The following is a 142,777-nucleotide window of genomic DNA, read 5'->3' as shown; positions in this document are numbered from 1 at the left end:
CCTTTGGCAGGTTCTTCTTCTGTAGCAGGTTATAGTTTTTTGTGTCCACATCTGTTTCTCCCACTAAATTGTGAGCTTCTCAAGGTGGCCAAGGAACTTGTCTTACCCAACTCTGACTTCTCATACAGCGTGGCCAACCTCTGTCATATGGTGGGTGCTCAATAAATGCGTGGAATGACATGAAATTACAGAGGCCAAGTTCTTCTACTTTCTATATCGTGACTCTCTGGGAAAGCAGTTGAGATGGTAGGCAGATGACCAACTGGTTTTATATTCATTTCTCTCCTGTGCATCTTGAAAGGGGCAGGAAGAGGAAGAGAGTTAAAGCTATCTGTGGATCCATATTCTAGAGATTTCAGCCAGGGATCCTGAGAAGGGGTAATAATATATATAATAGCTAACATGTGCAGACTCTTACTTATACTTTCACACCCATTAACTCTGCTGGGTCTCACCAGGACTCTGAAAAGTAGGCTGGGTGGCAGCATTTGGCTTGTCCCCAAAGTTTCAGTTGAGAAAACCAAGGCTCAGAAAAATGAAGTGATTTGCTCAAGATTCCATCAATTCAAAGTAGAGCGGGGACTCAAACCCGGACCTGTGGACTCCAAATGCCATGTTCTTGATATTGTAGAGGTGACAAGGACACCGGCTATCCTCCTCTTGATAAACATTTGCAGAAGGAAACCCATGGCTTAAGCCTTGATAAGGTGTATCTGCACCAAGCCTCAGTTTTTACGCTCATGAATGTTTCTCTGCTTATCTAGCAGTTTAGCTCCTCGAGGGTAAGGGCCATGCCTATTCCTTTATTTCTTTCCCCCCAAAGCCTCCGGTCTTTGGCAAACCCCACACCATTGCTGGATCTCGGTTTCCATGTCTGTAAAATGAGGAGTCTGAGCTAGAAGTTTAAATTGGGTCACACTCCCACCAGTGCCCAGTGCCCAGGGCAGAGCCCGGCCCACAGTGTCCAGCACCTTCTCGGTGGACGACTCCCAGCTCCAACACTAGAGGCCTCCAGGACTCCAGCTGACATGGTGGAGTGTGTACCCTGCACGTTGTAGCCTCTTTCCAGGCTGGCTGCGGAAACTGAGCCTCCTCCAGACAGCAGGGCTGCTCCGCTCACACGGATCAAGTTGGGAGCCTCATTAGTCATGTCAGATGACATAGTTAACACTTGGGGCTGGCACAGCCAGTTCATCAAAAGCTCCTATGTGCCTGGCTCCATCGCTGCAGCTGAGGAACTACTGTATGTGGAGCAGGCAGCACATCAGAGGAGCAGGGCCAGAGTGCTTCCAAATTGGTTTTGATTAATTGCATAGACATGTCTTTAATTGGTGCCAGGGTAGCAGCCAGAGAACTTATGGGAAAGCAGGATGTTATGCTTTCATTCCCTGAAGTCCCATAAAGCAGTGAAAGATGAGGAACAGAATCACTGCTCGTTGAAAATTTATTGACCGTGCAGACCCAGAAAACACAAATAACTATCTGAATCGAAACCTAACCTCATTTTCCCAACTCATTGGAAGCCATGCATGTTCCTCTCTGCACCCCCGCCTGCCTGCTGAGATGTACAACTGAGCAAAAGGTGTGATTTCTAAGAAGTGAGTGCCTTAGTACAGCGACAGCACACTCAGCTTTCCCAGATGGGCGCAGAGTACCTGGGAAGGCCCCTCCCCTTGGAAATATCTCTCCCTCCAGCCCATCATCATCCTAGGAACTGAGATTAGAGGCTGATTCACTTTGGATGACACATTCGTTCACATATTCATTCTTTCTTTTCCACCTCTTGGAGATTTAAGTCACATGTACTGAGTGTGTACTAAATACAAAACACTTCTGGTGCCAGGAGGACTATAGAAGGGAGTGAACTAGAGACCTTCTGTCAGGGAAATGGTCACCCAGAAGAAAAGAGAGGACAGATCCCCAGACAAACTAACAACACGTGGTGAGCGCGTCACATTGAAGATGAAGCTTTGGGCTTTGGCACCAAGAGGACTTGAGTTCAAATCCTAGCTCTGATTCTGACTACCGAGACACCTCGCAAGTCACTTTTGATGCTCTGAGTTTTAACTACAAAATAGGATAATAACACTTACCATAGATGGCGGTTGTGAGGCTTATGAGAGCAGAACTGAAAGGCCCCAGCACAGGGCCTGGCACTGATCAATAAGTGGTCGCTAATTCTGAAGAAGTGTCACCAGGGAGGTTCTGACAGAGTACTACGTGAGCGTTCATATATTGGAGGAACACGTAAATGTGTACTGATCACAGACTCTGGGCCAGGCTCTGTCCTGGGCAGTAGGAGTTTAAACAGGAAGCTCTGCCCTTGATGAGACTGAGGTCCACAGGGGAGTAGCGATGCTGTAGTATGGAAGGAATGGCAAATTGTTACAGGTATGCTGACAGACACGTACTTGGACTTGGCGTCAATGGGGAGGAAAGGAGACAGTCACTTTGATCTGGGAAAATTAGGGTAGAGTTGCCTAAACACGAGATGCTTCAGCCAAGTCCTAAAAGATAAAAAGATTTTCATCTGCAGATAAAGCGAGAGCAAGTATTTCACACACAAGGCCAGTTTCCTTTTGTTCCTAGAGCAAGCAAAGGTTATCCCCTTGGATCTTGGAATCAGCTGCTCTCTTTGTATGGAAAGTTCTTCCCTTAGATATTCACAAAGCTGCCTCCTTCTTGACCTGGTATTTTCCCATTTGTTCCTTTGTTTATTGTATGTCTCCCCCACTAGAATGACAGGTCCATGAGATCATGAGATCTTGGCTGTCTTTTTCTCCACTCTATTAGAACGTTGTTTGGCATAGTGTAGGTGTCGAATATATGTTTGTTGCAGGAATAAACAAAAGGACGCAGAGGAGGGCATATTGCAATCAAGGAACTATAAGCACCGTGCGTGGTGCACAGTGGACACTGAATTCTTTTCTCATAAAGTTGAACAATGAGGAATGCCTGCAGCATAGCCCGCAGGAATTGAGGTGGGGGGTAATAGAAGAGGTGACCTCTGAGCTGTGCCCTGACGGCAGAGAAGGATGGCAACGTGATGGGAATGTTAGGAACGGGATCAGCAGGATTAAATCAGATAACTTACAAATCTTTTCCAACCTTGAGCCTCTAAGGATTTCTCCCAAACAAATAATCTCCTGCCACCTTTCCTGGTCCCCTCACCTACACCCCTCCTTTCCACTCCACCCTGTCTGGAGGCTGTAAGGGCATCTGACACACCATTTCCTGCCAATGTAAATCATGGACCGATGTATGATGCTCATTCTTGGTTTTTACCATCCCCCAGGTGGAGATGGTCCCATAACTCAGGGTGGAGGCCACAAGCAAAGCCAGCCTTTCCACAGGGTGGCAAATAAGGGGGAACTGTTTACCCACCAGCACCTTCCTGGCCCTGCTCCCAGATAATTTTATGTCCTCTGGTCCTGGATCTGCTCCTTAGTTGGATGCACCCCAGTTCACTTGCTGGAGCACTGATGTGTGACTGTTTAACTGCTGCTTCCTGTCCCAGGGATCCTGGGCTTCAGGGAGCATGGGAAAGAGACAAGAAACGGAGCTTTATATGAGGTAAGCCTTGTCAGTAATAACAAAGGCCAAAAACCTAACTTATGCTTACATAGTGCTTAACAATTTACAAAGCCCTAGAGAACTCCTATTCATCCTTCAAGACCCTGCACAAGTGTTACCTCTTTTCACCAGCCTTCAACTTTCCCAGGCAGAGCTAATCCTTCCCTCCACACTTTGTAAAACCTCCATTATACCCCTAACTACCTTGTAATAAATTTATTTGTGTACATGTCTCATTTCCTCCATTAAACCATCAACCCTTCAGGGGCAGATCTCTTCTCTCCTACTAAAACCCATTTTTTTCTTTCTTACAAAGTAATTTTCATTGCACATATTTTTCTAATTATAAAAGCAACACTTATAGTAACAATGATCAAAAATTGTATGTATAAAAGTATAGTGAAGAAAATTTTAAATCACCTGTAATTTCACCCAGATAAAACTACTGATAACATTTTGAGTACACCTTGAGCCTTTTTTTTTAGCATATAGAAAGTAAAAATGGGAATATAGAATGCATGTAGTTTTACAGTCATATTTGATCACTTATTCTATTGTGAATGTATTTATTTATTTATTTGTTTGTTTATTTATTTAGAGAGGGTGCAAGTGAGCGAGAGGCAGAGAGAGAGAATCCCACAAGGGGCAGAGAGAGAGTGAGAGAGAGAGAGAAAGAGAGAGAAATGGGGCTCATCTGAAGCAGGGCTTGGGCTCACCCAAAGCAGGGCTATTGTGAACATCTTTAAACATCATTGATGGGGGCGCCTGGGTGGCTCAGTTGGTTAGGCGTCCAACTTTGGCTCAGGGCATGATCTCACGGTTCGTTTGTTCGAGCCTCACGTCAGGTTCTGTGCTGACAGCACAGAGCCTGGAGCCTGCTTCAGATTCTGTGTCTCCCTCTCTCTGTGCCCCTCTCCAGCTCACGCCCTGTCTCTCTCTTTCTCTCAAAGATAGATAAACATTAAAATTAAATTTAAAAACATCTGATGATTCTTCAAAAACATCATTTTTAATGATTGCCTTATTTAATTTAATGAATATACCACAATTTACTTGACAGTTTCCCCATTGGGGGACATTTGGGCTAGTGACTTCTTTTCACTATTTTGCAAATAAAATGAATAGCCGTATACGTAAATCTTTGTCTGCATCTTTGACTGGTTCCCTAAGAAAGATTCCTAGAGAGGGAATTTCTAGGTCAACTGGTTTAAACTCCTTAAAGCTTCCCGATGCTCACTGCCAAATTGCTCTGAGAAGGCAATACCAGTTTACAATTCCACCATTACTTGGAGTGGACCCATGTCTGGTGCCTTAACTTGCATTAAGTATATCCCATTGGTATATATTTACCAAGTCTAGTGGTCTTCTCACAATGCCTCTCAAGGTGAGTAATTTTTTTAAAAAAATTTTTTAATGTTTTTATTTATTTTTGAGAAACAGAGAGAGACAGAGCATGAGTGGGGTAGGGGCAGAGAGAGAAGGAGACAGAGAATTCGAAGCAAGCTCCAGGCTCTGAGCTGTCAGCATGAACTGTGAGATCACAACCTGAGCCAAAGTCGGACACTTAAGCGACTGAGCCACCCAGGAGCCCTTCTTTCTTCTTCTTCTTCTTCTTCTTCTTCTTCTTCTTCTTCTTCTTCTTTTTTTTTAACGTTTATTTATTTTTGAGAGAGAGAGCAAGAGCAGGGGAGGGACAGAGAGAGAGGGGAACAGAAGGTCTGAAGCAGGATCCTCGTTGACAGCAGTGAGCTTGACGTAGGGCTCAAACTCACAAACCGCGAGATCATGACCTGAGCTGAAGTTGGACTCAACTGACTGAGTCACCCAGGTGCCCTGAGTAATTTTTCTTAAACACAGCAGAAATGATACAGCCAAACTAAGAGTTGTCTTCTTCTAAGATGTCAACCTGGGAGGGCATATTTATTGCAACAGTGCTTCAGCTATTTTAAACATTTCTGTAACTTAATTTGAAAATTGCCTGAGGGGGCACCTGGGTGGCTCAGTCAGTTGAGCATCCGACTTCGGCTCAGGTCATGATCTCACATTTCTTAGGTTCGAGCCCCGCGTCAGGCTCTGTGCTGACAGCTCAGAGCCTGGAGCCTGCTTCAGATTCTGTGTCTCCATCTCTCTCTCTGCCTCTCCCCCGCTCACGCTTTGTCTCACTCTGTTTCTCAAAAATAAATAAATGTAAAAAAAAGAAAAAAAAATTGCCTGAGAAGCTGACAATCCATGCTTTTACATCTAAATTGCAATACAGGGGCTCCTGGGTGGCTCAGTCAGTTAAGTGACTCTTGATTTTGGCTCAGATCATGCTCGCACGGTTTGTGGATTCCAGCCCTGTGTCAGGCTCTGCATTGAAAACATGGATCCTGCTTGGGATTCTCTCTGTACCTCTCTCTCTGTCCTTCCCTGAGAGTGTGTGTTCTCTCTCTCTCAAAATAAATAAATAAACATTAAAAAAAATAAATTGCAATACAGTTGTCTTTGGGGCATGATTTAATTTTAAGTTTATTTATTTTGAAAGAGAGAGAGAGAGCAGGGGAGGAGCAGAGAGAGAGAGGAAGAGAGAGAATTCCAAGCAGTCTCCACACTGTCAGTGCAGAGCCTGATGCAGGGCTTGAACTCACAAACTGTGAGATCAAGACCTGAGCTGAAGTCAGATGCTTAACTGACTGAGCCACTCAGGCGCACCTGGGGAATGATTTTTAAAATTTTTGGCATCAGTCATAAGTCATTAGGAACTGATGGTAAATGAGACGAGGAGCTGCGGCTAGGGTTGGGGTCAGAAATGAGGTGTAATTTTACAGTAATGATTGAGGTCTTTTTATGACTTGTGAAGGCGAATCCCACTGGAATCCCGGGCAGTGGTGGTATCATCAGGACAAGTGCTGAGCCTGCTGAGGCTCCCAGCGTGACTGTTCCAAAGTGGCTTCATTCAGGCAGAGGCATGGGTCTAGCATGTGGAATTATGGAAACTTTTCCCATGACTTCATGGTTGCTCCACGTACAGCCCCAGGGTTAGGCATCAACTTATTTAAAGCTAATCTCTTTTCACCTTCTCTCTTCATCAAGCCCACTTGGGCCTGATGTGTCTCCAAAAGCAAGACCTTAAGGGCCGGTTTAGTGGGGAGGGGGTGCATGGTGAGAGAATGGAAAGAGCCTCAGAATGCCATCAGAAAGTCTGCATTCTGGGTCTGAGGCCTGGATCTGCCTTTTACCAGCTGTGTATTAGGTCTCATTTGTAAAAGATCCTACTTCACAGGATTGTTAGGAGAAACGGATGGGTGCCTGGGTGGCTCAGTCAGTTAAGCTTCTGACTTTGGCTCAGGTTATGATCTCACGGTTTGTGAGTTTGAGCCCACATCAGGCTCTGTGCTGACAGCTCAGAGCTTGGAGCCTGCTTCAGATTCTGTCTCCCTCTCTCTCTCTGCCCCTCCCCTACTCACTTTCTGCCTCTCTCTCTCTCTCTCTCTCTCTCTCTCTCTCAAATATAAATAAACCTTAAAACACTAAAAAGAAATGAAGAACACATATAAACCACACACAGATACACAGAGGCACATACAACATGCATTGAGCACTTTTACTCTGTGCCAAGTACTGTGTTTTATATGCATGCAACACGACCTGTCATTGGCCAGCCAGAAGCCATTTCTCCTATGTTACCTCCCACCACCTCTCCCTTGTTGTTAGGAGTGGCCGTGTGGCCCAGTTCTGGTCAAAGAGATTTAGGTAGAACTGGGAATTTAGGTAGAACTGCCTGGGAATTAATGGGGGAGATTTTGCTTTCCTAATGAAACAAGACAGCTGAGTCTGAACTCTCCTCTCACCTCAACCCTTTCTTGCCTTGAACTTGGAGGTGAAGGCCAAGCATTGCAGTCATCTTGTAATTCAGACGGAAAGGGCAAAGGAGCACCTCTGGAATTCTTGGTATGCCAGAAAATAACTACTTATTTGTTCAAGTCATTGCTCATTATCATTACTTGCAGCTAAAAATATTCCAATGGGCATCCACAGAAACTATCCATACATAATAGATGCTTAATAAAGGGTTTCTATTAAAAAAAATTTTTTTTAAATCTTTATTTTTGAGAGAGAGAGACAGAATGCAGAGTGTGAGCAGGGGAGGAACAGAGAGAGTGTGAAACATAGAATCCAAAGCAGGCTCCAGGCTCTGAGCCGTCAGCACAAAGCCCGATGTGGGGCTCGAATTCACAGACTGTGAGATCATGACCTGAGCCCAAGTTGGACGCTCAACCGACTGAGCCACCCAAGCGCCCCAAGGATTTCTATTTAAACTCATGTTTACCTACATTTCCTCCCTCTAAAGCACTAATGATATTAATGATGGTTATCTCATATTTATGCATTACTTCACAATTTTCATAAGCTTTTCACATCCATTTTCTCATTTGATCCTCACAACTCTGCAAGGAAGGCAACTTTTTATCCTAAAGACTTTTTTTGTTTTTTAAATTTTAGTTAACATACAGTGCAATATCGGTTTCAGGAGCAGAATTCATTGATTCAGCACTTATATACAACGCCCAGTGCTCATCACAAGTACCCTTCTTAATACCTATCATCCATCTAGCCCACCCCTCACCCACCTCCCTCCATCAACCCTCAGTCCGTTCTCTATTGTTAAGAGTCTCTTGTGGTTTGTATCCCTCTCTCTCTTCCCCTCCCCCAAATCCCCTTTGTTCATCTGTTTTGTTTCTTAAATTCCACATACGTGTGAAGTGATACAGTATTTGTCTTTCTCTGATTGATTTATTTTGCTTAGCATAATACATTCTAGCTCCATCCACGTCATTGCAAATTTCATTCTTTTTGATGACTGAGTAGTATTCCATTGCATGCATGTGATATATATATATCACATCTTCTTTATCCATTCATCAGTCGATGGACGTTTGGGTTCTCTCCACAGTTCGGTTATTGTTGATAATGCTGCTATAAATGGGGTGCATGTACCCCTTCAAATCAGTATTTTTGTATCCTTTGGGTAATTACCTAATAGTGTAATTGCTAGATCGTAGGGTAGTTCTATTTTTAGTTTTTTGAGGAACCTCCATACTGTTCCACAGTGGCTGCACCGGTTTGTATCCCCACCAACAGTGCAAGAGGGTTCCCCTTTCTCAGCATCCTCGCCATCTCCTGTTGTTTCTTATGTTGTTAATTTTAGCCATTCTGACAGGTGTGAGGTGGTATCTCATTTTGATTTGTTTTTCCCTGATGATGAGTGATGTTGAGAATTTTTTCATGTTTCTATTAGCCATCTAGATGCCTTTTTAATTGCACAAGGATATGTAAAAAGTATTCTAGAATGCTTCTATGTTACATATAGGCTTCTCTCCTCTCCTCTTCTTTCTTTTTTCTTCTTTCCTGCCCACCTTCCCTGCCAGTCCTGGGCCTGTTTTTCCTAGACCGATTCCCTAAGCCTTCTCCTGCTCTGTTCTGTTTTGTAACACAGGGAAGTAGATCCATTCAGCCTGTGAATCCAGGCTCTAGGACATTTGGCTTCCACCTGAGTTTGGCCAAAGTTTGGGCCTGATGTGTCTCCCAAAGTACTAGCCAGAGATTGGGAGTAGGTATAGGGGGAGAAGCCAGGGTGTTTCTTTTCCTCCCCATCTGCCTCAGGTGGCATCTCCATTGCTCCTGCTCCCATGGACAGGCCTGCTAGGGCTCAAGCTGCTCATCACCTGGCTCCTGGGCCCTAGTGACCCTGGCTTCCCACTCGCCCCTTTGTCTTATGCGTGGCAGTGGTTCCTGCTCTTGCTAAGTTCTGGGATGCCTCTCCATCCCCTGTCCCGCCACCCATGTAACCAATCCATCTCATTAAGGCTCCTCTACTGTAAATAATTAAAGTGTCTTCCTTCTGCTCAGATCTGAACTGATCTGCATCAATCTACCAAACCTTGGCTGGGTGCCCACTCGTGGCCGGGCTCCGTGCAGGATGCACAGGGAAAGAGGTTAAGGGTGCTCCCAGGTTAAGGGAGCTAAGTGAAAAGCCTCAGAGTATTCCCAAACCCAGCAGAATTTACCGGTAAGTTCTGCCATGACCCGGCTGCCTCCTTCTTTCAGAGGCAAGCCAAAAACAGTGCACAAGACCCTTGGTATGTCCCGTTCACTGTCCATTGCGCAAGTAATTTTGGGGATGCTTCTGGATGGAGAGGGAAATGCCTGTTGGCTTTCACATTCTCCCAGCCAAATGCTACTACCAGGGGTTCTCAGGTTTAAGAAAGCCCAGCTTACACAAATTGTTTTTTACTCCCTCTTTTTCTCCCCCAGACAGCCTTACCTAGGAAGCAGGAGGAATCTTTTCCAGAGTATTTGCTTCAGCAAAATGCCATGGGTGAATTGCCCATAAAGGCTAACAATGGAGAAAAGTCAGAGGTACCAAGTGCCTTCTAGATGCCTAGATATCTTGCATGAGATTTGGAGACAACTTGAACACAAAACCTATTTCCCCACTTAAAAGTTTATGGCTTTGGCAATTTAGACAATTATTCTGAGCTTCACTTTTCTTATGTGTGTAATGGCAACAATAAGTGTCTTCTTCAGGGAATTATTGTTTCTCATTATTGCAACATCCAGAAACATGACCAACTATGTTAACATAGATAGGTGCCCCATCCCACTCCCTGCTACAGACACATAGAGATGCTAGATGAACTCCAGCAGAAATGTTTTATTTTTACCACCAGATCTGAAAAATGTAAAGAGAAGTCCCAAGATGTCAGAAATGAAAAAGAAATGAAAACTCAAAGCCAGAACAGGGTACAGGTGATGGGGCTTAGCAGCACACAGGGTTTTCACACTTAGCTATCGATCCTGCGGGCTGCGGGCTAGGGTTCCACCGTACATTAAGGAGTGGGAGATGAGGTTTCAGTCCCAGCCGGGTGAGGAAGCTGGAACAGAGACCCCTGCATAAAGCCCTGACATTGGAAGATCTGCCCCCTTCCACGCAAAGGACTGGGAAACTGTACCCCAGCGTTAGCGAACTTGTAAGGAAGCCTCATGTCTAAAGAGGCTGTAGGTGGGGGAAAAGGACACTCGTGAGAAATGAGAACCCTAATCTCTGCCAAATGCATATGGGAGAGGTGTTAAGTTTACTTTGCCTATATGCACAGGCACCTACTGAGATAAAGTGACATAAAAATTGGTCCAGGCCATTAAAATTCTTAGGTTAGGACTGAAGTCAGACCTATTAAAATTCTTAGGTTAGGGCTGAAAGGTATATTCAAAATAGCTCTGTGGGGATGCTTAACAATCCAGGGCTTGAGGAAGTCACTAGGAAAAACAATCCCTGATGAAGAGACTCACAAAATATAACAAACCACATGTGGAAAGAAATGACCAAAATGGAGTGTCAAAGCACATAACAAACTAGATAGAAAAGGGGTAAAAATAGAACCATCTGAAAGAGACTCTGAGTTAGGATGATTAAAATAGAGATAAGAAAAGGAATAGAAGCCATAATAATAATAATAAAACAGAATAGTAGGAGAAAAGAGTTGGGAGATTTGAAAAACATCCACATAGAACTTCCAGAAATGAAAAGCAGCCCCTGAAATTAAAAACTCAACGGATGAGTCAAACTACATATTAGATGTAGTTGAAGAGGTATTCGAAGAGAGATTTGAGGAAATCACCCCAAATGGAGTAAAGACAGAAAAGGATAGAAGCCTTCAATAAGAGCTTAAGAGATACGAAGGATAAAAAGAAAAATTCAAGCATAGGAGTTCCAGAAAGATTTAATAGAGGGAATGGTAGAAAATCATTACTTAAAATATTATAGCTGTATTAGTAAGGGTTCTCCAGAGAAACAGAACCAACATATGTGCATAGGGATATGTATATGTGTATACATGCACACACACACACACACACACACAGAAATTCATTATAAGGAATTGGCTTACACAACTATGGCAGCTGACAAGTCCCAAGGTTTGCAGTTGGCAAGCTGGACACCCACGAGACCCAATGGTATATTTCCAGTCTGAGTATGAAGGCCTGAGAACCTTGAGAGCCAGTGGTGTAAGTTCTAGTCTGGAAGCCAGCAGACTTGAGACCCAAGAGAAGCTGATGTTTCAGTTTGAACCTGGAGGCCAGAGAGGGCAAATATCTCAACTCAAACAGCTAGGCAGGAAGAGTTCTTTCTTACCCGTCGGGAGAGTCAGCCTTTTTGTTCTAGTCAGGACTGATCTGATGAGGGCCACCCACATTAGGGAGGGCAATCTGTTATGTGTCACCCCAAAATGCCCTCACAGACACACCCAGGATAATGTTTGACCAAATACCTGGGTGCCCCCCATGGCCCGTTCATACCCTGATGAAACTGTGAAACTGCAAGGCCAAGAGAAAAAAAAAAATAAAAGCTCTCCGTGAAGAGGGACAGATTCCCAATGTGTTAACTGCAGTGAAGGCAGCCTTCTCATCAGCAGCAGCAGAAACCGAAAGACAGAAGGATAATATTTGCAAAGCGTGGAAAGAAAATAAATCTCAACACGGAATTCTATACACAGTTAAATTCATAAGTGAGAGCTAGCTTTTCAGACTATTTCAGACACGCAAAGCCAATGAATTTACCTCACACAAACTCTTGCTGAAAGACCACTAGGGGATATGCTTCAGTGAGAAAATTCAGTCCAGAAAGAAGATGTAAGGAGTGGGATACAAGTGAGGTCAGGGCTCCAGCCAGCTCCCCCGTCAGTCCGGAGAGCCGAGTATGAACATTTCAGGAATTTTGAGATCTGGCTGCTAAATATGGTCATCGTTGAACATCAAATTATATAAACTTACAGTTAAATGAATGATTTCTTTAAAAAGGTAAAAAAAAAAATCCTCACAAATGCATCACTTCTTAATTATTTTACTACAATGTTTCTACTATCTATGTTCTTGGGTTTATTCATATTTTTTGTATCTAATGGTAGAAGGTGCTACAAAATGATGTGCTACTGTGCATTTCTCCTCATCTCTGTATTTCAGTGATATCACGTTGGCAACCTGAGCATTTATACCCCAGAGATCAACAAATGCTACAAATCAGGGCTCCCTTACCCAATACCACGTAAAAACTAGTTGTTAAAATATCTATCAGCACACCACTGAATACAAGAAATAGTGGTTTCCGCTTCCAGGTATGTATCTGAGAACTGAAAACATATATCCACAAAAATACTTGGACACATAAGTTCACAGCAACCGTATGCATAACAGCCAAAGGGGGGAAACAATTTAAATGTCCATCAACTAGTGACTAGCAAATAAAATGTTGTTTATCCATACAATGGAATAGTATTCAGGCATAAAAAGAACGAAGTACTAATACATGACCCAACATGGATGAGCCTTGAAAACATTATACATGAAAGAAGCCAGACATGAAAAGCCATATATTATATGATTCCATTTATTGAAATTTCTAGAACAGGCAAATCCATAGAGACAGAAAGTAGTTTAGTGGTTGCCAGGGGCTGGGGATAGGAGAGCATGGGGAGTGACTGGTAATAGATATGGGATTTCTTTGGGGGGTGATGCAAATGTTCTAAAATTGGATAGTGGTGATGGTCACACAATTTTGTGAATATACTAAAAACTGCAGAATTGTATACTTAAAAAGGGTGAATTTCATTGTACGTGAATTATATATTTAAAAAAAATTTTTTAATGTTTATTTATTTTTGAAAGAGAGAGAGACAGAATGTGAGTGGGGGCAGGGGGCAGAGAGAGAGGGAGACACAGAATCCAAAGCAGACTCCAGGCTCCAAGCTGTCAGCATAGAGCTGGATGTTGGGCTTGAATTCACAAACTGTGAGATCATGACCGAAGCTGAAGTCAGACGCTGACCCACCCGGGAGCCCCACGTGAATTATATTTTGATAAAACGAAGGGACTAAAGAAAGGTAGGCAAAGAAATCAATACCCAGGCTTGTAAATATAAATAATACCGGCTGTTAAATCATCTAATGGGGAGGGGAGGGTGGTTAAAATAAGTTGGAACCAAAATACTAAAAACCAAATTACTGGACGATGGAGGGGGTGGAGATTGGAAATAAAGAATTCTAAGGATCCTGAAATCTTCACAACGAGCTAGAGATAGTGACTGACTTAACGTTATTTCAAGTGTGCACATTAATAATGGAAGAACTCCCACTGAAAGAACAGAATTAGAATGTATAACTTCCAAACCATTAGTGAGAATAAAAAGGAAGTAGAGAAAACACCTAAATCAAAGACATCAGGATAAAAGGATAAAGCAAACATGTGGCAAACAAACAAAACAATGGAAAAAATCCCCGATATATCATCCTAATAAGAAATATAAACATGACTGAGACAAGACAAAGGTTCTCAGATTCGATTTTTAAAAATCCAGCTGTACGTTGATTACAAGAATACATTCACAAGGTAATGAACCAGAAATGTGAAAAGGCTGGGGGAAAATATACTGAGTCAACACTAATGAAATAATGCAATCATAATAGATTTTAAGGCAAAAAGCATTGTTAGAGATACGGTCATATACTTTAGTGACAAAAGGGACAGTTCATCAGGAAGATATAATGACCTAGAACCTCTCTGTACCAACGGAAAACACTGCCTCCAGATAAGATTATGCGGAGACAAGGACAAATCCACATCGAGATTCTAACACGTCTTCCTCAGTAGCTGATCAAGTTGATGAAATATTTGTAAGGCTGTAGGAGATTTGAAGACCACAACAGTCAAGCTTTTCCTTTTCATCTTTCTACGCACACACACTCCCAGGCCTCGAAAGTTCCTCCTCCCTGTAGCTGCGGAGTCCACTGCCAAAATTTGTGGATTCTCACAGTACAGTGGGTTGGTTCTGTGCCAATCCCCTTTCATCCTATAGCTAGTTCTTGGCTCAGACTGTAGTTGCCTCTTGCCTGAACCACTATAATTGTCTCCTAATTGACCCCCCTGTATTTATGGAGGATCGCCCAAATGACATGTGGCTCAGTAGTTTCATTTTGATGCTATATATTTTATCTTTGGATTAGGCCAGACTAAAGGTATTATGATATTTCAGACACAGTGGAAGTACTTTTACTAAACTGAGTTCTAGTGTGAAGTTATTGGTTATTTGGAGGGATGGTAAAGACAGAATCCTAGGGAACTCCCTCTGGCTGGTATATTATTCCAGGTACATACAGTTCTCTCTCTATGAGGAATCTTGTGGGAGAAATATTCTGAAATCTATGCTTCTGTCCAACCAATTTCTATATATTTTATGGACACCAAATCATGCAACGGATATTTCCACCTTGCTAGGGTCACTAGGAAACTCAGTCAAATTGGTAGGCCACTTATTTTTAATGGTTTTTAAAATTTATTCTTGCGAGAGAGAGAACACGAGCCGGGGAGTGGCAGAGAGAGACACACACAGAATCTGAAGCGGGCTTCAGGCTCTGACCTGTCAGCATAGAGCCCCATGCGGGGCTTGAACTCACCAACCGTGAGATCTGACCTGAACTGACGTCAGATGCTTAACTGACAGAGCCACCCAGGTGCCCCTGCAGGCCACTTTTAACAGGTATATAAATAACTAATATTTATTGAATACTTGCTGTGAGGCAAGCACTGCTCCAAATGCTTTACATGTTTTAATCTATTTAACCCCCATCTCATTCCAATGAAATCTGACCACTGAGTCTTCAGCATGCATGTGAGGAAAATACCTGAGACCAGAGAGAGAACTATCCCAAAGAACTAGAAGGAACGATTCCCAAAGATCACCCAGGCTCAGTTCCTGTTCCAACATTCAGAGTGGCAGGCATGTTTCACAAGGCATCAGTTTCATCACAATAGTGGGGCAAAATTAGCCCTAGACTAATATTGCTCTGGTTCCTTCTAACAAGGTTTAAAAGTAATACCCAAAAGTTACTTCCAGAATTGCAAAATCCTTTGATTGAAACTGACCAAGATAAGCAGAATGGGTAGATAAGAACATTAAAACAGTTACAACTGAAGTCCGTGTGTTCAAGAAGCTAGAGAAAAGACTAAGCTGTTAATCAGAGGCATAGAAGATACAAAAAAGATCCAAATCATAGTAGCAACAAACACTCAGTGCCCATATCTTGGTTTCTAAATACCATTCTCCAAGAAAAGAAACAAGCATCTTTTAGAGAAAGGTTTTGATTGATGATCTAGAACAGGGAAAATACAAGATGATTCTGGAGCACACTGTAGTACCAGAAAGTAAGAAAGTGTTTAAAAACAAAGGAATGGGAGCATGTCAGAGAGACACAGAAGTCAACCTGAAAGAGCATCCAATGGCCAAAACTGGAACAATTTGAGCAACAAAATAAATAACATCGCGTTGGATTATAATGCAAAATATCAAACAAATATACATGAGATATAAATAAATATATATCTGACTGAATAAACAAATTGGGGAGAAAGATAATTATTTCATACAGAACTCCAAATAATATATGCAGATACTCCCCTTTCGCAAGAGGTGGAACTTAATCACTCCCCTTCCCTGAGTGTGGGTTGAAATGGGTGATTTGCTTCCAAAGAACAGAGTATGGAAAGGGAAAAACAGTATCTTCACTGTAGGAAAATCTATCAAAACTACCGACTCAAGTGATTAAAGTGAATGTCACCAAGGAGGTCATGTGGCTTTCACGTGCCCTCTAATTTGGTGTAGTAACAAGAACACTTTACCTCCTATTCTTTCTCAAAATCCATAACCCAAGTCTAATCGTGAGAAAAACATCAGACAAACCCAAATTAAGGGATATTATGTAAAATACATGACCAGTGCTCTGTCACTGGGGACTGGACCAGTGCTCTTTAAAACACTCAAGGTCATAAAAAAGAAGATAAGATTTAGAAACCATTATGGGTCAGAAGAGACTAATGAGACATAACAACTAAATGAGATTGTTCCTGGAACAGAATAAAAGACATTAATGGAAAAGCTGTTGAAATCTGAATAAAATGTGGGGTTTTGTTAATAGTCCTGCAACAACATTGGTATCTTAGTTTGGGGATAAGTGCACCCCAGTGATGTCAGATAACAACATTGGGAGAAACTAAAACTGGATGAGGGGCATTTGGGAATACTCTGTGCCATCTCCGCAAATTTTATATAAATCTAAAATTATTCCAAAATAAAAAAAAATATTTAAAAAACCAAGTCAAATTTCTTGAGATGGAAACTGCCATATTTGAGATGAAGACACAAAATGAGATTAAAATAGAGTGGATGTTTCCGAAGAAAGCATTAGTGAATTTGGGAACACAGCAATAAATACTAGAAGGAGGAGAAAAAGAGGAAAAAATTGAACAGAATCAGTGAGCTGTGGGACAACTTCAAGTAGCCTACTATTCATGTGATTGGAGTTCCTAAAGGAGGGAGGGGCAGAAAAATATTTGAAGAAATAATGTCCATAAATTTTCCAAATTTGATGAAAAGTTTAGGCCCACAAATCCAAGAAGCTCAATGAACCCAAAGCACAAGGAACATGATTAAAACCCCCAAAACAAAAACCAACTATACCGGGGCACATAAAATCAAATCGCTAAAGTCAGTAATAAAGAAAAGATGTTAAGAACAGCAAAAGAGGAAACAGTACATATGCAGGAACAAAGATAAGAATTACAGCAGACTCTTCCTCAGAAATAATGCAAGCCTAAAGACAGTAGAGCAAAATATTCAAGGTACAGAAAAAAAAATGTCAACTTATAATTTGAAAATATCTTTCAATAACGTATGTGACAATGGGAAAAGAAAAGTCTTTTCAATAAAAGAAGCCTTTTCAATAAGCACAGGAATAACTTCAGTCCACATGTGAAGAATGAAGTTGGGACACTTACCTCACACCATATACAAACACAGACTCAAAATGGATAAAAAACCTAAATATAATAGCTAAACTATAAAGCTCTTGGGAAAAAACATAGGGATAAATCTTCATGACTTTTGATTTGGCAACGGTTTCTTAGCACAAAGCAACCAAAATATAAGTCAATAAATAAATTGGACTTCCTCAAAATGAAAACTTTTCTGTATCAAAGGACACTATCAAGAAAGTTAAAAGACAATCCATAGAATGGCAGAAAATATTTGCAAATCATATATCAAATGAAGGTCTAGTATCCAGAATATGTAAAGAACTCTTCCAAGTCAACAATAAAAAGACAACCCAAATAAAAAGTGGGCAAAAAGGCTTGTGTAAGAGACATTTCTCCAAAGATACACATATGGCCAGAAAGCACACCAAAAGATGCTTGACATCATTAGTTTTTAGTTTTTAGGGGAAAAACAATGAGATTCCACTTCACATTCACTAGGATGGATATACATATATCATATCCATCCTAGTGAATATCCATCACATATATATACATATATATATACACATATATATGTATATGTATATATACGTATATATGTATATATATATATCTCCCACTATATATATATAAAGGGAATCCACTATATATCCACTATACATATAAAGGGAAAATAATAGGTGTTGGCAAAAATGTGGAGAAATTGGAACGCTCACTTCATACACTGCTGGTGAGAATGTAAAACGGGCAATCACAGTGGAAGCAGTCTGGCGGTTCCTCAATAAGTTAAGCATAGAAATGCCATATGACCAAGCAATTCCATTCCTAAGTATATACCCAGGAGAATTAAAAATGGGTGTTCAGAGGCGCCTGGGTGGCTCAGTTGGGTAAGCGTCTGACTTTTGATCTTGGCTCAGGTCATGATCTCACAGTTTGTGAGATCGAGCCCCACATCTGGCTCTGCGCTGACAGCATGGAGCCTGCTTGGGATTTTTCTGTCCCTCTCTGCCCCTCCCCTGCTCGCACTCTCTCTCTCTCAAAATAAATACACATTCCAAAAAATTTTAAAAAAATAGGTGTTAGAAAAAACTTGTACACACACATTCATAGTACCACTATTACTATTCATAATAGTCAAAAGATAGCAACACAAAAGTATATCAATGGATGAATGGATAAACAAAATATGGCAGATCAATACAATAGAATAGTATTCAGCCATAAAACGGAATGAAGTACTGATACATACTACAATATGGATGAATCTTGAAAACATTATGCTAAGTGAAAGAAGCCAGGCACAAAAGGCCACATACTGCATGACTACTTTTATGTGAAAATTTCAGAATAAGCAAATCCATTGAGACAGAAAGTTGATTAGTGGTTACCAGGGACTCCGGGTGGGGGGGAGGAATGGGGAGTGTCTGCTTAATGGATACAAGATTTCCTTTTGGAGTGATGAAAGCCTTCTGGAACTAGATAGTGGTAGTGATTGCACAGCACCATAAATATTCTAAATGTCACTGAAACATACATTTTAAAAGGTCAAACTGGTGAATTTTGTTATGTGAACTTTGTCCCAATAAAAAAAGCAACAACTATTGAAGTCTATTCTTTTATTCACCTATCAAACCGTTGTTGAACAATGCCAGGCAAGCTTTAATCTGGATGCGGGGAATATGGAGACTAATTAAATGTGGTTTGGCTCTTGGGGAGCCAAAGCCGGTAAGGTAACGGAGGAAAAACATTCTGCAAACAATTCAGTTCTTAATTAAGTGTTAAAGTTTCCTTGACCTAAGGATGTGTATATACACAGTGTGGTGGCTGCTTTCCCATTGCAGAGAACAGCAAGGATAAGGTTAAGGCTTGAGTTGCTGAGTAGGAGTTTGCTGGGTGGATGGGGGGGGGGGGGAGGATTCCAGGCAGAGGGCGGGATCTGTGGAAGCTCAAAAAGCTGGGGTCCAAAAGCCTCCGGTTTTCAGTACACTTTAAACCATACAGCACGTGTGTGGGCAGTGTGGAGGATGGACTTCAGGATAGTGAGGTGACAGGCTGGTAACCGCCTTCATCTGGTTGCAGTAGGTGATGCCAAGAAATGTTAGGGGAATGACATGGACCTCACTGAATGTGAGGGTCCAAGAAAGTAGGACTCCAAGATCAGGCCGCTTGGTGGGTGGTGAATCCGCAGGTCCCTAAAGTTGGTCTGCAAGACTTTCTGTTCTCAGAGCACATCAAACCAGATTCACACCCCTCTCCCCCATCGTATATATTCTACTTTTTTAATGATTTTTTTTTTTTTTTTTGCATTTTAAACCTACTTCCCTTTTCCTTAGGCTTCCTCTGTTTTCCTGTTCGAAATATGCGTTACTATGGAAATGTCATGGCACAGTATAGTGGCATTTACAAGTGAAGTGTAAAGAATTTTCAGAACATCTCGAAACGCACCAAGTCTATGGTTTAGGAATATAAACCCTAATGATGTGAGAGCATTCACGCCTTCAGACACTGTGTCATAAATATAAACACACCCGGAAATTCGAGACGGCAGAGAGGAGATAGCTGAGAACTTTATTAGGATTTACGTGTCCAGATTTAAAAAACGTGTATGAGAAATATTAAAAACATAAAACCCAACAGACTACTTGAAAAGGACATCTGGAAAAAATGAATGACAGAATGCCAGCATTTACTTGTGAATACACACCTCTGGTAGAAGGACCAGAGGGCCTGGACACCCCAAGGAAACTTGGAAAAACCTTTGTCCTACTTCTGTGCTATAAATATGTTCCTTAAAAATTGCATATAAATCAACGGTTGGTAAATCATATATTTATCAAACATAAGGTTGACTGCTGTTTTAAAGATACCTTCACAATGTACACATCAGTAAAGGCAATTATTACCAATGGAGTAATGGAAAAAAACTCACTGCACTGAGTGAAATTCAAGGTCCTTCATTATTATCCTGGCTCTGCCACCAGCTGGATGTGTGATTCAAGAAAATCACTCAACCTCCCTGGGCCAATTTCCTCATCGAATCTGATTTGTGGTTCAATGGATTCCTCATTGAATTTCTCATTGAATCTGAGTTGTGATTCTGAATTTTCTCTTAGTAGGTTCCTACAGCAAGGTATAGGGGTACTGGCCTCCAGCCAAACATCTAGTTTCTTCTGAGAGACAATACCTCACACTGAATCCTGGGGATCATACAGCCAGCAGGCCACTTACCACTGTTCTGTGTATTTTGTCTCTCTGTACCCCACTTTCTCATTCCTACAATCACCCTGTGTATGATCATCCTAACTTTTTGCCCCAAATTCTGTGTAAAAGCTTGTTCCTTACAGTCGTCCTCTGGAAAAGACTGACAGTTGAAGGTGGGAGCCCATTCTCAGTGGTCTCTCCACCTCTGGCCCTGTCTCCATGCCACGAGGCCGGGCACAGCCTCAGGGCAAGGGCTGTACCCTCTGTGCCTACCACAGGCCCAGACCTGAAGAAGAAATTCAGTAAATGAATGGATGTTTCTGGAGGAGGAAGATGAGCCAGGGAAATGGGTCTGGTGAAGTACCTGAACCCCTAGGGGTGAACTTTTGGCTGCTATTTTCCAACATTCCTTGAACCTTCCAAAATTTCCACAATGGGGCAGAAATATAAACATACCACAAGCATTAAACCCGCCTTTTCCTGGCTTTTTGTCAATGCCCTGGTATCCCATAAATAACGCAAACTTTGCCTGGCTCACCAGTACTGGGAACAGGGCATAGGGCACACAGCTTTAACAGAAACAGCCATTGTGGTCTGTGCATCTGTTTTACTTAAACAGCAATGACACCCCCGCATTTGTCTTGGTGGACCTAACACCTGCCATCTAGCCCAAGGCAAAGACCCCTGCCAACTGGCTTCAGAAAAGGCCATTTATCAACAGTGTTTAGGCACCACCTTGATTAATCTGCCATGCAGGAAGTACAAAACAAAACTGTAGGAATTCTTTGTCTTCTTAAGCAAAAACAGGTTTAGGCCTTATTAACTGGCAAGAGCTAGAAGGCAGAGTCAGGATTTTTGCCGATTACTACCATGTTGTAGAGTAATTCAAGAGCCATTAGGAAGACTAAAGAAGCAAAGGAAGAGATGCCTGGGTGGCTCAGTTGGTTGAGTGTCTGACTCTTGATTTTGGCTCAGGTCATGATCTCAGGGTCATGGGGTCAAGCCAAGTCGAGCCCACCAGCCCCCCTCTGGTGCTGAGCCTGCTTAAGATTCTTCTCTCTCTCCCTCTACCCCTCTCCCTTGCTTGCACTCTCTTTCTTTCTAAAAACAAAAACAAACAAAAAACAAAACAAACAAACAAAGGAAATCACTATCTACTTAGTACTACATGCCAAGTCTTGTTGGGCATCACCTACGTTATTTAATGTAAGCTTCACATCTAATCATCACTATCTAACATGCTATACTCTTGCTCTTAAATGTATGCTCAGAAGGAGGAACATTCTTTTGTCTCATTTATTGCTATATCTTTAGAGTCTAGGACAGTGTCAAATACACATAAGCAGTCAATAAATATTTGTTGAATGAACAAAACAAACAAGTCCATGAGATAAGTGTTATTATTCTCCTTTTACAGATGAGTAAACTAGAATGCTCCAAGGGTGCAAATGAATTGCCCAAAGTCACGTGGTCTATTAAGGAGCCAGAACTAACACCCATGTTTCACTCTTCTGTTCTTTCTACAGACCAACACTTACACTTCAATATTAAAGAACTCTCTCAGCTTGGCAAATCCATAATTTATATGCCTATAGAAGATGTACGTACTCAACTGAAAGTTTGAAATTTTACTGAGATGTTTGGCATTTTAATGATAAACGTTTTGCTACAGCAACAATGGAGGACACATTTTCCCAACATAACAGTTGCATTTATGGATAGGCATTATCTATATCATTTCTCACTTTAAAATCCTGTAACACGATTACTCTGAAGACATAGATAAAAAGCACAGCAATTCCAGATTCCACCAAAATAACATTTGCAAACTTTAGTTTTGTAAGTTACAACATTACGATGACTCATGATATGCTGTGGGATTCCCAGTTTGGAATACCAAATATTTCCATGTGCATCCAGGTTGCTTGAGCATCCCAGTATGGGAGGAGGCAGGCTTGGCACATCAATAGGCATTTCTATCCTAAAAAAATGATATGGGAGGCTCAAGGATTCTTCAGAGAATCAACTGTAATAAAATCCATCTTGAGAATATTCACTTTGTATGAGAGAATGCGAGAATGAGGTTAATTTTGCTCAGGAGAGTATTCCATATCCTTTCCCATTGTCCGAACATACCTGATCCATTCATGCTTTTACTTACCTAGGATTACATAACATGGTACCTTCTCATACCACTTTGCCTTTTTTGTAGGGATCCTGGTCACCTGCCTTTCCTCTCGGGCAGGCCCTTTTCCCTTCTGTCCCACTCTTGCTACCCGCAACGCAATGGCATACAGCCTCCGTATCCACCCAGACAGTTCATTATTCATGGACCAAACTAGCGGTTTGGCCTTCACTGTCTTCCATCGCCACCTTTTGGTGCTACTGTCTTATTCTGATAAAAGTAATAACATTCGGACAAATGTTTAAAAGAGAAGAAATGGAAAATTAAAAAAAAAAATACTTATAACCCAACCACACAGAGTTGGCATACCCGTTCTAGTCATTTAAGAGACTGAGCCTGGGTGGCTCAGCCAGTTAAGTGACTGGCTTCAACTCAGGTCATGATCTCACTGTTTGTGGGTTCGAGCCCTGAACTGGGGCTCCGTGCTGACAGTGCAGAGCCTGCTGGGGATTCTCTCTCGCTCTCCCTCTTTCTCTGCCACTCCCCGACTTATGCTTTCTCTCTCTCTCTCTCTCTCTCTCTCTCAAAATAGATAAACTTTAAAAAAAAAGAGACAATTTTGGATTTATATATACTATTTTGTATAACACCCTTTTCACTTAATATAAGCATTTCGCCATGGTGTTTTAACTGTTCATAAATGTTAATTATAATGACTGCATAATAGTCTATTATATGGTCATACTGTAATTTATTTAACCAATTTTCTACTGTTGGACTTCTGGGTTGTTAAGCATAAATTCTGCCCACATTTTAGACTATTTCTTTAGGACAGAGTCCCAGAAGTGGAATTAGAGGATCAGGAGATATAAACATTTTTAAAGCTCCTGATAGATACTGCCAAATTGCTTTTCAGAAAGCTGTTGCCAATTTACACTTCCAACACTGCCAGCGTGTTTTCCTACCAATACAGATCTGTCTAAAGGATAATAAAATCTAAGTGGAACATACAGTCCTCAAATTATTCACGCAGTTGGAGAGGCTTCACGACCGCAGCACAGAGACTTACGGCAAAGGTCATACTTATTTTCAGGTATGCAATTAACAATAAGTTAGTGTGGGCACATGGAAGAGAAGTTCTACCCAGGTGAAGAGTAATATAATTAGATTTTAGACTGTCAGATCTAAGGCGTGTGTCTGTTTTCTCCATTGCTGCACCTCAGCACACAAGACAGTGCCTGGGACATATAGTTGCTTGACAAAAATTTTTGGAATTAACACAGAACCTTCTCTCAGATGCAACTATTCAGCAGCTGTAGTATTTCGTGACTCCAGGATTCGAGAAAAACTTGACTTGCTGGATTAAATACTTTTGTAAACATCTGTTCAATCCTGAGATTCTATCTCAATTTTGGGAAACCAGTTTAAATAAAGGTGACACAATACGGCTCTCTTTAGGGGAAAAGCAAGTAAAACAAGGCCCCAGCGTGTGCTGAATCGTGAGTGTTGTCGCTTCCACAGTAGTCACTTTCATAGGTAAGAACATAAACTCATTCAAATGCTGCCCATGGTCAAGGCAATTTGGGAACCACCTTCAGCTCCTTGTTATCACTGGTTGCAACTTGGAACCATTTGCAGCATCGCCAAAATTGTTTCTGAGATATGATAAGGGCATAATATAGGTAGTAGTTTGTGTAATATCACTTTTAGTCAAAAACAGCATAGAACTTATTTTGTGAAACAGAATGTGGTTACGATAAACAGTCCATCATTCAGTTGTAGTTCACTCTCCTGGCATCATAAAGATTCCCTTCAATATTCTACAGTCTCCGTACAGTAAGTTGTCAGACACTGGTGGATCAATATGGCATTAACATTATCGATGGAAGAGGATCAGTCATCTGTCATTTTATATACACACTTTGCATACATTGGACCAGGGGCAGGCAAACTATGGTCCATGGGCCAAGCCTGGCCCATCATCTGCTTTTCTATGGTGTATAAGCTAAGAAGTCTAAAAATGGTTTTTTACATTTTTAAATGGTTGAACAAAACAAAATAGTATTTTGTAACATGTGAAATTCAAATTACAGTATCCATAAAGTTTTATTAGGACACGGCTATGTTCACCTACTTCCATATTAGCTATATCTGCTTTTGCAATAAAATGCTGAGCAGTTACAACACAGACTGGATGGCCCACAAATCCTAAGACATTTCCTTTACAGAAAAAGTTTTTGTTGACCCCTTTACGAGATCCAAGGGTTGTTGGAAGTATCGAAGTTCCCCACTATAGCTTTTTTATTTCTAGATATTAATACTGGAGAAGGGTGATGCAACCGGTAAGTGTTTGCAAGGATCTGATACGGCAGACTAGAGAAGAGAAATACACGAGGGTTGCCTTGGATAGTGTGTAAAGCGTGGTTAAATCTGAGAGGTCTGATCTAACCAAGAAGCAGTTGGAGAACACAGGGTTACATATACAGTTCCAGCAGCAAGGAACCTCTTGCTAATTGAGCCACGTGAGACCCTGGTGAGACCCAATCCCAAGGACCTAGAGGTGAAGTGGTCTGCAGATAGCAGGCTGGCTGAGCAGTGCATGTGATGTAGAGACAGTTCCCCAAGGGTATCGCCGTCCTTTACTAGATGGCCTCAAGTCATTTGGCACCCACATTTATCAAGGCATGTTCACTGGCAAATCTGAATTCTAAGAAATGGATTTGAAAGGAAGTCTCTGGAAAGCAGGCGCCAGGTACACATTCTTCCTAAATAATAACATCTCATTGAGGATTCAGAACCAGGGGCAGAATTCAGAAGATTGCAGAACTATCCACATGTTTTTTAAAATCAAAGATTGGTGAATATTTAATTCTTTCTTTCTTTTTTTTTTTTTTTTCATTACCAGTGGGACAGGTGGAAGTAAAATAGTGTGGTGTGAGGGGCAGAGGAAGAATTAGATAAAATCACTGATGGGATGATCTGCCCTGGAAGGTGTCTATTCTCGTGGACTTCTAGTTGTGGAATGTAACATTCCATGTGGATTTTGAACCAGAATGCGGATGGGGATGGAGATCAGCCTGAAAGCCAAAGAGATTCATTAAATGACTGTGTTGAGCTCGAGAATTACAGTCAAGGTTTGCAGATGTCCAGCTCTCTCCTGATGTCCTACAGAGAGCCAGGCTTCATCTTCTATGTTTCCATGGAGCTTACCCAGAGAGGATGGGATTTGGATCTTCTATTTCTGAAAAACTTTCGTGACTCCTGAGCACCAGAGGTAACCAAATTTCCTCTTTAAGAAACCTGTTAACACTGGTTGGCTCTGGGGAGCAGAACCACTGGTGGCTAAGGGTGGGAGGGAGCTTTCTCTTCCTCCCTGTATGTCTCTTAGATAACACAAAAATAAGAACACATACCTCCATGTTGTCCCACCCTGCTTCTTGAGGATAGGAAAGCAACCTGGGGCCACTTTCCCCACTCAAGACTTTAGAGCTGAAGTGAAGAGCTGGAAAAGGGATCTAAAAATTAAGAGTTGTAATGGAAAATCTTGACCAGAAGGGGGAGAGGTGTGATCCTGAACCAGAAAACAAAGCACCAGTGTAGCAGAGGAGAGAGAGCAAACTGGTAGAGAATAGACAGAGGTGTATAAGAAAAGCCAAGGACAAGAGCCTGGGGCACGATGTTGGGTAGATTCTTGAGACTACAGGATTAGCTCAAGAAGCCTGGGTGGGAAGGTGCAGTTCAGGGTTAAAATTTGTGTCGGCAATAAAACCGATTTGGTGGGTGGGCACATAAGGGATACTGCTTTATGAGAACTCTCCCGTCTGGGGATACTCTAGATCATGGTCTGGCCTCAGGTTTAGCAACTCTGAGCAGCCATGTATAGATGGTTTGCTGTGGATGAGTGTTAGGGCAGAAATTTTACTTCCCCAAATCTGAGCTGTCTTAGGGTCTATTATCATTTCATTGAATATTTTCCGGGAAGCCTCGCAAATGGGCAATGGGCCCCAGTAGTACCGTAGATCGACCTGACTAGTACTCAGCACAAGAGCTAAAGTAAAACATTAAGTCCTTTTCCTTATAGCTATTTGTAACAATTTGAATTCACACTCTTGATTACCTGCTTCCAGTAGCTGTGTCCAAACCCTGTCTGGGCCACCATTGCTTGTGGTACCCTATGCTCCAGCATAGTCTTGGTCCAGCATCTTTGGAAGGCTCATGCCAGCCCTGTTTACAGGACAGGAATGAGTCCAGAAATAAGTTCTCTCAGGTTGGAGATGTTGCCTAGAGATACTGTTATAGGATCCTGGCCCTGGCTGAGGAGCATCCAATTCTCCAATTATTACCACTGAACCTAGCAAGAATTAATGAGGTTCAGCCCCAAAGTTGCAACAGCCAGGTACGGGGCCTTTGTTCCAGAAGTGCAGTGTTCCTGGTGGCAAGTGCTTGTGGGGAACCCAGAACCTCTTCTGATGTGGAAGACGTCAGATGACGTCCTGAAACAGAAAGTCTACAAATCGCTAAGTAGGTAGAAGTCTATGAGCTGTTGTTTGGTTTAAGATTTTTCTTGCACAAGATCTTTTATTTGTTGCATAAGGTGTAGGTTTAAGGGTGCCTCAAAACTGACAGGTGTTAGTTGGGAACATGCCATTTTTTGAAGGGGACAGAGATAGTGAAAGAACAGAACTAAAAATAACTGTGTTGAATAATTAAGTGCCGGGCTTCTCTCAACCAATATGGTTTACTAATCTACTAGTTCAATAATAGGAGCTTTGCATGTGAAAACCCTTGGGTAAAACAGACATTGGCTATTCCTGTGAAATGCTGTTTCTAACCATCTTCCACTGCATCTCCATCACGCATTTCTGAGATGTCTCCAGTCTATGTGGTATTACTTGGAATCCACTTGGGAAAAGTTCCACTGCATAAATCCTGGCAGAGAGGCAGAAAGAGATAAAGGAGTTCGAACTTGCAGAGAATGTTTTTTTTTTTTTTTTTTTTTTTTTTGGCGGTGGGGGGGGGGAGGTCTGATGGAAAAATTAGATAATCAAATAAATGAATTATTATAAACCTAGCCACAGACTCAGGGGAAGCAATTTATAAAATAATGGCATAGTTGGGGCAGAGGAAGGGAAGCAAATTATCCCAAATTGTTCATCTTCTGCAACACTATCATCTTCCTCCAGACTTTGCTATTTCAGCCAAGAGCGCCATCATTTTCATACTGATGCAGGTTTGAAGCCTCATGCTGTTTCACCTGCTTGGGAAGCTTCCCCTAATTTCCTAGCCTCCTGTCTCACCCTTCCTTATGGATCCAGTTCAGGAATCATCTCATCTGGAAGTCCACCCACCTTGTGGTGACCGTGTTTTATAACTTCACACTTTCAATGCCCAGCAGTGTTTTAAAAACTGCACGTGCTCAAAAAACACCCGACGGTGTTGGTATTAGTTATAGCTGTGTGGGAATCAGCACATGAGCAGCAGACGCCCTTAATTCAAGGTCTAGAGTATCCTCTTGTCTTCCTCCTCACACATCACAGCCTGGGCCTGAGTCTCCTCACTTATATTTTCTAGGACCAAATCCTCCTTTTCCAGCAGAGGAGTTACCCAATCGAGTGGGGGTGCGAAGCATGGGACTAATGAAACAAATCCAGCTCTTCTGTGAGAGACAGGTCTGTGAGATTAGTATGGGTGGCCAACCCCTCAATACCGAGGGGTTCCTACTGAGTCATTTGGGCTGGATATGCCCTTAGCATTGCTCACTAGGTCGGCGTGCCACAGCCTTCTGTACCGTACCTCCGGTCCTGCCTGGGAAGCAGGCTGGAACTGTAGGCCTTCTTTTGGGGTCCTCCCAGAAGAATATGCCTTCCTGGGCACAGAAAGACTCCAGGGGGTCATGTTCCCACCTTTCAATGGTATGAACCCCTGAGTCAGGATGTTGAGAACACGGGAACAGGATAGCCACAAGCTAAGGTCTGGGCAGCAAGGAGATCCAAACTTGTTAAGCAAAAGAATTCAAGAACAAACAAGTACCAGCAGTCAACAGCCAGAAGTTCTTCAAAACTGGAGGATGGCCCAGCAGTCCAGCAAGAGCAACTGGGAGGGCTGTGACATGGGGGAAGGAATGGTAAAGACTGAAAATGGAGGGGCAGCAAAGGAAGGTGCCCAACTGTGAGGCAGCTTTCTACCTCAGGCTTGGCCACCTCACATTCCTTTCACCATGGTGTGAACCAGTCCTGAGCTGCTCTGGTGGGCAGGCTTGTTGATGATGAAGCATGCAGAAGCTGGCTGGCAGGGAAGTGGTTCTGGGGATGAGATACAGGCAGAGGTATCTCCCCGCCACCTTCACACTGGAGATGAGTCCATGTTTCAGGGCTTGTTATCTTTTTCCTTACACACGAGCTATTTTTCCTAGTTTCCTTTGAAAGATCAGACCGAAAGTCAAGTTTCCCAGGCTGAGGTTCATCCTTCAAAATACCTGATAGGACTTTTGCAGAAACTTTTCTCATATTCAAGTTTTCTTTCAGAATGAGTCTAACAGTTTCTTTATCTAAATTTAACTCTTCGGCCATCATCCTCACTGTCAACCGCCTGTTTGAACAAACCAAGTCCTTGACCTTCTGAATATTTTCATCCGTCCGGTGGGTGACTGGACGGCCACTTCGGGCGTCATCTCGAACGTCTTCCCGCCCTTCTTTAAACCTTTTGTGCCAGTCGAAAACTCTGGCCCTGGACATGACTTCATCCCCATAAGCTTCTTTTAAAAGGTGGTGGGTCTCACTTGCAGACTTGTTCAATTTGACGCAAAATTTGATACTAATCCTTTGTTCTAGATAGCGGTCACTCATTCTGGCACTTAACACAGGAACGTTAAGACCACGACTGTAAGGGAAGACAGAGAAACCAATCTCTATAGGGCTGCAAGGGGAATCATGTCGCTATTAATGCTCCTCCAGAAGCCTCACCAGGGAGGACTAATTGCTTTTCTGAGTTTTTGCCCCTCAGCTTCCGGGTCGAGGCTGGGGAGGCCTGTCCTGAGAAGCTAACCTGGCCCGAGGGCCAAAGAGAAGCTGTAAAGCTGGGGAAAATGAAATCTACACGTCTCCGTCCAACTTGTGCACGTAGATCTGCCAAGAATGTGCCAATCAGTCAGCAAGGTCTTCCCGATTCTGCGGCCCTTAAGAGTGTATGGCGATTTCTGCAATAGAGGCCTAAGTGGTGGCAACGTAAGCAAGCAAGGAGAGATGCACCGGCGATACGACGTGCAAGCTCGCCCCAGATCTGCAAAAACCCGCGCAAGCCAAACCTACCGAAAGTGCCGGGGGCTCGCCTGCTCTAGAGTCCCGGGAGACACGCCCGCATGCGCATTACTCTCTCCTCGCGGGGTAGGTTGTGCGCAGGCGCACTGCGGCAGCCCGCTCCAGGCCTCGCCTCCGCCCCGCCACACCCCGGCCGGCGCGCTTCTTTGCGCGTGCCCGCCTGCGGAGAAGTCGGCGGAAAGGAGGGGGCGGGGGAGGAAGGCTGAGAGAAGAGAGGGCACCCCCGGGCGCCAGGGTGCATTGTGGGAAGGAGGCGGCAGCGTCCCGGGCGGGCGGGAGGTGCACCAGCGGCAGCGGCGGTGGCGGCGGTAAATCCTCCCGGCCGCTCACAGCACTGTGGAGCCGCGTCCCCAGCCCGGCCTCGGACCGCGGCGCCCCTCCTGCCCCTCGCGGCTTCTCGCCCGCCGCCCCTCCCCCCGGCGCGCCGGCCTTGCCGAGCCGGCCGGCCGGCCTGGCTCCCCTCCCCGGCCCCGACGGGCGGGCGGGCTGCCCTGAGGAGGCGGGGAGGGGAGGGCTGGGCCGGCCGGCGGGTGGGCGACGATGCCGAACTTCTGCGCTGCCCCCAACTGTACGAGGAAGAGCACGCAGTCGGACCTGGCCTTCTTCAGGTTCCCGCGGGATCCGGCCAGGTAAGCGGCGGGCGCCGAGCCGGCAGCCCGGGCCCACCTCTGCGGTGCGCACTGCCAACCGCCGGCTCCGGGGCTGCGTGGGGAGTGGGCCACGGGTCGTCGACCCCAGCCTCGGTCCCAGGTGGGGAACGGGCCTGGAGCAGCCGGCCGGCGAGCGCCCGGGGACCTCGGAGCACGTGCGCCAGCGGGGGCTCGGCGCCGAGGGCACCACCCGAACCCAGAGGCAACTGGGGCGGCGCGCGGGCGGGATGAGCCGGGTTCTCGCCCTGGTTAGCTTGCTGGGTGACCTCGGGCAGGTCGCTTTCCTCTCTAGGCTTTAGTTTCCTCACCTGTCAAAAGAGGGACTTGGATTCTGCGGTTGTGGTCACCCCAGGGCCCTTCCTTCTTCTTGCCACCACCCCCGGGACAGTGTTTCTTTTTAGAGTCCGGTCACCTTCTTTGATCTCGTCAAGTCACAGTTACTTCCTCCATCGGGCTTGTTCACGGTTCAAATTCTGGCTCTGACCGTTACTCATTGTCTCACTTGGTTAATAATGGGGATAACGGAGGGTAGAGTGGGGGGATACGCCCACAGGCGTGGGAATTGGTATTGAAACCTCTTCCTTGAGTTAACCCACACGCTCTGGCGTCCGTTTAAAGAGTGATAGAGTAGGGACTGTGATAGTCGGAAGAATTTTCTCTGGCCTCTTCTTGTTCATTCGTTCATTTCAAACCAGTACTTACTATGTGCCGAGCACTAGTGTTAGGTGCTGGAAATTCAGATGTGAATGAGACAGTGTTGCTGCCTGCAGGAAGCTCACAGTCTGTTAAGGAGACATACGGAAGAAGGCGATTATAATATAGCACCCTATTTATTCCACAAATATTTATTGAAGGCCTCCTGTGTGCTAGGCATTCCTCTGAGCATTGGGAGTATACAGGTGAACAAATCAAAGCCCCTGCTCTCATGAAGTTTACATTCTAGCAGGAAAATAGACAAATAAATATGTAAATACAGTATGTTATATGGTGATAAATACTATGGAGAAAAGGCAAATGTGGGGGGGGTGAGAAATGAGTAGCAGGGGAGACACAATTGCTATTTTAAATAGGGTGGTCAAAGAAGGTCTCACTAAGAAGGAGAATTTGAGCAAAGTAGGTGAGCAGGCCAACCATGCAGATACCTAGGGGAAGAGCTTTCTAGTCTGTGGAAACGGTAAATGCGAAGTCAGGGCATGCATGTTACAGGTACAGCCAGAAGTACATGGACAGTAGAGCTGGTTTAAGGAAGGAGGGAGAAGGGAAAAAATGAGACCAGAAAACTGTATGCATTTGTATAGTGGGGGCAAATTGTGTAGGCAATTGTAGGCCATGTAAAGCACTATGGCATTTATTCTGAGACAGGAAGTCATCCAAGGGTTTAGAGCAGAGAGACTACTTGAAACAGGATGGCTGGCTACTTGTTAAATAGGTTGTAGGGAAGCAAAGGCGAGAGCAGGAAGAGCAGCTAAAGGCAATTGCAGTAATCCAGGTTAGTAGAGGAGAAGGTGGTAAGCTGTTGTATTTGAGATACATTTTGAAGGTGAAGCCAACAGGATTTGTTAAATGGTTTAGATGGAGGTTGTAAGAGAAAAGGGGAAGAATGACTCCTTTTTTTAACCTGAGCATTTACTGAGCTGTGGAAGACTGGGAGGAGCAGCTTTGGAGGAGGTATATTAAAAGTTGGTTTGGGCCATGTGAAGTTTGAGAAGCTTGATTGATGTGCAGGAATAGATGTTTTTCTTCATATTGTATCCAGAAACGAACTCAGAATGGCCCATATTTAGATCAGGAACCTAAATATTTTAGAGCTAAAACCATAAAAAGATAGTCTAGAATTTAGAGACTTTCAGACTAGAGATTGTAAATATGGGTTGTTCTGAGTTTATAGAGGGTATTTAAAGCCATGCTATGGGGTTAGTAAAGGAGTAGGTCTGAGGATTGAGCCTTGGGGCATTCCTGGTATTTAAAGTTCAGGCAGGTGAGGAAAACTAGCTCAAAAGAGTGAGGAATAGCTGTTGGGTTTTATGGGAGCAGAGAAGAGGAGCATCCGAATCTGACTGTGCCTTACCCCATTAAGCATTATCTTCCTTTTACCCAAATTGTAGCCCAAGGGCATTCCTGAGAGTTTATTTAATTTGCATAATGAGGGCGCCACTAGTTGATTCTGAACCATAGATCTTTTGTATCCATATACTATAGAGAATGCTCTTTTCATTACACTCCTTGGGAGTATAGGGGTGTACAGTCTCAAATTTAGAAGTTTTTAGATCTAGTGCCTTTGGTCGCCTTTGAGAATCTAAGGTAAAGACTACTGGAGAAAAGAGACACAATTTTGCATTCCACTATCAAGGTATTTATGGACCCTTTAGGGGCCCTGTGCGTGCCTGACGGGGGGTCTTTGTTGAAACACCTCCTGCTTTGTGAAGGGACATTTAAGATGTTGTAAGGGGCCCCTGGGTGACTCAGTCGGTTAAGCATCTGACTTCGGCTCAGGTCAAGATCTCAGTTTTTAAGTTTGAGCCCCGCGTTGGGCTCTGTGCTGACAGCTCAGAGCCTGGAGCCTGCTTCGGTTTCTGTCTCTCTCTCTCTCTCTCTCTCTCTCTCTCTCTCTCTCTGTCTCCCTCCCACACTCACTCTCTCTCTCTCTCTCTCTCAAAAATAAATAAAATGTTAAAAAAATTTTTTTAAATAGATTTTGTAAAGCTTTGGCTCTTGTTTCTTCCTTGTATTGAGTGGAAACATGCCTCCCTATAATTTATGCTTTGGAGATCCTGGTTTTATTCCCAGGGTCACACTGAGTAACTCTGTGCCCTTTTCCGTGTCAGAGCCCTTTAAATATTTCAAGACCAAATTATGAACTTTTCTTAACTCTTTTAACATTTTTATTGAGATAATAATAATGCATATACCACCCATTTAAAATGTATATTAAATGCACTCTTAATATACATTATATTTTAATGCATGTTATATATTCAGTATATATTACGTTATTAATTTTTAAACATTTGGTAAAATACATAACATAAAATTTGCCATTTTAAGTGTATAATTCAGTGACATTAATTACATTCACAGTGTTGTGCAATTACTATCTATTTCCAAAGCTTTCTCCATTACTCCAAGCAAAAACTTCAACTGTTAAGCAATAACTCCTTTCCTCTCCCTTCCCCACCCCCCCATTCATCCCATTTTCAGTCTTTGTGTGTTCTGTGTACTTCATGGAAATGGAATCATATAATTGTTCTCTATATCTGGCTTATTTTAGTGGACATAATGTCATCAAGATCCTAACTTTTTATCTAAACCAAGTCTTCCCATACTAAGGATTTCAAATTCTTCTGTATTTGACAGTTTCTTTTTTACTGTGCCCAGAGTTAATTATAATAAAGAAGTAGTTTTCAGAGGTGTGTATTAAATTACTAACAGTATTTTTAGGGTTATTTATAATTAGTTTTTTTCCTGTAAATGAGTCAGAGAAGGTTGATAAAAGGTGACATTGCTAACCTATTCTTGAAAAGTTAATATTGTTAACTAACAATAAAGATAAATATATTTAATGCTATTAAATAGTACATTTCCCATTTGTTATTTTTGTTACTTTGTTATTTTTTATTTTATTATTATTTTTAAAAGATTTTATTTTAAGTAGTCTCTACACCCAACATGGGGGTCAAACTCAAAACCCTGAGATCGAGTCACATGCTCCACTGACTGAGCCAGCCAGGTGCCCATTTCCCATTTGTTATATTTATAAATTCCATGGACACTCTTATAAACAGCTATTTGAAGTAATTTAAAATTCAAAAGTGTAGTTAATAAAGGGCACAATGTGGAATTTCAAAATATAGTACCTTTTATTGGTTTAGAAAAAGTGGCATTAATGTGCTTTTTATTTTTTTATTTTAGTTTTTTTTTAATAGTTGACACAGTGTTGAACATTAGTTTCAGGTGTACAACCTAGTGATTCAACAAGTCTGTACATTACACTGTGGTCCCACAGCTGTAGCTACCGTCTGTCACCCTGCAGTGCTGTTCTAATACCATTGACTATATTTCCTATACTGTACCTTTTATCCACATTACTTATGCATTTTTTTTAACTATAAAATAATTGAATCAACTCACCTTGGGCAGGTGGTACGGAGAGCATAAATTATTTAAAATTAAAGTTAAAATTTTATTTATCAAAAAGTTATTTTATTTTTTTAAATTTACATCCATATTAGTTAGCATATAGTGCAACAGTGATTTCAGGAGTAGATTCCTTAATGCCCCTTACCCAGTTAGCCCATCCCCCCTCCCACAACTCTTCAGTAACCCTCTCTTTGTTCTCCATATTTAAGAATCTCTTATGTTTTGTCCCCCTCCCTGTTTTTATATTAGTTTTGCTTCCATTCCCTTATGTTCATCTGTTGTGTCTTAAAAGTCCTCACATGAGTGAAGTCATATGATATTTGCCTTTCTCTAATTTCATTTAACATAATACCCCCTGGTTCCATCCATGTAGTTGCAAATGGTAAGATTTCATTCTTTTTGATTGCCGAGTAATACTCCATTGTGTGTGTGTGTGTGTGTGTGTGTGTGTGTGTGTGTGTGTGTGTATCATTTCTTCTTTATCCATTCATCCATCGTTGGACATTTGGACTCTTTCCATACTTTGGCTATTGTTGATAGTGCTGCTATAAACATGGGGGTGCATGTGCCCCTTCGAAAGAGCAAACCTGTATCCCTTGGATAAATACCTGGTAGTGCAATTGCTGGGTCGTAAGGTAGTTCAATTTTTAATTTTTTGAGGAACCTTCATACTGTTTTCCAGAATGGCTGCACTAGTTTGCATTCCCACCAGCAGCAAAAGAGATCCTCTTTCTCTGCATCCTCGCCAACATCTGTTGTTGCCTGAGTTGGTAATGTTAGCCATTCTGACAGGTGTGAGGTGGTATCTCATTGTGGTTTCGATTTATATTTCCCTGATGATGAATGATGTGGAGCATTTTTTCATGTGTCGGTTGGCCATCTGGATGTCTTCTTTGGAGAAGTGTCTATTCATGTCTTGTGCCCATTTCTTCACTGGATTATTTGTTTTTTTGGGTGTTGAGTTAGATAAGTTCTTTATAGACTTTGGATACTAGCCCTTTATCTGATATGTCGTTTGCAAGTATCTTCTCCCATTCCTTCGGTTGCCTTTTAGTTTTGCTGATTGTTTCCTTCACTGTGCAGAAGATTTTTATTTTGATGAGGTCCCAGTAGTTCATTTTTGCTTTTGTTTCCCTTGCCTCCAGAGACGTGTTGAGTAAGAAGTTGCTGTGGCCAAGAGCAAAGAGGTTTTTGCCTGCTTTCTCCTCAAGGATTTTGATGGCTTCCTGTCTTATATTTAGGTCTTTCATCCATTTTGAGTTTATTTTTGTGTATGGTGTAAGAAAGTGGTCCAGGCTCATTCCTCTGCATGTTGCTGTCCAGTTTTCCCAGCACCACTTGCTGAAGAGACTGTCTTTATTCCATTGGATATTCTTTCCTGCTTTGTTAAAGATTAGTTGGCCATACGTTTGTGGGTCCATTTCTGGGTTCTCTATTCTGTTCCATTGATCTGAGTGTCTGTTTTTGTGCCATATCAAAAACTTTTTTTTTTTAATGTTTATTTATTTTGAGAGAGAGACAGAGCGTGAGCAGAGGGGGGACAGAGAGAGAGACACAGAGTCCAAAGCAGTCTCCAGGCTCTGGCGTCAGCACAGACCCCGACACGGGGCTAGAACCCATGAATCACGAGATCAGGACCTGACCTGAAATCGGACGCTTAATCAACTGAGCCACCCAGGCTCCCCTAAAGTTAAAAATTTTTTAAACTGCCTAAATCTGGATTGCCCCACGATGGCTTGACTAATGCCAAGGCTTGGCAGGAGCCTGGGGGCAGCTCATAGTGGGGCTCATCCCCAGACTAGGTGAAGGTACAAGGAGAGCTAATGAAACGCTTCTGTTACGGTGAGCTGAGCAATTGAAGCCCTCTTTTTGCTTCTCAGGCAATTAGCTCTAACTCACCCCTGAGGTGGCAAGGTCTTCCAAGGTTTTTATGGCAATTTAATCAAAGTTAATTGAGAGTTGATATACTCTGCCTTGTAAAATGTAGAAGAGTGGTTTTTTGGGGCACTCATGAAGGAGTGCCACAAAGTAAACAACTATTTCATAATGACACTGATGTTATTTGCCTTTTTCTTGCTCATTCTTTCAGGAGTGTGCAGTGGGGTTTCTGAGGGGCTACATAACATAGTAACGTCATTGCTCAGTAGGTTGTATGTTGTGTTTTCTAAGTATGATTATATAAATGCCAATGTTTGTAGGCCCTTTCTTGGAAGTGAGTGAGATAAGCCTGCCACTTCAAGGGAAACAATTGAAATTCAAGCAGAAATGAGAATTTTGGAGAATTTATAGGCACCACTTTGAGCTTGACAACTCTAAAGCTTCTCTAATGAGATGAGTGGTGACATTGATAAATGTGACTTTTAAAATAAATTGTATAGTGGTCGTTTGCATAACTCGCTGAACTGGTATTTTCCAAATTGACCAATTTGTGATTTTACAAAGACATGCACAGGTAAAAGCTCTAGTCAAAGTGTAAGATACACCAAGATGGATTTCAATGTAATAGAGTGAGAAAGCTCATTGGTCTGGTTTCAGATTCCACATTGCAACTCAGCTTTAAGAAACCACCACTTGGGGAGTTTTGGTGTAGTATCAAAGAACATTCACAGTAATATGGGTAAGGGAGGAACATTTTAATTACCTTTTTTAACTGCACAGCAGTGTGGGGCCAGAGTTTCTTCGTATACTTCAGCCAAAACCACATGTGACAACAGATTAAGATAGACATTAAGAAGATTTGCAGAGATGGAAAACAATGCCATTCTTTTGGCTAAATGTTTTTTGTTTGTTTTGGAAAATGCAGTTCTCTTTCTTTTTTTCTCCTTTCTTCCTTCTTTCTTTCTTTCTTTCTTTCTTTCTTTCTTTCTTTCTTTCTTTCTTTCTTTCTTAGTTTATTTTAAGAGATAGCATGAGTGGGGGAGGGGGAGAGAGAGAGAGAATTCCAAGCAGGCACTGTGGAGTAGAGCCCAGTGCGTGGCTTAAACTTAAGAACCACAAGATCATGACCTGAGCTGAAACCAAGTGTTGGTCACTCAACCGACTAAGGCACCCAGGTACCCCAAAACTTTTTAAATTTTAATGAAACAGTTGACTAGTGTTCCTTGAAATATGTTTTTGGAAATGCTGCATTAGTAGAGAACTATCAAAGGGAAAATAAAAAAAACAAAAAGGCTGAATAGTACTGAAAAGGTGATTAAGATGAAGATAGAAAGTGACCATTGGATTTGGCAGGGTGGAAGTCATTCATAATCTTGAGCAGTTTCAATGGAAAAGGGATAAAGCAGAAGCCTCTTGGAATTGATTGAGGAAAGAATGTGAGATACAGTGAAAATGGGCTCTAGTTTTGCTATGTAGAGGATCCAAGTTAAGAATTATTTAGATGGGATATACTAAGGCGTGTTTATGCTCATGGTAATATAGTAGGTTAAATACAGGATGTTGAGAGACCATATACAGAGAGGAAGAGGAGTCTTCCCTGTTTGTATGTGTGTACATACTCATACACATATGTATACATACCTGAATCAGAAGAGTTTCCTTCAAGAAATGATCTTTAAGATAAGATCTGAAGGCTGATCTTTGCATAGGCTTTCCTTAGCCAGGGAAGTGAAAAAAGACAAGAAGATACTAGGGTGAATAAACAGCATGGGGAACAACCCTAGGATAGAAGTAATCACAGTGCATTCATGGAACTGAAGTAAGGCATGTAAAGAGGCAGAGAGTAGAAGAGTGGTTCGATAAGATTGAAAGGTAGACAAGGTCCAAATTGTTCAGGGTCTTATGACAGGTAAGGAATTGTTTCTTTATCCTAAGAGTCATGAGAAGCCACTAAAGGATCTTAAGCAGGAAAGACATTCTGAAATTGGCTCTTTAAAACGTTTACTCAGCACGGTTGCCCGGGGCTTAGTTGGTTAAGTGTCTCTCTCTCTTTTTTTTTTTTTTTTTAATGTTTATTATTTGTTTTTGAGAGAGAGAGACAGAGTGCAAGCAGGGGAGGGGCAGAGAGAGTGGGGAGAGAGACAGAATCCGAAGCAGGCTCCAGGCTCTGAGCTGTCTAGCCAGAGCCCAATGCAGGGCTTGAACCCATGAACCATGAAATCATGCCCTGAGCCGAAGTCAGACGCTTAACTGATTGAGCCACCCAGGCGCCCCCAAATGTCTGACTCTTGATTTCAGCTCAGGTCATGATCTCACCATTTGTGAATTCATACCCCACATCTGGCTTTTTGCTGACAGTGTGGAGCCTGCTTGGGATTCTCTCTCTCTCAGCCCCTCCCCCACTCATGCTGTCTCTCAAAATAAACTTAAAAAAAAAAAAAAATCAAACCCCAAAACTTTAAAACATTTACTCTCAGCATGGAGAAGGTGTTAGGTAGAGAAAGGTAAAAGACCAGTTTGGAAGTTAGATGGATTTGGAGAGTCACTTCACCTGCTAAGGGAAAAGGCTATGGAGTCTGGAGTGCATGAACAGTGACAGGGAGATCTAGGGAAGGGGAGACAGTGGTAAATTTGAGAGATAATTATATATGTGCCTAAAAGCATATTAGAGTGTGTGTGTGTGTACATTTGTGTGTATACACAAACATATGCATGTACATACATGTATATATGTAAAAAAAAATTGTCACAAAAACTTTAATAACTTCATTGGTGTAAAACACATGTACACAGATGATCACCAAATCATAAGTGTGTGGCTTGTTGGATTTTCAGAGTGACGTGTCCATGAAACTTTCACCCAGATTTATATATATGTATATATATCTGTATATATATAAAACTATATATATATAACTATATATCTATATATATCTATATGTAACTATATACATGTATATATATATAGATATATATATATGTATATGTATATATAAAACTAATATCCCAAATTCTCTCTCCTCTGAGGCTAAGTCATTATCCCACTCTCCCTAGTCAGAGTCATTGTCTGACTTGACACACTTAGGTTAGTTGGTTACTAAGAATAAGGGACAGAGTGAAGGAATCTTTTATTGATATATGACATATATAGAAAGTGCAAAATTAGTAGACTGGAACGTGATGAATTTTTTTAAATGTTTATTTATTTTTGAGATAGGGAGACAGAGGATCCCAAGCAGGTTCTGCACTAACAGTGCAGCCCTGATGCGGGGCTCAAACTGACGAACCATGAGATCATGACCTGAGTCGAAATCAAGTCGGTAGTTTAACCGACTGAGCCACCCAGGTGCCCCGGAATTTGATGAATTTTTATAAAATGAATACCCAGGTAATGTTTGAGATATAGAACATGTTTCTACCCAGAGAAACCCATTGGAGATCCAGTGCCTAAAGTTTTTATTGGGATCCGGTCACATAGACACACTCTGCCTAGCATATACTAAAATTCTAGACTCCCAGAAGGAAGGCAGATGTTCAGTATGAATCATATTGTTTGCACAGTCTAAGCACAATGAGCCACCTTATCAGTTAGGGAAAGTTTTATGTCAGTGTAGGGAACTGCTTGTTAGCCAGATTTCCAGGCACAAGCCAAAAGGCCATCCTTACAAGCAGGTCTTTATGAAGATAGCAGTCTTGGGCCTGCTATATTAAGTTTTTTCCTGCATAATCACCATAGGTGAGTTTTGCCTGTTCTTTTTTTTTTTTTTTTTTTTTTTTTTTATTAAATGGCATCTGATTTCTTTCTTATGTATGTATGTAGTCTCTATACCCAACATGGGGCTTGAACTCACAAGAGTCACATGCTCTTCCAACTGAGCCAGCCAGGCACCTCAAGTTTTGTCTATTCTTGGACTTTATATAAAAGGAATCATGGCATGTACTCCTGGCTTATTTTGCTCAGCATTATGTTTGTGCGATCTAGCTAGTTCATTCATTTTCATTGCTGAATAGTATTCTGTATACAATAGTATACTACAGTTTATGCTCTTTACTGTTGACAGGCAGTTTTTTCACTTTCTTATCAATCTTTGGTATTATCTCTTTTGCATTGTAGTTATTTTTGCAGGTATGTAGTAATATTTCGTTAATGGTTTTTATTAGTATTTCCCTGATGAGATTGAGCCCTTTTTTTTCCATGAACATTTTTTTCGTGTGTATTGGCCATCTGGGTAACCAGCTTTTTTTAATGTTTGTTTATTTGGGGGGGCGAGGGAGGGGCAGAGAGAGAGGGAGACAGAATCCGAAGCAGGCATCATGCTGTCAGCTCAGAGCCTGATACAGGGCTTGAACCCATGAACTGTGAGATCACAATCTGAGCTGAAATCCAGAGTCAGTCACTTAAGCATTTGAGCCACCCAGGCACCCCGATCTGGATAGCCTTTTTATTGTAAGTTACTTTTCCAAGTTTCTTGCCCATTTTTATATTGGGTTGTCAAATTTATTTGTAGGAGTTGTAAAGATATAGTTTGGATATGAGTCTATTGTTGGGTATACGTATCACAGATACCTTCTTCCATTTTGTAGGTTGCCATTTTGCTCTTAGATGGCTTCTTTTAATGAAAAAAAGTTATTAACTTTAAAGTAGACAAATTAGGGAGGCCTAGGTGGCTCAGTCGGTTAAGTGTCTGACTCTGGCTCAGGTCATGATCTCACTGTTCATGAGTTTGGGCCCCTCATTGGGCTCTGTGCTGACAGCTTGGAGCCTGCCTCAGATTCTATGTCTCCCTCTCTTTGCCCCTCCCTTGCTTATGCTCGCTCTCTCTCTCAAAAATAAATAAATAAATATTTAAAAAAATAATAAAGTAGCCAAATTAATTCATCTTTTGGTTTAGAGTTTGTGCTTTCTGTTGCCTTCTTTAAATTATCTTTGTCTTGGCCAAGGTAATGGAGCTAGTCTCCTATGTTATCTTTTAGCAGCTTATTGTTTTACTTCCATAGTTAGATCTACAGTCTATTTGGTATTTATTTTTGTGTATATGATACAGAAGTAGGGGTCAGATTAATTTTTTTCATATGGCTATTGAATTTACTCAGCACTATTAAATATTTTTTTAAAGTTTATTTTGAGAAAGAGAGAGAGAGAGAATCCCAAGCAGGCTCCACATTGTCAGCATGAAGCTTGATGTGGGGCTGGATCTCACAAACTGTGAGATCATGATCTCAGCTGAAATCAAGAGTTGGACACTTAACCAACTGAGACACTCAGGTGCCCTGACTCAATGCTATTTGTTGTAAAAACAAAACAAAACAAAAAAATTTTGTCTTTGCTGCTATGCAGTGCTACCTTAGTCTTAAGTGTCCGTAGCTCTCCCATTTTGTTTCATTGTTTTATCCTTGTCCCAATACCACACTGTCTTACTAAGCTTTATAATAAATCTTAATATCTGATAGTGTAAGTCTTTCAACTTTTTTTCTCACAGTTATCTTAACTATTCTTAGTCCTTTGAATTTCTGTATAAAAAGTTTTAGAATTGCCATTTCTCTCTCTCTCTCTCTCTCTCTCTCTCTCACACACACACACACACACACACACACACAGACATTCAAAGAGACATGCACAAAAGAACTTGTTGGGATTTTGATTGTATTGAATCAGTAAATCAATTTAAGGAAGATTGATATATTTAGAATTCAGTGTACTAATCCATGAATTTATCATTTATTTAAGTTATTTAAAAAGTCTTTTCAGTTAGGGGCATCTAGGTGGCTCAGTCAGCTAAGCGTCCCACTTTTGGTTTTGGCTCAGGTCATGATCTCATGGTTCGTGAGTTCAAGCTCTGCATTGGGCTCTGCTCTGACAGCTTAGAGCCTGCTTGGGATTCCCTCTTCCCTTCCCTCCCCTCCCCTCCCCTCCCCTCCCCTCCCTTCCCCTCCCCTTCTTTCTCTCTCTCTCTCCTGCCTCTCCCCTCCCACTCGTGCCCACTCTCTCTCTCTCAAAATAAATAAACTTAAATTTTTTTTTTTTTTGTTACAGGTCTTACACATCTTTCACTAGATTTACTTCTTGGTGTGTTCACTTCGGCAGCACATATACTAGATTTACTTCTTGGTATTTGATGTGGAAGACAAGATGTAGTTAATCGGGCTTTCTGCCCAATCTATTCTTGATTGAATCTGAGTGCTTGTGGTATAGGAAAGCTGTCTCAACTTAGTTCAGAGATCATACAGACAGTAGTATTCTGTATCGAAGATCTTCAGAGATGTAAGAATTAAAAAACAGCTGTAACAGTATGGCAAATTATTTTATAGTAAGACAGTTTTTATACTAAGTATTTGGATGTTGAAAGATGAAAGTTTATGAAATCATATTGCACAACTGTGCAAAATATTAAAATATGGACATCTTAGGCATCATTGCTGTGCAATAATACTTGGTTGAATGAGAAGCTATACTATTTAGGTGTGGTTTTAGTTTCAGTTAGATAATCAACATTTCACCATGGTTTTACATATTCAGAGTGGAGGGAATTAAGTGTCAGTGTGTGTGTGTGTGTGTGTGTGTGTGTGTGTGTGTATGTGTGTAGGTGTGAACTGTAATGTTAAGACATAATATACTATGATGTGATTATAAAATGAATGTGTTTTCAGATTTGTGACTCTTTGTGACAGAATTTTTATTCCTAGAAACTTGAGAAATAAAGGAAAGAAAGATCTAGTTGTAACCTTTAGGAAATTACTTCATATTTCTGTGCCTTCATTTCTTCATCTGCATAAGGGGGATAATGTACCCCTTTTGGAAAGGACATAGAACAGTGTCTGGCTCATAGCAAGTGCTTAATATGCATCATTGTTGTTTTTGTTTTTCTGCAGATATGTAGGTAGCAAGAGGGCATGGACTTGGTCTGTTCATTATCTTCAACACCTTCTGTGTGCTAGATTGTGTAGGAACAATCCCTGTAGTCCTGGAGCTTACAATCTACATATCTTACAGTCTGTACATATTGTAGATAATAAATTATGCTCATAATAAGGCAAATTAACACAGGCGTCATGCTTCTGTAAGAAACTGTAATTATTTATAAAACATCTATTTACTAATTTTTTGCAATGGCATTGTTGTTTCATAACCTTATTTAAGTTGAAGTCCCGAGGGAGTGTGTTAGGCTGTTGACTTCATGGTTGTGCAACTTTTGCTTGAACTACTGATAATTGATTCCTCTCTGGTGCTAGGATGTGCTGAGAATTGAAAGACTCAGGTTTAAGTTCTAGTTTTGCTGCTGATTTTGTACATGACTCTGAGCAAGTTATTTCTTAATCTTGTCTATAATTGAATGTATTAAATGATTTCTAAGGTTTCTTCCAGCTCTCATTTTGTTTTCAGTCATCTTCTCCAAATTACATCATGTTCTGCAGGTAGAAGGGAGCAGGAATCCATTGTCCATAATATTTATTTGTCTTATAACTGAATACTAAAATTTATTTATTTATTTAAAAAAGATTTTTTTTTTCATGTTTATTTTTGAGAGAGACAGAGAGACAGAGCATGAGCAGGGGAGAGGAAGAGAGAGAGGGAGACACAGAATCCTCAGCAGGCTCCAGGCTCTGAGCTGTCAGCACAGAGCCTGACTTGGGGCTCGAACCCACGAATCACGAGATCATGACCTGAGCTGAAGTTGGACGCTCAACCAACTGACCCACCCAGGTGCCCCGAATACTGAAATTTAAATGGTGAGCTCATATTTCATAATTGGTTTTATTTTGGTTTTATTTATAGGTGCCAGAAGTGGGTGGAGAATTGCAGGAGAGCAGACTTAGAAGATAAAACACCTGATCAGCTAAATAAACATTATCGATTATGTGCCAAACACTTTGAGACCTCTATGATCTGCAGAACTGTAAGTAATAGAAGGGCTTGGGGTTTTTTTGTTTTCTCTCTCTCTCATTCACTCAGTATCTGGTTGGCAGTGTAAATCTGTATCTGTTAATGTTGGAGTGTATTCTTATATCCCGCCACTTTTTTTTTTTTTTTTTTTTAAAGATGAAGACAAATTTGGAGCTGAATAGTATCTAATTTGTTCTTAAAAGCCTGGTATTTTTTTAACCCCTCTGTTTCTGATGCCCCATTACTACTCAACAGAGGTTGCCCTTTTTACATTTCTTATGCAGCCTTCAGAAAATTTCATTTTTTTATTTTTAATTTTTTAAAGAAAATTTTAGATGATTATAAAAGTGTTTGTTTAAGGTGAAGTTTGTGTTTTTATTTGGAGCAGATTCTCCAGAGTTTTTTTTATGAGTGAAATCTTTATCAAGAAATGGAGCTCTTTGTTTTCATGTTTTTGTATGTACTGGTAGAACCAACCCTTAATTTTTATGTGCAAGTTACAACAAGAAGAAAATTGTATAATTAATGTGAAAAATAATTTCTTTCAATAATTTGCAATTTCGTATCAAACCTGGATCGCTCAAGCTTACTTCTGTTAACTATGTGAATTTGGCCAGGTCACTTTCCCTTCTGGGTCCCGAATTCTAATAAGAAGATTAAACCAGATAATTTCTGAAATCTAAGATTTTTAACCCTCTGTGATTCTGTTATTGCTATGACTTAAACAGGGCAGATTTGATTGAAATGAAGCAGATTTGAAACACTTAAACTAGGGAGACAGTTTTGTTAAATATCTTCTTACCTAGGTGTAACTAATGTATTATCTCAGATATTGGGATAGACATAAACTTGATTTGAAGATACACTATATATTGTTATGCAGCAATTTATTTTGATATTTTTTTCAGATACATTTTGCAGAGGCATCAGAAAACTAAAGAATGATTGGGTTATTTTATTTCTCAAAATTAATTGAAGCAGATACTTGTGAAGTCATTGGGAGGTGAGCCAATTCCGGTTCAACAGTTTAATCACAAATATTTGAGGGATATTTTTGCCTTGTTTTGTTAAGAGGGTAATAATGATCAACCAAAATAGGGGATTTTGTATGTTTAAAAGGCAAACTACTTTTATGTTCTTGACATTAAGTAAAAATATCCCAAATTATTATTTTAAATACACAAGCCATAATGCATTTTTATTTAATAATAAATATGGTCTCTTAATTACATAATTCCAATAAGATTGTTGTGAGACATGTAAAATTGTAGTTCACTCATATTCTTGTTTAGTCAGAGCATAGGACAGAAAGATGAGCTATTTTTGCTTTTTAAATTTCCACAAGATTCTTAAATCTTGAATAAATTAATGCAAATGCGAGAAAATGTTCTCTCTACACATGATATCTGTATCTAAATGTTTGAGAGTTTTGACTTCATTAGTTTGGCATTGAAGGTCTCATCAGTAAACATTCATGGCTAGTTCCACTGAAGCCAGATACTATCCTTGATGCTAGAGTAAGGTCACTGCTTTATGCTCAAACCTTAATTCAGCAGTTGAAGATTAAATCTTGATACTGAGTTAAAACTATCCTGCACATAAATTGAAAATAGCTCTTTTTGGAATGCATACTTATAAATAAATATTTCTAAAAAGTAACATGTTTTTAATTCATGTTCTGTTTTTCGGTCTGTAATTTGGTTTGTAGCAAATTGATGTGAATTTAAGAAATTCATTAGGAATGTTTTATCCCTCCTTATTTAATAATTGGTAAGATATCAAGAGTGGACTGTATATGTTTGTGTCTGTTGTGACATGTTTGCTAAGTGGGAAAGATGAGATGTTTGGGGTATAGTATAGTTTTTGCTCCCTTCGGTGATTGTGTCACTGACCAATCTCTGATTCAGACTTCCTAGTAGACTCAGGATAATTGGCCCAGCACTAGAAGCTGAGTGGCATTGAGAAATAGATTTTCTTTTTGTTTTTTATGAGGCATGGGGGTGATCTAGAAAATGAATCTGAATAGAAATACTTCCCGAATGTGTTTAACAACTCTTTAGATAAAACTTGAGATAGTGTGTTCCCTTTAGTTATATATTTTTTCTTCATATCATCCTAATCTTCCTTCGCTGGATGAAAAAATATAGATAGGAGTTGTTATTTTTGTTTGGCATATACTTTGAACATGCTTTAATAATCAGCTTTGAAATAATTGCTGCTCCCAAGAAAGCTTTTTATTTCTTTTATTTTTCTTAAAGTTTATTTATTTTGAGAGAGAGAGGTGAGGGGCTTGGGGGGAAAGGCAGGGAGAAAGAGAATCCCAAGCAGGCTCTGCACTGTCCGCACAGAGCTTGACCCAGGGCTCAAACTCATGAACTGTGAGATCATGACCTGAGTCGAAATCAAGAGTCGGACGCTTAACTGACTGAGCCACTCGGGTGCGCCCAAGAAAGCTTTTTAAAAAGAAGAGTATTTTGTCTTTATCAGTGCACATCTGTGAAGAAATTAAAAGACATTGTTTCTTTGACTAGCTGGGGTGAACATATGCAGTTATTTATCTATTACTCTTCCTGTTAATAAAATTCTTGTCCCTACCCGACCTCTGGGTTGGCTGCTGAAGACTGTCAACATCTAAGTATGCATCTAGCGTCTAGCCAGGTTGGATTAGGTTAGCGGGAATTAGGATAGAGAATGGTCATCCTTCAGTGATAAGAACATTAGAATTAGAAATTTAGAAATACCTAGTTTAGTGTTTGCAGAAATATGATTATATATATCATGGTATAAATGAATTCAAGTGGCACATGAATCAGTTTTTATTTTAGGAATTTCACAATATGTGTGAAAAATATAGCTCATGAAAATCATTATTTTATAGTTTTTATTGCTGAAGACAATGCTGACTTAAAAAGTCAGTGGATTATGTGAGAGTGCAGATGGTGGTATGCAAGTGTTATCATTAGTATGTGAATAATTTCAATTTGGGAAATATGGTCTAGTTCAACACTAGAAATTTATTCAGAAGAGGCAACTGAGGCCCAGAAAGGGAAAGTATTTGGCTAGGATCTCACAGTGAGTAACTGGTAGAATTTGGACTAGTTCCTAGGTCTCCTGGGTCCCACCAGTCCATCGTACCTTGATACTTCTCAGTAATAGTAGTGAAAAGTGGATAGAACCACGGGGAAAGTAGGGAAGAATTAAGAACATAGAAAGGGATAGATTGAGAAACTCTTGTGCCTGCTGTAGATTTGGTGGGCTCATGGAAGAGCTAAACAGTGAAGTAGCTGGGAGGATGAATTAGAAATATATATGCAAAATGCAAATATATCTTATTTTTTATGCTTACCATGAACTTCGTTCCTTAATTTAAAATAGTAAGATTGCCAGAAGGGCAAAAACAAAAAGTTAGAAATAATACCTGATCTGGACGGACATCATCATTCTGCAAGTCTCTACACTTTAGAGCTGGAGTTGAAGGAGTACTGGGGAAGTCATTAACATAGCATTTTCTTTATGTGTAATACATTCTTAAGGACTGTCTCTGAATTAACACATTTTTCTTTTTCAGAGTCCTTATAGGACAGTTCTTCGAGATAATGCAATACCAACAATATTTGATCTTACCAGTCATTTGAACAATCCACATAGTAGACACAGAAAACGAATAAAAGAATTGGTATGTCAAATGTGCTTTTGGCTTTCCCACCCCCCATAATACTGTGAAATCAAATATAGATGCATTCATCTTAAAATTGAACCCAAGTTACTCTCTATTTCCGAAGGTAACATGGGAAATAAATGCTGTGGTTATTATTGAAGAAGGATGGATGTAAGATGATTAGTGTTTAAATTGGAAAATTGTTCTCAAATTTAGCCAGTTGATACTCATTGACTTGGGCCAAAGTGTGCTGTTAATTATAGGCCACTAGCACATTCCCTTCCTGGGAACAAAACAAAACACTACCTTTTCTTTTGTTGTGAGGAAAGTGGAACTGAGGGATATTTCCAGAATTCAGGACAAAGGGATAAAGAAAGGGAAAGTATGAAAGTTAAGACATGGATACTTTTACCTAGAGATAATGGTTCCGTCACTATTAAGTACTGACAGTGTCAGAAAAAGCTTTTAAATCTCTGTTTATGGCATCATTTATGCATGTTTTCATGTTCCGTTGATACCCTTTAGTTCTAATAATTGAAACCTACCACTTTTTGTTGATATTAGGTGAACAAAATTAAATTAATCAAGGCTCTTCAGTCCATGACTTTCTGCCATCATTGCCACCAGCAAGACCCTTATTTTGTTTATTATTTTTTCTCTTCCTTCCACTATTACCATTCCTATTTTCTCCCCCTCCTTTTGGTATCCATGTTAATGTATTTAATATTTGTCATTTTAGTCTACCTACTGTGTGCTTTTTTAAGACAACATTTATCTCATTTTCCTCTTTTTTTCCTTGTTTACCTTTCATATTTAGATCTTTGATCCATTTGGGCTTTGTATGTATGGTGTTCAGTAGAGATCTAATTTTATTTTTCTCCTTATAGAGAATCAGTTTTCTCAATATGGTCTGTTAATCTGTCCTTTCCTTCACTGGTTTTAAGGTGCCACCCCTGTCATATACCAAGTTTCCATATATGCACAGTGTTTCTGGGAGCTCTGTTCTGTTTATTGGAAAATGTGTTTGTTCACATATGTACCACTGTTCACAACAGTACCACATATGTACTGCTTTTATTAGCATGGCTTTATAATTTATCTTACTTGCAAATACAGTGGTTTCTTAACTCTTCTTTTTCAAAATTGTCTTAGCTACTTGTGGACCTTTATTCCGCCATATGAATTTGAGAATTCTTTCGTCCAGTTCTTCTAGAAATTGCATTGGGATTTTCAACACAAATGCTTTGGATTAACATCTTAAAATATTAATTGGTCCCACCCATAAACAGAAAAAAATAGCTTTCAGGTAACAGCAGCCATTGACCAGACTAAATACTAGTTCTTTGAATACACTATTAACATACTTTAAGGAGTGCAGAAAGTCAAAAATTTGAAAAAACTTTAGGGTTTTTGCTGCAGTTTTTTAAAAGAGAACAATGTGTACATTCCTTAAATTACTTCCTAAATACATTATGGCTTTTGTTGGTATAGGTTATGTATTCTGGTTGAGATTGTTTCCAGCAATTTTGAAGAACTAATTTTGGTTAATTCCTACTAGTCTTTGGAGTTTTCTATGAAGTTGATTTTATCATCTCCAAATAAGGACTAATTTGCCTCCTCTAATCCTCATAATTTTAATTTTTTCTGTTGCTTGTGTTACTGTTTAGTCAGGATCCTGAGAAGTGCTGTGTTGAACAGTCCCAGTAATGTCACAGATGATATGCTTGCCTTGTTGCATTAAGTGTGATGTTTGTTGCTGATACTGTTAAAGAGGGTTTTTTGGGTTTCTTTTATTTGAGACAGTGTGTGTTAGTGAGGAGAAGGGCAGAGAGAGTCTTAAGCAGTCTCTTTGCTCAACATGGAACCTAATACAGGGCTCAATCCCATGACACTGGGATAATGACCTCAGCCAAAATCAAGAGTCTGACACTCAACTGACTGAGCCACCCAGGTGCCCCTGATACTGTTTTTATCAAGTTAAGGAAATTCCTTTCATTCCCTTTTAGTCCTCATATTCCGAATTTTTATTATAACTTGTTGAACTTACCAAAAGCTTTAACTGCATCTATTGAGTAGAAAAATTCAGGTTTTTTTAATGTAGTGAATAGCTGATGGATTTCTGGTGTTGAACCCATCTTTGCATTCCTGTGATGAACCCTAACTGATTGCATTATCTCTCTTCATTTGTTTGATTTAGTTGGTTGATATTTTATTTAGGATTTTGCATTTATAAGTGTTGTCCTGTAATTTTCTTTCATTGTACTCCTCTTATCCACTTAATGATGTCAGGGTTCTATTAGCCTTATAAAATTAGTTGGATAGTTTTCCTTTTCTCTCAGATTTTCTGGAAAAACTTGTATAAGGTATATACTCTCTGCTCATGAAAGTTAAACCATAAAACCATCAGAGTGCTTGGGGTGGGTGAGGGAATATTTTGTTTGCAATTTTGATTCATTTATTGGTTTTCTCTTGTATTTCATTTGTTTTTAAGAACTGCATATAGGATTTTGGAGCGCTTGTGTTTTTCTGACCCTAAGATTATTAAAAAAAATTTTTTTTAATGTTTGTTTTTTAGAGAGAATGACGGAGGGAGGGAGAGAGAACTAGCAGGGGAGGGGCAGGGGGAGACACGGAATCCGAAGCAGCCTCCAGGTTCTGAACTGTCAGCACAGAGCCAGACATGGGCTCGAACCCATGAACCGTAAGATCATGACCTGAATCAAAGTCGGACGCCTAACTGACTGAACCACCCAGGCATCCCTGATCCTAAAATTATTTTAATATTGTTTGTAAGGAAATCAGTTAGTATTATCAATGATTGTTATATTGTGATTTATTTGGTTTCATCTTGATTTGAGAGATTTATTTTTTGGGTCTTTTTCTGACTTCTTGAATGTTTAGCTCATATTTGTATGTATTCACAGTTGTAAATGTCTAAGTGTGTTTTAGCTGTATCCCATAATTATAGACATGTAGTGCTTTTGTTGATTAGTCAGGAGTGTTTTGTAAATTCCCCTGTTCCTTTAACATAGGGTTATTTTTGTTTTTAGTTTCCAGGCATGGGTTTATTTTTTAAAACCATTTTGTAGCTTTTATTTTGTAATATTAAGTTAATAATTCATGGAGTATATATGTAGTCTGTGTGATACTGATTCTTTCTAGTTTTTGCATTTGTTATTTCTGTTGAAGTCTGATGCTAGCCTAATTCTTGTTACTTTTTAGATGATTTGCTTTTCTCCCTCAAAGTCTTTAGTATTTTTTCTTTATATTTGACATTTTTAATTTTGCTAACCTGTGTCTAGATGGTTTTTTAGTTATCCAGACTGACACCTTTAAGTTCTGAGAAATCCTCAGTTTTTATTTCTTCATACATTTCTTTCCCTCTATTTATTTATTTGTTTTTCTGGGATATCTCCTAGATGAATGGTGACACACCACTGTAGTTTTCCACATCAGCTCTCTTCTTAGCCCTACGTACCAGGAGTGAGGAGCTCAGCCACTTCCCATCCTCCAGCTACCATTTCCCTGTATTCTGCCCCTTGGGAACCTCAAATACCTTAATGCAGACATACTCTTATAGGTTTGCCATCCTTGTAACTGTAGCTCATGGGATAAGGAGGGAATGTTCTAGATTGGCTAGCCTGCTGATGTTTCTTGTTATCAGTATCATGTTCCTATGCTGCCTAGCAGGTACCCTTCTAACTCAAGCTGTCACTGGTAGTGCTCCTTGCCTGCTCCTGAATAGTAATGGGGTGGTTTGTGGTTTAAGCATTGCAGTGGGTTAGAGGAAGAGAAAGGACATAACTGGAAAGTTCTTCCTCAGTTTAATCCTGTATGTACTTGGCCCTCTATGCTGTATGCATCCGTTTCTCTTCCATACTGGTACTGTGTTACTTTCTGCTTCCCAGGGAATTCTCACAGCTTTTGTGTTAGGTTCTGGGATCCAGCAACTCTCTCTTACGTGGCATCCCCCAGGAACAAATTGGAGGGGACATGATTTGTGACCCCTTGGATTTGACGCCAAGCACCATCCTGTACTTTCATGCCTTTTATTAGCTTTCAAACACTTGTAACCCAAAGTTAAGTTGATTTAAGTATAAAGTAAGTTAAGCGATGTATTCTTTCTCCTCAGTGTTTTTAAAAAAACTTAAATAAATAAAGTTTATTTATTTATTTTGAGAAAGTGAGAAAGCGGGGAGGGCAGAGAGAGAGAGAATCCGTGCTCTCAGCATGGAGCTGGCTCACGAACCCGGAGAGCATGACTTGAGCCAAAATCAAGAGTAGGATGCTTAACGGAGTGAAGCACCCAGGCACCCTGTCTCCTCTAGTATTTTATTATGAGCTTGGAATCATTAGTAAATTATTTTTCTGGTTTTTCTGTCATTTCTATGTTTGAAGAATGTATTCATTGTAAGGAATTTATGCTTTCGAAGGAATTAAATTTGAGTCACAGTATGCTTTTTACTTATGAATCTACAGTGATGTGCTAGAGTTCAGTTTTCTTAAAGGTGTTTTTTTTTTTTTCTTCTTTTTTCTTGTCACTTAGAGTGAAGATGAAATCAGGACACTGAAACAGAAAAAAAGTAAGTGATAGTGTTAATGACTGAACTTCTGAATGCCTTTTAAAAAGGCCTTGACCTGGTAAGGACAAATAAATATGTTTTATGTCCAAAACCTACCGTGAGAGTGATGTAAGAGTGTGGTAGGCATTTTCCTGTGGTCTGGAATTGTCTGTGAGACAGAAGTCTTAGTTTAGTTTCTTGATTGAGTGCTACTGTGCCATGTACTTGGCCGCTTCCCTGCTAGCTGTGCTCTTGATGTGTGGTGGGGTGGCAGGCACACAGTGTCCCCGTGGAGGGAAGGAAAGGCAGCAGTAAAGGACAAGAGCAGAATCTTTGTCCACCCGATGTGTGGTGCATCATAAGTTCTTGATAAATGTTTAAGGAAAAGTGCTTTGAGGACACTTAGCCTAATAGAGAGTAGGAGTCACAGTAGCCTTTCTGCAGGTGCTGATGCCTGACCTGTGTCACCAAAGGATGAGGGCTAGTCGTTTTTGTTTTTGTCTATTACTACTATTATTCCTCCTTCTCGGTCTCCTCCTCCTACTGTGCTATTATTAATATTATTTTTATTAACATAACTGTTTATGTCTTTAGGTGCTTTACTTAGTTCATTTAATTCTGACAGTAGTCCTGAGGGAGTCAGGCAAAGGAGGGAGATGTATTCTGCGCAGAAGTAGAGTAGCTTGAAACAGGGTGCCTGATTTGGAGAATTATACTCATTTTGTTGTTAGAGCTTCTAATATCCTATGATGATTAGAAAATGAACCTAGAGGGGACCACAGGGTCTAGGACTTGCAAGGTTGTGTGTATGACTATGGGCAGGACACTAACCTCAGAGGCTCAGTTTTTCAATCCACGTACAAAGAGATTTGGCTAATACTTCTAGTAGTCTATTATTTGCCCTAAAAATTGCGTCAATATACCTTATGTTATGTTGGCTTACATAATTCTCATCTCCCATATTAAAGTGTAGCTTAATGATTTCATAGAAATTGCATTAGCATGGACCTTGGAACCAGACAGGTTTGGATTTGAATTTCACCTTCATCCTTTTAACTACATCTGTGACCTTGGGCAATTATTTACTTTCCTCATTTGTCAAGCGGGATTGATAGCACCTGCCTATAGGGGGAGTAATGTGATACATATAAAATGCCAACACAGTGCTTCAATAAATATTAGTTCTCTTCCTCTTTTTCCTGAGGGCACGGACCGTTACTGGTCTGGACGTGTTTTATGTGACGTGCCTTGTTAAGTTTGTAAGAAATCGTTCCTCTCTTATATGTAACATTTACATGTAGGATTAAAATCTCTGTATACAGTTTTTGTCTCCACTAGAGTGTGTCTTATTTTAACCTCTGTATCCTAGTCTGTGGTCCAATAGGCACGTTGTGAATGTTGAATGGATGAGCTCCTGAATTTAAATATTTAACCAATCAAAAACATGATTTTTTTGGTTTGTATCATTCCTCATGAGCCTGTTTATAAAATTGATTCTTTGTTTTCCAGTTGATGAAACTTCTGAACAGGAACAAAAACATAAAGAAATAAACAACAGCAATGCTCAGAACCCCAGTGCAGAAGAAGGGGGTGAAGAACAGGATGAAGACATTTTACCTCTAACCCTTGAAGAGAAAGAAAACAAAGAATACTTAAAATCTTTATTTGAAATTTTAATTCTAATGGGAAAACAAAACATCCCTCTGGATGGGCATGAAACTGATGGACTCCCAGAGGGTCTCTTTACCCCGGATAACTTTCAAGCACTCCTGGAGTGCCGGATAAATTCTGGTGAAGAGGTTCTGAGAAAGCGCTTTGAGACAACAGCAGTTAACACATTGTTCTGCTCGAAAACACAGCAGAAGCAGATGCTAGAGATCTGTGAGAGCTGCATTCGGGAGGAAACCCTCAGGGAAGTGAGAGACTCCCACTTCTTTTCCATCATCACTGACGATGTAGTGGACATAGCAGGAGAAGAGCACTTGCCTGTGCTGGTGAGGTTTGTTGATGAGTCTCATAACCTGAGAGAGGAATTTGTGGGCTTCTTGCCTTATGAAGCTGATGCAGAAATTTTGGCTGTGAAATTTCACACCACGATAACTGAGAAGTGGGGATTGAACATGGAGTATTGTCGTGGCCAGGCTTACATTGTGTCCAGTGGATTTTCTTCCAAAATGAAAGTTGTTGCTTCTAGGCTTTTAGAGAAATATCCCCAAGCTGTCTACACACTTTGCTCTTCCTGTGCCTTAAATATGTGGTTGGCAAAATCCGTGCCTGTTGTGGGAGTATCTGTTGCATTAGGAACCATTGAGGAAGTCTGTTCTTTCTTCCATCGATCTCCACAACTGCTTTTAGAGCTTGACAATGTCATTTCTGTCCTCTTTCAGAACAATGAGGAAAAGGGTAAAGAACTCAAGGAAATTTGCCATTCTCAGTGGACAGGTAGGCACGATGCTTTCGAAATTTTAGTGGACCTCCTACAAGCACTTGTTTTATGTTTAGATGGTATAAATAGTGACACAAACATTAGATGGAATAACTATATAGCTGGCCGAGCATTTGTACTCTGTAGTGCGGTAACAGATTTTGATTTCGTCGTTACCATTGTTGTTCTTAAAAACGTTCTATCTTTTACAAGAGCCTTTGGGAAAAATCTCCAGGGGCAAACCTCCGATGTCTTCTTTGCAGCCAGTAGCTTGACTGCAGTACTGCATTCACTGAATGAAGTGATGGAAAATATCGAAGTTTATCATGAATTTTGGTTTGAAGAAGCTACAAATTTGGCTACTAAACTTGATATTCAGATGAAGCTCCCTGGGAAGTTCCGCAGAGCCCAGCAAGGTAACCTGGAATCTCAGCTAACCTCCGAGAGTTACTATAAAGAAACTCTAAGTGTCCCAACAGTGGAACACATTATTCAGGAACTGAAAGATATATTCTCAGAACAGCACCTCAAAGCTCTTAAATGTTTATCTCTGGTGCCCTCTGTCATGGGACAGCTCAAATTTAATACATCGGAGGAGCACCATGCTGACATGTACAGGAGTGACTTACCCAACCCGGACACACTCTCAGCTGAGCTGCATTGTTGGAGAATCAAGTGGAAACACAGAGGGAAAGATATAGAGCTTCCATCCACCATTTATGAAGCCCTGCATCTGCCAGACATCAAGTTTTTTCCTAATGTTTATGCATTGCTGAAAGTCCTATGCATTCTTCCTGTGATGAAGGTTGAGAATGAACGCTATGAAAATGGGCGAAAGCGTCTCAAAGCATACCTGAGGAACACTTTGACAGACCAAAGGTCAAGTAACTTGGCTTTGCTTAACATAAATTTTGATATAAAACATGATCTGGATTTAATGGTGGACACCTATATCAAACTCTATACAACTAAGTCAGAGCTTCCTACAGATAACTCAGAAACCATTGAAAATACCTAGGAGACTTTTAAAGTAGGCTTTCTCTTATGTTTGATATTTGGAAAAATCTGTAAGAAATTTGAAAACATCTTACGGAAAAGCTGTCAGGTATACGTAGGCCACTTAATCACTGAATATCTTGACCTGTCGACCTCCCATTGAGTACATTAGCCATTGATAATCTGCCTATTTAAATGGCCCCCGTTTGAACTCTTATGCTTTGGAGACATAACTGTTCTTCCAGAAGATAGCGTTGAAAGTGCCACATTACATTTCTGTGGGATCTCTGCTAATGGCACTTTGGAATTGTTTTAGTTAAGTCATTTTAGACATAACATTTATTATCACTGGATCCAGTTGTCGGGTATTGAGTTATCAGTTCTTAGAAGAAATAGATTTGGAAGAGGTGTGGGAGAAAGGAATATATTTTATAGAATGTTACAATGAAGCTCATGAGTGACCTGGAGTGTTAAGTATGTTAAAAATCTGTAATGGAGATTTAAGGGAGTTATCAGACAGCTAGAGAGAGAGAGAGAATGGAAAACATGTGAGCTTGCAAGGATTTCAGTGTAGATTTTGTCTTTATCAAACGAACTTAAAAGAACAAGTTACAGTTAGAGTTTGAATGGGCTAGCCTGCCATTGTCGGTCCACATTGGGTTGTTGCTGTTTACATTCCTTTGTTGAGCCTACATCTTCATAAGCTTTTTAGCAGGTATTTGTTGAACACCTCTGTTTCATGGTCAAGACAGGATCAGAGGCCGTGGATACTGACAACTGATTTGTCTGTTTTCCTCTGTCTTTTTCCATGACTGTATCTACTGCCTCGTCTTGATTTCTAAACAAAACCTGGAAAACCTACAGAAATAAGTGTTTTGTGGTTTACCTAGGAATAACACAGAAAATATTACTGTTATTTTTGGTGAAGAAAATCAATTTTGTATAGTTTATTTCAACCTAAATAAAATGTGAATTTTGTTTAAAGTTCAGGCACATTATTTTTGGTGGGGACAAAACAGATTCTTGTGGTAAATTGTTTTTTCAAAAATATCTCCTTCACAATTGAATGTAGGTTTTTGGTTTGTTTTTTTTGGGGGGGGGTGGTATATGGCTTACTACGTGGGGTATATAAAAGGTTCTTTAATAACTAAATAATAAGGTTCATCTAACTGATGTTTTTAAATATTATATGCTGTATGACCCTGTTACAAATTTTCAGGGTTTGTGTAATTGTTGATGGCTAAAATGTAAACACATGAATATAATTGCAGAGATGTCATTGGATTATGTGGGATACCTTAGTGTTATATTTGAGTTTCAGAAAACGGAATGGGGTGCGTTTGCAGAGTGCAGGTCTTAATGATAGCTGGAAGTGCATTTGCCTGTCGTGGACAAGGCTGGTGGATGTGTCAAAGCAGGACACGTTACTCGTGCAGGTTATAAAAAAGATAACAGAGTTTATCTTAGAGTCAGAGCTCTAAGAGGTGCCTCTGTCTTTGGCAGAAAGAATTGATCAGGTTCATGATGGCAGGATGACAATGAAGGAAACAGAGCCGGCCTTCTAATACCTGCTTCTAGTCCTTAGGATATTTCAGAGTGGTGTGACCTTGGTAGATTTTTTAACCTGGGTATGTTTCCTCAACTATAAAAACCACATTCGTGGGGCGCTTGGCTGGCTCAGTCGAAAGAGCACGCAACTCTTGATCTTGGGGTTGTGAGTTCAAGCCCCACTTTGGGTATAGAGATTTACTTAAATAAAAACTTAAAAAAATAATAAAAATAAAAACCACACTTATTTATAGTTATGCCATGAAGGGTAGATAATTTATCATCAGTTACCTGTGGCTGCTTGGCAACATCCCAAAACTTAGCAGCTTAAAAAAACCAGTTCATCTCGTTTCTCAGTTTTGTGGCTTGGTTGAGTGGTTCTTTTGCTAGTGTCATGTGGGTACTCTGCATTCTGCTGGCAGATTGGCTGGGGGCTGGGTGGAACAGCTGGGCCTCTCCATGTGGTCTTTTACCTTGGGCTTAGGGCATAGTGGTCTCAGTACCAAGGAGGCAAAGGCAGGAGCTTCAAAGCCTGAGCTCAAGAACTCACAGAACATCACTTTCACCACATTCTTTTGGTCACAGGAGGTCATGAGGCTGGCCCAGATTCAAGGCGTGAGGAAATCGGCTCCTCATCCTGAAAAGACAAGCTGCAAAATGCAGCTCTGTTTGCAGTCTGCCATAATCATGTATGCAAAACAGCCATGCAACAAGCATTGGTCAAGCTTTTAAGGTGCCCATCATTTGTTTTTATAATCTGTATATTCTCTAAATTAATTTGGGACTGTAGTGAAAGCCCCCAAACCCTAATTTATTAAATGCATTTTTACAAACTCTGGGTCTTTGAAGATAGATGGAGTCATTGGGTCACATAAAACTGGGATTGTCGTTTTCGCAAGATTAGATAGAAAGTTGTGGGTGTTGTGATTACTTATGAATTAATGTGAATATTCCACAAATATTAGATGAATGCCGACTGTGTGCCAGGCTTAAGGGCTGCGCTTTCTCACTCACTGGCACTTGCAGTCTTGAGTTGCAAGTACAAGTTACAGAAGTACAGTTGTACTTATTTGTAACTATACATAAACACACTTTACAGAGTTAAGTGAATCGAATTTATTAAAATTAAAAGTAAAGAAGACAGGCCATCTATAAAAGCATGTGCAGTTTTTAAAAAAATGCTGTATTCAAACAGTTGGCAAAATATGCCAGAAAATAGATTTAGATTTAAGATTCAGCTAATCTAACTGGAAGAATTTTTGCTTTTGACATGTCCACTCACATTTTTGGGAAAAAAAAAAGTTAACATAGTTGAAGCCTAACTAGGATGTGTTACCTGAAAAATGAGAGCAAACACCTTATTAGTAATTTTGTGTCATTTTTATTTAATTCTTAACAAAAACCCTGAGATAAATAGTAATTGTGTTGAAAGAGACCCTTCTTGAGGCCAGTCCCTCTGCAGTGACTTAATTGGATCTAGTTTTGTATAATTTTAGGGACAGCTACTTTTTAAGTGCTATTGAAAGTGAGTGATTCATAAAGCAGGAAGGTTGTACTTGCAGTGTTTATTAATATTTGTATGATACCTTAGAGCTTACAGAGCACTGTGACTATATCATTCAAGTTCTCCGAAAAAAGCAACTTATTATCCCCATTTTTTGGTTGAGCAGTCAAGCTCACAGAGGTAAATGAATTGCCCCAAATTATATAGCTAATAAGTTGCCATAGCCAGATATTTCAATCCTTCAATCTTAAAATTGATTATGAAAGCCACTTCATTCTTATGGTTTATAAAAGAAATATTTGCTTTAGGAATAGGCTTCTTTTATGTTCCTGCTTTATCCATTGCCAGCTTTCAGCACAGCATCTCTAGAATGTGCTCATTATAGTCAACATGGGTTCTTTGCAAAAAAAAAAAAAAAAAAAAAAAAAAAAAAAGCCTGAAACTTCTGAGACTTCACAAACTGGGTGTAGAAATGCTGCCACCTTTGTTTGGCTGCCAAGACACTACCACAAAGGACTGTAGATCCAGGTCCATTTATTTCACAAGAGTGGGTGCAGCTGTCTTCTTGCTGTAATCAAATGCTCCTCTGTAGCCAGCTTTTTGTGGCCAGAAAAAGCAAAGTAATTTTTAGTACAGATTAGCATAAAAATCTCTACTAGATCGGTTTCAGGAAACAATTACTAGCTTAGAAACAACAATAAGTGTGATCTATAGGTTGGTTAAAATGGCAGTTAGTTTCCAGACTTTTTTAAATGCCCTTTATTTCTCACCATGAATACTACATAAATAGAATACACTGCCTGCCACTGTATTTGGTTTCATAAATTATTTGGACAGGGTGAACAACAGACTTCAAAACTAAGTAGAGGTAGTAAATCTGCCCTTTTTAATGAGTTTGAATTTACAGTAGTAGTTTAAACATCTGGAAATTTAAAGTCTTAATTCATTCCAAATGTTCAACAAGGATCTATTGCAAAGAGGATATTGTAATGGGGGTGGGGGGATCAAGAAAACGACTATTGACTCAATTTGAAGCCTTTCTAGTTTTCTGTATATACATTAATCACATAAAACTTGGGAGGCTGACAGTTCAAAAAGGTAGAGATGGACCCAGATATCTAAGTTGGCATGTTTATAGAAGAATAATTTTTAAGAGAGGGCAGTTGTAACAAGGATGAGGTTTTAAGTGCTGTTATTATCTAAGATATGGCCAGAAAGTGCTGCTGTGTTCTATTTTTCTTCTGGATGCGAGGTGGGCTTTTTATAATTGTTATTTAAACTGGACTGAGGGGACTCAAATCCTGTGACTTACAAATTGTAATTTTGATTAATGCATCTTGTAATCCAAGAATCTGGTCTGCAGCCAGCACCTAGCATGAGACCAAGCATTCATTTAGTGCACACTTCCTGAGCCCCTACTGGTTGGTCATTAGGTGTTGGTTTGATTTTCTTACGGCAAAACGGTTGTGGCCGCAGGGAGGATCAGTAGTCCTTGTCTGTGGCAGCTGCTGCTAACTGTTCGTCCTATGCCAGTGCTGTGCTGAAGCACTTTAAACTTACCCAACCTGTGAAAAAGGTAATATTATCCCCCCCTTTTTTCAGGTGAAAACCTAAAGGATTAGAAGGTTACGTGGCTAGTGAACATTTGAACGAGGATTTCAGCGTGATGTAAAGATTTACAAATCTAATTTGTTGTCTCTTATAGTTTGCTTTTCATGTTAATTTTCAAATTCTGTCTTGAATGCCTGTAGTGGTCAATCTTTTTAGCCCCAGGCATGAGGCTAGGTGTCATGGATACCGAGATGAATGAAGTGGAGCCCATGCCTTGGATGCAAAGGTAAATAAGATTGATCCCATACTTCGGTCAGCTGAGTCACCTGGGGAAGCCAGACCTGCAAGTCAGGATCTGCCAGGAACTAGGCTAAAGGTAGGGTATTGGTATAATTGATCATCCCATCCAGAGCACTTTTGAGAGTATAAGGAGGCACTTTTAACAGTTATGCCAGATAAACCGGGACTCTCCAGAGCAAACCGGGACTTATGGTCACTCTAGCTAGAGGAAAATCCACGGTGTGAGTGGAGCCGACTGGAGGAGGTGATGCCCTAGGTACACTTGGAGTGCAAGGTGTGAGACCTGTTCTCGTCTCTGGTCATCACCCTCACACCCTTGCTGTTCGCTCTTCAGACCTCAGCTTAGATGACACTTTTCTGGAGGCTTCTGGTCCCTGAAATCTGAGTCAAGTGACCCTTACATGTGCTCCCAGGCTTGCCTGGCTCTTCCATTAAATGTAAGCCCTGTGAGAACCTGTGTGGTTTCTACATGTCTCCCTGTTTGAGGCTAAGAGAAGACAATAGGGAACAGCCTTTGCAGCAACCTATAAACACAGCAATGTTTGTTTTCCCACATATTGCCTCCTTGGATTGATAATGGTATATAAAACTAAGCCAACTTCACCAACAATTGCCAGTAAGTCCAGTTGGAATAGGTTTGGAGCCGCTGAGAAATTGACATTTGTTAAGAGTAGACCCACCTTTGAAAATTGTGTGTACATGGGACTACATGACTCTAAATGTTTTTAGATTAGTCCCTCGCTTCTCAGTGAAAATGTGCCTTGTTATCTTAGTATTAGAAATATATATATACAGTTGACCCTTGAACAACTCAGGGATTAGGGGCACTGGCTCCCCTGCACAGCTGAAAATTGTGTATAACTTTAGGCTCTTCAAAAACTTAACCAGTAGCCTCCTATCGACCGGAAGCCTTACTGATAACATAGTTGATTAACACATATTTTGTATGTTATATGTTGTTATGTACTTTATTCTTACAATAATACCTAACTTTATCTTATCTTTTTGGTATTTCTAGGCTATGCAGTTCATCAATGAATTTTTTCAATTGCCTCAAATCTCCAAAAAAATTTCCCAATATACTTATTGAAGATAATCCACTTGTAAGTGGACCTGTGTTCAAACCTGTGTTGTTCAGAGGTCAACTGTTAGGTTCTTCATTTCCCCTCAAAAAACAGTAGATAATCATTGTGATATTCAGTATCCTATTTCAGGCTTTCAAGATATCTGATGAAGACAGTACTTCTTCCTCAAACCAGTATCACACATGTTAAACTGTTAAAATCTACATGGCAGTAGAGTTTTAGAGCCGGAAGGAGTTTGGGAAACTATATAGACAAACTCTCATTTTACACAGGACTGGACAGGGCATCTTGCTCTGGATGATGCCCTCAGTGGTGGCAGAGGCCAAGGGAGAACAGAAGTGTTCTACAGTGTTGTGCTCTGCCATGCCACACAGACATAAGATGGAGAGCCTGAGAGACTCGTTTCTTGGCAGGTGAGCAGTGTCCACCCTTTAAGCTGTTACTAATGTAAACAGTAATCCCATAAGTATGTCAGCTTTATAGGAGATTTATTAAGCAGGCCAGGATCTGGGGTTAGTTTGTGTTACTATAAAATTTTGATTTAAAAAATATTTGGTATTGCTTACATCTTATTTGGCAAATTCCTATTCTTGGTGTGATTATTTTTCTTTAGAAGAGTACATGTGGTTGGATTATGGGTTTACAAAGCCTTTTTCCTAAAAAAAAAAAAATGTTGTAAGCTTTCCTTATGATTGCATTTTGTGGGATTTGGGCTTCGTTTTAATGAGAGCAGCTACTATGTATTGAGCACTTACTATGTACCAAATATCATCTTAGGTACTTTGTATGCATCATACATTTAGCTTCACCATAATCTGATGCAGTAGGTGTTGCTGTCCTCATTTCATGGGTGCCAAAGTGACTTGTCCAAGGCCATTCAGTGGTGGAGTGGGATTCAAACACCAGCTGATTCTGGTAGACTGGGTTGCTCCTCAGAGTAGAAGTATCCACCTTTTAAAAAATGTGTGAAAATATGTGAAAAGACTTGGAGAAAAGTACATCAAAATACTAACGATTAACTCTTGGTGGTGGGTGTATGAGGAATTACGAATTTTTCTTTGGCATCTACTGTTTTCCAAATTTTCTATAATGTGTATATTTTTCCTATCTCAGAAAAGATTAAGTAGCATTCTGGAAAAGAACATTTGAATTTCAAGATCATTTACGTGAAAACATTTTTCTTGCAGAGGGTTTGTTACTACTTTTCCAGTTGCTTTTAACACACATCATGCCAGGCATTGTGCCAGGCATTTTTGCTACAAAGATAAGATACTGACACTGGGGGCAAGTTGTTAGGCTGCTGATTCTTAAGGTCCAGCTCAAGCGCCACTAGTGCACCCTCACCTCTTGCCCCCAGTTACTTCTTCACCACCTCTGCTGTTGCCACTGTAGTTCAAACCACCATCAGCTCTCTCTCTCTCCCTCCCTCCAAGTTTGTGTTACAGCTACTAGCCAGAGTGATCCTGGACCTCCTCTTCTCCGGGCTTTCCAGTGGTCTTAGACCAGAATCCAAGCTCCAACTGGGACTGGATGTACGTGATCTGGTCCTCTGCCAACCTCTGGCATCTCCTACTCTGGTTCTTGTTCACGCTGCCGACTAGTATAGTTTCATTTTGGTTTCTCCCACTCACCAAGCCCATTCAGAGAAGCTCGTTCAAGACCTTTATACTTGCTATGCTGTGAAGGCTGTTTAACCCAGTTAGCTTCTAGTTCACTTTTGCATCATTTTGATCTTTGCTTAAATATTATCTCCACAGAGAAGTTTTCTCTGCCTCCCCTTTCAAAACTAGTCTCCCTTTACTAGAAATGATCAGTCTTGCATTCTAGTGTGTAAGTTCTCTGAGGGCTGAGACCTTGTCGTGTTCACCGCAGTTGCGTCCCAGTGCCCTAAACGGTGTGTGGCATGCAATAGGTGCTTTGTATTTGTTGAGTGAATGGCCAGATGATGTGTTCTAGTATCAGTGGGAAATTCAGAGTGGCTGGAGGGCTGAGCGGAGGAAAGCAGCTGGAGCTGAGGATGGAAAGGCATATGGAGCTGTCCAGTCTCTGAAAACCTTTGAAATTCCTGTTTAGGATTAGCCATCATCCCCTGGTCAGGGCATACTCCAAGAAATGCTAAGAGCCTGGGCCTCTTTCCTGTGTGAATTGCCACAGGAGTAGAGTCCTTCATAGGTGCACAGATGAATATGGCAGAGTTCGGCTTGCAGTTTCTGGGCATGTTTAGAAAATGCGAGAGCACAGTTGAACTAAAAAGCAAACCCCACATTGGTCACTGTTAATCATAATTAATAACATCTGTGATTTGTATAGTCTTTCTTCCAAAGTGTTCCAAGTCTTGAGACGTGATCCCTTTGGTTCCCCCCAGGCCCTGCCACAATAATGACCTTGGCATGTGACTCACCACCCTCCTCTGCCATATAATACCCTCTTATTTATCACCCGTCTTACCCCTTCCTTTCCAAGTCAAGTAATTTCTGCCTTGTTTTTTCTTCTCTTCCTTCCCTTCTCAAACCACAACCCATATAATTTTCATTGCCCTCTTTAGTACCTGTTTGTGTCTTGGCTCCAGCCTTCTTATAGAGAAGGGGAGACCTAGAACGGTAGGGAGGGAGAGATGTGCACTTTTAAATTGCCTCCGTTTTGTAGTGGCATTTTCCTCTGGGCTGCAATTCCTTTTCCAGCTTTGCAGTCTCCCTGGGTAATAGATGACCGAACACCAAGGGGGCTGCTGGTGCTTTAAAATCATTAGCAATCTCAGTGCTCATTTGAGGTTAAAGTCTCTACCTGTAGTAGGAGATTATCAGTATGCTTAAATAATAGAATTAAAGTAATGGTTTCTGCTATGCTTCATATAATGACACTTACACTTAAGAAGGAACTTAATATTTATTGGGTGCCTCCTGTATGCCAGGCACTGTGTGAGATACATTATGTACATAATCTCATTTAAGACTCACATTTTGATGAGGCTGATAAATTATCCCCATGAGAGAACTGAATTTCAAGGAAACTATGCCTGCAGTCACATGGTCCGTGTCTGTCTAAAGCCAGAGCCTGTGTCTTTGCAAAACACTATGCAGCTAGCCTCAAACTGCCTCCCCCGCCCACAGCACGTGAGAGTGCCCCCAGGGTCTTTGCAGACCTGTCCTTTCAGTCTTCCCACAACCTGTGAGATTGGTGGTGTCATCCCCAGCCGACTGGCCAAAATACAGCACCACTGGGACTCAACTCATGTCTCCTCTAGCTCTGTGGCCCTGTGATTCGGAGTCTGGTGTTTGGGGAAGGTTCTGTGCACATCCCTGTGTTAGATGAGGGATCTGAGTCCAGCTCTAGAAAAGTTAGAGCATTGGTGGGCTATGCCAGAGGGGCCAGACCACAACCTCTGTGACATCACTGAGAGCAGATATGTGGGTACCCATTCCTCTGGGGAGGCCTGGACGAGACTGCTATCCCTTTCCTGCTGGTGAGAGTGAAGGCGGGCCTGGCTGGGACCTGGAAGCACCCGAATGAGAGCAGGGGCAGAGCTGGCCAGACCAGCAGTACAGAGCAGAGGTTTGGTGTGAGGACAGCCAGCCAGTGCTGCTGCTTGGGAGCGGTAACCACTTTACCTCACTGACTTCAGATGTCACTCTGTTTATTGCGCAGTCGTGGGCAACCCTCACCACAGCTTGGAATGCTACTTTGTCCAAGGGAAGACTTGGCTCACCTGAGTGCTGGTTATGGTTAACTGCCCCAGAACAAGCAGGAGGTATTGATAACGTGAAGACCCTGGAGACCCACTTCTCTTCTGTGCCCTTAAGAGAGAGGTTAGGCAGGTTGCTGCCCCTCCCTGGGCCTCAGTCTTCTCATCTGTGAAGCGGGATGCGAATATCTCCACGATTAAGGACGAAGTATTTAGTCAGTTACATATGCGATCATGTTACTGAAATGCTCTGATGCAAAAATGCTTCCAGATGAAATTAAGAAAGGATGAGCTTCACGCCAAAGGACCTGCAGAGACTTCTTGGAGCAGTGTGGTATGGGTAGGTCCCAAGGGCGGAACAGGGGTCAGCAGGGAAAGATGCAGAGTTCAGGCAGACAGCTGGGGCAGCAGCCCAGGAGTCCTTCCAGACAGGGAGGACCGCTGCTCTGTCTCTTCCCTTCCCATCTGACTCCATCAGTGCCTCCCACGCTCACAGCTCCAGCCTTCAGCTCTCAGTTCTGAGAGGCTATTAGTTATGAGACACACTTTCAATTAAATAGCAGCTTTTAGGGGAATAAAAAAGTGTCTCCACTGTAAACACACATTGGTTTTAAGTTGCATCTCGGTTTCAAAACCATTAAGTTGTGGGGAAAAAGTGTATCTTAGAATTGAGAAAATACTAAATATGTCACTTCAGAATAAATACTACCAAAAAAAGTTCATCATGTGGACCTTGAGACCAATATTCGTGTTCCTGTTCTGCCACATACTAACTTTATCATTCCGGGCAAGTCGCTTGATTTCCCTAAGCATCAATTCATGTTTTAAATGGTCTATAAATTGCCTGGGCATAGGAGATGAGCAGTTAAGGTTATTTGAATCCGAATGTTGATTCATTTTGGAAAGAGATCTGTAGAACATATTTTGTCTAAAATTAGGGGTTGCCATAGTTAAGAAAACCCCACAAACCTATATATTGTCATTTTAGGATAGTATAACAGAGCAGTGGTTCTCAGCCAGGGGAGATTTTAACCATCAAGTGACATTGGGCAATGTTAGGCATTTTTGGTTGTCACAGCTGGTGTGGAGAGGGAGCTACTGGCATCTAGTGTGCAGATGAACATCCATCAATGCGTAGGACAACCCCCTGCCCCCCCAGAACAAAGGACTTTCTGGCCCCAAATGTCCATAGCATGAGGGTATGAAATCCTGACACAGAGATTAGGAATATTGATTGTGGAGCCCAGCTATCTGGATTTGAACCCTGGCTCTGCCACCTGCCAGCTGTGTATCCTTGGGTCAGTTACCTGACCTGCGTCCTCTGGGGGAGAATAGTAATGGTTTCTGCCACATGGGGTGGTTGTGAGGTTTACTAGGACTTAATTTAGGTACAGAATTTCGAGTGGAAACTGGCTTTCAGGAAGCACCCAGTAAGTGTCAGTTGAATAAGCACTAGACTTTGTGAATATATTTGGTGACCAGAACTAGGACCTCAAATAAGTGAGTTAACTCTTTGTGCCCCAGTTTCTCCATCTGTTAAAAAAAAAAATGTGATGGAGGGGCGCCTGGGTGGCTCAGTTGGTTAAGCATCTGACTTTGGCTCAGATCATGATCTCACAGCTTGTGGGTTTGAGCACTGCATCCGTCTCTGCTTTGACAACTCAGAGTCTGGAGCCTGCTTTGGATTCTGGGTCTCCCGCTCTCTCTGCCCCTCCCCCCACTCGCACTCTGTCTCTCTCTCTCTGTCTCAAAATAAACTTAATTAAAAAAAATTTTTAATGTGATGGAGATCAAATGAAATCAAGAAGATGACAGCACACTGGAAACAGTGGAAAATTTTACAAAGACATTTGTGTCATTATTACTGCCTCAAAAGCCAGTAAGAGAATGTCCTGGGGTGACGCAGTGAACTCTCCTGGGTCGGGCTGTAACTCAGAAGGAACAACAAGAGAGAGGAGGTGCTCGGAGCAGCACGTTGCAGGCCCAGCAATGGACGGCACCTTAAGTACATCCTCAGCTGTGAGTCCAGGAAGTTGCCTTTATTGCATAGTTATGTGCAAACTGCGCCCCGGCTCCACATACCACTTTCCCCGGAGGAGTACTTGGCGAATCAGCATACACGCCTGTTCTGCAGGCTCTAAACTCAGGGAAAAACAACAGCTTAGATGGAAAGAAAGTCCTGCAAAGTCCCTTGGCCAGGGATCTGTTCCTGCTCTGCCTGTGTCTTCTCTGGCCCATTTTCTCAGCACTGAGAGGAAGGAACTGGATTGTTGGCCTGGACTACAAGATCTGCCTGAACTCTAGCTCTGACCATACAGGATTGAGTGAGGATTATCTTAACAATTATATCAGCAAACAGTTAATGTAGCAGAATTGTGTCAAGCAATTTACATAAATAAACTCATGTAATTCATAGAACAACATTGTGAAACAGAGTATAACGTCCATATCACTGATGGAATCACCGAAGCTCAGAGACATTGAGCAACTTGCCCAAGAATGCATATAGAGCCAGGTCCACACTACTGTTGACCAACACACCGCAGTACCCCAAGCCAGATGTGCAAAGAGCCTGGGAAGCACTAGGCACTTAATATCTGTTCATCGAGTTTAGTAAATGAATGCCCAAGGGCAGATCACAAAGTGGCCTGTTCCTTCTCCAGTTCTGTCCATCCCTGCCTCTTGTCACCTCATCCCCTCTCCTTGCCGGGGCTCCCAGTGCCTGCTCACTCTGGCCAAGAGCTTGGCACCTCTGGGCAGTACGTAAAACTGTTCTCTAAGGGACCTTCAGGGGCAGCAGCAGAGACTAGCCTTTCCCACTATTCCATCTGGTGAACCCACTCTGTGCCAAGCCTGGGGGGTTGGGCACACAGCTGTCATCTTGAGCATCTGCTCTGAGGGGGACCCACATCTGTGCGGCGTCAGTGGGGTGAGAGGGAGACTGATGAGAATACCAGCTAGTCATAAGCAGAATGATACAAGCAAGCCTTCAAAGGGAAAGGCTCGGAGAAGCCTTCCCTGGGGGTGAGGATGCTTTGAAATTTGCATTCCTATATTTGGTGTAGACTGGGCCACAGCTGCCTTCCCATCCATCCCAATTTATCCTCCTCCATTCAGTGTCCTGGCACCACACAATTGAAAACTAAACAATAGTCTCTCTAGCAGCCCAGAACCTGCACTGGGGAAGAAGGGAGAAAGAAACTACTGCTAAGTACCTACTATGCCAGGTCCTTTCATCTACTTGGACTTAATACTCTCAAGAAACCAGTGAGGTAGACACACTCATTGTAGAGTTAGGGAAAATGAAGTTCAAAGAGGATAGGCAATTTGCTGAAGGTTCCAGAGGAAATTGCTTATCAGGATAAACAAGTCAGTTGGCCTCTTTCTGTTCTGGATCCCCATGCAGGTCCACCCTCACACCACCTCTCTGAGAGAGGCCAGCGTTGGGGTGTCCAGTGAGCTGTAGAGGCTGGGTGGGGAGTGTGGGTGGCTCAGTTTCTGCAGACCCCCACAAGGTTCTTTGGTCAAAACAATTCAGGGGAGGGGCGCCTGGGTGGCTCAGTTGGTTAAGCGTCTGACTTCGGCCCAGGGCATGGTTTCCCGGCTCGTGAGTTCGAGCAGAGCCTGGAGCCTGCTTTGGATTCTGTGTCTCCCTCAGCCCAGCGTGAGGGAGAGCTTAGGAGAGAGGGACTTCTCCACCTGTCCCTGGGACTGCCCAAGATCGGGCCAGCAGGCTGCTTTGGGACCTGCAATCAGACGTCCAGAGTGGAAGTTCTGCCTGCACCACCCATAACGAATAGGATTGTGGACACATGTATAACAAGCTACTGCATCACCCATTATTGACCTGAGCACAATCACCCCTCTTAGTTTAATTTTCCACTCTATCCCTCCCTCTTCCCTCCCTCAGTCATTCCTCTATTGCACTCAGCAATTACTTTCTTTCAATAAGTGTCTGGGGACACTTGTCAAGCATCTGTAGAATTTTGCCAGGATCCAAGAAGCCTTCATCATAGTGCAGAAAGCATAAGACCCAAGCCTTGACGGATGACTTAAACTTTGGCAGGTAGAAATGGGTTAAAATAAAGAGCAGTCCAGACGGAAGGGATGGTGTGTGAGTGAAGACAGAGAAGTAGTAAAATCTGTAAGAAGTGTGAGCAATAACTTGTCATCCACTTAGGCAGAACACTTTCCCAAGAATATTTGACCACGGAGCATCTCACAAGATAAGTGACCTGAGGAACGTACTTCAAGAAAGACTGAGGCACAGAGTGGGGGCGTGGGGCAGAGAATAGTGAGTGTAAAGGCATCTGTGCTTGCTGCTGGAGGTGGTGATTCTCAGCATCTATTCCACGGAATACTGGCCCCCAGAGGTTCTCTGTGGTCCTGCAATAAGCGTGGGAAGTACCACATACAGTGTCCTCCTCAGGATTCACGAGGCACAGTGGTATATTAAAGGCTACACCCCCACATACCCAAAATCCTGCAGCAAAGACACATTAACTCTGCTTAACCCTGCATGGACCGAACTTCCTTTACCACGAATCCCTTTGTTTCAGGGAACATTTTTATTTGGAGGACTAGAGGGTTAATTTTTTTTTTTTTTTTAATTTAAAATGTACTTATGAATGCATTTCAGACAGAGCAGTGGGATATCCTGTGAAAATTGTCTTTCCAGCCTCGGCTCCCTTAGACCTAGTTTTCTTCACGGGGTAGCTCTTCTGTATCGTCCCAGAGAATTCTAGGGTACACAGGATGTAAATGTGTATTTTCTTTTCAAAATGCACATGAAGGCAACTGATAAGCACGTCTCTTCTGCACGTGTATTCCATCCTAGGGATATGTGATATATTATTAGGCATTCCTCTAGTATTGGCATCAAGAGATTTCCTAGTCTTAGGGCTCCTGGGTGGCTTAGTCGGTTGAGCATCCGACTTCAGCTCAGGTCATGATCTCGTGGTTTATGAGTTGGAGCCCTGCATCGGGCTCACTGTTATCAGCACAGAACCCACTTGGGATCCTCTGTACCCACCCCCCCCGTCCCTCCCCCGCTCACACTCTCTCAAAAATAAACAAACATTAAAAAAAAAAAAAAGATCTTTCCTAGTCTTTTGTTCATCTGAACCACGGGTTGGTTGCTGTGGCCTGCTGGCTAAATCTGGCCCTCTTTCTTTCTTTCTTTTTTTTTTTTAGCGGTGAACTCCTATGGGTCTCAAGCCTAAAATCGTTACTGTCTGGTCCTTTATAGCTCCAAACAATACTGTAATGAATCTCCTTACCCATTCTTGCAAACACTTGCAAGTAGATCTCTCCTAAATATATCCTATTTGGTCTAAACCAGTCTGAGGGACACAGCTCCCTGTTTAATTGGTTTTTCTTTTGTTTGAAGTGAGGTTAAGCATCTTTTCACAGATATAAAAATGTTTATTTTTTTTTTTGTAAATTTCATTTCTTTCCAATTGAATAAAGAATATGAACAAAGGCATTTTTCTTACTGCCTGATAAAAATATTAAAGGAATTAGCATTTTGTCTGTCTTGTGTATAAATGTTTCCTCCATTTTTCGTTTGTCTGACTTTGTTTATGGGCTTTTTTCTTTTTTTTTTTCCATGCAGAGATGTACCCTGTGAAGTGAAGGTGAGTTCAGGTACTGACGGCATAGGGGGTGGGAGGACCTGACCCAAGCAGGTGGTTCTTGATTTTGGAGCCCCTGTCTTGTTCTAGGTCCTGGGAATCCAGTGGTGAACAAGACAGGCAGAGCCTCTGCCATGATGGTGATGATGGGAGAGTAGGACAGTGTTCAGCCAGAATGTCACAGGGAAACCTCCCCCTGTGGAGGAACTACCCAGGGATCCAGGCTGCAGAAGGAGCGTTCTGAGCGATGATCCATACAAGGCTAGACCTCAGAGAGATGGAGGTTTCAGAGTTCACGTTCCTGGTGCCCAAGGCATCCTGGGTGGTGGTGAGGCACCTGGCACAGCGATGTCTGGCTGCTGGGGGCAAGGACGAGAGTCCAGGAAGCCTCCTTGACAGAAAGTTGCCCTATCAGGGTCTGCCCAAGGCAGGAGTCTTGTCTCTGTACAGAGAAGGAAAGCGACTCCCAGGGCTAAGCCATGGCCAGTAGAGACTAAACTGAAGTCTGAGTGGTTAGGACTGGTTGGGGCAGTGCTGAAGTGTTGCTCTAGGAGCAGCAGAGGATGGGAGGAAGATGCTGACCTCTGCTGGAGTGAAGGCCTCTCCCTGCTCATCCATGGCCCTGGCCTTGTGCACACCTCTCAAGAAGACTAAGAGGGACAGAAAACCACATGTGCAAGAGAGGGTGGCAACCGGGGAGGGAAGACGGGCAGGAGGGAGCAGTGATGAGAGAGAGGGGCTGAGAGCCTCAGGCCTTGAATGCCAGGCTAAGGCAGCGAGAGGCTGATGGGGGTGACGAGGGCCAGGAAGTCTGGGAGCTGCTTTCCTGTCTGGAGCCCCACTCCCTGGGCTCCTTGCAGGCAATGACAAGGAAGAGGGGGGAGCCGTGGGGAGAGCCAAGAGCTCACAAAGGTTCCGCTGTGCTTGGCCAGGGCCTCCGCCAGAGCCCGCTTGCCTGCTTGCTTGCTCCGAGGGAAGGATCTGATTCGGAGAAAGGTGGTTGCCCGCGGCCCAGGGCCAGGCCTGCTGGCTGCCAGCCCAGCACAGCGCCCCCACTCCAGGATCCCCATCCCGGGGCCTCCTCGTTCCTCTTTACTTTGGTGCTCCCTGTTAGGCTCCGGTAAAATTCCACAGCCTTGAACTGAGGACTCACTCAGTGCTGGGGGGGCAGTGCTCACCTGAGGACCTGAGGGGGAGGGGTGCACAGGATGGGCCAGTGGGCCCTTCATAGAGCAAGAAACACGTGGAAGCTGCCCCGCACTGAGCACCTACTGTTTGCCAAGCACTAGGCATTTGTAGGCTTCACATTCAATCCTCCCAGCAAGCTAGCATGGTAGGTATTCTTTCCATTTTACAGATGAGGAAAGAAAATCCAAGAAAGGCTAAGTGACTTGCCCAGGGACGATAGTGAGTCAATAGTAGGGCTAGAATTCTGACTCAAGTCAGCCCTGCCTGTGAATCTAATCTCTACTTCAACCCTAGAGTCCTTAGTGCAGGATATGACCCTGTGCCTTACACATGTCTGGCACAGAGTGAGGTTCCCATGAAAGCTGACTCTATCCTGTACTCTCTCTGCTGGAGCTTGTGAACTCATGGCAATTCTTGAGGCCAGTAACCTTCCTTTCGATTTAGTGATGCGAGCTCAGAGAGGCCAAGCAACCGCTCAAGGTCATCTAGCTTTGCAGCAGAGGATGGGGGAAGTCGGGGGAAATTTAGAAGTGAGTGGGGCGGAGCGAGCCAGCCCAAGTAATGACAGGAGTTTTCAAGATGCCCAGGGTGCCAACTGAAGACCGGAGGTATCCCTGCGAGCTGGGTGGCAGTGCTGCTCACGGAGTATTCCACCCTGCCTCTCAATGGGGTTCTCACTCACCGGAACAGCAGTGCTCCAACAGCTGGTCTCAGGACACCTACCTGGCCTCGTGTGTTCCCTATGATACTTGCAGCAAGAAAGGGCCTTAATTGGGCCTATTTCCTCTTCTGTCAGATGAGAGCAGCTGGAATAGTTCTTTGATTTTCCTTTTTCAGCAGTGGTACCTTTAAAAGAATCTTAAATTGAACCTCGATATTCTTTCATCCATTCAACAAACTATTGAGACCTTCCAGGTGCCTGGAACATATGGCCGACCGGATTTTCTTCCTACTTTGAGGCACTCTGACATATGATAGAGAAATTAAGTGTCCCCAACCCTCTGCTCGGGACTAAAATCGGCCACCTGGGCCACATCCTCATCTGGTGAGCCTACCCACCATAGAGTAGGCCTGAGAGACTCACCGTCTGTGCTGACAGGGACCTTAGAGATATTCACATACGGACAGCCAACCACACCACAGATTAGAGGATGAAAGGCCCAAAGGGTAGACCAGGCCGTGGGGCCCATGGCAATCTCTTCATGGCGTCATTAATCGAAGAGACTTTGCAGAGTCATTTGAGACCGGGCACGTCTGTGAGGAGAGAGAAGCAGGGAGGAGGCATGGCCTGAGCAAAGCCCTCGAGGTGGGAAAGAAGCTGTTTTGCAGAGGCCAAGCCCCTCCACCTTCTGTCTCCTGCCTGGCAGAGCCTTCTGAATAACCTCCCTCTCCTCCACCCACCCCCGCTATCCTCTGCCCAGAGCCAGGGTGCCAGCTTGGGTCTGGTGACAGCAGCCTCAAAGGAGCTGTTGGATGGCTGAAGCCCTCCACTGTAGAAGCTCTGGCATCTTCCACAAGCCCAGCCTCGCCAAGCTGTCCTCCTGCCAAGCTGGAGAGTGGCTGGCTCCCGAGGGGGACCCTCTCCAGGCAGGTAACTTGATCCCCGGCAGCACAGCACCAGCCCATCTCTGGCTACCAGAGCCAGAGCCCCAAGGGGTTTATGGCAACCGGGCAGGACCTCGGAGCAGTTTTCAGGGTCAGGAGAAGGAGCTACCAGGAAGAGTTGCAGCTGACAGGCCAGAGGCCCGGGTTCCAGCCCCAACCCTTCGCCAACTTGCTGTGTGATTTTGGGTAAATCACTTCCTCCCACCAGGCCTCAGTTTTCACGTAAGGGAGTCTGACAGAGGGGTGGTTTCCAGAAGCCTGCATGGACTGAGCGACCTGGGTCTCCGACACAGGCCTCCTTGGTCTGCCGCATCCCTTTCAGGTCGAGGTCTGATTGCTCTGCGCTGGGTGGTCAGGGTGCCTGCTGGCTCTGAATCCCACCACCTGGCCTCCTGCCCCTTCAGGTAGGAGGGGGAGCAGGGCCTGGTGCTTGCTGTCTCAGTTCTCAGAACATTCTAGATTCAGTGGGACTCCACTGGGTGTGGTTTCCATTTCCTTGTAGATAACCAAGTGAAACAGGGTTTTTCCTCAATAACTGCAATAAAGCTTAGGAACAAGCTGGATATAGAACTCTACTTCCTGTCTGAATCCCTAAGTTGACAGAACCAACGTGTGAGTGATATTGTGAAATCGCTTTGACTGTTTCTCCCTGGGATTTTTCTCACTATCCTATCATTTATTTTATTTTTTTTCTCTAATGTTCTTTCCCAAGCAAAATAAGAAGTTGGCAACTTTACGTTATTCTCCCCACTATTTAGAATGTGCCCATCTGTAAAACCTAACATTTGGGGGCCTTCTGGGCCAGCTGATCTAATGTCCCGGGCAGTGTGAGCACTCTGTGGCTCTGCCTGAGCCCTCGGAGCTGGCATCTTCGATGCTGCACCAACCAGAGGGAAGTAGGCCTGGCCTGGGATGCTGCCCAACCAATGCCCGAGGACAGGGCGAATCTGGCCAGATATCCCTCCAGATGTGGACCTCAGCACTGCTGGCTGCTGAAAGCCAGGGCCAAGGGACAGTGAAGAGGAGTGGCTTTGGGCAAGAGATGCCGGGGGATGAATCATTTCTTCCACCCAGAACTCTCTCCAGCCGCTTTTCATTAGCCATTACTCTTCCCTTTCACCCACTCACATTCCTACACACCTAAGAATCCCTAGGGGCTCTTTTGTGCACCAACATTGCCTCTCTCCCCCGACTCAATTCCCAGGTGATGCTTCCCAGACTCAGGAGGTCATTCTCTACCTCTTGTTTGTCTTTACTGATTTACGGAGAAATCCTGGCACCTTCTTGAAAGATTAAGGAATTTGTGGGGCGCCTGGGTGGCGCAGTCGGTTAAGCTGCCAACTTCAGCCAGGTCACGATCTCGCGGTCCGTGAGTTCGAGCCCCGCGTCGGGCTCCGGGCTGATGGCTCGGAGCCTGGAGCCTGTTTCCGATTCTGTGTCTCCCTCTCTCTCTACCCCTCCCCCGTTCATGCTCTGTCTCTCTCTGTCCCAAAAATAAATAAACGTTGAAAAAAAAATTAAAAAAAAAAAAAAACAGAAAAAAAGATTAAGGAATTTGTTCAAAATCACACGGCAGGCTGGGAGTCCAGGAGGCCACATCCGCTCCACCAAGGCAAGGCACATTTATCAAGGACTTGCTTTGTGCCAAAAACATAGGTAAGGGTGACTGTAAGGAAAAAGAGGCTTTCTGTTCAATAAGTATTAAGTGTTATTCTGTTCAATAGCACGTGCCCAGCCCTCACGACATACTGACCATTCACGCATTCAGCAAATATTTACTGAGCAGCTTCTCTGTGTCGCTTGGCTATAGTTACTGTCCTTGGGGAGTTCACAGCCTGGTGGAAAGAAAGAATACCCACAGATGAAGCTAGACAGTGATCATAGCAATCAGAGTGGGATAAGGGATGGGGGAAAGGAAGGGTCCTATGAGGCTGCAGGGACCATGGAAGGCTTCTGGAAGGCATGGCATTTGAATTCGCCCCTCGGCAGATGAACTACATTCCACCTACTACTTAGCTTAGCTCCCCAGAGTCCCCCCAGAACGTTCTTCTCCTGCTAGCATTTCAGTATCGGTCAGTATTAGGCTAAGCCTTCTGCTAAAAATGACCGCCCTCCTGCCACTAGTAGCCTCAGCTCAGGGGTTTGTTGTCACTCAATTAAAAAAAATTAGTTGTACATGCATGTAGTTTAGAAAGCCGGCAAGGCTTGTAATGGAAGGCAGCCATCTCCCTGCTCAAAACACACATGTGTGCACACCCATGCATTTGCTTGCTCTATAGAAGCAGTTGCTTTCCACTCTACATTATTTGCCTCTCTTGCTACTTCTTGATTTTTTAGTTTTAGGTTTCTTTCTCCTTGCCTTCTCTATACCCACATGTCCATTTTGTGTCCCCCACCATCTGTCCAGTATAGCTACATCACAAATTTGGTTGGAAGAGTACTCACCGTTTGCATTATTAGGCCATATAAATGCTGTTGACAAGTGAGCCGTGTAATACTCTGTGATTACTTTTCCTTTCCTGCCTAACAATTACAGTTATGTAATCTCTCAATATGTTTAAATGTGTTGGATAGTCTGCCAGTTTCATTTCCTTGGAGAAATCTCTTCCAGAGTCTCCCATCCTGTTCCAGAGAGGATTGGTTGCTTTCTACTGCACAACTGTTGGCCTGGGGACTCCCCTGCCCCTCCTTTGTGGCATTTTCTCTTCCTTAGATACCATGTCCTCCCCTTTCTTGGTTTGCTCACTTGTTCATTTCTGCTAAAGCACATCCTCCAGCAGCTTCCTGAGAAAGTGTGCAAAGAGATCTTACATGACTAAATAGGTCTTTATTCTCTCTTTACTCTTTATAATCATTTGGCTGGGCCCAGAATTCTGGGATGGAAATAATTCCCCTTGGAATTTTGAAGGCACTTTGCCATTGGCTCCTAGGTCCCATCTTGCTATTAAGAAACCCAATGTCAGTATATTTCTTAATCTTTTGTGTGAATCCTGCTTCTTTTTTTTCTTCTATCCAGAAGTTTTTGTGATCTTCTCTTTGTTCCCAGAGTTCTGAGATTTGGACGTCATGGTATCAGTCTACGTTCACCCATTGTGCTGAGTCCTCAAGGGGTCATTTCAAGCTGACACTCATGTAGTTCACTCCTAGGATATTTTTTTCCTAATCCCTCTTCCTAGAATCCCTGTCATTCAGATGTTGAGTTCCCTTAACTCGCGCTCTAAACATCTTGTCTTTTCTGCTTTCCATTTCTTAGCCTTTTTGTCCTGTTTTCTCAAATTTATATCTAACAATTCTTTTGAGTTTTTCATTTTCTGCTATCATTATTTTTAATTTCCAAGAGTCATTTAAAACATTTTTTTTAAATATTTATTTTTGAGAGACAGATGGAGTGTGAGTGGGGGAGGGGCAGAGAGAGGGAGATACAGAATCCAAAGCAGGCTCCGGGCCCTGAGCTGTCAGCGCAGAGCCTGATGTGGGGCTTGAACTCATGAACCGTGAGATCATGACCTGAGCTGAAGTTGGACGCTCAACCGACTGAGCCACCCCGGTGCCCCCCAAGAGTTCTTTTTCTTGTCACTCATGGATGCAATTAAAGATACATTAATGATGGTTTTCTCTTTCAAGCCTTCTGCCTTTTGCATAGTTGCTATCTTCCAAGTTTCTCCCCTTGTTTGTTCTAACCTCTTTCTTATTAGAAGCTTTCCCTCAGACGCTTACTCATCTGCTCATAGTAGTCTGTTCATATTTAAACACGGGGCACTAAAACACAGACTGGATACCTTATGGACACGATTGGGGCTGGGTGCATGGAACTGGTTGGGTCATTCCATGTTTTTTTCTGTTGAGCTGGTGGAGAAAAAAGCTCCTTCAATCTCCTGCCTGGGGCGGGGGGGTGGGGGGGGTGGGTAGGGGTTACTATCTCAGCAGCCAGAGTTTGGGTAGTTGAATGGAGAAAAAGGACTAGAGACATCAATATTGGGTCCACAAGTAATTACTTGATTCTGTTGTCAGAACGCCCCCAGAATAGAGATCCTCTGCTACTCGCTTTTGAGAATGGACCTTTAGCATTCGACTAAACACTAAAGGTGAGGAGGGTATCTGGGAGTCTAATTGCCTCTTAAATAGATTTTCAAACAATCTTCCTATTTTAAGCCTCCCCACCACCCACCCAATTTCTACAAGTACCTGGTACAGCCAACTCCCGAACCATTTGGGGATTTCACAGTGTAAATTGGGCCGCTTTTCAGCTTTCTTTATTGCCTATTTAGAATTCAATCGCTTACTATTCTTTGTTGGCTGTGTCTGGTTTCTAATATTTTGAAAAGTCCCTTTACTGTTGTTTTAGTTGGTTTCAGGAAAGACCACAGTGTGTGTTCAACTTGCTATCCTTATCCTATTTCAATTTTTAAATGAACAGCCACAACACGTTTTAGAGCAGGAATTCTCTGCTGCCAATTTATAGAAGTAAACTGAGGGTAACCAGCATATGGAAGAGGCCTTCCCCACTCGTTCTTTACCTGATAAGACCTTTTCTGGGTCTAAAAGCCCAGACCAAAAGCCGTCCTTTGTGATGCCTTCCTCAGTCTCCCAAGCTTGTACCTGGTTTTACCCAAGTTGGGTCTACTGAGTGATAGACATTCTAGAGAAGCTTACAGACATTATCCTTTACGCTTTACAGCTATAGAGACTCAGGGGGATCCACAGACCAAGATCCCCCCACCAGTGAGTGACAGGATTGAGATTTGAACTCAGGTCTGCCTCCACCGCTGAAATTGACATCATCGTCAATTCTGAGGAGTCTTGAGGGAGGAGCTCACATTCTAGTGGCGAAAAAAAAGGGCACATGTACCTCAGCCCCAAGCGCAGGAAAGGAGTACCAAATAGGAGTAAAGAAGCTGAGTGGTGGGCAGTTCAGAGGAAGGAGGGCTTCAACCCGAGTGACTGAATGAGGATGGGCTTTACAGAGGAGATGGTCCCTGAGCTCATCACCATACCAGGCTGACCTCTCCCCTTGCCTAGAGGATTGGAGGACTGGCAGGGACAGCTAATAATATCCGTTGGTGGTGGTGGTTCGTTTGCAAAGCACTTTCCTGTAAATCTCTTTGACATTAGAGAACCCTGCGGGCTGTTTGCTCCGCCTTTAGGCACGGAGAAAATCGAGGCACGGAAAGGTTAATCACCAGCTCCTGGTTCCCCAGGGGAAAATCAGAATTCAAATCCGTCTCTTCCAAGTTCAGGCTCTCTGCGTCCCCCAGCCTGTCCATGCTTGCTTTATCCTGGCCATCAGTTGAGCGGAGCCTTCCTAGTCTAAAATATCTCTTCACCAATATTTCACAACGTGTGGGTGTATGGCCTGCTTGTTTTGGGCCCCCCTCCAGGCCCACCTAATTTCTGGGAGACGAGGACCTAAAATCCGCATCTTAACAACTTGTCCCGGTGATTCTCGTGCCCACCCAAGAGTGAGCTGCCCTCGGCCTACGGCGATGCCACGTGGCGCAGCGGGCAGAGCGCGGACCAGGACCCGGCAGTGCCCTTCTTGGCTCTGTCTCAGGACCGCCTCAGTTTCCCGCCTGTGAAGTGGGCCGAGTCACGAGAGGCAGTGCCACAGCGCCTCGATCTGCTTACCCCACCAGCAGAGCGAGCTGCACACCTGCCTCCCTCCCCAGGCTCCTTCCCACCTCCATCCGCCCGCCCCGCTCCGCCCCGCCTGGAGTGGAAGGAAAACAGCTGGGGACTCTCCGCTTCCAGGCTGCGGTCGCCTCCGAATGGGCAGCGGACGGGTCACGAGGTTGGGGACTCTGGTCCGCTTTCCGCACGCGCCCAAGCCCCGCCGGGGACCGCAGGGAACCCGAGCGAGCGGCGCATCCCGCCTGCGGGGCAGTCGCGGCCCCCGCGGCCCCGCCTCCCTCCCCGCTGCCCTCCGGCAGCCCATAAATATTCCCTGGGCCCGGAGGAGGCGGAAACGGCCTTTCCAGCGCGCCTTCTGGCGCGGGCTCACCTTCCCCTTCGCGGAGCCGGTGCAGAAGCCTGGACGGGACTCAGCGCGTGGCCACGGCGCCGAGGGGCGCATGCGCGCGCGGGTGCCTGGCGCCTGAGCTGGGATTCTGGAGCTCTGGGTGCGGGGGGGGGGGGGGGGCGTGGGCAGCGGAAGCCACTAGACCCACCGCGGGACTCTGCAGGAGGCTCCCCACTCGACCCAGGAGGCAGGGAAGGCTTCCTGAAGATATGTAAACTAAGCTCTGAAAGCTGAAAGAACACGAGGGAGCAGAGGGCACAGACTATGAAAAGGCCAAGAGGGTGGCATTTGGGGGAAATTACCATCACTGTATTGAGTTCAAGGTGACGTGTCAGAGGCTGGAGAGGGTACCAAGGGCCAACGAAGCAGAGTCTTTGAAATTAGGCTAGGCAGGACCGTGGCCTGGCCAGATTATTCGCTTTTAAGAAAGACCCCTCTGGCTTGGCGTGGGAGGTGGCATTTAGGGGTTGCAGGAACATGGGTGAAGAGTCTGTAGACAGAGGCCATGGGAGCTGGGCCAGAGTAACTGCAGTGGAAATGGAGAAAACGGGGATGGGCTGGAGAATTTCTGAGTGGAATGGGGTAGGACCCTGTGATATGATAGACTGAACGTAGGGATCAGGAAGTGAGTGATGGGTGGATGGTCTAGCTTTTCCTAAGTAGGAAGCAAGAGGGAGGATGATGCCTCCTCCTACAATGAGTCCCTCCTGGAAAATCCTCCTCTTTCCCTATCCATCCAACTTTAGTCAGAGCCTCACTCAACGTCCCACCTCACCACCTCCAGGAAGCCTTCTCCGCTCCCTTATGGATTTCAGAACATCAAAGCTTGTATTTGGTTGTTTGCTGTGTTGATTAGTTCTAGAATTAATTTGTGTGCATCAGCCCTCAAGGGAGCTGGAAGCGGTTAAGTGGTTAAGATCACGTTAGAATCTTAGCTCTCCTGCAGAATTTGCTCTTCGACCTGCGAAAGTCAGTCACTCTAAGCCTCACTTTCGTCTGTACAATGGGGCGGATAATCTTGAAGGATTCCATATGACTGGCATATGATATGTGCCCAGTAAGTGAGCTTTTTCTTTTTTTTCCCCCACTAGAGTTGGTCAGCCTGGAGACCAAACAAGGGCTTCTACAGTGTCTCCTGAAACTTCTTGTCTGGGCCTTTTGGATAGAGATAACAGTGGGGTAATAGAAAGATTTTAAGGCCAGGGATTGGAAGGCATGAGTTCCTGCTGAGGACTTCCTGTGCGACTTGAAGCAAGTCAGGGCCCCTTTGTCTACCTTGGACAGCAGGGAATGGGGTGGATGGCCCCAGAGATCCCCACTGCTACCCTTGGTCATTCGGTTTCTGGTGGAGTTTCCTAGCTCCCAGCAGGCCCTGAGCCCTGTGGGATAAGAGTGCTTTAATCCACTGGGACTCATTGGGGTCACAGCCAGGCCCCTGGGACTGGTGCCCCTTCCCAGGTGGACAGTAGATGGCGCCGAAGCTCTGTTTATCCAGCCTCAGGGGCGGGCTACCTGGCCTTCACCTAGGCGGGTGAAACGCCTTATCCAGCGCGGCCCCGGTGCTTCTGGACCCTATCTTCTGCTATTGAGGCTCTGAGAAAGGTCTGGCTGGGTTTTTCTCTCCCTCCTCCAGAAGCTGGGAAAGCCACTTGCTTTGCTTTCCAGAGCCACAGGATGTGTGAGCAGGGAGAGCCTCCAGGGCTCTCCTGGCCCATTTCACTGAGGCCCAGAGGGAGAGGGGGGCTCGCCTGAGTGGGTTAACAGCCCAAGAGTGGTGCCAGTGTGCTGGATGTGGCAGGTCGTCCCGTCCTTCCTTCCTCCTAAACCCCTCACCAGTCTCCTCCTCCTTGCTATCCCACTTGCTTTGGCCACTCATTCCCGCTCAGTCCTCGACCATCTGCCTGGCCAGGACCATCATCCCAGCCTCCTCGCAGGCCCCTGTCCTGTGGATTTCTTCTATGGCTGCCTGTGCCTCTCCCCACCCCTGTCCAGGGATTTTCTCACACATAGATCCTGCCATCACCCTCCCCTGCTGAAGCCCTTCCCTGCCCCACTGCCCTGGAGGTGCCTTAGTCCAGCAGTCCCGGCCTTGGTCATTGGCCTGAGGCCCTCTCCCTCTCCAGGCCTCACCCATGCATGTCTGCTCTGAGCCCCTCACACCTTTGCGCGTGCCGATCCTCCCTTCCCTGTCATACTGTCAAACTCCTACTCATCCTCCGCCACTCAGGGGAGCCTCCCAGATGTGGGGGCCCAGGTGCTCCTCCCCAGCTCCCATGCCTGTGGCTACAGTACGTGGACGCCCCTGTGCTCATCTCCTCTGCTGGGTGACCCTAAGAGCCTCTGGGTGGGGACCTTGGCGCAGGCTTTGGCCTCCCATTGGCGCTCCGTCTTTTGGGGTGAATAACAGGATAGGTGCGCTGGGGGGAGCATTACCGGATCATAGGACACTGCTGTGGGCCGGGCCACATCGCCTCTCAGCCACCACAGCACAGACAGGTCAGAGGCTGCAGTTTTATCATCCCCGCTTTACAGGAGAGGAGATGTATGTGCAGAAGGTCACGTGGCCAATGAGTGAGCGAGTGGAGCCGAGCTCAGCAGCCTGTGGGCACCGCAAGGCCTCAGGCCGCAGCTGAAGGGGGCTGCAGGGTGGCGGGAGCCACACGTGCCCGAGGATGACTAAGGCTAGTGTGGGGCTATCAGGAGGCCACTTGGGATGCCTGGGGCAGAGGTCCCTCAAGAAATGAGGCTCCCACCCTGTCTTAGAGCGTTCAGAGCCGCCAGCTGTTCTGAGCCAGGCAGGGACCTGGGGCCCGAGTACCGGAAGTGTTCCTGTGGCAGCTATAGGGGAGAGACCAGTGCCTGGTAGCCAGGGAAGAGGTTGACCTGGTGATCCAGGGAGAGGCAAGGCCCCGCTCGGCGGGTGGCTCATGGTCTGGCATCGAGCTGGGCTGAGCTAACAAGGCTTTCCAAGGAGCTCTGTGGTCAGCAGGCTGGAAGCTGGGAAGCCAGAGGTAAGGCTGTCCACAGAAGGCAGGACGTGGTAACAAGCTGCAAATATTTGCTGCAGAGGGACCCAGGGGCTGGGGCTGGGCAAAAGGAGGGGACTGTGGACTTTCTCAGGTTTCTGGGTCACAGTGTCAATAATGGGATTGTCTTCAGCTTGCTGTACAACACTGGTGTGGTCTAAACACCAATAAGGAAATTTCTAGCCTGGAGTCCCCCAAGGAGCCCCTGGGTCTGGGTGCCCAGTCCTGAAGTTGCACAGAAGCCAGAAATAGTAGGGCCCCGCGGCTGACACCTGAGCCCTTCATTATGTGAAGGAGAAACTGAGGCCCAAAGAGGGACTGTGCCTGCCCCATCCCACAACAAGCCAGGCCCAGAACCCGGGTCTCCTGATCCCCAGTCTGATTTGGTGGCGACTCGAAGCACATTCCCTCCTATTGTTCCGAGACTCGTGCTCAGATTCTTTGGGGGAACCGTTGGAGGTCGTTTGCTACAGCCCCTGCAGCTGGATGGACAGCCCTCCCTAAACCCTCACCCCCTGGGAGGGAGCGTTCGAAACGCCTTCCTGGTTTAAATTCATGCGGAGAGTGCCGGAGAACTTCTTTGGGTCTACACTTGCTCCCTCTAGCTGCAGCCAACCTGCTTGGGGATGTGTTTGGGGCAGGGCGGTGTGAGGAGTTGCTGGTCAGGAGAGGGGTGTCTCCTAACCAAGGGGTGTCTGCTCGGTGGCAGCACCCAGCTCAGCCCGACGCCTGCCCGCGTGTGGGCATCACACTGGTTGATGAGGTCATCCTCTCTCTGGGAGGCTTGCTCCCAGGGGCTCTCGTGCGGTGCTAGTCAGGTCTTCTCCCTGACTCAGCCAAGGGGTCCAGCCACTTCTTGCAGGTAACTCTTTTCCTGGATCGTCAATGTCATGTTGGGTCACCTCTCCCAGACACGCAGTTCTGGATCATGGGGCCTCCCATCTCTGCTCCCCAGCTGCCACCAGCTTGCCCCAGGGGTCATGAGGGGCAAAGCATCATCCCACCCCAATTAGAGAAATCAGGCAAGTCTTTTTTTTTAATTTTTTTTAACGTTTTATTTATTTTTGAGACAGGGAGAGACAGCATGAACAGGGGAGGGTCAGAGAGAGGGAGACACAGAATCTGAAACAGGCTCCAGGCTCTGAGCGGTCAGCACAGAGCCCGACGCGGGGCTCGAACTCACGGACTGCGAGATCATGACCTGAGCCGAAGTCGGCCGCTTAACCGACTGAGCCACCCAGGCGCCCTGAAACCAGGCAAGTCTTTTTTTTTTTTTTTAACTTTTTTTAACGTTTATTTATTTTTGAGACAGAGAGAGACAGAGCATGAACAGGGGAGGGGCAGAGAGAGAGGGAGACACAGAATCGGAAGCAGGCTCCAGGCTCCAAGCCATCAGCCCAGAGCCCGACGCGCGGCTCGAACTCACGGACCTGGACCGCGAGATCGCGACCTGAGCTGAAGTCGGCGGCTTAACCTACTGAGCCACCCAGGCGCCCCGAAACCAGGCAAGTCTTAACACGCTCCAGAGCTTCTGCTCCTGGCCTCCTGGCTCTTCCTCAGGCTCTGCCTCATCCCTGAAACCTCCTGTCCCTTCCCAGAGAAGGGCACACTGAGGGTGTTCACCCTCCTGGGCAGGAGGACAGGGGACACTGACTGAGCTCCCGCTGGTACCTGGTGTAAGTGCCTTATCTAGCAGTCCATACAGCCACTCTGTGTGGTGTGAGGGTCACCATCCCTGAGGACCAGCTGAGACCCCAAACTGCCAAGCTACTAAGTGAGGGAACCACAACGTGAATGTCCCTGTTTGTGCATGGGACAAGATCATTATTGTTTTTTCTTAAAGTGACTGTGTAACTGGTGGTGGGAATAACCATATATATCAGCTAACATCTAGTAGGGGCTCGATAAATGTTTGTTGAGGGAAGCAGTGAGTCAATGAACTAGTTCTCAGTGGCTGGGGGTGCTGGGTGAGGACCTGCCCTTATTGGCATTCAGGCCCAGAGAAGAGGTGCCCGTTGGGGACCTGAGGGCAGAGTCACCCTTGTCCCTCACAACTAGCTGGGGTATCATTTCCTGTTCCTTGTCCCCCACCATTGAAGGGTAGGCAAAGCAAGTCTAACGAGGGGAAGAAGACCAGGATTTGGTGGAAGCTGAATTAACAGGGGAGTGTCCCCTCCATGGGCTCTTGTATCTTGTCCTCCTGCATGGCTGTCCTACCTCTGTGCTCCCTGCTCAGCTGGGAATGCACTCCTAGGAGGCCCTCTTCTCGTACAGACTCGACCTGCTCCAGGAAGCCTCCTTACACCAGATCCTGGAGTGGGCCTCTCCCTGGGCTCCCCCAGCCTTGTGAATTGTTGTCACACAAGCTCCATGTTGTCATTGACTAGTTATGTGGTTGTTTCCCCATCAGACCAGGAGTTCCCTGACGGCAGGGCTTGTCTTCCCACGAAAAGGCCAGGAAGGAGGGTTGTTGAACCAGTGAAGGAGTGAGTGAACGAACAAATGAATGCACCAAGGCATAGGCAGCACGAATATTCCCAGTTGGCAAGCCTCGGGCCTCAGTTCTGCCATCAGCTGGCTGGTCGACACTGGGCAAAGCCCTGCTCCACTTCGATGTCAAACATCACATCTGTCCTTTGGACTAATGGGACCTTCCAGCTGTCCCTGAGAGACCAGGAGCGAGGGCAGGGTTGAGTGCGCCCGCAGATGCCCACATGAAGCTGTCCTGCTCTCCCTGTCTGCTTAGCCCTAAGCCCCACTGAGGGAGGGTGGAGGAAGGACCCATCAAGTTGCTTTAGCCCCACGCTGCTTCGTATCGCCTCATCTCAGAAATGCTTCATCTCAGCTCTGATTTCTCTGCCCCGAGCAAGCCTGCTTGGCCAGCAAACCCATTGACATCAGCCAGGGCTTGCTGGGGGCAGGCCCCGCCATCCAGCCCCAGGGTCAGACAGTGTAGACAACGCTCTACAGGTTACCAAGCCTATGCCACTCCCCACCCGGTCTCCCCACATCCCAGGGGGCCGGTCTTCATTTGGTCACCAAGGAAAGTGGGACCCGCAGAGGGAGAGACTGCCCTGGCCCTGAGTGCTCAGTGCCCAGTGGCTTAGGTAGGAGTCTGAAATCAAGTTTTGTTTTTTTGTTTTTTTTTTTAACATTTATTTATTTTTGAGACAGAGAGAGACAGAGCATGAACGGGGGAGGGGCAGAGAGAGAGGGAGACACAGAATCGGAAACAGGCTCCAGGCTCCGAGCCATCAGCCCAGAGCCTGACGCGGGGCTCGAACTCACGGACCGTGAGATCGTGACCTGGCTGAAGTCGGACGCTCAACCGACTGCGCCACCCAGGCGCCCCTGAAATCAAGTTTTAAACTCCAAACCGGTTTATTTTAATCCCCAGTGCTGCCTGAAGGTGTGATTTGGGCAAGTGGGGAATTTTCTCTGGGCCCCATTTCTTTATCCATTTTGGGTAGATAACTTGCCCAGTAGTCCTGAAGGTGCCTGCAGAGCTGGAGGGACCACTTGTGGACAAAATGCTAGCCTAGGAACCAGACCCGCCTCACCCATGGGATCTCAGCATCTTGCCAGCCTCCCTTCCCCCTCTCACTCACCGCCGACACCTACGCAAACAGGCAGGAAGCTCTGAGGCTACTCCCTCCAAATAAATTTCTTTTTTTTTTTTTTTTTTTTTTTAATTTTTTTTTTTCAACGTTTATTTATTTTTGGGACAGAGAGAGACAGAGCATGAACAGGGGAGGGGCAGAGAGAGAGGGAGACACAGAATCGGAAACAGGCTCCAGGCTCTGAGCCATCAGCCCAGAGCCCGACGCGGGGCTCGAACTCCCGGACCGCGAGATTGCGACCTGGCTGAAGTCGGACGCTCAACCGACTGCGCCACCCAGGCGCCCCCTTCCAAATAAATTTCTACTGTTTCCAGTTTTCTCTGTTTCTACCATCACTATCCTCATTGAACGCTCATCACTAAAGTCTTCCTGGGATCATGACTGTTGACCGGCTGGTCCCTCTCATCCATCCTCCACGTGGCAGTGGGATGCCTTTGTAAAATGCAGACCTGACCATGTCTGCTTGAAACTCTTCCAGGCTCCCCGTTGCCCGTAGACTAACACCATGTTCTATGGGTCAGTGTCCGGCTATGGCACCTTTCCGGACTTATATTGTGCCCCCTTACCCTTTATGCCTGTCCTTCTTTCAGCTCCTCAAACTCCTGCCCCAGTCTTTGCCTGGAAGAATGTGTCTTTCGGCCCCCTGCAATGCCACCCATGGCATCCACTGCTGGCCAATTTCCTCCCTCCATCGCCTTCCTGGAACTGTCTTACCTGACCACTTGAATCTAGTTAGGTTTCTCTGCGTACTCTCGGACTGCCTCCCTTCCTTGCGACCCCCCTAACTTCTCCGTTTCCTACCTCCCATGTCTCTGCTCACGTTTATTAACTACCTGCTACGTACCAGGCATAGGAATACAGTGATGGAGGAGAATAAACGTGGTTCTTGCCCTCCTGGAGCTTGGGGTCTACTGAGGAAGACTTACGTTAAACGAAGAACGTGAAGTAAATAACCACACATCAGGACAAGCATTTGTCACTTGGCACACAGCAGCTGTCGTAGGTTGGCCTCCCTGAGAAGCAGTCCCTGAGGTGGAGACTGGCATGCAGGAGTGCCCTTGGAGCTACCCGCTGTGAGAGGGAAAGAAGGAAGCAGGATTGGGCAGAGGGAGAAGGCGGGCTGTGATCTGGTCTCATGAAGGTCTCAGGCGACCCCATGGGGGCTCTGGAAACTGGGAGGAGCCTCAGAGTTATCCCAATCTGGGGTGAGGGGCTGGGCAACTCCACCAGCTGCTGATGAACTTGGCCCTAGAAGGGGGCGTGATCTCGGGCAAGGCAGTCTTCTTCAGCAGAGCTAGTCCCCCATAAGGCTGACAACTGAGGGAGCACCCCCGGCCCTTCATGCCCGGCCCAGCACAGCACAGGCACGACACATGGGAAACAAGCTCCCAGACGTTCCAAGATTTGCCTCTGTGACGGCATGGCTGCCCAGCTCCCGCCCATCTGTCCACTCCCAAACTTCCTTTCTGTCCTTGGCGTCTGCTTCCCCTTGGGGAACTGTGGAGGCAGCCGGGCACCCGTGGGTCTGAGGGGTACTTCAGATCCAGTGCAGGGGCAGGGAGGGGTCGGTCCCTCTGCCGCGTGGTCTCACCTGGTGCTTAGAGAGTTGTCGCAGGAGTCACCTCCGGGCCACATGAGAGGGAGGGGGAGACCTTGGGCCTCCTGCTGCTGTTTTACAGCCTCATAACTGTCCTCACTCAGCTCTTGGTGCCATCCCTGGCCTCCCATACCCTTCAGAGGCACGGCCTGGGTACAGGCTGAGAGCCAGCCGGTGACGTAAGTAATATGTTTTAGGAGAAAGACAGGCAAGCCCGAGCTGGGCCCTGCCATTCCCAAGATCACGGGGGAGACAGGCTAAACAACAAAACAAAACAAAACACCCAATTCCCCAGCCATCTGGAAGCATTTACCAAGAGCATCCCCTGTGCTCTGTGTACATTGAAGGTAGTTCTCACAACCCTGTCAAGAGCTACCAATTATTATCCCATTCTAAAGATGGGGAAACTGAAGCTTGGAGAGCTGAGCTAGTGACTTGCACAGTGGTTTCCAGTTAATAAATGGCAGACGGTAGGCACCTGGATAGGAGAAGAGAACTCAGAATGAAAGGTAGGAGTGGGAGCCAGGAGAGAGTCCCCAACTTGGGCCACTGCCATTTTTCCAGAGCCCTGGCAGCCATCCAGGAGGGTGGAGAGAAGAATCCCTTGAGCCCAGGACCAGCTAGGTCACCTAGAGCCCACGCTTGGAGGTATGTTGGAGGTAGGACTGGTTAAAGTTGTCTCAGCCACAAAGCCCTAAGTGAGTCTTGTCTGAATCTTTCTGCCTGGCGTCTGTTGACCCCTGGGTGTTAAGGGAAGGGAGGAAAGAGGGAGTGGAGCCACCTCCCCCAGCATGGCCACTGGCTACAGAACGAGTTCCATCTTGGGCAACGGGGAGGGGAGCCTGATTTCCAACCACCCTGCCCCATGTGGAGATCCTTCTTCCAGGGCTAGATGAAGGGGACAAGAGTTTATTATCAAGAAGACTCTTCTTGGGGCACCTGGGTGGCTCAGCCGGTTAAGCATCTGACTTTGGGTCAGGTCATGATCTCATGGTTTGTGAGTTTGAGCCCCACCTTGGGCCCTGTGCTGACAGTGTGGAGCCTGCTTGGGATTCTCTCTGCCCTTCCAGACCCCTCTCAAAAGTAAGCAAATAAACTTAAAAAGAGAAGAAAAAGAAAAAGGAGGAGGACGAGGAGGAGGGGGAGGGGAAGGAGAAAGAAAGAGAAGGAGAAGGGGACTCTTCTTACCAGAGGTTGGGACTTAGGGACTTAGCAGGAGCTACTTGAGTGCTGTCCTGGCTTAGCAGGTCTGGCACTGAGTTCAAATGCTGATTCACCTGTGTGCACCTCATGTGTGCTGAGCCTTGTGTGCTAAGTCAGTGGTCTCATCCAATTTGCCCAGGGGCCCACGGGGAGAGAGGGTGTCACCTCCATTGCTCTGATGGGGAGACTGAAGTCCAGAGAGGTGCAGGGACTCACCCAGATCTCCTCACTCCCAGCCCAGGGGTCTCTTGATTTTTCCTAGCAATGTCCCCAAAAGACAACACCTGTCCCTTACAATCCCTACATTAGGGAGCAAATTCCAGTGGGCAGGAGCCTTTGTGGCTGTTGGGGAGAGATTTTGGTCAGACCTGCCAACTCACTTTCCCCTTTTATTAAATGGGTATTAATACTAGGAGTAGTGCTAGTAAATCAAGTGCCTTTCAGCATGCCGTGTGGTTTAGGGGTTAGCACAGGCCAAGGGCCTGGAGCACAGGAGGGCCCTACCAAGTGATTGGTTGGTATTTCAAGGTCGGTAAGGGAAGAAGCAGGCAGACAAGTAAATATGTAGCCTCCTCACCCTTTTTAGGGCCTGTGTCCCTTGCCTCTTCCCGACAAGGTCCTCAGCAGTGCCTGGGCCCCGCTGTGGGTGTGTGGTTCACACATTTGCATTCATGCACGGAGGGGCTGCTTCTGCCCTCAGACCAGGGCCTCGAGGGCCCCCAAGGCCACGTCTCTCCTTCACACTGGGGCTCAACCCAGAGGGTCCCGTTCATGGTGCCTGATTGCTTAATGAGCTTGGCATCAGGGTATGAATAATTGCACCATAAAGTATGTAAATCTAATCATAACAACACCATGCTGGGCAACCTGCATTCTCTCAGCTCTCAGGTGCCCTAATCCCGGGACAACAGTTCCGTGGGAACCACATCACCCAGCTCCCTCCTACTTTTCTGAAATTATCACTACAGTGTGTACCTTGGCCTCAGCAATTACAGTTGCACAAAGGGCTCCCTGCCCCCATCCCATTCGAGTCTCACAGTAACAATGAGTGAACATTTATGGAGCGTCGATGGTATGGAAGGCATAGATGTAGTCATTTTACGTAGAGTAACTCGTTTAATCCTCCTGATAACCCTGTGAGATAAGCCTCATTGGATCCCCTGTTTCACAGATAGGGAAACTGAGTCTCAGAGGGGCTTGATAACTTGCCTAAGGTCGCACACAGCTGCTAAAGCAAGACGCTGGGAAATTCTGCAGGAAGGGAAACTAAGGCACACAGAGAAAAAATAGACCTTTTCCAACAACTTGTAGCAATTCAGGGGTTTGCCAGGTCCCCTGGGACCTCGTCAGCCAGTTTTGGGTCCGTGAGGGCCGGACTGTCACCCCGATGTGTGGCTGTGTGGCTGAAGTGTGTGTGTATTGGAGGTGTGGACCAGGGCCTCATTCTGGGAAAGTCAGGGGATACAGCCAAAGCAAAGAGCTATTTTAAGGCCTCCGCTGCTCCCCACATAGCCCCTCTGCTGAGCCAGGCTGCAGTGGCCCAGGGCCTGGGCCAAGCGTGGAGAGTTTGTTCCGAGAGCAGAGGGAAGTCTTGGCTCCAAGATATTCACACTCAATGAATTACTTCAACGCTAGATTAGACTTGCAGGCTTGGAGCAAAGTGATAATAGGGCTCAATTAAATTAATTTATATGGACTCTATGCCCCGGGCCCCTCCCTCAGTGTTGGGGCAGGCCTGACCCACCGCACCTTGGCCCTCAGGCCCGGCCCACGCTGGGAGTTTTGGATAGCGGTCAGGCATTGGGTGCGGGGGCTGCTCCTTCTACGGTGGGAAAAGCAGTGATGGGGCTGCGGAGGGAGAAGCCAGGATTGTTGTTTTGTTTTTGTTTTCAGTCTGATGTGCAGGCTGGGAGAAAACGACCCTAATTAAACAAAGACTTCAGGAAGCTAATTCCTGGTTAGAGAAGGTAAGGCGTGGCAGGTCTGGCTAAGGCCTGATTCTCAAGGTCCTAGGGAGGGACCTTGAAGAGATCATCTGGGAAGGCCCTTAGCCCCTGCCCAGGCCTGTGTCCCTCACTATCCCAGGCAAGGGGACGTGCGGCTTTTTGTGCTGAGTGGATGGGTAGAAGAGAGGGCCAGGCACCCAGGCCACAGGCTGGGCTCTCCTGGCAACTTGCTGTCAGAATCGCGGACCCCTCACAATCCAGCCCCGGCCTGCCTGCCTCTCGGGCCTCACCTTCTGGCCCTCGTCTTTCTGTCCAGCCTGACTCCCCTCCTACTCTCCAGATGCCCTGAATCCACCTGCCGTTCTCTGGCTGGCATGCTTTGCCCTCCCACGACCCCTCTGCCCCCGGGCCTTTGTATTTGCTGTTCTCCTATCCAGGACGGCCTTTCCCCCACTTTTCCTAGAGAGTGCCTGATTCCTTCCCTATCCCTACACTTAACACCCCAAGTGTGGGGATCTGTCTCAGGGTCTGTCTCTCCAGGAAATGGCCTTCTGGAGGGCAGGGGCAGATCCTGTGGCCCCAGGGCCTAGGACAGTGCCTGGCACAGAGGTGGCACTGGGGGGGGGGGGTGGTTAGATAATCTTGAGCGTCACCTGCAGCACTAATGCTGTGATTCTGTCATGGTGTCCAGCCCAAGCCCAGGATGATCGCTCAGCTTGCACGGACCACACTGGATAGAGAACCAGGTGCCTCGCTCGTGGCCCACCTCATTCACTGGCCTCAGGCGGGTTACTTCCTTTCCCTCAGTTTCAGTTTCCCATTCTGCACTGGGACCCCCGGCTCACCCCTCCAGGGCCCCAGGGGCAGGGACTTGCTGCCCTGCACCTGGTGCTCAGGAATTCTAGCCGTTTTTGGTGTAGGCCTTGCTGCAGCAGGTAGAGGCCGGTGCTGAGGCCGTGAAACTGAGGGTACAGAGGTGGGCGCTCTGAGCGGAGTCTCAGCGTACAGACTGCATGAGGGGTTTCCCAGCAACTGGGCCTCTCTTGCTGCGTTTTCTCCAGCAGACAGGGCTCCGCCCACAAGTATTCATCAAGTGCCCAGTGTGCTGTGGTCCCGCCTCCAGCTCTGCCAAGGACCCTCCACGTTGGGGTCCTGGCTGCTGTCTGCAGGACGGGGAGCTCCTGCCAGGCCGGCGTGGCTCTGAGCCCCAGAGAGCCCCAAAGGGAGTCAATCTCCCCTCTTTGCTGACCTGACCCCCTGTTTTTTGGAATCCAGATCAAGGAGTTTGACCTTCACCTAAGAACCGTGGGAGTCCGTGCAAAGCAGGAAATGTCCTGGTCAGATGGGGGCTCAGGCGGTACGCCTGTCCCGAGATGCTTCCACGCGGGGTCCCCTGTGGGCAGGCTCCGCTTCCCCCGGGGAAGGCCCGTCTCTTCCCCTGCCATTTTGTCTTCCTCAGACTTTCCAGCCATGGAAAAACCCACCCTCCCCCACCCCACCCCCATCCCCCAAGGATGCCAGGCCTTTTTGGGGTTGTAAATTTATGACTAAAGCTGAGGGCCAGGCCTGCTGCAGGCCGACTTTGAACCTCAGCCTCACACTCAGCACCCACCAGGGGCCTTTCCTCCAGCCAGCAGGAGGAGCAGGCCTTTGGCCTAGAAAATGAAAGGCCTCTGTGGGGAGGCAGGAGCCTGGGTAACCCCCCCGACACTCCCCCCGTCCAGGGCCCCAGGGGCAGGCCTTGCTGGCTGAGCTGCGGGCATGGCTGGCTTGAAAGCCCAGAGCCAGCTCGGGCCCTCCAACTCCACAGGCCTCCTCCTCATCTTTCTTTGGTCAGGACAGCTAAGGGATGGAAGCTTAGAGCTCAGCGTCCCACCTTTCCAACTCTGTCTTCTCTGGGCCTCAGTTTCCTCTTCTGTGACCACAGGGTGTTAGAGAAGGTCACCTGTAAGTTTCACTGGGGATCTAATGTTCCACTGCCTTCCACCGTCCTTTCTGAGCCCCTCTTTTGTGCCAATGCCAGGGTCAAGAGAGATGCCAGGGCCTATTGGTGTGTGGGGAAGGGGGACAGGGTGTGGGGAGTCCAAGACCAGCTTGCTCACTCTGGAAGCAGGAGGAGGGAGGCCCGCAAGACTTTCCACTGGGGGTGAGAGCTAAGTAGAGGACTGGAATGGTCGATGCATTCATGTATTGATTAGACAAACATGCAGTGCTGACTGTATGACATAAAGCACACTTCTGCTGCTGCTGTGTGTGTGCGTGTGTACGTGTGTGTAAAACAATGACGAAGAAAGACATAACTCTGAGAACAGAAGTTTTCAAATGGACACGGAGGGAGGGCATTCCATGCAGGAGGGGCACTAGGCAAAGGCAGTGATTCATGAAGGAGCATCCTGGGTTTGGAGAAGGACACAAGGTTATGTGTGGCTGAAGCAGGAAAGGGGTGAGTGCTTTCTGGTGTAAAAGGTTCTGGGACCAGAGAGACGCAGGGTCAGATCCCAGTTCTGCCCTGACTAGCTGTGGGACTTTGAGGGTTGTTTGATTTGTCTGTGTCTCAGAGTTTGTCGAGAATGGGACATACTTCTTACTTTTCAGGGTCGTGAGAATTACATGAAAAGAGGTAGGTAAAGCACCAGCCAAGGTCTGGCAGAGATCAGTGCAGATACATCCAGTGGGGGGCACAACCAATAAACAAAGCTTTCTAACAGTCAAAATCTTCTTACTGTGGAAGAAACTGCCATGTAGGGAGGAAGCTCCCTGTCATGGGAGGCATATAAGCTGGACTAGGGTTTATGTCAGGGAGGCAATGGGGAGAGATCTTGAACCAGAAATCTTTAAGGTCTTCTAGCTCTCAGGTCTATAATTCCATCAAACACATGTGGCCATCTATCCCACGACATCCTTGCAGAGGTCTAGGACTAGCACCCTTGACCCAAGTTTGCTGACCTGGCCCAGAAAGCTCAACACTCTCCACATGTTCTGGGTCCCAGAGCTCTTACCTCCCCAGTCACCTCCTCTGACCACAAATTTCCACTCTGTAAGAATCCAGTCAGTATGGAGTAGATTGAGAAAATCACCTCCCTGGATTTGGGCACAATCTCTATTGATGTGGTCAAAGAAGTCAGTGGTTGTTTGGCAGCTTGCCTTTCGCTCAGCTGCAGCAGGGAGACCCCCCCCCCCCCACTTTGGCTAAATGCTCTCAGACATCTCAAGATTTGTAGAAGCACAGAGCATTCCAGGGAAGTGATAAATCCTTGTGGGATGAATGAATGAAGTGTCTGACTTTTGGCTCAGGCCAGCCCCGAGGAAGGAAATCCAGAGAATTAGGGGGCGCAGAAGGATCCTCGGCTGGGGGCCATGTTTCAGTTTTTCCTTGGGAGCTCAGAATGCTTCCTGTCTCCCCATTCATCATCACCCCACCCTGCTGGTTGCTTTCTGTCTTCACAATACCCCTCTTTGGGGGATGAAATGGCAGGCTGATAGACTCATAGAATCACAGGTTGTCAGTTCTGAGGGGCCTCCACAGAGGGTCCAGTTCAACCTCCTCATCATATAGATGGTGAGACCAAAACCAGAGTGGAGGGGGCTGGCAAGGTCTCCTAGAATCACCTGGTGAATGCCTGATGGAAGGTGGTACAGGCGGGTGGTGAGGATCACATTGGATGATGTTAAGTGTGGTGACCCCGACCCAGGGGGACAGCTGGTTCACCCTATTTGTGAGGTCTTTAGGTTAACCCCATCTACCACCACCACCAAGAACCCTGCAGGAACTAAAATCTCTGGGCTTAGTGACCCCGGCGGAGTCCCCGACCCCAGACCCCACTGGAGGACCCTGGCAGGGGACCCCGGGAAAGCATCCATCCTGGGGTGTGATCCCAAGGTCGGTACAGGGTGAGAGCCTCCAGCTTAAGTTCTGGTACTGGCTTTGCCGCTGCTCTCCGTGTGACCCTGGGCAGGATCTACCTCTCTCTGGGCCTCAGTTTCCCCATCTGTGAAATGACGGTGCCGAATTGGACCCAGACACCTTTGAGCTCTCACCTGCTGTCTATCTGAATGCTTCAGCAGCGAGGAATCTGAACTCACCTTCAGCATTTCCTGCCTTGGCACACACCAAGCCCCCTATCTAATCCTGGGGTCCCGGGCCTGGCCTCCAGGGAGACATTGCTATGATTTAAGGTTCCAGATTTCCTGCACCATTAGCGTCATGATACCTTATAGCTGGGCCTCAATTGCTTTTTAATTAAAAACGAATCCCTCCCAATCCCTGGTTTTACGTGCGTCTCGGGGAGCCTGCGGAGACCCCGTTCTACCTGATGCTTTATGTAGCCCTGCTTTCTGCTCTTCTGTTTCCACCCTTGTTTCAGGAAGAGAAGGGTCTGGGATTATTTATGGACACCTTCTTTGTGCTGGGTGCTGAGGCCCCGCATTGTATACCATCGATGCATAGCATCCCACATTTGAAGACATCTATGCGGGAATGAAAAAAGGGATGGCTTCAAACCTGTTCTGTGACCGGCACTCACTTCCAGCCTAACTAGGAGATAAAGCAGGGGCTAGGAGGACAGGCCTGGTGTGCAAAGAACTGTCCCCGCCTCGTGGCAAGTCCTGGAGTTTGGGGGCAGAGAGACGTGTGTCCGATTCTCACCTGAAACACCGTCTGAAGACCTGAGGCCTCAGGGAGAGGGAGGGAGCCACATGGTCAACCCTGCCTTGCCAGAGTTTGGCAGGCCAAGACATAAGTTTCCCATAGGCCAAAGTGGACACTCTGGAATGGAGTAGGGCACAAATCATTTAGCAAGGGCAAGTCCAGGGATCTGCTGCCTGCCAGGGACGGGTGACCCCAACAGAATGTGTCTGTCTGGGGTGGAGGAGAGGGTGGGAGACAACAGCTGGGAGACGGGGCATCACCCATGTCAACAGATTGTTTCTTGGCAAGGAGGGAAGTCACGGAAAACTCCGCATTACACCCCAAAGAGGGAAAGCTGGGCTTTGGACATTGCCGCCAGAGGAGGACCCCTCGGCCAGATTCCAGCACCTCCAGGTAAGCCCTACTGTTGTCATGTTATGTCTAGTCCCCCCACCCCCTTCCCCAATATAAACCTGCCTCTGGAGGCGGAGAGCCACACGGAAGAGTAGAAGGAGGGGGGCAAATAGAAGAAACCCACTATCCCCTCCCCCTCTCAGTGGCTAAATCCGGAAATGGCCTGAGCTGGGGTAGGAGGATACTTTGAATTGGGTGTGAGGGTGACCTACTGAGGTCAGATTGGGTGCTCCTGTTGCCACCTGAAAATGAGACTGTCCCTTAATGCCTAACGTAGAGCAGGAAGGCTGGGGTCCTCCATAGGTCCCTTCCAGGGGTGGAGAAGGAGAGCCAACAGGGCAGGTCTGAGAGACAGGGTTGAAAAATAAAGTGTTTTAATTTGCATGCCTGAGAATCCAGCCTGTCCCGCACGCCACTTATATATACACATCATTTCATTGAATCTCAGAGCCATCTACAGGGTCAGTTTATCATTTCCAAATCACAGACGAAACAAGGGGGTTTGGGGAAATCCCCTGGCTTGCCCAGGGGCCTTTGATTCAGGATTTGAATGGACTCCAGTGTCTGGGTAGGACTTTCTAGTCTAGCATTTGTCCTCAGCCTTCAAGCTTCTCAGCCTTCAAGCTCAGCTCTCAGAGATTCTGATTCCAGGAGATCGGAATGGGAGGGACCAAGGACTCTGCATTTTCTTTTCTTTTTTCTTTTGCTTTCTTTTCTTTTCTTTTCTTTTCTTGTTGCTGGATAAAATATCAGCACGGACTTTAATTGCATAATTGAGTTTCAAAAATGTAAAGAAGCTCCCCGGAGACTGAAAACAAGGAGGATACATACAGCTGAGTCGATTCCTTGAGGATTTTTGAAAAGTTTTTATTTTAATGACCCGGTGCCCATCACCCCATCACCTATCTCACCCATCCCCCCACCTCCCTCCCCTCTGGTAACCATCAGATTGTTCTCTATAGTTAAGAGTCTGTTCCTTGGTTTGAAGGATTGTGCATTTTCATAAGCACCTGGGTGAACTCTGGTACAGGTAGGAGAACACGTCCTGGGAAATACCACCCTCGCCTCGATGCCTTTATGGTTAAGAATAGCATTCTTCAGGCAATTGGGGCAGCTCTGGAATGCCAGGGCCAGAAGATGCCCTTTTTATTCCCGTGTTCTCTGTGCCCTCCAGTCCCCATTCATGACTCACGAACGAACGTTCATGAATGGTCATTTGGCGCTCTGGAGCCAGACTTTGCAAGATTGAAGCCCAGCATTGCTGCCTCTTAGTTGTGTGAACTTTGGGCAAGTTACTTCTTTCTGTGCCTCCGTGTCCTCATCTGTAACATGGGATGATTTTGGTACCTACCTCATAAAGTGGTGGCGAGGATTAATCAAGTTGGTATATGTAACTCAGTGATATGTCACGTGTAATATATAGGGAGGGAGCAGTCCAGAAATGCTACTTATTATTGTTATTATTAATATCAGTGGTGATAGTATCATTACCTATGTGGCTGAAACACATCAGGTCCTTCAGCGCCAGGGGAACTGGAGGGCAATGGTTTGTCTGCAGGCCAGGTCCCAGGAGAGCCATGAAAATCAGGATAGAGAGCTTGAGAGGAGCTGTTGGGTACAAGCAGAAGACTCTGGAACTGAGGCTTCTGTAAGGAGATCCTTGGCAACCCAGGAACAAGAAGACCATCAGCTGGATTGGGGTAAGCCCCAGAGAGAAGCAGCCTTGCTCACGACAGAATGTGCCCGTCCGTTGGGTCAGTGGTTGGCACCGTCCTGCCTGGAGGGCAAAGCCGGGACAAAATAATAGCACCTTGACTGTTGGGCACCGTGACTCGACCCCCACAACAACAAGAGGTAGACGTGGCTGCTCTATTATTCCCATTGTAGAGATTAGGAAATTGAGGGCTGGCTTGCTGAAGTGCCCTGCTTAAGGTCACAGGGCGAAAGGCAGAAACAGGATTCAAACCGGGGTTGGCCCCAATGCCTGCGTCTGTAACCATGGCCCCCCACAGAAGGGAAGCAGAGGGAGGCCTCTCCGGCTCCCTCTCTCTTACACCTGAGGACCACACAGGGGTCAGTCCAGTTTAGGAATATCGCCAGTCCTTCAGCTCACCCAGCATGCAGATGAATAGTCTTGCAGCACCTTCTCCATCAGATTGGTTGAGTTGAGAGCCATTCCCTCTCGTCCCTCAGGCCACAGGGGCAGCAAGGCGGCAGGGGAATTTATCTTGGCGGTCCAGTCTCACCGGCCCTGGCAGCTTTCCTTGGGTTAGAGGGTGCCATTGCTCCCTGGAGAGCTCAGGGTTCCCTGGCTAAGGGGATCCTGGGCGGTCTCAGGGCTTGTTAGCCGCCTGCAGTGACTTTATGGGGCTGCCGTGTTCGTTGGGCCCATAAAACACATGGAGTTTGAAGCCCTCAGAGTTTCCATGTCTCCCAGGCCCAAGGCCAAAGTACGAGGAGCAGGGAGCCCCAGGTAGCGGCACTTCGTGGGGCGGCTCCCCGCGCTGGCGCCTGCCCCGGGGCTCAGAGGCGGCCACCACAGGAGCCGGGCCAGGCACCTCAGTCCTCACAGCCCCTCGAGCGGATGGGACCATTCCTGGTTTTGAGAACTTTTTTCAGTTTGTTTTGATCTGGCGAAATAGTCTTGTATCCTCATTCTACAGAAGATGAAAATTAAAGGCACAGAGACGTGAAGGGACCTGAAGAACGAGGTGGCCGAGAAAGATGGGGGCGAGGAAGAAGAGATGACCCAGAACGGGCCTGTCCTGGGGGCCACCTCCACCCCCCATCTTGTACCTATGAAATTGTATTCAAAGCAGAGTGTGTTTCCCCCCCCATGTGTATAAAAGAAAGAACATAAACAAGGTTTTTTAGGTTTCAAAGTTGGAGGGGCGGGAGTAGGAATTGCTTTGGCCTTAGTACGGCTCTGAGAGCCGATGGAGAAGGTGAGGGCACTGAGGCGATGGCCCTATGTGAAGCCGCGCGGTGAGCTGGTGGCAGGCCAGCCTGGGCCATTTGGGCAAGGAGGCCATCTGGTGTGGAAGCCTCTGGTTCTCAGCAGGCCCCCGCCTCCTCCTGACCTTCGGGAAGGTCACCTTTCAGCTGGCTGATCTCTGGCCTACCAGCTCTTCCTCTTCCTCATGGGAACCAGCTCTCGTCCCCAGCGGCTCTGTGGAAAGAATCTCAGAACCAGAGACACCAGCTCCTCAGGAGGGAACCCTGGCTCTAGAAACCCCAGCCAAGTGCCCTCCACAAGTGATTCTTCCACCCCTCCCTTGATGGGGAGCTCACTCCTCCTAGGGCATCACCTTCATAGGGCTATTCTGCCTGAGAAAAGGTTCTTCCAGACACTGGTCAAACAATTATCTCCCTGTGCTGTCTTTCTGTTGGCCCTCACTTTACCCAGTGGGACCCCTCTCCCTCCCTCCCCCTCCACCCTCCCCCTCTTCCTCCCTACCTTCTTTCCTTCCTCCCTCCCTCCTTGTCCTCTCTTCCTTCCCTTTTCTTCTCTTCCCTTACCTTCCTTTCCCTTCCCTTCCCCTTCCTTCCTTCCTTCCTTCCTTCCTTCCTTCCTTCCTTCCTTCTTGCCTTCCTTCCTTCCTTCTTTCCTTTCCCTGTCCCTTCCTCCCTCCCCATCTCCCTTCCTATCTCCCACAAATATCTGTGAACCTAGTATGGGAGGAGCCTATGTCTGCCATTCCCTCTGTTCAGTCAGCCCCTCTGGGATGAGGGCTCTGACCGGTCGTCTTGAGGCTTCCCCCCACCCCTCTAGGATTAATCCTCAATTCTTTCCTTGCCCCTACCTTCCTATCACCTGGCTGCCCCTCTGAGCAGTTATCAAGTTTCCATACGAAGCCGTGATGGAGTACATACAGCCTGGGGCCCCAGTGGGGCATGAAGGGCCTGGGTTACAGGTGCAGCTGTCTGTCTGCTCCCTGTGTCCCCCTGTGGTAAATGCGTCTCTTCTGTACAATGGGGAATTTAAAATAGATAGTATTGAGGGGCCGTCCTTTTCCCCTGACCCTCAAAGCTCTGTACAAAGGCCACCTCGGGGCGCCTGGGTGGCGCAGTCGGTTAAGCGTCCGACTTCAGCCAGGTCACGATCTCGCGGTCCGTGAGTTCGAGCCCCGCGTCAGGCTCTGGGCTGATGGCTCGGAGCCTGGAGCCTGCTTCTGATTCTGTGTCTCCCTCTCTCTCTGCCCCTCCCCCGTTCATGCTCTGTCTCTCTCTGTCCCAAAAATAAATAAACGTTGAAAAAAAAAAAATTAAAAAAAAAAAAACAAAGGCCACCTCTAGCCCTCCGATGCCCAGGCTGTATTCTTTCAGTTCCTCCTCTGGGAATGGTTACCTCCTCTAAGTATTTTCTATGTGTGAATCTAACCTGCCCTGGCAGAGCCCTGAAGGTTTATCCCGTACCCCTGCCCCAACACCAGGCTGGGTACAGAGGAGGGTTTGGTTAACATGGGTGTGAACTGAGAGATGTGTCGCGCCAGGCTGGGCAACAGTTCACACTTCAGGGGTGGGTGATAGGGCTTGGACCCTGACCACAGCACATGCCTACTCTGTGGACTTGAGCAAGTTTTTAACCTCCCTGAGCCTCAGTTTTCCTACTTGTAAAATGGGAATAATATTCAGAGACAGAGTTAAATAATATAAATATGTCAGGGGTGCCTGGGTGGCTCAGTCGGTTAAGCGTCCAACTTTGCCTCAGGTCATGATCTTGTGGTTTGTGGGTTCAAGCCCTGCGTCGGGCTCTGTGCTGACAGCTCAGAGCCTGGAGCCTGCTTTGGATTCCGTGTCTCCCCCTCTCTCTGCCCCTCTCCCGCTCGTGGCCTGTCCCTCTCCCTCTCAAAAATAAATAAACATTAAAAAATAATATAACTATGTCTTATTATTGTAGGCATTCAATAAATTATATTGAATATGTTATATAATATAATGTATATGATATCATATAATATCATATTATTTTTACCACATAAGGCCAAGCGTTCTTTACAGAGGTATGTAGGTATTCTGTGGGAATGTGCCCACAGAATGTAATTGTGTTGAATTTACCTGGCTTTGGCACTGTGTGCCTGGGCTGTCATATTGAACTCCCAACCATGCTTACCAAGCTTCAGGGGCTGCACAAGGTAAGCAGCCAAGCAGGCTGTGTGGCCAGTGGCTGGCTGGTGGTAGTAGACAGGCCTCGGAAGGCCATGTTGCTGGAGGCCTGGTGGCCAGCACGGGCAGGCTCAGGGGGGCCAGACCGCCTGCCAAGGTTGGGCAGGCTTGATTACCTCCACCCACCCTCCTGGCCTGGCCCCGTTAAAAGTTTCTGCCCCACTGGACCTGGAGCCCCTGGGGCTGAGGACCTCGTGGGAGAGGGAGGGCCCCAGCTCAGGCCAGGCTCTGCACACAGATGCCCCCTCCCTTTCCCAGCCAGTTCAGTTCACTCTCTAGCCCTTTTCTGAGCATCTACTATGCACCAGGCCCCGGCCGGAGGCTTCACACGCGTTATCTCATTGCTCTTGACTGACCTCCGAGGTAGGGGTTATCATTCCTATCTTACAGATGCGACTCAAAAAAAAGGAAGTGACTTGCCCAAGGTTACCCAGTCTGCAGGCTGTGGAGCCAGGATCTGAACTTGGGTGTGTGTGATCCCAGAGCCCAAACGTGCTCCTGCCAACACACTGTGAGTGATGGGTTCTGACACCGCACATCCCTTCCCCCCACCCCTTCCTTCTTTCTGTAAACGTGTCTGGGGTTGGCGCTGGGTGGCTACATAAGGCCCCTGCCCTCAAGGAGCTCATCATCTAGTGGGCAAACAGACAGGAAGCTGACAGTTACTGCATGGAGGGAAGGTGGGAAGGACAGAGAGGGAGACGGAGAGGACCGTGAAGAGGGCTGCACTGGGGGAGACGATGTGTTTGCATTACTCTTCATCCAACAGACTTTTACTAAACCTTCAGACTATTTATTCCTGGCCCACCTCGTTCCAAAAGGGGGGTGGCCTACAGACATATATAGAATACAACCACTTTTTATTTTATTTTATTTAAAAAAAAAAAATTTTTTTTTTACATTTATTTATTTATTTTTGAGAGACGGAGAGAGACAGAGCACAAGCTGGGGATGGGCAGAGAGAGAAGGAGACACAGAATCTGGAGCAGGCTCCAGACTCTGAGCTGTCAGCGCACAGCCCAACACGGGGCTCGAACTCACAAACCGCGGGATCATGACCTGAGCCGAAGTCGAACGCTCAACTGATTGAACCACCCAGGTGCCCCTATAATCACTTTTTATAAATTTTTTTTTAACGTTTATTTATTTTTGAGACAGAGAGAAACAGAGCATGTACAGGGGAGGAGCAGAGAGAGAGGGAGACACAATCGGAAACAGGCTCCTCCAGGCTCTGAGCTGTCAGCACAGAGCCCAATGCAGGGCTCAAACTCATGGACCGTGAGATCGTGGCCTGAGCCGAAGTCGGACGCTTAAACAACCAAGCCACCCAGGTGCCCCTACAATCACTTTTTAAAGGAAGAAGGGACAATAGGAGAGAAAAAATACCAGGATACAGGGGGTGGGGTCAGCTCACAAAACGCCAGCTGGAAGGTTGTCTCTACTCACCAAACATGAGCCTAGAACACAGCCCTGGGATTCTGAGAACCCACGCGAGACAGGAGAGATACCAGTGGATTTCTATCTAGTTTTTAGCATTGTGTCTCATTTTCCAGAGGAACTCTTATACAGAGCCCCAGTGAATATATACCGTGAAAGGGAAAGTGTTCTGGTTGAAGGGAGGTGAGAGGGCTTGGAATCCCAACCACTCAGCCTTCTCTCAACCCTCTCGCTCCTGGGTCCCCTCTGAGGACCCTGAGGGCTCAGTCTAAGACCACTAAGCTACACTCTTCTTTGTCCATTAGATGAGAAGCGAAAGAAGCTGGGGGACCCTAGCTTCTTCCATACCAGGCTTGTACTGGGCAGTGGGGACCCAGATGAGTTAGACCCACCCTGGGAGCCTCCCCTCTGGTGTGAGAGACAGATATGTGACAGGGACATTGGCTGGCTGAGCCAGCATTCACCTTTCTTCTGCCCCTATATCTGCCTCCATGTACATATTTTTGTTTTTGTTTTTATGTTTATTTATTTTGAGAGAGAAAGAGAGAGCGCATGGGGGAGAGGCAGAAAGAGAGAGAGAGAATCAGGCTTCACGCTGTCAGCACAGAACCCAACGTGGGGCGTGAACTCATGAACAGCAAGATCATGACCTGAGCCAAAATCAATTGTCAGACACTTAACTGACTGAGCCACCCAGACACCCCCATGTACGTGTTTATAACTACAACATGGGTAGGGGGATGTTTGCTTCCATGGTGGGAAGAGAGGGAAGACTTTGGAGTCCTGGCTAGAGTAAGAAAACCAAGTCAGAAATTTCCATCACTTACTGAGCACTTACGATGTTCTAGGGAGGGTTGGATCCAGTTTTGGGGGGCCTGAAACTTAAACAATATTGGAAGCCCTCTTCAAGGAGAACAACACAAAATCAAGCCCCAAAGTGAATATTTATTTAGAGTGAGAAAAGAAATCACAATCAATTACACATTAAAAAAATTTTTTTTAATGTTTTTATTTATTTTTGAGATAGAGAGATAGAGTGCAAGTGGAGGAGGGGCAGAGAGGGAGGGAGACACAGAATCGGAAGCAGGCTCCAGGCTCTGAGCTGTCAGCACAGAGCCCGATGCGGGGCTCGAACTCACAAACCGTGAGATCATGACCTGAGCTGAACTTGGACGCTTAACCGACTGAGCCACCCAGGTGCCCCTCGATTGCACATTTTAAAAAGTGGACAAATACCAAAAACATCACCAAATTCAGAAAAATATTATTTTACTTAAGTGTCAGAAGCACTTTTGTAACCCTTTGTTCTTATAACTTTGGACTAAAAACTATTTGCCTCCTCATATTATAACAACTTTCATAATATTTCCTGTAGAAAGAATAGAAAGACAATTGATTCTTTCCCTCTTATATGATTATTAGCTTATTGAATACTCCTTGATTCTTTTTGATAGTTATAAAATATGCCACTTTAGACACTAATATATTTGTTTGTTGTGCTGCTACAGATTGTGCCCTACAAATACAAAACTTCTGGTAAGTTCTGTTTCACACGATTTCCATCAAGGGAAAAAAAAGACTATTTATTTATTTATTTATTTACTTACTTACTTACTTATTTATGAGAGATAGACAAAGCATGTTTGAGTGGGGGACAGGAACAGAGCGGGAGAGAGAGAGAGAGAGAGAGAGAGAGAGAGAGAATCCAAAGCAGGCTCCCTGTTTAGTGTAGAGCTGGGCGTGGGGCTCGATCTCATGACTGTGAGATCATGACCCGAGCAGAAGTCAAGAGTCAGGTGCATAACCTACTGAGCCACCCAGGTGCCCCTGAAAAAGAGCGTATTTATACTTTCTAATATGTTGGCCTCATCATCAGTGACATTGCAGACAGGAGAATTTCTGTTTTGATGAGACCTAAATTATTTGCCAGCAATTCGGCACCTCTGATGCTTGATAGAATATTCCACAGACTAACTTCCAGCTCCATACATTTCAAACCTTGTTTCTCTTCCACGATCCACATACCTCCAGGGCCGGTCACAGTTCTGACGCTAAATGAGTCGGCACAGCGGGCAGCAGGGATCTTGGTTCTGGAAGCTGTTCCTTCACGAGGGCAACTGGCACTCACTCTACCCATAAGTGACTGTGAAGCATATAAATGTATACCACTAATCCCAAATTACTGTAAATGTGTCCTCAACTTCCCTTTGGCTAGATTTCCAAAAGGCCTCGGCCCCCCAGCATCCCTCAACAGGCAAGAAAGACGGAGGGGGATTCAAGGTGAAAAGAAACGGTGCTATCAACCCTTTATGGCTCAAATATCTTACATTTTACAAAAATTTACGAAGACCTATGGCCATGTGAACGCATTTTGAGGGCCTCACCCAGAGAAGGGACAGATGTAAGCAAAGGGCCTTGAAATGCAGACTTCATTACCTTCTGGGTGAATCTGCTTCAGTGTCAGGCGTGGTTCTAATCAGTTGACGTGTATTGTCTCAGGGAATCTCATTACTACCCTGTGAGGTAGGGTTTTTAAGGACGAGGCTGAGAGACACGGAGGGGGAAGCCAAAGGTCAGGCAATGGAGGGCAGTTTTGGATTCAGAACCATGTGATTCCAGAGCCTGTGCTGGTTGTCTTTCTTCCCCAGAAGCTGATGGGACTATTGTCAAGAGATGATGGATGGATGGATGGATGGATGAACGGGTGGATGGGTGGATGTATTCCTGCCTTGTCCTCTGATGCATTGGGTACCCATTTGTTGTTTTTTTTTTTTTTTTTACTGGCAGTTTCATAAACTCTCCAAAGGCAGGACTTCCCTGCTCCCAAGAGTTCAGCACAGGGTACAAAGGAAGAACTTGGAGAAGGGCCAGGCCAGGGACAGAGGGCTGAGGAGACCCAGGTGCCTATCATCAGGAGCTCAGCAAGGGCAAGCCCAGGTCCTCCCCACAGGCCACCGTGGCAGCCCCCAGGGGATTCTTGCGTGGGCCAGAGGTGGGGGGTGCACAAGGGGACCTTTCAGGTCCTGAAGCCCTGCAAACCCACCCTTGTCCACTCCTCTGCTCTGAGGTATTGCCAGGCTGCCCTCTGGAGTTTTCCAAGATGTCTAGGGAACGAGATGCCCACCCAGGTGGCCCATTCCAAGGTTGAAGAGCCGGAACGGACGATGCCAGATTGCTCCAAGCCGAGCTCAGTTCCGCTTGAGGCATTTTATGGGCCCAGCCTGGGTAAACATGGGCCTCATTAATGTACGGGGGGCTCCACCTCTGCTGCTGTCAGCCTCACCTCCCAGAGCCGCAGGCGCTGGAGCGTGAGGCCCAAGGGCAGTGTGGAGAAGACAAGGCGAGGGCTGAAATGGCTGCATGGCAGGGACCCTCAGACACTTTCTAGTCTTCACTCATAGACGGGGGACGGAGGCTTGGGGAGGGGAGGCCACAGGGACCCACTGAGGCAGAGCCAGAGCTCAGACCCCCGCCTCCCCACCGACTCTGGCCATGCAGCCCACCGTGTATCTTAACCGCCCCAGGTCCTGTGCCCTCCCATCCACACAGATGGTGCTTTCCAAAACATCAGTTGGGGCACATGGCCTGACAATATCCGGGTCCTTATGGGAGCAACTGGAAAGAAACTGAAATCATAACCACCTTGAAAACTAAGACTCTCTCTTCCCTCTCTTATCACTGGGTTCCTTAGCTTACTCCGCACACCTTTCCTGATGCCAGCTCCACTCCAGGCCCCAAGCCGGGGCTGGAGACCCCAAGATGAGTCAGGCCCGGCCTTTGTCCAGAATGAGGTCACGGTCCGGTGGGGAGACAGGTGTGGACACAGGCAATGACAATGACAAACTGGTGTGCTCAGTACTGGGACACAGGGAAGTTCAGGGACTGTGGAAACCCTGAGGAGGGGCCCCTAGCAGAGCCTGGGGTCAGGAGGGTGGTGGGGGGGGGTCCCCTGGGAGGAGAACTGAATTTTAAAGATGAATTAATCAGGCAGCTACGCTATGGGAAGGCCCCTAAGGCAGAGGGAATGGCACTTGCAAAATGACAGTCCTTTAGCGGCTACAAGATGGTTGGGTAAGAGGGCGTGGCACCTAGAAAGCCCTCGGTGAATATCTTTTGAATGAATTAATGTTCAGAAGTTTGGTGAAGCCAGAGTGTGGGAGTTTCAAGGGCGTGGGGGTTGGAAGGCACTGGAGAGGAGCTAGAAACTGAGAAAGTCTTACAGACCTTGCTAAGGAGTCTGGGGGGATCCTGTGGCCAGAGGGGAGCTGGAGAAGCGGTTTAAGCAGGGAAGAGATGTGGCCAGATCCGCCTGTGAGAAGGGCCACTCGGGAGGGGTGGAGATGCGTTGGGTTAGAGATCAAAACACAGGACACCCGGTTCAGTCTGAATTTCAGATAAACAATGAGTGATGTTTTTAGTATTAGAGGACCTGGCAACCCTAATCTGGAGCGGGGGTGGGAGGAACGGGGAAGCAGACCCCTGAGGAGAAGGCCCGACAGTGGTCCAGGGGGAAGCTATGATGGCCTGAATGGTGGGGGCGGGGGGGGGCGGCGCTGTGGGAGGAGAGGAGGGGACAGCCAAGAGGGTTAGCGGTCTTTTTTTTCCTTTTTCTTTTCTTTTTTTAACAAAGGCTCATTAGTGAAGTATATGAACACACCTGAGGAACCGCCATGTTGGCCCAAAGACACAACAGTGCCCTGTGCCCTGCCCAGGCAGGACCTCCTTCCAAAGTGACTGCTATCCTGCCTTCCGTCCCTGCAGACTAATTTTGCCTGCTCTGGGGCTTCTTGGTTCGGGAGGTGCCCGTGCGAGTCTGGCTTCTTTCGTTCAGCGTTACGTCCGCGAGGGTCATCCGGGTGCTGCGTGTCACAGAGCAATGTCTTGTTCGCTCCCGTTGCTGCATGAGCAGGGTCCGCTGTGTGAGCAGAGCACCGTTTACGTGCCCTTTCTACTGTCGGTGGGCATGTGGCTAGCCAGCTGGGGGCTATTAGGGTTAGTGCCGCTCTGAGTTTTCTAGTCCATTCGTGCCGGCTATACCCGGCGCTGTGCGGGAGACAGGCTGCGTTGGCTTCCAAGACTCCATTATGCGCGTCTCTTCGCAGCTCTGCGTTCATGGCCATCACATTGGTGCTTTGAAATGGACCGTAGTGGGATTATTTCCACCACAGGAAGTGGCAAATGCTACGGATCAGGGCTCCCCACCCCCAACCCAAGAGCTAGCGGGTTGACATCGACCAGCACAGCACTGGGTATATAGCCCTAGGAGTAGACTGCTGGGCCCCTTGAACTTGAATTTGAACATTGGCCACGTTCAGCTTTGACCGCGACACAGTTTTCCAAGGCGCTTATGCCGACTGGCCCTCCCCCAGCCTTGTGGGAGAGGTTGAGGGGAGGCCTCGTGTTCACTGTAGAGAGGCTTTCGTGAGGTGGGGTCGCCAGACCTCGTGGACGGGCTCGCCGAGGGGAGGGAGGGCGAGACGGGCCCCTGGGGAATGCCCACGCTCTGTCTGGGCCCGTGGAGGGTGGCAGAGACAACACAGCCGGAGACCGGGTTTGGGGGTAGGTAGCACTTTGGGACGGGTCCCAGGTCTGCAGGGCCTGTGGGATGTCCAGGGGTTGTTGGATGTGCGTGTGAGCAGTCAGAGAAAGGTCTGGGGCCTGAGGGTGAGTGTGCTTCACGCCTCTACTCATCGCTCCCCCAGAGCCTTCCTCAACGCCCCAGACTTCACACCGGTGCTCCCACCTGGACCTCATCTCTGAATGTCTTCCCCCTCCTTTTTCACCTTCCTCTTCCCCTTCCTCTAGGGTTGTGGGGACCGGGGTTCGGTGCCCCCTCTCCTGCCCCAGCCACCCTGAGCCACACTGACTCGGCATGGGCCCGGAGACAAGATCCTGCTCCTCTCTGGACCTCAGTGTCCCCATCCAGACTGGCCGAATCGTGGGGCAGGGCAGGCCCTGCTCACCCATCACGCCAGTGCCCACCGGGTGCCAGTGCCAGGCTGTGGCACGGAAAAGATGCTTGGTGGAAGCCTACCGAACAAAAGCACATTCTGCACCGACCCCCAGTCCTCTGTGCAAGGCCCCCCAGACACGAGTCCTGGGATCAAGCCTGGGGATGGGCTGAGTGTGTGCATCTGGTGGGGGGGAGCATATGAGTGGGGAGTAGGGGACAGGGGGAGAGGAGAGAAGGGGGACACATCACGGACCAGCCGGGCAGTGGGGGTGGGGGCGCACAGACTACTCTGAGACCATGGCCCATTTCACCTGGGCAGCTCTCTGCGAAGCCAGGAAGTGGTTTGTATTTTCAGAAGGAAATGAGTGGGTTTTACTCACGGGGAGCGGACGGCTCTGGGAAACAGCTCCAAGGGAAACAGGCCATGGGGTGGGGGGCAGGGGGTGAAGGCCAGAACCAGCCGCTCCCCTCCCCTGCCAGGCTAGTGGGGGGCAGGTGTCAACCAGCAGGCTGACCGACGAGCTGACCACGTCCCTTTCCCGATGCTGGTGAGAGATTCCTCTCAGAGGTGCACAGGGACCAAGCAGGAAGGGGCAGGGTGCCTAGATGCTTATCACCACCTCGGGGACCCCACAAATCAGGGCTGGTGAAGGGAGGGCAAGGCCCACTGCTGTCTTGCCTGGGAGGCCGGCTCAGGGTTGCCAGAGAGGCCCGGACAGTAGCCAGAGGCCATTTGTTGGTGAGAGTGTTCTTTCTTTGGTCGCTCTGTTCACCTATCATCCTTCCACCAGCCAGCCAGCCCACACCGCACCCGACCGAGGTCCCTGAGCTGGGACTGGGCTTGTGCCCTGACTTCAAGGGGCTTCAGACCTGATGTGGAGGGGGACGCCCACTGGTAGACGGCTGACAAATGACATGGGGGCACCGTGACGCAAGAGTGGCCGACCCTGCCGGGCGGACAACAGCAGCCTCAGGGGGAGTGTCAGAAGGGAAGGTGGGGACACAGCCCTCTACGGCACTGTGAGTGGAAAGCCCCTAGATTCTCAGGCCCCAGGGATCTCTGAGGAGAAGGGCAGTGGGAGGAGGGGGCTGCAGGTATATCCCTGGGCTGGCCTGGGTTCTGTCCCGCTTTGAGCCCTGGTTCTCCACATGAGGCCCACGAGGAGTGACCCCTGCTCTGCTCAACCCCTGGAGGCTGTGGAAAGACTCTGGAAACCCTGGGCAAGGACGTAAGAGTGGAGGCTCAGCTCCCCAGCCTGGATGGGGACACAGAGCTTGGCAGGTCCATGTGAGGGTGGGTGATGAGTTGCCCGGGAGGAGAAATGCCAGAAAGCATGGAAGAGGCTCAGTCCAGAGCTTGAGAAGCTCGTATGAATTTGCCCCCTTATTCCCTCCATGGTGGGGCTTGGGCTGTGGCCCCTGCCCTTTCCTGGGCCTCCAGTCTCGCCCCTTCCTGTCCATCCCCTACCAGCAGCCAGGAGGGCCCCTGTCCCTCCAACCAATCCCATCCATCGCTACCTAGTGCCTGACCTGGCCCTTGTGCCCCTTCTTGGTCCAGCCCTGCCTTCTCTCCAGACCTCCCCTTGCCTCCCAGCTCTTCCACCCCCTCGTTCCTCAGCTCTAGGGGTGGTTTCAAGCCTTTGGGTTTTGCATGTGCTTTCCCACTGGTACCCTTTGTCTGTCTGAGGGATTATACGCATCATTCAAAATCCAGGTCAACATCACCTCCTCCGAGAAGCCTTCCTTGATCAGCCCTATCCCCGGCAGAGTTCAGCCCACTCCTCTGGGTGACCCCTGGCTTCCCACAAGCTCACATCATTGTGTTTCAGAGGGTGTCATACGACTATCTTCCCAGCAGACTGGGAGCAACCTCAGGGCAGCTTACAGAGTGGGAGGTCAGAAGGGGAGGTGAATTGCACAGCAGATAATGCCTCTCTTAAGCCAAGATTGGGTGTGGGGGAGTGAGGTGTAGACCATACTAGGTCCAGGGTGGGCACTCGACCAAGGGAATGAGCAGACGGGGATGTCAGGGCTGGGAGAGGTCAGCGTGCACGGGGCTGGCCCAGCAGGTCTCTGGGGACACAAAAGCTATGGGGGAGAGAAGCACACCAAGCAGGGGACGGTCTGGGGAAAGACAACGGGCAGGAGCACATGGAGAGTCAGTGATGGGGAACGAAGAACGGCAGGGGGTGACATGATGAGGGGTCCTTTGGGGGGGGCCCTTAGGGAATGGCTGTTTCCCTTTGAGCTCGCTGTGGCCAGGCCTTGTGCCCAGTCCTCTGTGGGATGGTCACATAGCTCGCCTAAACCACACCGCCACCTGTGAGGTAGGAGAAAACCGAGGCATGAAGAGGCCTGACCACCTGCATAGGTCAAAGCCAGGGTCAGGGCCCATGGGAGTCTGAGCCCAAAGCCCAAGCTCACGACCACCATATCTTGCTGTGCCTGCTCCACTTGACAGAGGGGGACCCTGAGGTCCCAAGAGTACTGTGGCTTATCCGAGGCTGCCCAGCACGTCCAAGGAAGAGCCTGGCCTCGGGCCCAGGTCGAGCAAACCATCCTGGCCAGGCCTCGCTAGCTGCAACCCCCATGGCAGGGCCCTCCCTCAGTGCCCCTGGAAGAATGTCAGAGGTGGCTAAGCTAGTAGACCTGGGAGGGAGTGGGAGGGACATGTGGTTTGGCCCCTCTGTGAAGATAGACCCTAACCCCAGCGGCCTCTTTGAAGGAGGCTGAGGGCAGGGGTGGGGGCCAGAGGAATCCTTGGAATGTTCATTGTCTACCAAGCTCCAGGCTGGGAGAATGATCCCAGAAGGAAGGGCTGAGAACAACTGGGGTCTGGAGGTGGGGACTCCTGGGGCAGACAGGGTGGGGCCGGGAGGGGCAGGGCTGGGCACCCGCTATGCAAGGCCCTCTGGGTATGGGTGGCTCAGAAGAAACCGCAGACCAGACAGGGAGCAGCCTCCTTTCTCCGGGACGAGTGGGGCCGAGCACCTGCACCCCGGAGGATGCTGGCTGTGACAACCCTCCTTGGGCAGGATGCTCAGATCTCCGCAGGCCCCGAGCAGCCCGTGGGATAGGCTTGGTGGTGACCACACCCCTTGACAGGCTGAAAAACTAAGGCTCGGAGAGGCAAGAATTACCCAGTTCCTCAGCACCCCTGATTTTTCGTCTTGCACCACGCGGGGCTTCCCTTTCGACACCAACTCTTCCTTCTGTCCTCACCTCAACTCCACAGAACCCGCGGGGAGGCTGAGCCCGTCAAGGCAGACACCATTAGCCCCACGAGGGTGCGATGGGTTCCCTGAACCCGTGTCAGGGTGCCAGGCGGCCAGGCCGGCTCCCACATACACCTGCTGACTCTGCATCACCCCTCTCCTCCCCCTCCCGAGGCTCACTATTCATTTGCTTGGCCTTCACTGAGACTGCAGAGTGAGTGGTCCCAGGGATTTTCGTGATCTTGCCTCTTACCTTCCCTTTGGGGGAAGCAATCCTGAGAGGAGGAAAGGGTGTGGCTTGGGGGGTCAAGTCCACATGGGCTCAAATCCCGGCTCTGCCGCTTCCTGCCGTGTGACCTTGGGCAAATCACTTCACGTCGCCTGCCTCCCTTGACAGAGGTTGTGAAGATTTCACTAGACGCCGTCTGTGAAAACTCCGGGCCGCAGGAACTTGGATGCGGTCTCTCTCCCCCTTCCCGCGTCCTCCCTCACAGCCTTCTCTCCACCCTGTTTGGCCCCCCAGGGAATTCAGTAGGTCAGGCCAGCAGGGTCTGGGTTGGGGCAGAGAAGGGTCGGCCTCAGCACAGGCTTCCAGCCTCTGTCCCTGAGGGGCTGTCCACTGGGGGTCCGGCTGGGGTGTCCCCGGTGGGGTGTCTGACACAGAGAAGGCTGCCATCACTGGCCCAGAGCCTGTCTTATGCTTCCTGGGAATTCTTTTTTTTTTTTTTTTTTTTAACATATATTTATTTTTGAGACAGAGAGAGACAGAGCATGAACGGGGAGGGGCAGAGAGAGAGGGAGACACAGAATTGGAAGCAAGCTCCAGGCTCTGAGCCATCAGCCCAGAGCCTGACGCGGGGCTCGAACTCACGGACCGCGACATCGTGACCTAAGCTGAAGTCGGACGCTCAACCGACTGAGCCACCCAGGCGCCCCGATTCCTGGGAATTCTAATGCGCTGGGAGCCAGGCACACCTCGGTCTCCTTCTCAGAGCGCACCCCCAGGATCTCACGCTACTGAGTCCCGTCACGTGCTCCCCTATCACGACCCCGGCCAGCCACCAGCCTGCCTGCACTGAATGGGAGTCATAGCCCCATGGTAGCCGGGCCCAGTGCTGGGGAGCAGAGAGAGGACTCACACCCAGGAGCCCCAGACCTCAGGGTGACCCCAGACTGTGGGACGCCAGGGTGGGGAAGACTCAGGGAGGCTGCCTGGAGGAGAGGCTGTCAGTCTGAGTCTTGAAGCGTGGACATGAGTTCCAGGGAGCTCAGGGGAGGAGGACTGGCTGGCAGGAGACTTTCAGGCGTTGGACCAGAGAGATGGGGCAGACGCGGACACACGGCACCCAGGGCTGGGGAGACAGGAGAGGGAGGGCTTCCTATCTGCACACTGGCCGGGCTTGTCCTGGGGCATGTGGTGCCCACCCCAAGGCCACACTGGGGCCCGTGCGCCGAGGCTCCTGGACGCCGGCCCCCTCCCTGCCTCTGCCCTGTGGTGGGAGACCCTGGGGCCCAACGGAGCCCCCATCCAGAGGGGTGGGCACCCATTCTCTGGGCCGTCCTCTGGAATCCCTCCCCTCTCTAGCAGCCATTCTCCCCAGGCCTGTTGCCCCAGCCTCTCTCTGCCTCCTTTCTTGGCTTGTGCTGTGCCCTTCACACTGCAGATGGAGAGTGCCTTCCTGGAGCACATGTGTCCTGTACAACAGCCTCTTGTCACCAGGCCTCAACCCGGCATTCAAGACCCTCTCAATCGGCCCCCCGTGCCCTCTCCAACCCTGTGCCCTGCCACTTCTGTCCCCACCCCGTCTCAGTCCTTGAGCCACACCAGGGATGCCCGGGGGCCCAAATGGGCCAGGTCTCCTCAGGCTCTGAGCATTTTGCATGCCGTCCTCTCCGCCTGGACTCTGTCCCCTTCCACGAACACCTCCTGGGGGCCTCCTCTATGCCAGGCACCCACAAGAGACCTGCCCTTGTGTGGGGGTGGTGCTCGTACCCTCTAGAAGGAGTGAGACAGATGCGGGGAGGCAGGGAGGCTGGGGGATGATGTGGCACAGTCCAGCTGAGAGACATGTGGGAGTAGGCCACGGTGAGGCCGGAGCGAGCTGTGGAGGCCTGAGCGAGCGGCCCCAACTCCCTCCTGGGCCTGTTTTGGCCACAGAGCTCTTGGGACATTAATCCTCAGCTTCGGTCAGGATCACACATCTTGGAGAAGTAGAGTCAGAAGAAGACGCTGCATCGTAGAGGCAGGAATCCTAATGTCCAGAGGGGGCCGAAAACCTCCTAGCCACAGAGGCAGGGGTCTTCCTAGTTCAGCCCAGCCCAGCCCAGCCCCCCTTCCATCCCCCGGTGCCCCACCCTCACCCCAGAGGCCCATCCTAGGCAAAGGTTAGGAGCACAGTTAGCGGAGATCAGCCTCAAGTCCAGGCTTTCCCAGTGAGCATCTGCACCGAGTCCCTGAGCAAGCAGGTACAGGGGCAACTGGCCTTCGCCAGTACCCCCGACACTTACCCATCTGGGACCTCTGACAGCAGGAAGGAACAGCCCGAATTAGTATTTTCCTGGCTCCCCTGTTAGGAGAGCCCCCGTGATCACTTGGTGGAGCCCCTGCCATCCCGTTAGGGAGCCAGGGGCCCCTTATCTGAGCAGAGCACGCCTCTAGGCCCCATCTGGAGCCCTGCTGGGACAGCAGGCAAGGGCCCCGAGGTTACATACCAACAACAACAACAGTAGGAAGAATAAGCAGGGGACCCCTCCCATCACCAGCCATGGGGATCACACGCGCTGTCTCGCTGGATGCTTCTGCCAGCCAAAGGGCCAGCGGGAAGACACCGAGGCTCTGAGGAGCTAAGAGGCTTGCCCAAGGCCACTACACAGATGCCGAGTTCTGAGTTCTTGCCTGGCACCCTTTTCTCTGCCCCTACCCCTCCACACGCCCCCTCTGGGGTCTCTCTGGATACAGGAGCTTCCCCAGGAGCTGCTGTCGCCCTTCCCTGGCCCTGTTCTGGAATGATCTTACGCCCAGCTTTTTCTCGCTTCGACGCAGCTACAGAGCTGTCCTCCCAGCCTTTGATGACATCTTCACCTGTACTCTGTTGTTTAAGGGTCCCATCTGGCCCCAGTCTTCTCCCTCAGGCTTTGAACTTGACCAGGGTTGGGTCGCCCACTGTCTGAGCCTCCCCACAGGTGTGAAGCTTCGGGCAATCCCTTCCCCAGCCCCTGCTCCCCGTTTCACCCCCCTCCCACCCCATGCACGCAGACACCTGCTGAGTGGTCTCCAGTGACAATGCATTCCCTTGGTCAGCAAATATTTGCCGCCCTTGCCTCAGCCCACCTGCAGGCCACCCAGGGTAGGAGCAGAGGGGAGAGTGGCTGTGAGCCAACAGTTCCAGGCTACAAAGGAAGCCAGTATCATCTCTGGCTGCATCACTGAGAGGCATAGGGGCGAGGACCCTGGAGAGAAGGTTCCACTTTGGAGAACCGCCCCCTCTGGGCTCTGCAGACAAACTGGAGCTTGTCCAGAGGAGACAAACAAAGTTGGCCGGGTCCTCAAGTTCATCCTGTGACATGTGGCTTGGATAGTGGGGACGCCCACCTGGAGAAGGGGACTCGGAGGTGAGGGCGGGAGGATCGAAGGCCACCCCTGTCGGCTCCCTATGGGTGAACCATGAAAAATGGCTTTCTCCTAGATGGAGCCAGCCCACAGTGGGAAGGGGGCATGCCCGTGAAGGTGAGCTCCTTCCACGGACGGTATACAAGGTGATAAATGTGAATTCCTGCCTTGGGGTGTTGACTAGTCATGGTTGGTGAGTCCCAGCGGGCAGCTGGGTGTGAGGAAACAGCACCAGACTAACACATGGCCTCCAGGTCTGGCGCCGTCGTTGACTGTGGGATCTGACGTAGGTCCCCCGGCCTGCGGAGACTCAGTTTCCTGATCGTAACGTGGGCACGCTCATGCTTACCTCCAACGGCTGTGGGACGGCCGATGAGATGGGGCCCAGCACGCAGTAGGTGCTCTGGGGACGTCAGTCTCCTTCCACCTCCCAGAGACGGTGGATACACAAAGATCAGTGCGGCTTTACAACGCACTTAGAGAGGTTTGGCGATATGTCGTCGGGCGCCCTCAGGGAGCACTGCTGCTGGTGCCCCCTGACCTGGGGACACGGAAGCTGCGTGCCGCAGACGGGCTGGGCCTCCCTGGGGACGGGCAGGGGTTCTGCACTCAGGGTGCCTCCAAACGCACGCTATCCTTGGAGGGAAGTCGTGACCTGTCAGATGGACAGACAGCATGAGGTGAAGGAGCACCCCTTCCCCGCGCTTCTTGCCGGATTCCGCAATCCTGCTCCTGCCGAAACCCACCTCCCATCTGGCCACTGCCTCCTCCAGAACCCTCTGTGGCTGCCCAGTGCCCACAACATTCTTATAAACTTCTAGGCTACAGCTGTGTCCTCAGCCTGGCCTCCCTCTCCAGCCTCACCCCTGCTGCCCGCATCCCCCACCCCGACCCTCGTTCTTGCTGCTGCCTTCACTTGCAATACCCTTTCCACCCCATCTCAGCCTGTTGGCGCCCATCACCAGAGATTGGAGAAGGCTCGAAATAGCTGCTGTGGATAGAGTAGAAATAAGCTAACTAGGTCAAGTCTTTGGAGTTTGGATCAGTGTTGACTGTCTGTTTGGGTGTGGTATGAAACCGTAGTGAAAAAATTTGCCTTGTTGTGTGGCTTGCTTTCTTCAACAGCACTGGCTGTTTGGGTGTAGGCTTTGAAGAGTCGTTAGTTGGGTTCCTCTGCCTTCAGATTATTTTCAAATTTGCCGCAAAAGAAAAGGCAATGGGGCTGGGGTATTCGCAAGAGTGTTATTGAAATGATGGACTGTGGATAAGGAGGGAAGCAAAGAGAGAAGGCCACTGGAGGAGTCGGAGAATTGTTTGGCTAGTGGGACAAGAGCACAGACACCCCAGAAGGAGGGTGTCTGTGGCAGAGTGGGGGTGCGAACCGGGGACCATTATGGTGGTTATTATGGCGGATGGCAAGGGCTGAGGTGAGGCTGTGGGAGTGGGCGCCGAGAGAGGGGAGATGACAGCGGGAAGAGACGGGAAGGTCCCAGCAGTCCTCCAGGACCACCCCAAGGCCAGGGCTGGACAGGACAGCTCGAGCCTGATCGCAGAGCTGTGGTTGTGTAACGGAGGGCGAGTGGGAGATCACAACAGAGGTCGGCACACTTATTCTCTAAAGGGTAGACGGTAAACATTTTAGGGTTTGCGGTCTGTGTGGCCTCTGTCGCAGGTACTCACTTCAGCCTGTAGGGCAAGAGCAGCCCCAGGCAATGTGGAAATGAACGGGCCAGGTCCCAATAAATCTTTATTTACCCAAACAGGCACTAAGCCGGATTTGGCTCACGCACACAGACTGACAGCCTCTGGATTTGAGGGTGATAGCCTTGAACTGGGGATTGCCTAGTCTTTCTTGAAGGCTGCATATAGCTGGCAGTGCTCGACACAAACTTTACAGACTTTAATTGTGGAAAATTTAAAACATGTTCAAAATCATATAGAATAGTCCAATGAAATCCCGTGTACTGACCGCCCAACTTCGACAATTATGAATAAACCTCCAATCGCTTCCACCTCCGGCATGAGGCCTTCACTCCTGCCCCACATTCTGGCCACAGCATCAGCTTCATCAGGGACCCCTGAGTTCATGGAAAGCAGGGACCGAGACTGGTCCATTTGGGTCCGTCACCCACCCCAGGGCCTTGCTCACTTTAGGTGGCTTCTAGGTGGTTGGATTGAATCACCAAGACGAGGGGAAGGAACATTGTCTCCCGAGGACCAGCTCTGGTTAAAGGCCCCTTCCATGTGTCATCTCCCTGTGAGGGAAGGGCTATTACTCCCATTTTACAGGTGAGGAAATGGAGGCACAGAATGGTTGAGTAGCCTACCCAAGGTCACGCAGGTAGAAGATGGGGGTTAGGAACCTATGTTTGGCCCCAAGCCACACTGCAGTCCTTGTCAATCCACCCCCAGAGAGGAAGACTGCCACATGTCGTTTGGGGAAGGGACGTAGATTTGGGAGCAGCGTGGGGTGGCCCAATCCTGAGCCTCTTCTCATTGTGTGAAGGACCTAGCCTCAGTCAGCCAGGCAGGTGACCTTGTACCCGCACAACCACACGAGCCCCCCTCCACCTCTGCCACTCTCCCAATGTCCTCAGAGAGACCTCCTTCCTTTCTCCCCTCTGGCAAGGATTACCCGTCCTCAGCCCTGGACCCGTGGGTCCCCTGTATGATCTTACTGCCACTGCTTCCCTTAGCACAGGAGGGCCCGGGACACGGTATGACTAAATCCTCAGGGACTTGGAGACTTACTAGGCTGACCCACTCACTTTCCAGATGGAAGACTAAGACCCAGCCAGGGAAGAGGATGTTGGCAGCAACATCCTAGGGTAGCCCTTCTCGTGCAAACGCTGCTTCTCTGTTGAAGGAGATCTGGGTCTCAATCCCTGCCCTGGCCCTGACTCGCTGCTTTGTGAGGGTTCGTGGTTAATTGCCAGAACGACCTTATGAGGTAAACATTGATAGCAGCTATCAAGATATTGCGTATCGTCCATCCGGGACACAGAGAGGTGAAGGGGCTTGTCCAAGGCCACACAGAAGTGGCTGTGATTTGAACTCAGTAGTGTGGGGTCCAGAGCCCCCAGGCTAAGCAATTCTGTTCTCGCTAGCTGGAACCGACTCAAAGTTTCCCTGCTGGCCTTCTGGGCGGGGGGGGGGGGGGTGGGGGGGGGTGGGTGTTGGGGGGGGTGCGGCTGGAGAATGCTGCTGCTGGCCTGGAGTCCTCTGGTCCCTCCGATCCCTCTCCCCTCACCCCCTGACTGGCTTGCCACCCATCCACCTGCCCCAGCAAAGTCGGTGTTGATGGGCTATTTGCTCCCACACTCCAACAAGAGGGGGAGAAGCAGGAAGGACCGGGTGGTGCTGCCGTCTCCCCTGGCTCTGCAGAGGGCCCCCCAACCTACCCGAGGTAAGAGTCCCCAGCCCGGGGCCTGTCTAGCCCCAGGTGGGCCTCCCAGTTCATCCCGCTCGCAAAGCCAACAGACCGTGGCATCTGCAGACCGTGACCTCCTCCCAGCAGACGGCACCTCCGTCATCATCGCCAATTCTAACGCCTCAGTGCGCCTGGCGGGGCCCAGCCCCAGGGCCCATCCCCCTACCTCCCAGAGCCCACCCGTGTGTGAGCCAGATAGGGGGTGGCGAAGAAGGCCCGGGACAGAGAAGCAGTCTGGTGGTCCTGGCTCAGCTGGGCCGCAGCGTGGCTGTGTGACCTTGGGCAAGTTACTTGAGCTCTCTGAGACTCCCTTGCCTCACCTATTCTTTTGCAGGTTCAGTGAACCAAGGTATGGAAATAGGCTTTGCACGGGGTAAGCCGCTGTGCCGATGGGAGGGGCTCCCATTACGCCCACGCTCTCTCCCATGACCCATTTCTCCCAGCCTTTCCAAGTGACCCCTGTGGTCACGTCACATTGAAGAGGAATGCTCTCGTGAGCTTCAAGGACCATTGCTCTGGCTCGAGGGCACACACTCTCATGCAGAGAACCCACACCGTCCAGGCAGGTGGGGGCCTGGGGGATCCCTCTTCCAGCCGCTGCTCATTCAGTGGAGGCAAACAGACCCGGATGGGAAGCTACTGGTCCAGGCGGGGGGAGAAGCAAGCACAAGAAAGGGTGTGTGCTACAGGGAGAGAGGTGGGGGCCACACAGCAGGGCAAGCACAGCGAGTGGGGGAGACCTCGGGTCCGATTTTGGCCTGGAGACATGGGATGCAGGAGGGCCATAGAACTACACAGGTTGGCCCTGTGCCACTCTAGGGGCCCCCCTTCCCATTACTGTCATCTGTGACTTGAATATGAAGGCAAGATTCTGCTCTGAGGAAGGGTTGCCTTTCTATACGTGCAAAGATGCCAGCTCCCTGCTTTTTGTCATCTGTCTCCCCCTGTATTTCTTGTGCTTGCCTGGGACTACGAGAAGTCATGGACTGGGTCTGATCAGGGGTACCGGGCTTGCCACAGAGAGGACTGTTTCTAAGCATTTGCTGAGTGGCTGAGTGACCCCCTGTGTGTGCAGCTGAGAACCCTAGAGGTCCTGAACCAAAAAAGAAGTCCCTCAAGCACCAGACAGACGGGAGAACATCAGAAGTGCCCAGGTAGGGGTGCCTGGGTGGCCCAGTCTGTTAAGCGGCGGATTTCAGCTCAGATCATGATCTCGTGGTTTGTGGGTTTGAGCCCTGCATCAGGCTCTCTGTGCTGACAGCTTAGAGCCTGGAGCCTGCAACACATTCTGTGTCTCCCTCTCTCTCTGCGCCTCCCCTGCTCGTACTCTGTTTGTCTCTCCCGCTCTCTCAAAAATAAATACTAATAAACATTAAAAAACATTTTTTTTAAATGCCCGGTAGGGGTGCCTGGGTGGCTTAGTCAGTTAAGCATCTAACTCTTGATTTCAGCTCAGATCATGATCTCATGGTCATGATCTCATGGTCATGAGATTGAATCCCATGTCGGACTCTGTGCTGACAGTGCAGAACCTGCTTGGGATTCTCTCTCTCCCTCTCTCTCTGTCCCCTTACTCCATCCAAGTAAATAAATAAATAAACATTTTTTAAAAAAGAGAAATGCCCAGGGGCGCCTGGGTGGCGCAGTCGGTTAAGCGTCCGACTTCAGCCAGGTCACGATCTCGCGGTCCGTGAGTTCGAGCCCTGCGTCAGGCTCTGGGCTGATGGCTCAGAGCCTGGAGCCTGTTTCCGATTCTGTGTCTCCCTCTCTCTCTGCCCCTCCCCCGTTCATGCTCTGTCTCTCTCTGTCCCCAAAAAAATAAACGTTGAAAAAAAAAAAAAAAAAAAAGAGTAATGCCCAGGTAGGAGAGTGCAGTGGGTCAGGAAGGGTGTTCCCCCTAGCCTAAAGCCCACAGGGTAGGTGACATTCAATCTGCCTTCCCTGAGGCACTCCTGCCAGGGTTATGTCCAGGTGTTGAGGTTGTGCACTGCACAAAGGACCCCCCTGAGGGGCTGGGAGCTGCAGTCCATACTGAGTTCCCGCACTCTGGAGTGAGGCTACACTACCAGGGGGAAGGAGCAGATTGTTTTAATTTGTACTGAGACGCCACACGGGACGGCAGCAACCCTGCCCCTGCCCTTTTCCAGACTCAGACCCTTCTCCAGAGCCTCCCAGGCCTCCCCATCGTTTGCTTGAGTCTGGGTTCGGCAAATTGGAACAGGGCTGAAGACTTGGGGTATGGGTAGAGTCCCTATGATGCCAACATGTGACATGACAGTATGGCAAGGGCGATAATCAGGGGCTCTGTGGTCGGACAGATCCGGTTCAAAGCTTTACCACTTGCCAGCTGTGTGATCCTGAAAAAGTCGCTGAACCTCCCTGAGCCTCAGCTCATTATTTTTCTCTATCATGACATTTAAAAACAATGGAAACGACGGAAGTGTAATTGGCAGAGAGTGAAGTACATCAATCTTCAGTGTATATTTCAGTTGCTTTTTCCATACCTGTGTAGTGCCACCTGCGTTGACATACAGATTTTCACCCCCCTGGAAAGGTCCCTTGTTGGGTCTCAGTTTCTTCATCGGCAAAAGAGGAGACACCAGAGCTTCACAGAGTGCGGTAAAGATGAAGTGAGAGGGGGGGCGCCTGGGTGGCGCAGTCGGTTAAGCGTCCGACTTCAGCCAGGTCACGATCTCGCGGTCCGTGAGTTCGAGCCCCGCGTCAGGCTCTGGGCTGATGGCTCAGAGCCTGGAGCCTGTTTCCGATTCTGTGTCTCCCTCTCTCTCTGCCCCTCCCCCGTTCATGCTCTGTCTCTCTCTATCCCAAAAATAAATAAACGTTGAAAAAAAAAAAAAAAGATGAAGTGAGAGGGAGCTCGTTTAGTGTTTAGCCTGGTGCCTGGTGTGTAACATGTGCTCAGTCCATGGTGGGCCGCTAACGTTTCCCTCTCACATACAGACCCTTAGCATTTTTCTGCCTCGTTTGAGTTTCTCGGCAGACCTATACTTTACCCCTGGGGAAACTGAGGCTTGACGAGGCGGGGGCCCTGGCCTTTCTTTCTGTGTGACCTCAGGAAAGTCACTTTCCTTCTCTGGGCCAGAGAAGGAGTCAAATTACATGCTCCCCTGAGTCTCATCGGATGTTTCGGCGTCTGTGTTTCAGTTCTGCAGTCTGAAGGCGGGGGCCCTTCACCGGTTCTGCTCAGCCAGAGGGTCTAGGCCTCTGTGACTTGTGTGTGTTGGGGGTTGGGGAGGTAGCTGGCTTTTGGCCATCAGCCAACTGGCCCACCCCTGGGGATGCACCCGCCGAGCCCTATGTCAGCCTGAACTTACTTCTCAGCCCCAAGCTGCATGCAAGGCACTTTTAGGGATCTGTTTACCTCCCCTGTGGTCCCCAACCCATTTCGCATTTGTCAGGGAGAAATCGGAGGAGCCAGAGTTGCCGCTCCTCACCCCAGCCACCCCCGGGACATTCTTGGATCAGACGAGAGTGGAGGTGACAAGAGAGAATAAATCCTGAAAGACAAAGCTGCACATTTCCTCCATTGGATACAAGGTCACGCATTCCAGCCCCCTACTCGGTCCAGCTGGGGGAGCTTGGAGCTGGAGGCGCCGAGGGGAGTAGAAATCTAGATTTGGAGAAGAGGAGCCCGCTCCCCTGAGAAAGGAAAGTCTCGGCCTCATCCCTACTACTCAGGCCACTTTGTCCTCGATTTATTGCTCACCGGCTGAGTACAAATGAATATGACCGAATGCCAGAGTTGGGCGTTCTAGCTGCCACCCGTCGGGGGTCCCATACTTCAAGATCGTGCAGAGAGGGAAGCCAGGAAGAAGTCGGCGGCCTCGGCAGGGTATGAACCCCTGTCACTGCAGGGTCCGAGCAGGGAGGAGAGGTTCCCCGGGCACGGAAATGAAATGATGATCCCAGTGTGGCCCGAGGCCAGGTAGACTAGCATTTGAATTTTGGCTCCCTCTTCAACTCGCTGGTTGACTCTGGACTAGTTGGCACTTCCCTGAGCCTCAGTGTTCTTAACCTTGACATAAGGATGACCACACCCCTCTCCCGAGATGGCTAGGGGACCACAGGTGACAGTGTCTGTCAAGGGCCAACCAGAGGCGTAAAAATAGGATCGAGAGGAGTATTGCGATCGTGGGAGCTGCTACCTTGCTGTCTGTATTCATTTTCTACGGCTGCTGGAACAAACGACCGTGGATTAATGGCTTGAAACAACACGCATTTATGTTACAGTTCGATAGGCCAGGTGCCCAAGACGGGTCTCCAGAGGCCAACACGAAGATGTCAGCGGGGCTACGTTCTCTCCTGGAGGCCTCTGGGGAGGCTCTTGTCTTTTCCAGCTTCCAGAGGCCCACCCCCTCCTGTGCCCATGGCCTCTTCTCTCTCCAGCAGTGGCCGATTGAGTCTCTCCGGCACCCCGTCACTCAGACACTGACTTTTTCTGCCCCATCTCTCACACCCCAGGGCCCTTGTGGTTACGGTGGGCTCAGGGACATTATTCTGCCGACCGCTCTACCCTAGTAACGGGTTCCTGTGTCAGGAAAGGGAGACTTTGCCATTCCCGTTCATCAGGAGCGGATCAGTGCGGCAGACTGCTGGCCCCTATGTTGTTCTCCTTTTTATACTTACTTTATTTCAGAGAGAGAGAGAGGAGAGGGGCAAAGAGAGAGGGAATCTTAAGCAGTCTCCCCACGCAGCGAGGAGCCCGGATGTGGGGCTCAATTCCGCAACCCTGGGATCATGACCTGAGCCGCAATCAAGAGTCTGACGCTCAACCAACTGAGCCACCCAGGCGCCCCGTGTTGTTTTCCTTTCTTCCCTCTTTCAGATAGGAATTGCTATCACGGTTGCTCTGCAGTCTGGAGTGATGGCGTGGGGGCCACATGTTGCCTGCCGGGTCTTAAGGACACATCAGACTCCGATGGAAAAGAATATAAATCACCCAGAGATTCTAACCTCACCAATTATATGAGTCTTTCACTTGTCTTCCGTTTGGAGAAAGGGAAGAGAAGGGCGGGTCTTATTTTGTATTTGACTAAGGGCATGTGTGGCTGTCAGTCCATCCCAGGGATGGACGGTCATTATTTTTGCCATCGTCATTTCCCCTTTTATTCTGGTAACAGCACTCTGCTTTTGCTTTAGGGCCATCATCTATGTCAGCCACTGTCCCACTCCTTGGCTCATGTGTTTCTGAGTGTGTTGTCCTCACCCCCCAGCTCCAGAGCTGGCTGTGGGACTCAGGCCTGAGCAATCAGACCATCGCATTTGCCACACCACAGGGGGCTTGTTCAGGGTTGGACTCGTGGCCTCAGAACCAAGAAGGTGGAATATTTGAATAGTTGTGGGGGGCAACTGAGAGAGGGTGCTCTCTCTGCCTCTCTCTTTCTGGCTGGATCTGAATCTGGAACATAGCTTCACAGTCATCTTTCCGCCACGTAAATCCTTTTTTTTTTTTTTTTTTTTTGCTTAAGCCAATATTTGTCACTTTATGTGTCATGGGACAGTGATTATAAATAATAGCCTTAGGAGCACCTGGGTGGCACAGTTGGTTAAGCGTCTGACTTCAGCCAGGTCACGATTTCGCAGTCCGTGAGTTCGAGCCCCGCGTCGGGCTCTGGGCTGATGGCTCAGAGCCTGGAGCCTGTTTCCGATTCTGTGTCTCCCTCTCTCTCTGCCCCTCCCTCGTTCATGCTCTGTCTCTCTCTGTCCCAAAAATAAATAAACGTTGAAAAAAAAATAAAAAAATAAATAATAGCCTTACAATACTTTATCATTTACAAGGAACTTTTATATCTGTGACTCCATTCAATCATCACGAAGCTGGGGGCGCCTGGGTGGCTCAGTCGGTTGAGCGTCTGACTTTGTCTCAGGTCGTGATCTTGCGGTGAGTTCAAGCCCCGTGTCCAGTTCTGTTTTGACAGCCTGGAGCCGGCTTCGGATTCTGTGTCTCCCTCTCTCTTCGTCCCTCCCCCACTCACACTCTGTCTGTCTCTCTCTCTCTCCTAAAAAACAAATAACATTAAAAAAATGTAACAATTACTAAACTGAAGTAAGGATTACCAGCCCTGTTTTATGGATAAGAAAACTGAGTCTGAGGGAGTTGATTTGATTTGTTCATGGTTACACATTAGTTACACGCCAGGGTCAGATTTCCTAAGTTGGAAACTTACACTTTTTCTCCACTCTCACAGCACCTTTCTAGAAGGCGAGGAATCAGAAGCAGTTCTGGGACAAGGCAGAGTTTGTGCTGAGCCTTGAAGAATGGGTAGGACTCCCATAGAAGAAAGTGGGAAGAACATTGTAGGGGAAGAAGCAGGTGTGCTAACGCCTGGAGATGGAAGTGTGTGTGATGGAGGGTGATGGGCACACAGGTCAGGGCAGGCTGCCACGGCCTGCCCCCCGGGGATGTATAAGGGCCCGAGATGTCTGAAGAGGGCGATGCTGAGCACAGAGGGCAAACCGCTGCAGATGGGAATCGAGGCCCACCCCCCCCCCACCCGTGTCTGAGAAGACATCACACACTGTGGCGTGATGCTACTTTGCTCAGTTTCCGGAGGCAACCCCTCTGTGTCAGATCTGGGCGAGGGAGGGGTCTGCTGTCGTCTTAGCTTGAAGTCAACAGCCTGGGCCTGCATATAGCCCTTCTGCTTCCAACACGTGTGACACTGGGCAACCTACTTCACTTTTCTGAACCTCTGTGTGCCATCCGGAAGTTACAGAGTGTGGTGACGGCTCACTATAATGCAAGTAAAACACTGAGCAGGCACCCTGTGAATGGTCACTGTTAGTGTGACTGTCCTCCCCCTCCTCCTCCTCCTCCTCCTCCTCCTCCTCCTCACCCCGGTGGGCCCACTTCTTCCATTCTTGCTCCCAGTACAGCCGACGGACCAGCAGCCTGATTCCTCTCCCTGATGTCTTTTGGGCCTGGATGTCTGTTCCCCGCAGCTTTGAGCTTGGAGTCTGATTCCATGCCTGCAGAAGGACATGTCGAGTCCTCTGACTCAGGGATATTGCGATTCTTACCACAACTTCAGCTCATCCCGTATCCTTTCGAGTTCATCCCCCCTGCTCTGTTCACTTCTCACAGGACGGGCCCGGATCTGTCTTGGTCAGCATCCTACTCAGTGCCTGGTGTATAAAAGAGGCCCCCTAAATATTTGCCGAGAGAAAGATCGAACGAGTGACCCATGATTGAACTCTCAGAGTGAAAAGGCAGCAACACCTCGGCCATGGATTCCCGGGGAGGCCCCCATTGGCGGCTTGTAGAGCTCCTCCTGGCAGCTCTCTGAGACTAGGAGGATTTATCCCCATTTTAGAGTTGAAGAAACTGAGGCTTACAGAGCCTTGCTCACGATTGGCCCTCTGGTAAGTGGTGGACTGGGCGTCGATCCAAGATCTGTGACCAGGGTCCCTCTCTCAAAGCCCATCCGACGCTAATTTCCGTGCCCACAGATCTGCGTGTTTATTTTCATCTGAATGTTTTATTTATTTCACCGACGATTGCTGTCTGCAATAGAGCTTTTGTTCCGTAAGACGGTGTTGGGCAAACCTAGAAAAAGGGGCGAGCATTGTGGAAGTGTTTTCCAAAGTTATGATGGAGGACGGTATCGGGATGCCAGCACCTACCATTGTTCTCAAAGACCCTGATGGAAGTTATTACACAAGCAAGCTGCTAACCTGTAAGCAAATGTGTCAACTTACCAACAATCAAGTAATTCCCCGATCCTTGTTGGATATTAGCCAGGGGCTGGATATCAGCCAGCTGAATGAGTTGCACAACACTCTCCCTGGAGGGGGATTGTTGGATGGGAGGGATTTTCCAGCTCGTGACTTGGATGAACCTGGAGTTATTTCCCCATTGAGCAGCTCCAGCCTGAGAGGCACCAGCAGCCTCGGCTGAGGGTGGCTGGGACAGAGCTGGGGAGTGGGCCAGCCCAGCCTGTCCACGCCTGGCCCGATGGTGTAGCCCTCGGAAGGCTCAGTAGGATTCGGCCTACACAGCAGCCCAAAAGAGCCCCTGGAAACCCAGCAGCTGGGTCGGTAGGGGGCTGGTTTCGAGGGAGACAGTGTACCCACTGCCCGGCAGGCACAGGGCCGGAGCCTGACGAGAGGCCAGAGCCGCAAAGGAGGAGACCCCGGCCCTTGGAACTGAAGGGTCCAGGGTGGGGGAGGAGAACACCGTGTGGGAAGAGGGCAGGAAGGGGGATTTGGCACAGGCCTCTGCTGCCTGGTCTCAATTTACTTGTGAGGAGCCTCCTAATAGCCGGGTGAGAGCCGTGCACGCTTTCCTGAGAGCCTGCTAAGTGTTTATGGAATGATTTGTGAGGAGAAGTTTCTTTGGAAGCAGCTTGGGGAAGGTATGTTATTAAGAGCTCTCTCTCCAAGTTCCCGTTGGCCCGCTTCCCCCCAGGCCCCTGGGGTCTGGGCAGCCCATGGTCACAGCAGCTGTTTGCTATTTTGTAGACCATGGGGCCGGGAGTGTATTGGGGCTGGGGGAAGTCAGGGAAGTGGGGCAATTTCCTCTTCCCTGAGGTGGCGTCATGCCGCAGAGGGCCAGAGTCAGGAGCTTGCCCTGCCCAGGGAGATGCCCCGGCCTGGGAAGGTGTGGGGTCTGTCACAGGGGCTGAGACGGAGGGAGGTCAGCAGAGCCAGAGGCAGCTGAAGAGGTTGTAGATGATGGGGACCGAAGTGTAGCCATTAGCATCTGATAAGATGGAAACCACTGGGGAGCGATAAGGACGAGCCACAAGGATGGGGTGGGGCCCGTGACCCAATGATGAGTGGGCCTTCTCCACTAGACTGGGGCCGACCTGGGCTGAGGGACTGTCCGCCTCATCTCAGTATCCCCCGCATCGTCAGGCATCAGGGCTGGCCCAGAGCAGGGGCTCAGCTTGGTGAGTAGTGGTTCACCCAGCCGACCATCCCACCCAGCCGGACAAGGGCACAGTGAAGGCATTCGGCCAGCCCTGCGAGTTAAGTCCCCGTGACTCTTGGTGTGGGAAGCTCAGGACTACCTACTAATCGTCCTGTCAGTGGAAATCTGCCCAACCCGGTGTCCACAGAACAGCCTCGCTACCTCAGGAGTCAGCGGCCAGCTACGCAAGTATACTGGGAAGCACCGGTGACTGGCCATTTCTGATTCTCTGGGGCCCCTGCCAGGGCCTGGGGGCCCACCGTGAGCTTGACCCCAACTCATCTGCACAACCGCGGTGGAGGACCAGGCTGGCCCTGATGTTAAAACGGGCGAAAAGCTGAAGTCCAAGGAGCGTGGTGGTTCTGCTGAGATCGCGCAGTGAGTACCTGCGCCAGTCGGGATCGAACTTCTGTTCAAGACCAAAGCTGGCGTTCTTGCCGTTAAACCACACGGGCCAAAGGCGCTCAGCTCTGTGGTCTTACTTGGCATACCGCATGGCCACTGTGATGTTTCTCTGGCTGTCTCCTCGCTTACCTGGCTTCCACCTGGGGCCACCGGTCCCAGTTCTGGGCCTGGCCTGGAGGAGATGGAAGGCTGGCCGACTGGCTGAACTCGGTGTCATAACTTGGACGATAAGATTCGAGGTGCACGGAAGAGCCCGAGCAGGTTAGCGAGGTTCCCAGCACGGTGGGGTCTCAGAGAGTGGCCTGCCCGCGGCGAAGGGGTAAATGTTTGGGGCAGCCTGGCTCAACGGGTGCCAAGGACCAAGCCGAGGGCCCGTACTGGAAATCCGTGGGAATGAGTTTTGGATGTCGCAGTGACTGGGGGTGTCCCCGGGCGTTCCCCAAGTGGGGTTATTTGAAAGGCATAGGGAACATTTGAGCGAACGGCAAGCCGAGGGCTCGGACCTAACTCCGCTCTATGTATAAACACAAATCGTATTTTTTGCATGGTTCTGCTACACCCCAGAGTTCCCAGGAATGTAACTGCTTTGTAAACTGGAGGAAGACCGTCCTTTGCGCAGAACGTGATTGAGACTGGTTCCCCATTTCAGAAAAATTATGTCACCAGCGGCAACCCTTCTCACGATGCCGGAGCGAGACCCGCACCTTGCCGAGCCTGCGTGCAGGCCCTTCTACTGTGTCTTCTTAGGGGAGCTGGCCCCGAGCATGAGCATAATGAAAGATGTAGTTTTGTTACAAATTGCTTTCCGTTCATTTCATTTCGGTTTTCTTCAGTGGCGTGCTGGAGCCAAGGCGCACGGCAGCACGTGGTGTGTATTTCTCCCCAGCTCCGAGTTCAGTGTCATCACGTCGGTAGTTTGAAATTAGCCGTGGTGGAGGTTTTTACACCATGGAACTTGGCAAAGGGTATAAATCAAGAGGTGTTCCCCCCCCCGCCCCACCCCCCTTCAGCGGTTTGATTTGTTAAACATTTACCAGCCCACCGCTGGTTACATTAGCTTTCTACATTGTACAGGGAAGGGAGGCAGGCTAAGTTATCTACGAAGACCATTTTGGCATAATAAAGGGGGGCGTCGCACCCGTAGATGGAGAACCACAGATGCAGGGAAAGAAGCCCACAGATGGTTATTGGTGAGGACATCCCGCCCAGGGCAGGTGAGAAGTGGCCTCCGGCCGAAGGGAGGGAATCCCTGTGAGGGGGCCGGGGGTGGTGATGGGGTATCGAGCACAGAAGGCACTGTTCCCATCCCACCTCCAGGGAGACCCAAGCCAGACCGAAGGCAGCCCCTGCTCCCTCCCTGTGCCGAACTTCTCTGTTCTCTGTTTTGACAGATAAAGCTGGTCAGAAAAGGAGAGGCCAGGGGACAGTGACAGCCCTTGACTTGCCCCCCCCCCCCGCCCCCGCCCCCGTCCCGGAGGGTTTGGCCCTCCATCAGGTACCCCTAGTGTCAGCCCTAACCCTTCCCACCCTGTTGCGGTCCAGACCACTACCCAGGGCTCAATATCTACCTAAGGTTAACAACGCCCAGCTTTTGAGCCCCTGCTGTATGCCAAGCACAGTGCTAAGTGCTTCCTGTGATCCCTTCCCCTCTGCCTCCTGTGGGAAAGTCGTCGCATTTCCCCCATTTTTCGGATAAAAAGACAAGCTCAGAGAGAGGAGATGAGTTGTCCGGGGTCACCCAGCCAGCAAGTGGTGGAGCCAGAACGAAAAGCCAGGCTGTCTGACTCCCCGCTGGACTCTTAACCCCACACTCGAACTTTCAAAGGGAAGATGGTATCTGTTCAACTCCTCCCTTTGATGAGGTCCAATGTGTAGGTCAGAGCTGGAAGGGACCAGAGAAATGACCTAATCCTACGATTCTCAACAGTTCATAAATCCACCCCACCCCCCAACGCACACCAACTTCGCTATCAGGGAACCTGCTCCTGCCGTGAGAGAAGCAGAGACCTCTTTTTCTAAGAAGGGATGTTTCTGCCGGTCTGTTTATCGTGTAGGTAGGGTCAGGCTGAATAATGGTGATTTCAGCGGTGTCACTGGGAGCCAATATTATTGCTATGGCTTTAAAACACAAACAAAAAAAGAATCTATTAGTCACCGAGGAGTGTAATGAGCCTGTTGAGTAATCAGCCTGCCGGCCATGGTACCTGTAAAGCACACAGATGATAAATGAAATACCACGGCCAAATTCCTGGGCACCTGTGGGTGGGTGTGAGGCCTGTGGGCCGGCAGGTCATGGGCCTTGTTCTGGAAATTCTGTTTCCTACCACTGGTGTGAGGACCCCTGCCCAAGTTCAGTTTCCCATTTCACAGATGGGGAAACCAAGGCGCAGAGAGGCAAAATGGTTTACCCAAGGTCACCCATCGAGTTCAGGACAGAGTCAGGGCTAGAGGCCAGTTCTTGCTGGCTGTCCACAAGCTGGGAGGACAGTAAGTGCTTTGGAGCTGTGGCTGGGGTCACATGGGGTGTTCTCCATCCCTCTCTGACCTGCTTTCCTCCTCCCTCTGACATTCTCTGGCTGATCTCAGACCCTCTTCTCCCCTCCTTTGCAGATAAGGCTGCCAAAGTTTCCAGAGGGACCTGGGGACAGGGTGTGGCTTCCGGAATGTCCAGCCTTGGGGACGGGCTGGAGAGAGACCAGGATTCGTGACTGCTTCTCCCTTCCCCAGGCCTGTCCACTCGCAGCTGCGTGGGCGGATCCGGACACTCTAGAACTTGCCAACTGAACAGAGAGACCAAGGTTTCCCCAAAATCCAATCAGAAAGGGCCTCCTTGGAAGGAAGAAAGACTGGGAAGGATCTGGCCAAAGTTATGACTTCTGAGCACACTGAGACTATCAGCCACTCGTGTGAGCCAGTCATTTCCCTTGCCCAGGCCTCGGTTTTCCTCTTCTGTAGAGTGGGTATAGGGATACTCATCCATTCAGCAAAACTTTGAGTGCCCCGTCATCAACGTTAATAGTTCAGCTCTTCTCATGTTTCAGGCACTGAGCTAATCACTCTCCATGCATTCTTGTATTCAATCTCACGGCAACTTTAAAGCTAGGATTTAGACTTCCTGTTTCAATGATAAGGTAACTAGGGCTCAGAGAATTTTAACAACTTGTCCAGGATCCCACAACAAACCGAGGATCCAAATCCAGGGGCCAAAGGGAGGAACCTGTGCCACATTCTGAAGGTGCTTCAAGCTGGGGAATGGTGTCAGCTAGAGAGGGACCCTTAGGTCAACCCCGGAGTGATCGGGGCACCCTCAGAGGATGCTGTGCACTGGGCACAGAACCAAGTCCTGTGGCCCAGCCGCTCTGGCCGGAGAGGGGGGGATCTGGTGACCTCCATCATGACATCACCGATAGGCTGCTGACCACCTGGCAGCTGGGGGGCCCATTGGCAGAGCTGGACAGGCACAGGGCTGTCCCAGTGCGCCTCCCCTCTGGCCAGCTCCCTGGGTAGCAAGTGTGGATGCTGTGAGGGGAGCTGGGTTCTAAGAATGACAGCAGTTACGAGGCCAGCCACCAGAAAATGAGTCCGGACTTTCCAGACGTTTGCTGATTTGATCCCCCACCAGTCTCGTGATGAGGGGGTTATTAGCCTCATTTACAGATGAAGAGACTGAGGTCCGGAGAGGTGAAGTGACTAGTTCAGAGTCACAGGGATCGTGATTTTACCAGAATCTGTCTGCCCACAGCCCATGCTTTTTCACTGTCCCTAGCACCAATGTATATTTGTTGTAGCACTTTGCATGAGTCATTACACCTACCTAGGCCTTGGTTTCCATGAAATGAGAAAATTCATTCCTGCCCTTGTTAAAAAGTGCTGGAAGATTTCAATGAGGTCATAGATGTAGATGATGTGCTTTCAAGTTCTGCCCATGATTGACACTTTGCTCTTATGTGATTTCAGGGTTATTGGTGACTCCATAGCCTGGAAGTATCATCTCCTCTGGCCTGCCCCATGCCTTAAAATTCCACACTTAGAGATAATTTCCAGAGTCTGACTTGTCCCCAGTAAGTCCCTTAGCAGAGCAGCGTGTTTGGGGCACAATTACCCACCATCATCGGACAGTAGGACCTTTACAATATTGCTATGTGATTCGGTCAAGTTCAGTCATTTCCTGGACTGGTCTGGGAAGGTGAGCAGTTCCTCTAGACCTGGATGAAGTCTTGTCTAAGCTCAGTCCCCTCCTCTTAGAGGCAAATATACCACCTCCCATGGAAGGCAGAAGTGGTCAAAAGATTCTGCGGCCACCACTGCCTTGGGCCCCAACGGGTCCGGTGACTCAGGTCTGGAAGTCAGAGAGGTGGGCTCTGGGAGATCCTCCTGTGTGGAATCTAGACAGACAGAAGGCATTTGGGGAAGATGGACAGCCCCATTGGGTGGCCAGAAGGTAGTGTGACCAGTACAGAGATCAGAAGCCAGTGTGGGTTCTGCCAGAATGGACAGGCAGAGTGGGGTCAGAAGCAGGAAATGGGGGGCAGGATGTCTCAATCATTACCTGCATGATTTTAATTTCTAGACGTGACTGAGCGTCTGAGGCGATGTCATCTCTAGCAGCGAGCTTCTGGGCCAGGGCGATGTCATCTGGGATGTGGGGACAGGGGTTATCTTTCCCAGGTGGGTCACCATGGAGCTGATGTGGGGCTCAGTGCCTGCCACGTTTGCTTGCAACAATGACTCCTTTGGAAGGACCCCCAGACCAATAATAATAAGACCATAGTTACCAGAATGGTGTGCAGCTGCACTTGACTTTTGGTAGAAGTTTAGGTTCTGATGGGTCCCCTATCAGATGAGCCGTTGCCTGGCCTGTGGGACAATCTGTGGTTAATGCATCCCAGGGGAACATGTACCCTTGGTTTGGCCTCCAGCACTTATGCGATAGAGGCTGGATCAAAAATTTATAAGGGTAGGTTAAGGCCTGGGACAAGGTAGAGACTCATTTAGGGGGTCTCTATTCCTATTTGCTAGATAGGAATTTTAAAAGGAGTTGTCTGAGGAGATCATTATGCTTCTCAGTTAAACTGGCTGTCTGGGACCTGCTAGGGACATGAAGGTTTTATTGGATGCCTCTTCCAGGAGCCCAGCATTGTGTATTTTGAGAAGTGAAATGGTGTTTTGGTTACTACCAGTGATGTAACTCTGAAGGGAATGAGGAATGTCCTGCCAAGGCCTTGTATTGGGGCCTTAGTACATGTGGAGATGGGTGATTTTTATTTATAGTGGGCATCTGTGAGGCAGGAGACTTCCAGAGTTCTTTATCTTGTAAAGGACAATTTCTAGGCAATGGCCCCGAAGTGAAGACGGGACCATTCATGGGCCAGAGCATCCAGTGCAAGACAACTGATAGGCTGAAGTTTGGCCCAGTGTATTGTTTCGTGGCTCCTACCTTTTATTAGGGATAGCCGCGCTAAGGAATGGAACTCAGCAACATTCTGTTGATTTCTGTCATGTCACGTGCTGGCTAGCTGTACCATTCTCCCATGCTGTTTACTCAGTTCATGCCAAGGGGCTTCCCAGGTAGCCAAGGGGTCTTGGGGAGGGGTCACCTTCTCCAGCACCATGACATCTGGCAAGGGACCGAGGACAAGGGAAGCCACCTCCCCCTGTAGGTGGAATATGCCAGAAGGCCCAGGTTTGGTTCCATCCTATCTTCAGGAGGTCTTAGTCGCATTGCTGAGGTTTTGAGGTCCCCTTTCCATGACCCAAACCACAATGGGCAGCTGGCTGTGGAGGGTCACAGGCTCAGGGTCCGTGAGAGCCTCTATTTCCAGGAGAGCCTAGTAGGTAGTCAGGCTGGATGTAGGAAGGGGCCTGGCAACATGGATGAGACCATGAGGGGCAGCCAAGTGTCCGAAAGGGTGGGGCTCATGGTTGGGGGAGGTGCAAAGGGCCAGTGAAAAGCTGGAAAGTACAAAGCAAGGGAAGCTGCTGCCTGCCTCTCAGTTTGCTCCAGGAACCGGTTTCTGTCCAGTCCCCTGCGAAGGCCAGGGCAGGCCCGCTTCTGGGAAGGGCTCAGCAGACTGAGGTGGCCACAACAAGGTCACGGTTTGCTTCAAGGTCTCTGGCTTTGGCTCACACCAACAGCACGGTGATCTCTGCACAAAGGTGGGACTCTGATTTCACCCCGCAGGGATGGGAGTGTGGACATGTGTATCCATTGCCACATTACCAGGAAAAATACCACTCACGTCCTGTCCCTCTCTATCAAAAATAAGTAAATGTAAAAAAAATTTTTTTTTAAATAGAAAATTTTAAAAAGTAAAAAAAGAAAAGAAAATCTGTTGCTTGAAAATAATATTAAAAATTTTTTTTTAGTTTTTATTTTGAAATACTTATAGATTCATAGGGAGTTGATCTATAGGTTTAACTCAAATCCTATCAAAATCCCCGCGAGGTTTTCTCTTTGTAGGTATAGACAAGATTATTTTAAAATTTACAGGGAAAGGCAAAGAACTTGAATAAAGCAGTTTTGAAAAGGGATAGTACAATGGGTGAAATCACCTAGTTGATTTCAAGACTTACTGTATAGCTACTGTAATCAAGACTAAGAGTTATTGACAGAAAGATAGACATATAGATCAATAGAACTAAGTAGAAAGTCCACAAATAGGGGCACCTGAGCGGCTCAGTTGGTTAAGAGGCTGACTCTTAACTTTGGCTCAGGTCATGATCTCATGGTTCGGGAGTTCAAGCCCCGTGTCAGGCTCTGCAGTGACATCATGGAGCCTTCTCGGGATTCTCTCTCTGCCCCTCCTCTGCTCTTGCTCTCTCTCGAAAATAAATAAGTAAATAAACTTAAAAAAAAAAGCCCATAAATAGACCCTCACAAATATAGTCATTAGATTCTCTAAAAAAAAAAAACTACTCTGAAATAATCGTAGATTCACAGGAAGTGAATACAGAAAGATAGTCGAGAAATGTCCTGTGTACCCTTCACCCAATCTCCACTAATGGTTATATCTTAGATCATTATAGTGCAATATCAAAGGCAGGACATGGCTGATGATATGATGCATGTGCGTGGCTCTGTGTCATTTCATCACACGTAAAGACCCATGTTACCACGACCACAGTCAAGATACAGACATGTTACATCGCCACAATTCTCCCTTGGTACAGTCGCACCCACCCTCTCCACACGCAGGCTCTTGGCACCCACCTGTCTCCCTGTTCTCCGTCTCCTCCACCTCTCACAGTCCCCAGTCCTCTGGACCCCTGGCCGCCCCTCCTGGTCCCACCTGTGTCACCAGATGCCCTCCATCCAGCCTGACCGTCGCTAACCCCTAACAACCACTAGTCTATTCTCCATCTCTGTCATTTTAGCACTTCAAGAATGTCATGTTGGGGCACCTGGGTAGCTCAGTTGGTTAAGCAGCCGACTTCAGCTCAGGTCATGATCTCGCGGTCTGTGAGTTCGAGCCCCGCTTCAGGATCTGTGCTGACAGCTCGGAGCCCGGAGCCTGCTTTGGATTCTGTGTCTCCCTCTCTCTCTGCCCCTCCTCTGCTCATACTCTGTCTCTCTCAAAAATAAATAAACCTTAGGGGCGCCTGGGTGGCTCAGTCGGTTGAGTGTCCGACTTCGCTCAGGTCACGATCTCACGGTCCGTGAGTTCAAGCCCCGCATCAGGCTCTGTGCTGACAGCTCAGAGCCTGGAGCCTGCTTCAAGAATCTGTGTCTCCCTCTCTCTCTGGCCCTCCCCCCATTCATGCTCTGTCTCTCTCTGTCTCAAAAATAAATAAATGTTAAAAAAAAAATTTTTTTTTAAATAAAAAAAAAATAAATAAACCTTAAAAAAAAAAAAAAGAATTGTCATGTAAATGGGACCAAACCACGCGTGACTTTTTGAGACTGGCTTTTTCACTCAATGTCATGCCCTTGAGACCCACCCAAGCTGCTGCGTGCATCGGAGCTCCTCCCTTTATTGCTGAGTTGTGGCCCGTGCTGCCTTCCGAATCTCAACCCTATTTCCTTCTCCCAGACTTCTCTTCCTGGCCTCTGAGCCAGGTGCTCCCGCCTGTTTCCCTCTCACCCGGGCTCTGAGTGGAGAGGGGACTGGGTGCATGGCCTTGGGACTGCAGGCGCCTGGCGGGCGTGCGTTGTGGCTTTCTCCTTCAGCCTCGGGGAGATACACAAAACATGCACAAGCCACACAAACCATCCCGTGGCTCTCTGGACTGCTTTCATCACTCAGCTCTGTGCTGTAGTTATATTGCCTTTCTGCTCTCTTCTCCCCTTTACCAAAGATGGTTCGGGTTGTGCCCATCTGCCGTCTTAACCCCATTTGGCCAGGGCCTCGGCGGTGAAGGCGTCGATGCCCCCCTCAAGGCTCAGACTGGGAAGCCCGGCCCCACCAGCGGCGGCAGCCTCTCTGAGGCCCGCTGGGCATGAGGCAAGGAGCCACACACAGGGTCTTGTGACCAAAGGAAAGGATCTGGCCCGTGTGGTAGGATCTAGGCCAGGGGTGCCAAGGAATGGGTGGTCTCCAGGGGAGACTCGCTGCGTGGCCAGGGCCGCCTGTGTCACAATCTCTGGGGACGAGAGGTGTTGGGGGGTCTCCTAGCTCTGAGCTGATGCCCTGGGTTGTTGTGAGCAATCCTACCAGTGCCTCTTCACCTGCAGTAGGGTTTGAATCCCCCGGTCTCAGGCCACTCATCTGTGACATTCTCAGGATGCCCAGTCCCTCCCTCTACCAATAAAGACCATTCCTGGCTCCCAGCTGCCCTCAGAGTGCAGTTCAAGCTCTTCAGCATGGCAGACAGGGCTCCGCATGAGCAGACCCCTGACGACGCGGCTCCCCCAGCTCACGCCACATCCTGCCTTCTCTTTTTAGGCTACGGCCACATGGAGTACCAGCGGTGATTCCTCAGCCTCGCGGGCATCCTTCCCTCCCTGATCTGCTGTCCTCATCTCCCAGTGCAGAGATCACCTTCTCTTGGAAGCCCTCCCTGACTGCCTTCACATCCTGTGCTCCTGTTCTTATTCAAACACCCCACTGTTCTCGTCTGTCTTGCCGTTCCCTGCACTTGGCTGGCCACTCCCCACGTGATGTATGGGGACCAAAAATGAGTGACACAAGGCCCTGATGTCCCTCACAGTGCCAGGCATGACACAGATCCTTGCACGGCCACCTCCAGCCTGAGGGGATGGTGCTGCCTCTTTGTCCCCCTCCCCTTCCCCCCTCCCGTCCTCCCTCTCTCTCTCCTCTCCTCCTCCCCCCACCCCTCCTTCTCTGTCTCCATGGCCTGTCTTGCCCCAGGCGTGGGTGAACTCACACTCTGATGTGGCTTGGCCAAGCCCAGTGCTTTCCTTCGAACGCAATGAAAACCAAACAACACATTGCTCATCATTGTTAGAAAAGTCAGTAGGATGGAAAAGCTGCCTCTTTACCCTCCCTCCCACCATGGTACCACCCCGGCTGGATTTTCCTATTCCTCAGAGCCCAAGATCTCAAGAGACTGCAGAATTCTAGGATCTTGGAATCGCAGGATAATGGAATCTTAGACTAATGTAATGCTAGAATCCTATAATCATTGCATCACAGAAAGCCACGATAATGGTATCTCAGTATTATATTATGTTCGAGCCACAGATTCCTTTTACAACATGGAATCTTTGCCTATGGAATCCTAGAATCCCCAGCATGCTGTTGCCAAAAACATCAGATTGGGCGCAAGAATCCACCTTTTGCAAGATCCGTGTGCTATGGACTGAAAGCTTGCCGTCCCTCCCCCCACCCCCATTCATATATTGAAGCCCTAATCCCCAGTGCGATGGTATTTGGAGGTGGAGCCTTCGGGAGGTCATTAGGTCATGAGGGTGGAGCCCTCACAAATGGGATTAGTGCCCTTATAAGGAGAGACACAAGAGAGACGGTCTTTCTCTCCAGCATGTGAGGGAGGACACAGCAAGAAGGTGCCCATCTGCACGCCAGGAAGAGAGCCCTCACCAGACATGAAATCAGCCAGCCCCTTGATCTTGGACTTTCCAGCCTCCAGAGCTATGGGAAATGAATGTGCGTTGTTTAAGACACCATGAAAACTCTTCCGTCCAGTGTCACAGCAAGTGAGAAGTGAGGAAGGCTGTGGGCCTCCCAGGTGAGACTCCTGCCCTACACAAGAGCCGAATGTCCTCGGTGCTGGGAGGAAGACTGTGGTGACAGACGGACCTGAGTCCGATCCCAACTCCACTGATCCTTCAGCATGCAATCTGGACAAGGCACTCAACCTCACTGACCCCCCCGTTTCATCACGCAAAGCTAGGGTAATTTCAGGTGAGCTGTAAACCGTTAGCTCGTGTCTTATCAGGGTTCTAAGCTTTCTCCCGATGTGAGGCGCTCAGGGTCTTGAACCGAGAAGCTTTGGTGACCTGACTGGATTCAGAGGTGCAGGGCAGGAAAACCTGGTTCCTGGGGACAAAGCCAGGCTGAGGCCACGAGCCACACCGAGGACAACGATGTCAGGTCTGCTAGGGAAGGGCACAGATGGGGCCTCTGGTTCAGCCTTTCTGGAGCGTCTATTCCCAAGCACAAAGCCTCCTTGCCAGTAAGTCTGGGACATTCATTTACTTACTTGCCTGAGCCTCAGTTTCCTCAACTGTAGGGTCCAGAGAGTCACCCTCGTGGCTCAGTTCCCAGCCACCCCCACCAGCTCCTGGCCGTGCTTTTCCTCTCTCTGGGGCCCAGTTTACTCGTCTAGGACTTGGTCCCCAGGCCTACAGTTTCCTGAGGGCAGGCCAAAATGCATCCACTTTTCAGCCTATCGCACAGTGTGGGCCACAGGCCCCACCACCCGTTACAAACACAGACTATTCACTGTGTGTCCGAAGGGACAGTGGTGGTCACCTCACCTGCTCCGTCTGTCACATGTCCTTCTCTCACACAGGTCAAATGTTCATGCTGTCATTGAAGCCCCATCCCGGAGAGGCTGGTTGCGTCTTCTAGGTCACATAGCAAGAAATGGGTCAAGAGGTGTCTCAACCCCAGGCTTCTGTCTCCCTAAGGCTGTTTTCTTTTTTTGTTTTACTCCACTGGGTGGCATTTAGTCTCACAGTCTCCTACTTATTTACATATTAGGGGACAGGGGGTTGAAGCTGGTGGGGGAGCTCCTTTCAGGACATCAAAGTCGACTGAGCCTCCTGCGCCCTTAGTGGGAGGTCTGAAGGAGCCTGCTCCGTCAGCATGTCAGCAAAGCCAAGGCCCCTCCAGAGGGGCAGGGATGTGCGGGCAGTGGGGGTGGGTTGGGATCAAGTTGCCCTGAATGGAAACAAACTCCAACCCCAAACCAAACCCAAACAGAGATTCCAGGAGGAACTGGGTGTCCCAAGCCGCCCCAGGCTACAGGGACAGAGAGGGGTCAAAGGAGGAAATTAGGGCTCCCCAAGGGGGCGTGCGGTTCCCAGGCCTGGGCCGAGCGGCCCTCCCTCAGAGACCCAGGCAGATGGAATTTCCATCCCCTGAGCCTGCAGCCAGTGCGGGAGAGCTGCTCCAGGCCTGTGTTTACATCAACCAGACAAACATCCACAGAGGGCTTGCTGTCTCCCAGCGGCCACCAGAGAATGCAGCGGGTGGAGAGATCCGGCCAGAAGCAACGCTTCCAGATTAGCAACATGAATGCTGGGGCGCATGACACCGGTATACTAGGCTGGACTTTTTGGGGCCCTTAGCACTTCCGAGGGCGCTGGTTTAGGCACAAGCAGGGGCTCAGTCAGGGGCTCTTGGCCAACAGTCTGCACTCCTGTGCTTCTGGCTTCGAGGGAAGTAGCAGCCGAGGGTAAACCAGGCCCTGAGACTCAGAAGGGGAGGGAAGAGCTGATCTTCACTGAGCGGGCAGGTCTTCTACTTCAAGTCTGTAGGACTCTGGGTTAGGAGGAAAGAACTGGAGAGAACTGGCAAATGCCGCGTGCTTATTGTTTGTTGGGTCCTGGGCCAGCCTCTTATTTTTTTTATTATTATTTTTAAAAAATGTTTATTTATTATTGAGAGACAGAGCATGAGCAGGGGAGGGGCAGAGAGAGAAGAAGACACAGTATCCCAAGCAAGTTCCAGGCTCAACGCAGGGCTTGAACTCACAAACCTAGAGATCACGACCTGAGCCGAAGTCAGACGCTCAACCAGCTGAGCCACAGGACCAGCCTCTTATTAAGGTGAACCCTCTCAGGGCGCCTGGGTGGCTCAGTTGGTTGAGCACCCAGCTCGTGGTTCTGGCCTCGCGTCGGGCTCCGTGCTGAGTGTGGAGATGCTCTCTCTCTGCCCCTCCCCCACTCACACACTCTCTTCCTAAAATTAAAAACAAAAAAAAATGCATTCTCTCGTTGAGTCTTGACCACTGCCCTGACAGGCGGATTAACACCCCCATTTGGTAGATGGCCAGGGGGCACAGTGGTGGGTGGGGTGGCCTGATCACATGCTCTGACTGAATTCGGGGGGGTTGGGGTTCATAGCCCTGGTTCTCAGTCCACCAGTGAGGCTGATATTGTGGGACAGGTGAAGGGAGGGCTGAGGGACATCTGTCCTCCCCCATGAGCCCAGGAAGCCAGCTGCAGAGAGAGGCAGCAATAAGAAAGAAGCACCCTGGCCTCACCTTCTCAGGTCTGGACTGTTTTTCCAACCCTCACCCTTGCCAGGGGTTCCATGGAACACCATGCCCTTAAGGTGAATAACCATTTTGGCCTAAGCCTGCCTGAGAGTCTTTAAAAAAAATTTTTTTAACGTTTATGTATTATTGAGAGACAGAAAGACACAGAGCATGAGCAGGGGAGGGGTAGAGAGAGGGGGAGACACAGAATCCAAAGCAGGCTCCAGGCTCCAAGCTGTCAGCACAGAGACCAACACAGGGCTGGAACTCACAAACTGCAAGATCATGACCTGAGCCGAAGTCGGACGCTCAATGAGCTGAGCCACCCAGGTGCCCCTGCCTGAGAGTCTTAACAGCTGATTTACTGCCATTTAAAACCGGGAGAACCAATTAATCCCACAGGATCTTGTCTCTGAGTTCACTGAAGCAGTACCCACCCTCAGCTTTGTCCACAGTTCCAGAGACTTCCCCACGAATAAAACCCTCCTTCTCTTAGTGCCCTCTAAGGGCCCCATGGGACAAGGCCCCATGGCTTCGGGGCCATGTCCTCTAGATGCACACACACACACACACACACACACGCACCCCTATGCCCACTGCCCTAAGCCCTTCACCCAGACATACCCTCTTCTACCCCCACCCTTCTAGAGGGCTCCAGACTCCAATATCCCCTCCCACTGCCGTGCCCATCTCCAATCACCCTTGAAATTCTTGGTTTTATAGGATCCATGCCCTGCCCAGGGTTGAAAGAGTAGACCTTCTTTTTGATTCCATAGGCATTTTTATGTCTCATCCCTAGCAACCAGGTCCCCACCCGAGGCAGTCTTCCCTTCCTTCCTTCCCACGGATGTCACCACTTCCGTATCCCATGTCCCAGATCGGGCAGCCTTAGAGAACACCGTGGCCAGCGAAAGGAACACCTAAGCAGCTGGGATAGTAGAAGACCTGTGGCTTGGGAAGAAGGAGGCATGGGGTCCGGTCCCCTGTCTGCTGTGGGCCCCCATGCGACCTTGGGAGATGTCTCTGTCCTCTCTGGGCCTCTACTCTGGCACAGACAGAAGTCAAGTCCGGATGACTCTGCCTTTAAGCCTGCAGACTGAGACTGAGAGCCTTCCAAAGACGTCTCTCCAATCCTGCGCCCCTTGGACAGCTAGGATGATCGGTTGGAGCTTCCCAGAGGGACCCAGTGACTGTCCTAGCCCCTAGCAGCCCATGGCT

At 47.6% G+C, this 142,777-nt stretch overlaps 2 protein-coding genes and 3 long non-coding RNA genes across 6 annotated transcripts; 1 reads left to right on the top strand and 4 right to left on the bottom strand.

Moving 5' to 3' along the window:
* Positions 1–22,229: 22,229 nt before the first annotated feature.
* Positions 22,230–28,323, bottom strand: LOC147576765 (uncharacterized). The gene is made up of 2 exons (XR_015241101.1): positions 26,859–28,323; positions 22,230–25,818 (listed from the first exon to the last, which is right to left on the bottom strand). It is a non-coding gene; the product is annotated as an uncharacterized LOC147576765 (long non-coding RNA).
* A 384-nt stretch (positions 28,324–28,707) lies between these two features.
* Positions 28,708–30,152, bottom strand: GVQW3 (GVQW motif containing 3). Its single transcript, XM_025929119.2, has one exon. It carries the CDS (start codon positions 29,584–29,586, stop codon positions 28,954–28,956), a length of 633 nt encoding a protein of 210 aa, XP_025784904.2. The 5' UTR covers positions 29,587–30,152; the 3' UTR covers positions 28,708–28,953.
* Positions 30,153–30,304: 152 nt separating this feature from the next.
* Positions 30,305–57,229, top strand: THAP12 (THAP domain containing 12). 2 transcript variants are annotated; one of them, XM_086678367.1, is made up of 5 exons: positions 30,309–30,686; positions 44,497–44,617; positions 48,173–48,280; positions 52,809–52,845; positions 54,334–57,229. In XM_086678367.1, exons 1-5 carry the CDS (start codon positions 30,598–30,600, stop codon positions 56,265–56,267), a joined length of 2,289 nt encoding a protein of 762 aa, XP_086534493.1. In that variant the 5' UTR covers positions 30,309–30,597; the 3' UTR covers positions 56,268–57,229. The 2 variants fall into 2 exon arrangements, with proteins under 2 accessions (XP_086534494.1, XP_086534493.1); XM_086678368.1 differs by lacking the exon at positions 48,173–48,280 and having other exon boundaries at positions 30,305–30,686.
* Positions 57,230–59,343: 2,114 nt separating this feature from the next.
* On the bottom strand, positions 59,344–63,964 carry LOC147576764 (uncharacterized). The gene is made up of 2 exons (XR_015241102.1): positions 62,989–63,964; positions 59,344–62,889 (listed from the first exon to the last, which is right to left on the bottom strand). It is a non-coding gene; the product is annotated as an uncharacterized LOC147576764 (long non-coding RNA).
* An 809-nt stretch (positions 63,965–64,773) lies between these two features.
* On the bottom strand, positions 64,774–80,433 carry LOC147576763 (uncharacterized). Its single transcript, XR_015241100.1, has 5 exons — positions 80,340–80,433; positions 76,095–76,176; positions 73,821–73,990; positions 73,460–73,582; positions 64,774–69,093 (listed from the first exon to the last, which is right to left on the bottom strand). It is a non-coding gene; the product is annotated as an uncharacterized LOC147576763 (long non-coding RNA).
* Positions 80,434–142,777: the final 62,344 nt, after the last annotated feature.

This window comes from Puma concolor, chromosome D1 (genome assembly GCF_028749965.1).
Source record: "Puma concolor isolate L17-30 chromosome D1, mPumCon1.1.hap2, whole genome shotgun sequence".
NCBI classification, from domain to species: Eukaryota; Metazoa; Chordata; class Mammalia; order Carnivora; family Felidae; genus Puma; species Puma concolor.
The sequence above is the reverse complement of the archived record's forward strand: the minus strand, read 5'-3'. Positions and strand labels throughout refer to the sequence as shown.

What these genes read in the sequence shown, in the direction of transcription:
- GVQW3 (XM_025929119.2), bottom strand. Translation starts at nt 29,586, where the DNA reads ATGAGTGACCGCTATCTAGAACAAAGGATTAGTATCAAATTTTGCGTC.
- THAP12 (XM_086678367.1), top strand. Translation starts at nt 30,598, where the DNA reads ATGCCGAACTTCTGCGCTGCCCCCAACTGTACGAGGAAGAGCACGCAG. An exon ending in CCTCTATGATCTGCAGAACT is followed by an intron (nt 44,618 to 48,172) that starts GTAAGTAATAGA and finishes TTTCTTTTTCAG; the next exon opens with AGTCCTTATAGGACAGTTCT. An exon ending in GAAAACGAATAAAAGAATTG is followed by an intron (nt 48,281 to 52,808) that starts GTATGTCAAATG and finishes CTTGTCACTTAG; the next exon opens with AGTGAAGATGAAATCAGGAC.